Source organism: Mus caroli, unplaced genomic scaffold (genome assembly GCF_978045245.1).
Source record: "Mus caroli unplaced genomic scaffold, Mus_caroli_1 scaffold_5, whole genome shotgun sequence".
NCBI classification, from domain to species: domain Eukaryota; kingdom Metazoa; phylum Chordata; class Mammalia; order Rodentia; family Muridae; genus Mus; species Mus caroli.
This window is the reverse complement of record NW_028227260.1, coordinates 24,519,762-24,663,940: the sequence shown is the minus strand read 5'-3', so window position 1 is coordinate 24,663,940 and position 144,179 is coordinate 24,519,762. Positions and strand designations below refer to the sequence as shown.

At 40.6% G+C, this 144,179-nt stretch overlaps 1 protein-coding gene across 3 annotated transcripts; it reads right to left on the bottom strand.

Moving 5' to 3' along the window:
- Positions 1-64,279: 64,279 nt before the first annotated feature.
- Positions 64,280-122,675, bottom strand: Amot (angiomotin). 3 transcript variants are annotated; one of them, XM_029473546.2, is made up of 14 exons: positions 122,256-122,675; positions 114,412-114,474; positions 107,719-107,867; positions 104,628-105,564; positions 97,961-98,417; positions 94,141-94,285; positions 93,664-93,756; positions 89,373-89,518; positions 79,620-79,769; positions 77,816-78,006; positions 71,180-71,302; positions 70,230-70,462; positions 68,284-69,129; positions 64,280-67,948 (listed from the first exon to the last, which is right to left on the bottom strand). In XM_029473546.2, the coding sequence occupies exons 4-14, from the start codon at positions 105,500-105,502 to the stop codon at positions 67,851-67,853; spliced, it is 3,357 nt and encodes a 1,118-aa protein (XP_029329406.1). In that variant the 5' UTR covers positions 105,503-105,564; positions 107,719-107,867; positions 114,412-114,474; positions 122,256-122,675; the 3' UTR covers positions 64,280-67,850. The 3 variants fall into 3 exon arrangements, with proteins under 3 accessions (XP_029329406.1, XP_085694109.1, XP_085694110.1); XM_085837983.1 differs by lacking the exon at positions 107,719-107,867; XM_085837984.1 differs by lacking the exons at positions 104,628-105,564; positions 107,719-107,867.
- Between the last annotated feature and the right edge of the window lie 21,504 nt (positions 122,676-144,179).

Genomic DNA, 144,179 nt, shown 5'->3' with positions numbered 1-144,179 from the left:
TTGTTAATATATATAAACATTTTTACCAATGAATAAGGATTAAGTTATAATTATTTATACATCCACATTTCCTTTATACAAGAAAAAAATTGTAAAAATTTGGAACTAATGGGCCAGAGATAGGATTCAATGGGAAAGGTCAATTGCCATATGAGACTGGCTACCTGAGTTTCACCCTCACTACTCACATAAAGGAAAAAGGAGAGATCAAATGCCACAGAGTTGTGCTTTGACCTTACACAGGCACACAGAGACAATAATAAGAAATAAGTAAAGTTTTAAAGAGAATTGGAATTACTTCCAAACACCTACATATGATTTAATTATGTGTACTGTTGTATATTGATAACTGTCGCAGCTTTTTCATCTCATCTTTCAATATTGCTTTGTAATCTCTAACTCATCCATATGTCAACACTCCTCCACAGCTGTTCAAAGTTGTTTTATTTTTCATATGCTCTCAATTCTCAATGGAGGAAATAAGAGGAAAGGACAAAGAACATTTCTAAAGGCATAACTCTTGAAACTCATGAAAAAGTCCCTGAAATAAAATTTGAAACTGCATATTAAAAAAGGAAATTAACCTTGCCATTTCAAGCAATACAGAGATGTATTCTGTTCAAATTGCTGAACAGGAGAAAACTCAGTAAAATTACTAGAATAATTTTTAAGAGATGAAACCAACATATCATCAACATGACAATATTTATATCATCAGAGAGTGATACAGTATATTCAACACCCTTAAGGGAAAAAAGTAAGCTAAATATTTTCCACACACTGAATTTCAGATAAATGACAAACATGAGAGTATGAAAGCATGAGAGATATTATTTCAACAACTTATTCTAAAGAGGAAGAACATCTGAGAACAAAAATATCTAGAAAGACAAGATTAGCATAGAAAACAATGGTATTGATCATTAAAGGCACCTAATGTCATAAAAAGAGACACTCAAACTTTATTCATCTCCAAGTAGAACACTTCACAATCTATGAAGCAAAAATAAAGGAAAAAAAAAACACAAATCTAATCTTACAGAACTAAGTGCCAATTTACAGCAAGTATAGACAAAGTAGCACGTCAAATGACAATAGGAGATGCCATCAAGCAAAATCAATTCTGGGAAGGTCTTAGAGAATAAGCAATAGTACTTCTTGAACACGTCCATTATAAGTGAAAATAAACAAAATGCTCTAGATAAAAAGAGCCTTAGAGATGAATGAAGGATAATGAATCTGCTGCTTAATCACAAACATTTTGGTGATGAGATGATCAAGAAAACAAAAAGTGATTACTGAAATAGCTGGAAGTGTAATTAGTTACTGTGGAGAAGGACAGAGTTGAGAAGAAGTAAAAAGATTGTGGTTGTGATAGATGTATGCCAATGTCTAGTGTGTGTGTGTGTGTGTGTGTGTGTGTGTGTGTGTGTGTGTGTGAAATCATGAAAGCTAGAGATTGAATCCTAAGAACCTATGCAAAGCTGGATACGGTAGAGTGTATCTGTAATTTTGTTATACCTACAGTGGTATGGGACAGGAAAGGGAGTATTCTTGAAAAAAATCGCATGCCAAATAGTCTTAAACAAAGTGAAAGGTGAACAGTGAGACTTGAGGTAGTCCTCAGACATCCACAAACTCCCTGTGGCACATGGACATCCACACATACATTCACACATTCCTGTAAACACTACAGTCAAATAATGTAAGAATATACCTCTTTCAAAGCAGAGCTCAAGGGTACCATTGGGTGTCCAACCTTTCTTTGGAGACAGGTTTTTGTCTCTAAAGATAGTAAATGAGTAAAATGATACTATAATGCTATCTCATGTTGGTTATCTTTTTATTTGTATAGCAGTTATATGCTCATATGCAACCAAAATATATGTAGCTTCATAGCATGGGCATAGATGTTTATGTAAAGAATGACTAGTTACTTAGGGAAGATTAGCTAAGAATATTCAGAAATCTACAGGAAAAAGAAAGTAGAAATAAGGAAACCAGAGGGAACCATGGAATAACCCATCCTATTTCTTTTGTTCAGTAAGCTATCATACTGTCATTATTTCTGTTTGAAGTGGACCTTTCCCATATTCTTTTTAGCAAGGCTAGACAATGACCAAACATCTGTTTAAGAAAATGGTATGTGCTGGATGTACTAATACCTGCCTGTAATTCCAGCACTCTGAAAGTAGAGGCAGGAAGATCAAGGCCATCCTCCATTATGTGTCAAGTTTAAGACCAGCATAAGCATCACAGGACCATGGTGTTTTACCACCAAAAGGGAGCAGTTTTCAAAACGTTGGGGCCAGGAAGATAGCTCAGTGGATAAAGGTACTTGCTGCCAAGTCAGATGACCTACATTCAATCCTCCACTTAGTGGAGGGAGCTAACAAGCTCCTGCAGTTTGTCCTCTGAGTTCCACTTGTGCTCCCACACATATAAGTGAATTAATTACATTTTTTAAATTGCCTATAGAAAAAGATTAAAAGATACTTTTTAAAAATTGCCTATAGAATACCAAAGTCATTAGGAGATAGTTCTAGTGAACTTCTTAAACTTAGCTAAAGTGTGTTTCCAACCTCGATAGTTATCCTTATATAACCAGTTGTCCTCGGAGTCTATGGAAGATCAAAGTCAGGAAAATCCAACACCTCTGAAATTTTCTTATCTTTCCAATCTTGAAGTTTGTGATGTAGCTAGACTTTCAAGTTTAATCCATAAGAATAACAAAAAGGAATAGACATCTGGTGAGGTTTGTGCTAACCTTATCAATGCTTTTAATCACATCACTTAAAATCATAAGCTGAACCATGGAGGATGATAGTGTTATGAAAATTCTCTGCAAGCTCTGTATTCCTGGGACTTTAATAAATGGATTCTGAGCACACTATCTTTATATAGAATTAGAAAAAAAAAGCATAAATGTTCTTCTCAATGAGCTATCTGTATTTGAAAACTGCTAGAAGAACAAGATCAATCAACATGAGAATTAAAAAAAAAATACATTAAGGTCCTGTGAGATGGCTTACGAGGTAAAGATGCTTACTGCCCGAACAGATAAGAACTCACTCTCACGTCTAAGAGTTGTGCTCTTACCTCCATGTCTGACCTATGATACATGTGTACCCAAAACACACACACACACAAAGAAAACAAATAAAATATAATAAATTATTTTAAGAAATATATTTACTATCCTAGGTTTTTTGTTATTCCAGATGAATTTGCAGATTGCACTTTCTCATTCGTTGAAGAATTGATTTGGAATTTTGATGGGGATTGCATTGAATCTGTAGATTGCTTTTGGCAAGATTCCCATTTTTACAATGTTGATCCTGCCAATCCATGAGCATGGGAGATCTTTCCATCTTCTGAGATCTTCTATAATTTCTTTCTTCAGAGACTTGAAGTTTTTATTATACAGATCTTTCACTTCCTTAGTTAGAGTCACGCCAAGATATTTTATATTATTTGTGACTATTGAGAAGGGTGTTGTTTCCCTAATTTCTTTCTCAGCCTGTTTATTCTTTGTGTAGAGAAAGGCCATTGATTTGTTTGAGTTAATTTTATATCCAGCTACTTCACCGAAGCTGTTTATCAGGCTTAGGAGTTCTCTGGTAGAATTTTTAGGATCACTTATATATACTATCATATCATCTGCAAAAAGTGATATTTTGACTTCATCTTTTCCAATTTGTATCCCTTTGATCTCCTTTTGTTGTCGAATTGCTCTGGCTAGGACTTCAAGTACAATGTTGAATAGGTATGGAGAAAGTGGACAGCCTTGTCTAGTCCCTGATTTTAGAGGGATTGCTTCAAGCTTCTCACCATTTACTTTGATGTTGGCTACTGGTTTGCTGTAGATTGCTTTTATCATGTTTAGATATGGGCCTTGAATTCCTGATCTTTCCAAGACTTTTATCATGAATGGGTGTTGGATCTTGTCAAATGCTTTTTCCACATCTAAGGAGATGACCATGTGGTTTTTGTCTTTGAGTTTGTTTATATACTGGATTACGTTGATGGATTTCCATATATTGAACCATCCCTGCATCCCTGGGATGAAACCTACTTGGTCAGGATGGATGATTGTTTTGATGTGTTCTTGGATTTGGTTAGCAAGAACTTTATTGAGGATTTTTGCATCAATATTCATAAGGGATATTGGTCTGAAGTTTTCTATCTTTGTTGGGTCTTTTTGTGGTTTAGGTATCAGAGTAATTGTGGCTTCATAGAATGAGTTAGGTAGAGTACCTTCTGTTTCTATTTTGTGGAATAGTTTGTGAAGAACTGGGATTAGATAGCAAAAACTCTTCTCAAGGATAAAAGAACCTCTGGTGGAATCACCATGCCGGACCTAAAGCTCTACTACAGAGCAATTGTGATAAAAACTGCATGGTACTGGTATAGTGACAGACAAATAGACCAATGGAATAGAATTGAAGACCCAGAAATGAACCCACACACCTACGGTCACTTGATCTTCGACAAGGGAGCTAAAAACATCCAGTGGAAGAAAGACAGCATTTTCAACAAATGGTGCTGGCACAACTGGTTGTTAACATGTAGAAGAATGGGAATCGATCCATTCCTATCTCCTTGTACTAAGGTCAAGTCTAAGTGGATCAAGGAACTTCACATAAAACCAGAGACACTGAAACTTATAGAGGAGAAAGTGGGGAAAAGCCTTGAAGATATGGGCACAGGGGAAAAATTCCTGAATAGAACAGTAATGGCTTGTGCCGTAAGATCGAGAATTGACAAGTGGGACCTCATGAAACTACAAAGCTTCTGCAAGGCTAAAGACACCATCAATAAGACAAAAAAAACCACCAACAGATTGGGAAAGGATCTTCACCTATCCTAAATCAGATAAGGGACTAATATCCAATATATATAAAGAACTCAAGAAGGTGGACTCCAGAAAGTCAAATAACCCCATTAAAAAATGGGGCTCAGAACTGAACAAAGAATTCTCACCTGAGGAATACCGAATGGCAGAAAAGCACCTGAAAAAATGTTCAACATCCTTAATCATCAGGGAAATGCAAATCAAAACAACCCTGAGATTCCACCTCACACCAGTCAGAATGGCTAAGATCAAAAATTCAGGTGACAGCAGATGCTGGCTAGGATGTGGAGAAAGAGGAACACTCCTCCATTGTTGGTGGGATTGCAAGCTTTTACAACCACTCTGGAAATCAGTCTGGCGGTTCCTCAGAAAATTGGACATAGTACTACCGGAGGATCCAGCAATACCTCTCCTGGGCATATATCCAGAAGATGTCCCAACCGGTAAAAGGACACATGCTCCACTATGTTCATAGCAGCCCTATTTATAATAGCCAGAAGCTGGAAAGAACCCAGATGTCCCTCAACAGAGGAATGGATACAGAAATTATGGTACATTTACACAATGGAGTACTACTCAGCTATTAAAAAGAATGAATTTATGAAATTCCTAGCCAAATGGATGGACCTGGAGGGCATCATCTTGAGTGAAGTAACACAATCACAAAAGAACTCACACAATATGTATTCACTGATAAGTGGATATTAGCCCAAAACTTAGGATACCCAAGATATAAGATAAAATTTGCTAAACGCATGAAACTCAAGAAGAATGAAGACCAAAGTGTGGACACTGTGCCCCTTCTTAGAATTGGGAACAAAACACCCAGGGAAGGAGTTACAGAGACAAAGTTCGTAGCTGTGATGAAAGGATGGACCATTTAGAGACTGCCGTATCCAGGGATCCATCCCATAATCAGCTTCTAAATGCTGACACCATTGCATACACTAGCAAGATTTTGCTGAAAGGACCCAAATATAGCTGTCTCTTGTGAGATGATGCCGGGGCCTAGCAAACACAGGAGTGGATGTTCACAGTCAGCTATTGGATGTATCACAGGGCTCCCAATGGAGAATCTAGAGAAAGTACCCAAGGAGCTAAAGGGATCTGCAACCCTATTGTTGGAACAACATGATGTACTAACCAGAACCCCGGAGCTCTTGTCTCTAGCTGCATATGTATCGAAAGATGGCCTAGTTGGCCATCAATGGAAAGAGAGGCCCATTGGACTTGCAAACTTTATATGCCCCAATATAGGGGAATGCCAGGGCCAAAAGAATGGGAATGGGTGGGTAGGGAAGTGGGGGGCGCTATGGGGGACTTTTGGGATAGCATTGGAAATGTAATTGATGAAAATATGTAATAAAAATATTAAAAATTAAAAAAAAAGAAGTGAGTCTGTTATCATCAGGGATGGAGCATAGGATCAAGCAAGCAGGCATGGTTCTGTAGAACTACTAAGAGCTTTATATCCAGAGGGAGGGGAGGAGGGGAGCGGAGGGGGAGGGGAGGAGAGGGAAGGGGAGGGGAGGGGAGGGAGAGGGAGAGAGTGAGAATGAGAGGGACACAGGGACAGAAAATGAGCCTGGTAGAGGCTTTTGAAACATTTAATCACCCCCTGTCCCTAATGACACACTTCCTCCAGCAAGGCCACACCTACTCCAACAAGACCAAAATCCTATCCCTTCTAATCCATTTCAAACAATTCCATTCCCTAGTGACTAAGGATTAAAATACATGAGTCTTTGGGAGGCATTTGAATTCAAACCACCACAACCTGAATGCAATCTCTTAACATTTTCTGACCTGATTTTAACAAGTTTTGTATCCTAGTTTGCTTTTTGTTGCTGAGATAAAACAATGACAAAAGCAACTTGGGAAGCAAAAATTTTATTTTAATTTGCAGGTTTTCGCCATATTTGAAGGAAGCCAAGGAAGCAACTCAAGGCAGGAGCTTGAAGCAGAAACCAATAAAGAGACACTGCTTTCTCACTCTCTTGCTCCTTCAGCTCCTTATTAAAATACAGCTCAAGACCCCTGCCCAGGGATAACATTGCCCCCAGAAGGCTGGACATTTCTACATCAACTAGCATTTAAGAAAATGCCCTCAAAGACATGCCCACAGGCCAATCAGATCTGGGTAATTCTTCAGATGAGGCTGCCTTCCCAGATGATGCTAGGTTTACGTCAAGTTGACAGGTAAAGCTATGACACACATTTCCAGACATGATGATGTTTATACTCAAAATACAGTTAGCATTATCATCTCTCAAAAAGCATTGAGTGTGAGAAAACTATTCCTAGGAGGATTTTTTTTTAAATGTAGATTCTTACTAACACAGAACTGGAAATATTAGCGTTCCAAACTCACTTCTATCACTATGACAAAAACCTAAAGCACAACATGATTGCTGGACTCTTTCTTTCTTGTAGTGCATTGCAACTTGCATCTCATTGATAAATACTTCTCTAAAATATCAAGTGCAATTCCTAATTCCTCTATGAAGATAATGGGGCTAGGGGCTGGGGAGATGCCTCCTCAGTTTATGTGTACTGGCTGCTCTTCCAGAGGATCCATATTTAATCCCCAGCACCAATAGGCCAGGTCAAGTTGCAGGAAATTTGGTCACACTTTCTTAATGCTGTGACCCTTTAATACAGTTCCTCAGGTTGTGGTGACCCACCCCAACTATAAAAATTTAGTTCCTACTTCATAAGTATAATTTTGCTACTGTTATGAACCATAATGTAAATATATGATAGGTAGTATATCTGATATGTGACCCCCAAAGTTTTTTAATTTTTATTTTTATTTATTTATTTTAAGTTTTTTTTATTTATATAAATACACCAGAAGAGATCATCAGATCCCATTACAGATGTTGTGAGCCACCATGTGGTTGCTGGGAATTGAATTCAGGACCTCTGGAAGTGCAGTTGGTGTGCTTAACCACTGAGCAATCTCTCCAACTCTGACCCCCAAAGGTTTGTATCCCACAGGTTGATAACCATTGGTCTAGATTTTCTATATTTCCCACTCTCATTTCCAATAAGAAAGCATGTTTCCTATCCTTTGGCAGATATGGTATCACCTCTCTGTGGCTGTTGGAATTTCCTATAACTCATATGATATTCAATTTTTCCTCACTGTAATCCAAGGAAGTATTTGTTGCTACTATTTGAGAATTTCTTGCCCATCGTTCCATATTCCAAACTTGCTCCAATATTTTCCTTATATTAGGCATATTAGCCAGGGTTCTCTAGAGAAACAGAACCAATAGAATAAATATATATTAAAAGAGAATTTGTTAGATTGGTTTACATACAGTTTGAGTAATAGAAATTTGTATACCAGAAGATAAGCCAAGAGCTAGGAACCTAATCCACAAATCCCAATCTGGTTGTGAAGGCCTGGAGGATGTCTAGAGAGCCATTGGTAATCAGGCCACACCAGATGTTGGAAGAAGCTCGGAGAAACATAAGACGTGTCTTCAGTCTGCTTTGGAAGCATTAATAATCACTGAAGGAATCACTGTCATTTTCATTGTCATCATTCTCATGGTCAGCAACAGCAGCATAAACATCAACAGAATCGACCAACTCCTCAGCAAGAATAGAGACCAAGCAACAAGAAGAACAAAAGAGCACATGGCACTTTCCTTCTTCCAAGTCCTTTTGCCTGGTCAGCTACCAAATGTGCTGCCCACATTTAGGCTGATTCTTCTCACAACAATAATGACAATAAAGACAGTCTCCCACAGATCTGACAACAGGCCAACCTGATATAAACAATCTTTCAGTAAGGTGTTCTCCATGGTGATTCTAGGTTATGCCAAGTTAACAATTAAATGTTAAACACCATGCTAGGAAATTCTTTTGTACTCCTACCTGATTATCTCAACCAAAATTGCATTTTAGAACAAAAAATGCCAGTCACATCCATATATTCTTTTCAATAAACCTCTAAATATAATGTACTTATCTGGCTATTTACATCTATAAATCAGACAATACATGTAACCAGCAGTAACCAGCCTGGGAATAAACATTACCATGCTTATTTTGGTATGAGATGATTTTGTTTCCTCTTTCTTCAATCTAGCAGTCACTTATACTGATCAAACGCAAGATAAACTCTCCTACATCCTATATCACTAGAATTACCTTTGATGTTGACATTTGTTCCATACTTCTTTCACATAAACATTTACTTCCTAGGATTAAATGATACAAACAGCTAGTCTACAAACACATGTAATTTTAGAAGTGGTCATAGCCTTCTCTTTCTTCAAATATAACGTTAGTTATGTGGATTAAATCCTTTGCTAATTTGCCTCAATTTCAACACGACTGCAATTAATTTGGGTGTTTTCCCCTCTTCTCCCCCATTAAGCATCTATACTTGTGGAACAGACAGCTAGCAGAGAAAACAACTTTGCTGGATATAATTTTGGCAATGACTTTTTAATCCTGCCTTCTTTGAGATAAGCTTTTAATTATGTTACTTAGACCTCACAGCTCTCTCTTCTAGAATCAAATATCACTGAATTAAATTCACGGTTTGCCTAAAGCCAGAGTCTTCCCCTGGGCTACATAGGCAGATTCTTACTTGTAGTTATTCTGAAGACTCATTTTGGTCTATCCCTTACAGAGAGAAAACAAAAGGCTTTCTTGATCTTATCGTATGCAAAGTACAATCTTGCCTAAAAAGATTCCCACCACTATCCAGGACTTCATGTTTTTAAATGTAAAAGTAGATAGATTAGATGATTTAGTTTTCAGTTTAGAAAACATTTACTGAGGCCGTATTGTATAGCAAATGTTGTGCTAGTCTCTGGAGATGTTTTGAGAAGCCAGCAAGTTCCTATTCTTAAGTTAAGCAGACCAGAGGATGAAACAGACACATAGTCTATACTAAATTTGTAGTAAGATCTGTGCCCCAACAAGAATATGCACAGGGTGAAGAAACACAGAGAAGAAAATGGCTGCTGTTAAGATAGATGCTTCAAAAAGCAGCTTATGATTAAGCTAGGTCTTGCAGATGACATAGGAATTAAATAGATGTTGAACTTGAAGAACTCCATTGCAGGAAGGAGAAATAGCATTCATAGGGCTAGAAAGCTCAAAGTGCCTAGTAGGATTGAGTAACATCACAAAATTTAAACAGACTAGAATTGAATGTCTAGCGATAGTAGCAATTAACATCTATTGAATATGTCACACGAGCGAGGAACTGTCCTGTGATTGGTATAAAATGTTAATTAACTACTCTTTCAAAAAGGATATATATATATATATATATATATATATATATATTCTATACCTCAATTCAAAGCAGCCACATTTCTAATTCTTTTTTTAAATTTTTTTAATTAGTTATTTTCTTCATTTACATTTTCAGTGCTATCCCAAAAGTCCCCCATGCCCTCCCCCACCTCTCCCCTACCCACCCACTCCCACTTCTTGGCCCAGGAGTTCCCCTATACTGAGGCATATAAAGTTTGCACGACCAATGGGCCTCTCTTTCCACTGATGGCTGACTAGGCCATCTTCTGATACATATGCAGCTAGAGACACGAGCTCTGGGAGGGTACTGGTTAGTTTATTTTGTTGTTCCACCTATAGGGTTGCAGATCCCTTTAGCTCCTTGGGTACTTTCTCTAGCTCCTCCATTGGGGGCCCTGTGATCCATCCAATAGATGACTGTGAACATCCACTTCTGTGTTTGCTAGGCCCCGGCATAGTCTCACAAGAGACAGCTATATCAGGGTCCTTTCAGCAAAATCTTGCTAGTGTATGCAATGGTGTCAGTGTTTGGAGGCTGATTATGGGATGGATCCCTGGATATGGCAGTCTCTAAATGGTCCTTCCTTTCGTCTCAGCTCCAAACTTTGTCTCTGTAACTCCTTCCATGGGTGTTTTGTTCCCAATTCTAAGAAGGGGAAAAGTGTCCCACACTTTGGTCTTCATTCTTCTTGAGTTTTATGAGTTTCAGAAATTGTATCTTATATCTTGGGTATTCTAAGTATCTGGGCTAATATCTACTTATCAGTGAGTACATATCATGTAAGTTCTTTTGTGATTGGGTTACCTCACTCAGGATGATGCCCTCCAGGTCCATCCATTTGCCTAGGAATTTCATAAATTCATTCTTTTTAATAGCTGAGTAGTACTCCATTGTGTAAATGTATCACATTTTCTGTATCCATTCCTCTGTTGAGGGGCATCTGGGTTCTTTCCAGCTTCTGGCCATTATAAATAAGGCTGCTATGAACATAGTGGAGCATGTGTCCTTCTTACCGATTGGAACATCTTCTGAATATATGCCCAGGAGAGGTATTACACATTTCTAATTCTTAAATGACACTTTTGGAATGGCTTAGAATAAATTCACTTTTACCATCTCTAATAATCTGAGTTAGATGAAGAGAATTGATTTCTCCAACCTCCACATGCCTGCTATGGTATGAATTCATTCTCTCTCTCTCTCTCTCTCTCTCTCTCTCTCTCTCTCTCTCTCTCTCTCTCACACACACACACACACACACACACACACACACGGTTTTTATGGTTAGTTCTGCTGTGGATGACAGCCTAGACTGAGTGATACCATTCCTCTCATGCCACCTATGAGGTCACAGAGATCCTGCCTCTGCTTCCTGAAGGAGTGCTGGGATTAAAGTCATGCATGCATCACCTCCACTTGGAGAGTGATGCATGTTTTATTCTAGGGTCAAGAAGGTTCTCATTATTGTTTCCTTTGTTTTGGTTTGGTTTGGTTTGGTTGTTTTCTCTCTCTTTTGTTTCAACAATGATAGTGCTCAAATGCCCATCCATGGAAACCTTCTGTGGATCCAGAAAGCTCTAAAAATGTTTATTTGTTGTCTTACTTCAGGCCTATGATCTTCCCCTCTGAATGGATTTCATATTCTTAGTCATATCTAATGTACAAGTGAATCTGCATATTTACAACTTAAGAGAGGCTTAATAACAATGTTGACTTATGAACCTAAACTCAAGGATTGGATCAGATTAATCAAGGAAAATGTGCAAAGAGGTAAAAATAAGACTGTGACAACAAGAGACCTGGGGGATTTGGAAATATCTAGGCTTAAAGAACATGGAGCCAAGAAAATCTTGAAAGAGAGAAAGAAAGAGAGAGAGAGAGAGAGAGAGAGAGAGAGAGAGAGAAAGGACTACCACACTATTTTGAGCACTCACAAAGAAATAATCAACACAGAAGCAAGAAGTGGAGCAAGCACCCAAAGAGAGGGAAGAGAGAGAAAAGGAAATGAGGAAAACCCCTGAAACAAGTATCCCCAGGTTCTATGTATCATTGATATTGCTGTTCTTGTTTTCTTTCCCAGGAAAGCATGAGTTGATCTTTGCTTGCTTGAGATGTTCACCTCTACCATTATGCACACAGTTCCGTAACAAGCTAATTAATATGGGTTAGAAGACAGCAAAGCTAACATTTTTATTGAAAAAAAAAAAAAAAGGATTAAAGACAGTTGAGCTCATATTAAACTTTTCATTTTGGGGAGAAAGCTCCCTCTTGTGTTCAGAATGGGAATTTTCCTGAAAATTGCCAGAAAGACTTTTAAGAACAGCTTTTACAGTGATATGTATTATACACACACACACACACACACACACACACACACACACAGAGAGAGAGAGAGAGAGAGAGAGAGAGAGAGAGAGAGAGAGAGAGAGAGAGAGAGAGAGAGAGAGAGAGAGAGAGAGTTATATATAGTTATATGTGTCAATAATTCTATAATAAAATGGAAAATCCTAATCGAATATAAAATACGCTGTTTTCTGTTAGACACATATGGCTTCTGTAGAAAAAATTATCAAGATCCCTCCCAGTGGTATACAGGGAATTCTTTGACATTCAATAATGGCAGGGAATGACTTATGTATTTAATAATCAACAAAGTAAATTCAGACTTATTCTCAAGTTGCCACATGTTGCCAAGGACATAATACACACACACAGCTCTAGCAGTTTAGGAACATTCAATCTCCCAGTATCACTACCCTGTCGACCAAGCTTTCAATTTCATAGATCTTTGCAGAAGACTCCAACAACAACCAAGTCACAGCAAGTAACTTGAGCAAAGCAGAAATAACCCAGGCCAACCTCCTTTTCTTGACAAAATCTTCCTGTCAAAGAAAGAATGGTTAGTAGGGAGTCCAGTAATTGCATTTAAAACAAAAAATAAATAAAAGTTGTTGTGAGGGGTTAAAGATATTTTATTATGTAGTTTTCATTAGATTTAGATTCTTTACCAAATATACATTCAAGAATATTAATATGTGTTAAGTGATAATATTCTCTCTTCAACAATTGGCATCCATTTTCTTCTTGGGCATAAATAGATATTTGAAAAGACTGGCTTGTAGTGATACAGTACTGGTGTGACATGATGATAGGATACTATATAGATCTCAGAATAATTGTTATCACTACAGCAAACTCAAATGCACAATTCTTAAGAAAGGGAGCCTATTTTTTATTATAGGTCAGTGATTTTGCTGATGCTGGAATGAGAATAAGGGGGTGATATAATCCCAAAGCCTGTCTTGTCTTCATCACAAGTGTTTTCCTTTACACCACCAGAGATATACAAAAGCTGCGGCTCTGAAACTCAAGAACGAAGACCAAAGTGTGGACACTGTGCCCCTTCTTGGAATTGGGAACAAAACACCCATGGAAAGAGTTACAGAGATAAAGTTTGGAGCTGTGAAGAAAGGATGGACCATCTAAAGACTGCCATATCCAGGGATCCATCCCATAATCAGCTTCCAAACGCTGACACCATTGCATACACTAGCAAGATTTTGCTGAAAGGACCCAGATATAGCTGTCTCTTGTGAGACTATGCCGGGGCCTAGCAAACACAGAAGTGGATGCTCACAGTCAGCTATTGGATGGATCACAGGGCCCCCAATGGAGGAGCTAGAGAAAGTACCCAAGGAGCTAAAGGGAACTGCAACCCCATAGGTGGAACATTATTATGAACTAACCAGTACCCCAGAACTCTTGACTCTAGCTGCATTTGTATCAAAAGATGGCCTAGTGGGCCATCACTGGAAAGAGAGGCCCATTGGACTTGCCAAGTTTATATGCCCCAGTACAGGGGAATGCCAGGGCCAAGGGGTGGGGGTGGGTGGGTGGGGGACTGGTGGGGGGTGTATTGGGGACTTTTTGGATAGCATTGGAAATGTAATTGAGGAAAATACCTAATTAAAAAAAAAAGCTGCGGCTCAAGCAAAGATCAACTCATGCTTTCCTGGGAAAGAAAACAAGAACAGCAACATCAATGATACATAGAACATGGGGATATTTGTTTCAGGGGTTTTCTTCATTTCCTTTTCTCTCTCTTCCCTCTCTTCGGGTGCTTGCTCCACTTCTTGCTTCTGTGTTGATTATTTCTTTGTGAGTTTTTCATGTTCCTGTCTTCTGGGTTTCCCAAAGGCTATAAAAGAACGTTGCCCCTTACTTTCATCTCCCAGACACAAAGACCAATAGATTGACAGTAACACCGAGGATGTATTTGGCCCTGACACAGCTGATATGTGGGGTGTGATAGCCTAAAGCCCAGCAAATGGCTAAAAATATTATTGCAAAAACAGCACCCTTGTAGAGAGAGGCAATAGAAAGAAGTTTATTAAAACACGTGTTTGTTTTTAACTCCAATAATGGTGTACTAAAGAGTAGAGAAAGGTATGTAGGAAGCAGAAGACTCTATCTTCTACCTATCAAAGTATTAAAAGCCTCAATTAGATAAGAGTGTTACCAGTAGTCACTGAGAAGGAAATAGCTATGAGAGCATAGCAGGGTACTAACCATTGCAAATAGCCCAAAATAAGTGTATGTCAGTGACAGTATCCTTTCTGTTTTTCTGGTCTATGTGGTCCCTTAGTTTCTGCTTTTCCCTACCCATTTCCTCTTTCCTCCCCTCACTCAGCACAGGGTCTCTTCTGAGATTTATTACAATGAAATTGAGGGAAAGCAGAGTGCCTGTTCTTCCCTATAAAATCCCATGCATGGATTGCAATTCAGCACTCACCAGGGACTTCGCTAACTTCCCTTCTCCCTTAGGAGGGAGGGGATAGAAGCAGCTAGTCAAGCCTGCCTGCTGAATGAAGGCCAAATGTGGGGGAAATGACTGAGTGCTACTCCTGTGCTGTCAAATGAAGTTTGCTTCCAGAGCCAAACCCACTAAAATGGGGTCTGGAAGCTATCAAAGAAGAAATTTGATGCATGTATGTTTTTACCCACAGTCGTCCATCATCAGGGATTTCTGTATTTGAGGTATGTTGCAGACTCAGGCAAGCTGCTGTATATCAACTGTGATCAGTTTTTAACATGCTGTAATAATCTAAAGGGAAACAGTCCCTTGGAATCCACATGACAGTATTTTTTTTTCATTTTTGCAATTTTCCCTCTGGTACCTAATCATTAAAACAAAACCCTGAAAAGCAAGACAAATTGAGCAATTGCTATTTAAGAATGCTCTAACTTACTTGTATATATGACTATGACTGCAGGTTAGCATGTGAATATTTAGATATAAACAATGAAGTCAGGCTATGCCACTTGAATTTTATTGGCCACCCACAATGGCCTGGTCACTTTGCTTAGTCCCTTATGCATGTTCAACAAAAAGGAAGAGAGAGAAAAAGGGAGGGGGAGAGAGAGGGGAGAAGGGAGTGGTATGGAGGAAGGGTGGGAGGCAGAGGGAGGGATAGAGGGAGAGGGAGGGAGAGAGAGGAAAAGGACAGAGGAAAAGAGAAAAAGACAAAGGAAAGAAGGAAGAAAGGAAGGAAAACTAGCTTTTATTAGATATAACAGTCTCAATATGCATTACTCCCAACACAGTTTATATGATGAGGCCTTAATCCATAGCAGGAAGGTATTTGGTAAATCTTCTATATGAGAAGATCCAAACTCCGAGACACTTCTGGGTTACAACAATTTAGGAAGTATTTCAGGAAAGATAATACCATTTATCCCCAATGATGTAGGGCACACAGTGGTTTCAGAAACTTTCAAGATGAAACACAGAAGCTGATCTTTTGAGGTTTCTCATTAAATCTCACAGTTCTGGCCTGGCATAGTGGTACATGCCTTTAATCCTAGCACTCAGGAGTGTTCACCTCTGTACATGAATCTCTGAGACCAGGCTGGTCTACAGAGCAAATTTGAGGACAGCCAGGGTGACACAGAGAAACCCTGTCTTGAAGAACAAACCAAAACTCCCACAGTTCCTAAAGACATAGACTATAGCAAGCATGAAGGTTTTTTCTTTCATTTTTAAAAATTAATTAATTTATTTATTTACATCCCAAATGTTGCTCACCCTCCTGGTCCCCCCTCCCAGAGTTCATCTCCCCTCTCCCTCCACTTCACCTCTGAGAAGATGCTCCCCCTAGGCCTCCCACTTCTGTATCCCCTTCCCAGGGGCATCAAGTCTCTACAGGTTTAGGCACATTCTCTTCCACTGAGGCCAGACAAGGCAGTCCTCTGCTACATATGTGCCTGGGGGCTTCAGACCAGCCCATGTATGCTTTCTGGTTGGTGGCTTAGTCTCTGGGAGCTCCTGGGGGTCCAGGTTAGTTGACAATCTTGGTCTTCCTATGGGATTACCATCTCCTTCTGCTCCTTCAACCCTTCCCCTAACTCTTCCATAGGGACCCTCGACCTCAGTCCAATAGTTGGCCGTAAGTATCTGCATCAGTCTCAGTCAGCTGCTGACCAATCCTCACAGAGGACAGCCATGCTAGGCTCCTGTGTCAAGCACAATATGGCATCAGTAATAACTTCATGGTTTGGTGCCTGCACATGGGATGAATCCCAAATTGGGCTAGTCACTGGATGGTCTTTCCTTCAGTCTCTGTTCCATTTTTGTCCTTGGATTTCTTTTAGACAGGAATAATTTTGGGTCAAAATTTTGAAGGTGGCCTGGTGTCTCCATCCCTCCCCTGGGGACCCTATCTATCCACAGGAGGTGGTCTCTTCAGGTTCCATCACCGCACTGTTGGGCTTTTTGGCAAAGCTACCCCCATTGAGTCCTGAAAGTCTCTCCCATCCCAGGTCTCTGGGACTTCCCAGAGGGTTCCCTCACATACCCACACACACCACACTGAGCGTTCATTCATTCCCCTGGTCCTATGAGCTCCCTTCCTGTCTCCCTGATACCCAATTCTGCCTCCCTTTCCCTCTCCTCCCCCCCTCTCCCACCTAGTTCCCTCCTTCCCCCTGCCTCCCATTGTTATTTTGTTCCTCCTTCTAAGTGAGATTGAAACATCCTCACTTGGGTCTTCCTTCTTGTCTAACTTCTTAGGGTCTGTAGGGGGTATCATGGGTATTCTGAACTTTATGGCTGATATCTACTTATCAGTGAGTATATACTATGTATGTCCTTTTTGGTCTGTATTACCTCATTCAGGATGATATTTTCTGTTTCCATCCATTTGTTTGCAAAATTCATGATGTCCTTGTTCTTTTTTTTTCTTTTTTCATTAGATGTTTTCTTCATTTACATTTCAAATGCTATCCCCTTTTCTAGTTTCAGTAAGTGGGAGTGGGTGGGTTGGCAAGGGGGTTATAGGGGATTTTTGGAGCATGACGCTTTTAGAAGTCTTCCTTTGGGATTTTATGCTGGGTCTCCCCTGATCTCACTAAATATTTTCCCTCTAGGCAATCTCATGCCCCGTGATAATTTTGTTTTTGTGTTTTACAGTCATATATATGCTGACGGTTTGGAAATCGCCTGGAGCGAAAAATGTGGATATCATTTGGATGTTCCATAAGCACTTAGGACTCAATATGTCCCAAACTATACTTGCTGCTCCTCCCCTATGATCTAATTTTCATCCTGAATCTTACTTGGTAAAACTAAAATCATTTCTTGTTAAAGTCCCACATGCAGGAGTCGGCACCAACTCCTTTTCCTTCATCTGCTACATGAAATTAGTTGTAAGGTACTAGATCCCACTACTTCTGTTCTCCAGTCATTTCATGTGCTTCATGTACTATCTTTATCTAGGGCAATCACCATCATTAATGAGCTGTTGCAATTATTTCTTACCATATCTTCCTACTTTTGATCTCCCCTCTCCTAATGTCAACCCCTCCAGTCCTACCATTCATTGCTACCAGTATAATAATAGTCATATCTATACATGTGCAAAATCCACTGATTACTTCAATAGCTTCCCTTGTCACAGCAGCATTAGTCCAAACCCTTTTCCATGGCATATTCATGTCCTCTGAAAGTATTCTTTGCTATCTTTTTTAGCTTCATCCATCTAACATTGTACTCCATCAATATGGAAATGTCTGCAGCTCCTCTCGCATCCCATAGTTTGCAGAATCCTGTGAATTTCTTTATGTCCTTCTTCCTATTAGAATCTCTACCACACTGCAATACTTTATTTCCCCAGAAAAAAAACCATAAAATTGTTTTGTTGCTATTTCGTAACTGTAATTTTGCTACTGTTATGAATTGCAATGTGTGTGTCTGTGTTTTCTTCTTTTCATAGAAAGTCTTTCATGATTCTCACTGTAAAAACATGGTCCATTATGTCTTCCTTTCTTCTTTCTCACAGAACATACCATATCATACCATAATGGTTGGCTGCTCTTTGATTTATTTTTACAGTGCTGAGGATGAAACACATGTACTTGTGGGCAGTTGTCATATCCCCGTTTTGGAAAAAAAAAAAAAAAACATGCTTGCTGTGTTGTTTCTTTAGATATATGTCTGCAAATGAGGATGAAAGAAGAGTGTCTGTTTGCTTGGAGCTGGAGTCACAAGCAGTAGTGAACTGCCTGGTATGAGTGCTTAGAATCAATTTCTATCCTTTACAAGAACAGTATAGACTCATAACCACTGAGCTGCCTTGCTACCCCAAGTTAAGTGGGTTTTTACCACAGGTACATACACACCTCAGGTTCATCTTTGATTTGGAACTGTCTTCTGCATTACATTGTGATCTTTTGGAGGGAGCATAAAGACCACAACCCCCAAGCACACACAAACCAAATATTGTACTTATTTCTAGTGAGGAAATAGAATACTTACTTTCTAGCTGTCCAATTCCACATATCAGTGCCACTATGTTTATATAGAACCCTGTCACTCACCTCAATGTATTCTCAAACACATTCTGATACTTGGAGTTTTTGACGGTTTCCTGGATGGTTTACATTCTTTAGCACGGCAAAAGCAGAATTGCCACAACAAACCCTGATGCCTGGTTCCTGCTGATACCGATACAGCCACTATCTGTGCTTCAGCTACACACAGTGACAGAACACTGACCGTTATCTACTCTCTGTCACTCTTGATGGACTCTTCAGAGCTTACCTTAAGTGTTCTTTCCCCCCATCATTCCTTTCTCAGTTTCCCACAGTCCAAATTAGGCTTGTCTTTGTATTCCTGGTGCACTTGCATGTTACAACTGTTTTGTTTTGTTTTGTTTTGTTTTGTTTTTTTAAGTACTCAACTCTAACCATCTCATGACCTTGGTATCCTCTTTTGGAAAATGAAGCCTGGGAGTTTACTTTATAGGGGATTTGCAAGTGTAAAGGTGACAGCACAGGAAAGCCACGTAGTAGCACTCTTTTTCACTGTAGTTAGCACTGAAGAAATAGTTGATATGAATGTGTGTTAGACTTTTGTATGTATGATGTCTTTTCACTGTCCTTACCTACTAGATACAACTATTGTCTCCATATTCTTGGGAAAGGCACAACAAATTGAAGACTAAAATGACTTGTCCAACATCACAAAATTGGTTAGTGAGAAATCTGGTTGAATTATTGTGATTTGATGCAAGAATCAAACTGTTAATATTATAAACTCACATATACTTTTCTCATCTGCACACAATGGGAACTCCTGGAGAATATAGACTACTTTTGCCCATCGCCACAAGATCTGATTCTCTCTCCCTCAATTCTTCCTCAATAAATAGCACCTGCTCTGTTAGTCCTTATTGTCTCCTGGCATTAGTCCATTCTAGAATCACACTCGCGAGTCTAAACACACTTCAGGGAGAAAGGTAAATGGATCCATGATCAAGGGCAATTTCAGTCACTGTCCATTTATTGTTTTGATTATAGTTTTATGATGATTACAATTAGAACATCAAATGCATCATACAGACCACTATTTTGATTTTTATGTCTGAACCACAATGTGAGACCTGCAAAAACAAGGTAAATTGTACAAATATCAAAGTCCATTCTAAAGATATTAACTGTCCCTATTGTCTTACAGGCTTAGAAAACCAAAGTAGCATATAACATCAGCAGAAAAGAATCCCAATATTGTGATATTCTCTCCATATTCACAGGGTGTTGACCCGCTATGGGTGCCAAGAAGTCTAGATACTCAAGTATGTAATATAAAATGTCATTGTGGTTGCATACAGCCTAGATTGCTAATGTAAAATGGCATGATGTTTGCACATTACATCTGTACATCTCCCTGTACACTTTAAATCATCTTTAAATAGCTTATAGCACCCAATGCAATGCAAATACTATACAAATGGTTGTTATACTATTGTTTGTAGGATAATGACAAGAAAAAGGAGGAGGTGCACACAATTAGTATAGATACATTTAGACCCATGGTTCTCAACCTTCCTAATGCTGTGATCCTCTAGTCCAGTTCCTCAAGTTGTGGTGACGCCCAACTATAAAGTTGTTTTGTTGCTACTTCGTAACTGTAATTTTGCTACTGTTATGAATTGCAATGTGTGTGTCTGTGTTTTCTGATGGTCTTAGGCTCAGTGAGAAATGGTTGTTTGATTCCCCACAGTGGTTGCAAGCCACAGGTTGAGAATCACTGATCAAGACTTACCTACAAGAGAAGCAAGGTAGTCAAGGTGCAACTCATGAATGCTAAAGAAGAGCTGTAGATCTATCAAATGGCCAAAGGCCACATGCCAGTGTTCATATGGTTCCTGTGTAGCACTCATCAAACAACAAGCTCGGATTTTGCATTATGGAGTTTTCTGGAATTAAAACTGTATTCTAATCTGAAATTGATTGACTATGTGGATTTGGAATTCATTTAATATAGAAAAGTACACTAACCCTCCCACTACCTGTCCATTACTGTTTGTGTTTGCATTCTCTATGTCTGTGAAGCAAATTGGTAGGGCTCAGAGAGATTAAGAAAATTCTCCTGAGCTGGAGAGATGGCTCAGAGGTTGAGAGCACTTACTGCTCTTCCAGAGGTCCTGAATTCAATTCCCAGCAACCACATGAGGCCTCACAACCCTCAGCAATGGGATCTGATGCCCTCTTCTGGTGTGTCTGATGGCAGCCACAGTGTATTCACATACATAAAACAAAATAAATAAGATCTTTTAAAAAATATTTTTCCTGAGGTGTGTTTGTAAGGGAAGCACACTTAAAAAGAAACTTAGCAGCAATAATATTTGAGGCAATATAATAAATTTGGCTCCCCAAACCAAATCTAGCACTAGTGACAGTAGCATCAAGGTTATGTAGAGAGGCTTGGGTAAAACATAAGTTACACGTTTTCATTCCTTGTCTTCAATTGCTGGATGCACTATAGAGAATTAAGTCCCACCACCCTTTCCAGACATTTTGTAATTTGGAAGAAGATGAAATCCTTTAGCTGGTGAGAAATCCCAATTAGAGAGATAAGAGATTCAAGCTGGGGAAGGAAGGAGTGGGGGGTGGGATGGGATGGGACAGGAGCCAGGAAGAAGGAAGTCACACCCACCCTGGAGTCAAGGCAAGGTTTGTAGTTTCCACTGAGAAACCTGAAAGCTCAAAACAGGAAGAAAGAGGTGAGGTGCAATCCAAAAAGCAATCAGCTCACTGACATTTTATTTATTTTTACCTGGGGAAAAGGGTTGTGAGGAAGGGGGTTTAGGCTCCCAGGCTGACCCAACAGCTGCAGCTGCTATAAAGGAAGTGGGTGTCTAGAGAAGTGGAAGAGGGGGCCAGGAGAGGGAGGGTGTATTAGCCTGTTTCTTGTTCCCACTGGAGGATCAAACATGCTGAAGAAAAGAACCAGAGACGGTGTGACCTGGCAGAAAAAGAAGTTGCTCTCTGAGGACACAAAATCTATCTCAATAATTACCCAGAAAGCTAGGGGAGACCTCCTTGCCCTCTGTACCTTCCAACTGGCCTATTACTTTCTTCACTTCCAGTGCAACAGAAATGGAAGGAGAGAGGACAGAAAAATATGCAACACTAAGAGGAAAATAAAAACATCTTTTTTTTTTTTTATTTTTGAGATTTCCATCTGGTCTTATAGCATTGAACTTCATCCCTCCTTCAGAAAGGATGGAAAGAAAAAAAAAGAAAGTAGGGGTTGAGAGACAGATTGTGAGAGTATTTAACATTCTCCTCTAAAACGCTGAGGCAGCTGGGAGTGCAAGCTCTTAGTTGAGGCTCTTGCCACCCATGGAGCCAATAGCGCCCTGTTAAGGGATTCTAGGACACGGAGTGGTCTCAAGGAAACTTAAGATGATTAAGTATCATTATTGCTTCCTTTCAAAGATAGGAAAACTGGGCTGTAAAGATTTCACACCATGAAGGTAAAAAGCATCTAGTAGCTGGAGGGATAAAATCAGCTCGGATTCATTTCAGAACTTTTAACACTCAAACTCTAGATTAAAGTCGTTGTTAAATTGTGTACATCCTAGAATCCACATTTTGTTCATAGGACGTATAGACTGTGAGTATATATTTCTTAGAGATTAGGGTAAAAGTGTTCCATGCCTGATGAATGGGTTATATTCTGATGAACTTGTGGTAGCTTGAAATTTTCCTCATGTCCAAAAGGCACTACATAACGCACGTGACCCAGCAAACATCCCAGTGCAGAGCCACAGCACACCACAGTGTTGCTTATGTATTCTTGAAGTTTTGTGCCTGACCTGTAGCATTTCGTAACTGTTCCTGTCATGTATCTTGAGAGAGGTCCATACCGTGTGACAGGCCTAGAGAATGATTACCATTTAAACTTAGCAATATGATTTCTAAGAAGTGCAAATCACTGTACAGTATCATGAAATTTGGATGTAGATGTAAATGAAATTACAAGTAAGAGATCCTCTGCACTGCTGTCTGCTAAGAACAAAAAGCAAGTATTTAGGGTAATTGTCTGAATTCCAAATTTGAGACTCAAGGTATAACTCCCCATGAATAAACATGAATGGGCCGTTCTGGACCCATTCATGTTTAGTGTGAAGAAAGCTGCCTCCTTGCCTTTGCTTGGGAGGCCTTGCTATTTCAAGACAGCACTCTGTTCACAGTCGAGATTTGCCTTTTCATTCTTCTTGGTTTCCTAAGCACCCTATCATGGCTCCCAGCTTTGCTTTCTACTACTGCCAGCAAGATTTTGCTGAAAGGACTCAGATATAGCTGTCTCTTGTGAGGCTGTGCCAGTGCCTGGCAAACACAGAAGTGGATGCTCACAGTCAGCTATTGGATGAACACAGGACCCCCAATGGAGGAGCTAGAGAAAGTACCCAAGGAGCTAAAGGGGTCTGCAACCCTATAGGTGAAACAGCAATATGAACTAACCAGTAACCCCAGAGCTCGTGTCTCTAGCTGTATACATAGCAGAAGATGGCCTAGTCAGCCATCATTGGGAAGAGAGGCCCCTTGGTCTTGCAAACTTTATATGCCCCAGTACAGGGGAACACCAGGGCCAAGAAGTAGGAATGAGTAGGTAGGGGAGGGGGGGTGTAGGGGACTTTCAGGATAGCATTTGAAATGTAAATGAAGTACATACCTAATGAAAAATTGGAAAAAAAAAAGATTCCTCAAAGGAATAAAAATTTGAAGACATGCAAATATCTTTCTAACTGCAAAAGGATGTTAGAATTGAGAAGTAAGCAACTAAAAAGAGGGGTGAAGGTAAAATACCCTAAGCTGTTCAAAGAGTATTCCTGCTGAGAGACAAAGCAGTAGGCAGGAGTGCCTTTTATTCTCCTGCCCAACTGCTCTTATTCAGATAAAGCTGGCTAAGAAGATAGCTCAGAGGCTCCTGCAACCTACACTGGTAACACTGAAAGGACTTGCAAACACATGGGACCCAGGTGTGTCTTCTTGAAAAGAAACGCTTTGCATAACGTGGTATTCTTTTTACTGCTTTACTCTTTTCTTTGCCTGTAAGGGATGTTTCTCATGGCACAAGAGTACCACCTACCACATTTTCCCAACTGCAGCCTCCTAGAATCTAGAGTCCCTTCAGGAAGGACAAGAAAGGACTCTGAAGCTAAGGAGGGGATGTCTGAGTTTGCTGTATCAGCATGAAGTCCTGAGTTCAGATTCCTAGCATTGCTTCTCGAGCAGCGTGATTATGAGAAAGTCACTTGGCTGTCCCAGGGAAATGGGAAGGAAGAGAGGGAGGGAGGATGAGAGTGACTGAGGTAGGGAGGGAGGGAGGGAGACAGAGACAGAGACAGAGACATCGATGGAGAAAGATCATTGCACAGGCCATGCTTTGTTGTTTTAAAATATCAAAAGTGTGGAAAAAAAAACTCCATTCTGGCAAACTGAAAGTATTTAAGGAAAATAAAATGATTTTTAATTGGCAATTCATTTTTTGTCATCTAGGGATTAGGTTTCTTAACTTTGTTGGCACGGAACAGCAGCAAGCTCCCTTTCCTTCAAGTTTTACACGGATGAGTTGCTACTGAGAAAAGACAATGATCAGAAGTAATCACTGAAGGAGAATGTGGCCAGTCAGGAAATCATCCAGAAAATGAAAATACAACTCCCATTTCTGGTGACGACTTGGCAAGTAACTTTGAAAAGGAAGTGAGAGAATTGCAAGAGACAAAACATAAAGGAACAGAGAAGGTTGGCAGCCAAGCTGAGGCATCAGGGACAAGGACAAAGCCTTGAAGACATGTAGCTTAGAGTCTCGGGTTTTAACATATCCAGCAGATGTGTGACACTGGAGGAGTCATGGAAGGGGTTTTTGTTTCCTCTGTGGAAAAGACAACATAAGAGTATGGCTAACATGAAGGTACCTCATGAGGTTTTTTTGTTTGTTTGCTTGTTTTGTTTTGTTTTTGGTTTTGGTTTTTTTTTAGTCATTAATATGTACTTCAGGACAGAATTCAATGTTTTTTCTGCACTGAACTAACTGTATGCCCATTACTAATCATTCCCATTCCTTCACCTCTAGTCTCCCTAAAAAGTATTGAAATGGCTAAGGAGGTGACTCTGTGTGTGAAATGTTATTCATGGAAGCATGAAGTCCTGAGTGCCAATCTCCAAAATCCCTCTAAATCTGGATGTAGTACTGTGTGTCTACAGACCCAGTGTTCATATGACAAGATGAAAAACAGATGAGGGAGTATCCCCAGAAGCTCACAGGCCAGACCGCCTGACAGATGCAATGGCAAAGAATAAGAAGGAACCCTTTTTATTTTTATTTTTTATTAGATATTTTCTTTATTTACATTTCAAATTTTATCCCCCATCTTCATTTCTCCTCCAAAAACCTCCCTATCCCATCCCCCCTCCCCTGTTCACTAAACCACCCACTCTTACTTCCCTGTCTTGGCATTCCCCTACACTGGGGCATAGAGCCTTCACGGGACCAAGGGCCTCTCCTCCCATTGATGTCCCACAAGGCCATCCTCTGCTACATATGCAGCTAGAGCCATGGGTCCCTCCATGTGTACTCTTTGGTTGGTGGTTTAGTCCCTGGGAGCTCTGGAGGGTCTGGTTGGTTCATATTGTTGTTCCTCCTATGGGGCTGGAAACCCCTTTAGCTCAATAAGGAACCCATTAACAAACAAGGTAGTAGGTGAAAATCAACACCTGATGCTCTTGTCTTCTGTCCTCTACTCTACGTGTATTCTCTGTCTCACAAATGCCTACATTCAAACATATGACATACTCCTAATTCTCACAAGTGCATGCACTCGTGTTCATGTACGTGCACACACCCATGACATTGGAAGTCAGGGAGGAGGCAAGAGAAACAAAGAGGAAAGGAATGTAGAACAGAGGTGAGTTGAGAGAAACAGAACTTCTTAGCCTCTACAGTGGTTCACTGACTGGACATCCGTGCACATAGAGCACAGTGCTGATATGAACCAGTATAGTATGTGCATCTGGCCTTGTATCTGGTTCAGTCACTTACCGGACATGTGACCTTGAACTACTTACTTCCTTTCTCTACAACTCATCTTCCTAGCAGGAAATACAAACACAATAGCCTCTAACTCTTTGTGTCATTGTGAGGATTAAATAAAAGACATTCAAGAAATATTTGATATTACAATAATAATTTGATAAAAAAGAAGATTGTCCCCTGGGCCATATTTTATAGAAATAATCTGTCTCATCCAGAGAAAATTGCTAGAATCAAACTATTCTGTACTCTCCACACTTTTTCAAATGCATTCTCAAAATACTGGCCGTTCTTTTCTTTTATCACTTTTAGTGCCCTCTCCAGCATGCCCTCACACTCACTCTGTCTCCCTGTGACCCTTCTCCACCATCTTTCAAGAAGCTGCTGATGTACCAACTAGATTAAAACACACACACACACACACACACACACACACACAGAGAGAGAGAGAGAGAGAGAGAGAGAGAGAGAGAGAGAGAGAGCTGTGCATGTTTGTCTTAAAGGGATAATGATGCTACTTTTGTTTTTCAGTTACTAGAAAGTCCCACAGACCCTTAAAGGCATATTCAGTCCCTCTTCAGTCACCTTCCAGCTAGTTCTACCCAGGCTTCAAGACTCCAATAGAACTACCCTTAAGTCCTCTCTCACAACTGCATCCTGGGCTCCACAGAAACTTATTCCCATTAGTCAATGTGTATGATGTTGGGAAAATTGGAAAATGAGTAGGAAAGGCTTAATCATACTGTTAATAACATTTTAAACATGGAAATGAATGTCTTTAGCATGGTAGATGTGAGTGGTAGGAATGGACCAGGGGCATCCCAGTGCCAGGTGTGCAATAGATGCAGAATTAATGAGAGGAAGTACAAGGGTTATTTAGGAAAAGTGTAGGATTAAAAACTTCACATAGGATGTTGGCTGTGAGTGATCCACATGCCTTTAATCCTAGCCAGCACTAGTTAGTCAGAGGCAGTCAGATTTCCCTGCCTTCAAGGCAAGCCTGGTCTACAGAGCAGTTCAGCAGCCAGGCCACAGGGAAACCTTGTGTCAAAACCCAAAGAGGTAGGGAAGGAAGAAAATTTCATATGGGTACAGAAGTAAAGGAACAGAATGAGAAAATGGGAGAGAAAAAAATCTAATTGTTGCAAGGAGCAAAGACACAAATAGAGAATGCTTGAAAACTGGAGAGGAGAGGACAGCCGGGAAGGGAGAGGAGAGAAGGGAAGGGAAGAGAGGGGAGGAGAGGGGAGGAGGAGGAAGAGGAGGAAGATGGTGAGAAGGAGGAGGAGGAAGCTGGATAAGGAAATGAGTTCTGGGGCCTAGGGCCCAAGGATTATTGGTCCAGTGACCTGTGAAAGAGGCCAAGAGTCTTGTCTGATCAGATTTCCAGGTAAATTCAGAAAATCAGGTCTCAAAACCCCTGACTACTTTTGATAGGTTCTACTGGAAATCTGCACTTTTCTTATCTGTGTAGCCTTTGGACCTTGGATGCATTCCCACAGTAATAATGTATTTATAACTGCTAACTGGATGGCCCAGTGAAGAGGGCCAGGAGAGTCTCAAAGGATACAGGAAGGGGCCCTGATTTTTACATCAAGCATTTACTTCAAAACATTTGTCTTCAAAGAGAAGCAATGAGTGAAAGGATAGTATGTGCTCCCTGAAGTTTTGCTGAAACTCCTCATCCCAGCTGCTACCTGACTATATTCGAATTTAAAGACAGCATCCGATTTAACAACAAATGTTGTGGGTAGTTATTGTATATGTTACATATGAATAGAGTTCACAGATCTGTGTGAGCCCCAGTACTGTGTCAGTGGAACAAGATTAGAAAGGCTAGAATTCAAGAGTAGCATCGTCATGATTTTGTATGATGATTTTTCTCACATTTATTTCTGCTCCCTTCTAACTCATTCTCCACACTGCAGTCATTATGATTATTGAAATATTACAACTGAATCATCATCATCACATATCCCAGTTTTAGTCTCATTAGTGTTTGCTCACATCTTTTAGATTCCTGACCATGGCCCATATGCATGAGCTGATCCCTTGACTCTCCCCATCCTCATTTGGTCTCATGGTCCTTGCTCATAATGACCCTGCCAAGCTGACTTCTCAGTTCCTGCAATATGCCAAGCAAAGCCCACCTCAGTGCACTTGCTCATCCTTTTTCTCCCTAGGTCTGAAAGATCCTTTTCCCTTTACTTTATTCCTCTGGGTGTCATGGCAGAGACCATGTTAATTCACATGTGAAAACAATGTATGTAGATATACTTAAGGTTAGAAACAAAATGACTTTAAAATGAAAGACTGCCCTGGATTCTCTGTATAGGCTCAAAGCCACTATATTAGTGGTTCTCAACCTGTTGGTTGTGACTCCTTTGGGGATCAAATGACCTTTTTACAAGGCTCACATATCAGATGTCCTTTATATCAGATATTTACATTATGGCTCTTAACAATAGAAAAATTACAATTAGGAAGTTGCAACAAAGATAATTTTATGGCTGGGGTCACCACAACATAAGGAACTGTATTAAAGGGTCCCAGCATTAGGAAGGCTGAGAAGCACTGCTCTAGAGGAAAAGACTTGCAGAAGAAAAATAAGTCATAGATACTTGAAGCATGAGATGGTCTCCAGACAACCTCACTGTCTTGGTGATAGAATGAGACATGTATAAGATGCATAAAAGACATGGATTTGGAAGTGGGTTTTTCTTTAGAGACTTAAATAAATAGTGTAGCCATGAGTATATCTTGATGTTGGCCCTAGAAGCCTTAAACAAAGAATAAACCTCAGGCATAGTCTACCTGTGTTTTTGTTCCATTGGAACCAGGAGATTGTCTGTGTTATTTGAATTCATGAAGTGTGAGGTTATTTATTGTTTGAATTAATTAAGTGTGGGGTAACTTATTATCATAGTAACAGAAAATGAAAACACCAGTCTTCCCTTTTCACGATCTACTCCCTTTTATCTTCCATATATCAGATCAAATGGCATCATGTCTGAAGGCCTTTCTGGTGACATCCCTCTCAAAATCAGTATCCTCTTCTTCATCCATATTGCTCTCAGTCACTACTGTGCCTGCATAATGGTCCATCATAATTTAGGTTTGTTTGTTTGTTTGTTTGTTGCCATTGTTTGATCTATTCATGTCACCCAGTGTCGTGGACTTATTTCTATTTTGCTTTCCATCTGAGCCTCATTGCCAGAGTTGTGACTCAGTTACCTTATATAAGTATGCTGAATGAATACTGAAAGGGTAAATCACACAAATTGACTGATCAGTGTAGAAGCCCCAGGAGAGCATAGGTTTTATATTGAGGTGATTCTGTCTCTGAGATGCAGAAGGGTAAATAGCACAGACGAGGCACTCAGTAAATATTTGTTGATGAAATTGCTTTTCATTGAGCACATATTCTGTACCATGAACAATTTTCTCTACCTAGTTTTACTGGATGTCACATACCAACTCAAGGTTTGACACTACCATTTCCTCCATTTTACAGATCATGCATGCAGCGGTCAATCCCACTGTTCAAACCCACTCTGCTGCTAAGTGTTAGAATTGGAAGTTAGGATTTTGTCTACTGTGTCATAGTAGTTCCCTAGTAGTAACTTAGTCCACTACGAGCTCTCTGGAGGAGAAAAGGTCAATACACCACAAGAAAACCTACAGAATCAACTAACCTGGGACCCTAGGCCTAGGGCTCATAGAGACTGAACCACCAACCAGGGTTCCTGCACAGGACTGACCTAGGCCTGCAGCACAGATGTATAGTTGTGTAGCTTTGTCTTGTTGTGGGATACCTAACAGTGGGAGTGGGTGCTGTCGCTCACTTTGCTGCTTGCATTTGGGACCCTTCCCCCCCCCATTGGATGCCTCAGGTAGCCTTAATAGGAGAGGTGGTTCCCAGTCTTACTGCAACTTGACAATTCATGGTTGGTTGATACTCATCCAGGCAGGCCCTTTTCTGAAGAGCAATGGGAGCGTAGATGGGAGCTTGTAGCTGGGAGGAGAAGTGTGAGGGGAAACTGCAGTAAGGATATAAACTAAGTAAAATGTAAAAGAAGAAAATGCAAGGTATTAAAAGATGCTCGTGTTAGAAGTACGTAAAACGGTGAATACACTTTCAGGGATTTCAGAGCCCATAATCCTCGAGTCAACTTGTACTTGATACTACTTGTATCAAAGGGTGTTTCTCAAATAAGCTGGGTGGATCCAAAGAGCTTTAGATGCCTTGCTAGGTTTCTTTTAGTTATTTATTAGGTGGGCATTGTGAAAGGCAGAGAAAAAACAATTCCTCAAGATTCAGAGATATTAAGGACCAAGGCTAAGAGGACAGGTGTGATCAATTCCAGCGCTTTAGGCATACTGCTCTATCTAGTTTCCTGGATGACTGGAAAGCATGCTGGTTTCCTGCTCATAAGTGCTGCTCTGGCTGCTTTAGTTCCTCCTCAGGGGTATCTCATCTGTCAAGTATGTGTGCAGTCCCCAGAGATTAGACAAATGAAGCAAAGGCCAGTGAATGATAACTTTCCACAGCACCGTGAACTTTGAGGTAGGGTCAGCTTCATAGCCCCCAGCTCCTGCTCCTCCTCACTTGACGTTTCCTCCTCACAGAAAACCTCCACCAAGGCCTGGCTCAGGGGTGCTTGTTGTTCCCTCACTGAACGCCAGTTCATAGGATAGGAACCAACTATTTATGTCCTGTCTCAACTTTGTGGAACACTTGGAATTCCTTCCAGATGAACAACAGGATGGCTCCCAAAAGGGAGCCAAGAAAGAAGCTCAAGATAAGACCCCAAAGCTTGACTTAGGAAGTTGTGTTTCTGAAAGTGCTGTAGCCTCCGCGGTCAGGGAGCGGCTGGATTATTTCTCCCTTTCACCTTCCTTGCCCCTACCTGCTGGAAGTCTTCTGGCACTTAAGCCTTGGAATCCTCCTTTTTTCCTTATCTCTAGTCCTCCTTCCTCAAAATGAGTCATTGTGACAGCTACGCATTCCCAGACTGAGCTTCCTGAGTGCAACTGAAAGTTCTCAGGGGCTAGCAGCAAGGAAGTCATAAGCCCTCCTAAGTCATCGATCAGCACAGCAGTCAGCCCAAACAGAAGCCACTCCAAAACCCAGTTTTCTCTGTGTGTGGATAGATGTCTATGGTACTCCGGTGTTGATGTGTGTGTCCATGTGTTTGCGTGCATGTGTATAGACCTGCATGTGTATGAAAATCAGACACCCTGTCTTGTGTCTCCTTCGATTGCTCTCCACTTGGCTGTTTTGAAACTGTCCCTCACTAGACACCTGGCGCTCACTGATTGGTTGAACTGACCAGCCAGCAACTCCTGGAAGCTGCCTGTTTAGGCTCCTTCTCCAAAGAGGCTACTGCATCAGGGATTTTATTTTTTTTAACTTGGGTGCCTCAAACTTGCGGCCTCATGCTTGTATGACAACTGAACCATTTCCTCATGCCTTCCATACTTATTCTAAGTCCAGGTGTCTTCCGCTTACATTCTTAAATCACATCCACTATTTTCAATGAATGTCTCACTCCAAAGGGGTATTGTCTTCTAATTTGCAAGGTGTATAGCATAGGAGTTAAGAGCTCAGGCGCTAGAGCACTGCCCGTGTCCACATTGATTTGCCAGCTAATAAGTGGCCTTTTGCCACTTCCACAACTTCTTTAAGTGTATTTTCTAAATTGTAAAATGCAAGTGATAACAATTGTGGTGAACTCTTAGTGGAATAAGATTGCATAAACCTAGAAATAAGTAAAACACACAGAAAAATCACATGGCTCATGGTTAGATCCAACCGTACAAGTAGACACTTTGTTGCTTCTGATGTCATTACTATATACAGCAATAGGGGCTTAACTTGAGATTACTCAATGCCCCACAAGAGCAACAACAATAAATGTGGCTTATTTAGGGTGCTTCAAGCACTGCACTAAACATGATATGCTACATTCTATAAGTCTCAATGAGATACAACTAAGCCAGTGCTGTCATTACCCTCTCAAAGCATAGAACGATAACAGCACTGTGTAATATCCAGCTTAAATGAACTTGGTGTAAAGGTTATTTAAGCATGGGTATGGACAATAATGGAATATGGAGGAAGTAGAACACTGATTTGGTTTTGAATCATGTGCTAAAATAAATATAGCTGGGGGGGGGGGCAGGGCACCAAATGGAGGACAGCCCAGGAATGAAAGATGGCACTGAGCCTGGTGCACATGGAGTAAAGTTAATAAACTGACATAAGTGCCCCAGAAGCCACATTATGGACACAGGTATACATCATCCTTCCCACGTTGAGACCGTTGCTGGAATAGCACCAATGAGTGACTGGATATCAGAAGTGGCTTTTTTTTATTCATGACCCTTTTAAAAAGCTACATGATTGCATAGTATACTGTCAGTTTCCAAGATCACATTCTGCCTTTCTATCCTGGCTATCATTTGATGTCTCCTTTAGTGCATCCCACAGAGACGTGTCAAAACTGTTTAGGTGTGGTCAGGTCGGGTCAGACGGCTTTGTAAGCGATGAGAGGGGACCTGATCCATGCCCCTACCCTCAGATGCTGGAACTATGTAGAACTATGTAAATGCATCCCAGAAGCTTACCATACCTGATTCATGATCGAATTTCCAACTTTTACTATGTTGTTGATTGATGCCTGGTTTTCACCCTAGCATGGAAGAACATTTCAAATATAATATTTATGTTTACTATGAACACTTTAGTATATCTCAGCAATATCAGATCATTGGTATAATCTTGTGGCCCTATACAGAACCAGGATGGAGGAGTTAGGAAAGCTGGGTTTGCTTATTTGTCTGATAGAGAATCTCCCTATGTTCCCCAAATTGACCTTGATGACGTGACCTTCCTATCTCTGCCTCCTTAGTGCTGAGATTGCAGACTTGTGCCATCACCTTCAGCTAGAATATAGATTTTGAAGAAGGAAAAGAGAAAAATATATCCTAGTCCAGGAAGTTTTAATATCAGTATTTACAATTTAAGGAAAATACCAAGACAAAGAAAGGCCTCTTCCATTCTCTTCCTCCATTCCTCTATCCTTGCCTTTCTCCATTTATTTGTTTTTCCTTCCTTTCCTCATTCTTTCATCCCTTTCTCCCACCCTTTCCTTCCTTCTTTCTGTTCTCTTTCAAAACAAAAGACAGTATAAACAAGAAGAAAGACTTGTACCTTTGGTGGTTTGAATAGGATTGCCCCCCCCCAAAAAAAATCATGTGTTTGAATGGTTGGCCATGGGGAATGGCACCATTAGAAGATGTGGCCTTATTGAAGATAGTGTAGGTAGTTAGGCTTTGAGGTCATATATGCTCAAGCTATGTCCAGCGAGAGACACAGTCTCTCCTTGCTGCCTGAGGATCCAGATATAGAACTCTCAGCACCTTGTCCAGCATCCTATTTGCCTGGACACTGCCATGCTTCCTGACATGATGATAATGGACTAAAGCTCTGTAACTCTAAACCAGCTTCAGTTAAATGTTTTCTTTTATAAAAATTGCCATGACCATGGTGTCTCTTCACAGCACTGGAAGCTCTAAGACAGTATCTGTCAGTCATACTGAATTCCCTACTACTCCATCTTTACAATTATAAGCTCACATTTTGACAGAAATGAGAGTCCAGGCAGGGTGTGAGATATTATCTTCTCTCTTGAGTCTGGAATGTATACCAAGATGTAGCCATGTGTTTCCATTGCTATGAAGAATCATCACGACCAAGACAACTCTTATAAAGGCAAACATTAAATTGGGACTGGCTTACACCTTCAGAGAGTTAGTTCATTAACATAGCAGGAAGCATGGCAACATGCAGGCAGACACAGTTCTGGAGAAGGAGCTGAGAGTTCTGCACCTTTATTTGAAGGCAACCAGGAAAGAGACTGGCTTCCTAGGGCAGCTAGGAGGAAGCTCACTTCCATAAAGGGTGGAGCCAGAGCATAGGAGACCTCCAAAGCTGACCCCCCACAGTGAAATACTTTTTCCAACAAGACCACACCTCCTAATAGTGCCACTCCCTATGGACCAAGCATATGCAAACCACCTTGCCATGATAACTTACTAGTACCCAGGTTTTAAGCCTGATCTACACATACAAGTTAGTGTAATACTCCTCTAGTGAGCATCCAGTTTATATGCTTTTGCATTTTGTTTCCTGTTTCCTTGATGTTAATAGCATGCAGGAATCTTACCAGATCACGGACTTGTCTAGAAAAGAAATGTATTATTAGTAAACCCAGGCAGAGGAACCTGGCCCACAAGGTAGAAGACTTGGCTGTATTTGCAACTCTTTTGCTAAGTAACTTAGCAACCTGCTGACTTGCTTAACCTCATTTGACCTCATATTCATTTCTAGCATATGTCATGACTATACTAGTTGATTTCCAAGGGCTTTTCTTTCCTCAAGTGGTTCTGCACATATATTTAACATGACCTGTATGTCGCTGTTAACTATTGGGGAAATATGTGGGTGTTTAATGAAAAACTTGTAAATGGATCAAAAGAAATGACATTTATACTGGTGTATTGACTTGCCACAAAATTCCATCCTGATAAACTCAATTGCAAGTTGAAGATATAATAAGTAGAAATTTGGTTTAATTCAGTTATTCTATCAAACATCACAGCTTAGCAATATCACATGTTGTAGAATATGGATGTTTTCCCTTCCTGATCACATGACTGGCTGAAAGCTTCATCTCTTTATCACTGCCCAACATATATCAATAATCTATATCAATCCACCATATATATATATATATATATATGTATATCAATAATCTATATCAATCCACCATATATATATGTATATACACACATGTGTGTGTCTATATATATATATATATATATATATATATATAGAGAGAGAGAGAGAGAGAGAGAGAGAGAGAGAGAGAGGAGAGAGAGAGAGTGAGTTTTCATACTGTCATAAATTCAAAAATCAGTAGTCAAGCATCATAGGTCTGGGACTATCTGTAAAGAGGATGTCGATGATGGAAGACATACTACATAGCTTATACCTTGGTGGTGGCTGTGTTACATGAGAGAACATTTGGTATCAACATGTAAAGTGCCAATTGAACCAGCTTCTACACGCTGTGCTTTGAACTTTAGGGAAAGTAATATTCCTCATTTTCTTGCTTTTAGGTAGTTTCCTTCCCCATGTGATCTCTGTCAGAGTTATCAACTAAATCCAACCTGTAAAGCCTAGGTCACTTCCCCTCATGTCCATGAGGATACTTCTGTGAACATTTCTCAGCCCACAGTCATGGCTCATATTTATTTATTTATTTATTATTTTTATTGGATTTTTTAAATTTAAATTTCAAATGTTGTCCCCTTTCCAGGTCTCCCCTTCGGAAACCCCCTATCCCATCCCCTCTCCCAGTGCCTCTATGAAGGTGCTCCCCCACCCACCCACTCACTTCAGTTTTCCCAACGTGGCATTCCCTACACTGGGGCATCAAACACCCTCAAGCCCAAAGGCCTCTCCTCCCACTGATGTCCAACAAGGCCATCCTCTGCCACATATGCAGCCAATGCATGACTCATATTTCTGAATGTGGCTTGTGAGCTGTGTACTTCCTAAGCCTTATCATAGACTGCTTTCCCACCCTAGCCACTTTCAGTTTATTATTCTAAATGCACTTTCTTTTAAATTTTTAATTTTGTATTGATCTTGAATATGGAAACATTAAAAAGACACAAAGAAAGATGGAACATGACCTGAGACTGCATTAGTTAGGGAAGCAGAAACCGGCCTGAGTAGGGCCACAGGCCTCATCCGGCCGGATCAGCTCCAGGGTAGCGGGAGCGCAGGGTTGCCTGACACCCGCCAGCTACCCACGACCCCCGCCGCAGGATTTTGGGACTGCTGGTGAGTGGAACACAGGTTCTGCTCCAATCCAATTGCGCGGGACCTGAGACTGCATTAGTTAGGGAAGCAGAAACCGGCCTGAGTAGGGCCACAGGCCTCATCCGGCCGGATCAGTGCCGGGGTAGCGGGAGCACAGGGTTGCCTGACACCCGCCAGCTACCCACGACCCCCGCCGCAGGATTTTGGGACTTTTGGTGAGTGGAACACAGCTTCTGTTCCAGTCCAATCACGCGGGACCTGAGACTGCTCTGGTTGGGGAGAGAGAAATCCGGCCTACATAGGGCCACAACCCTCTTCCGGTCAGAAAAGCACCGGGGCAGCTGGGGCGCAGGGTCGGCTGACACTCACCAGCTACCCACAACACCCACCACAGGATCTTAAGACTTCTGGAGAGTGGAACACAGCTTCTGCTCCAATCCAATTGCACGCGGGACCAGAGACTGCATTAGTTAGGGAAGCAGAAAAACGGCCTGTGTACAACCACAGGCCTCTTCCGGCTGGACCAGCACCAGGGTAACGTCAGCTACCCACGACCCCCGCCGCAGGATTTAGAGACTGCTGGTGAGTGGAACACAGCTTCTGCTCCAATCTTTAAACAGTGACAACGATAACAACTAACCCCAGAGATTACCAGATGGCGAAAGGTAAACGTAATAATCTTACTAACAGAAAACAAGACCACTCACCATCATCAGAACCCAGCACCCCCACTTCGCCCAGTCCAGGGCACCCCAACACACCGGAAAAGCTAGACACGGATTTAAAAGCATATCTCCTGATGATGATAGAGAACTTCAAGAAGGACTTTAATAACACACTTAAAGAAATGCAGGAGAACACTGCTAAACAGGCAGAAGACAATGAAGAGAAAGCACAAAAATCCCTTAAAGAATTGCAGGAGAACACTGCTAAAGAGTTACAAATCCTTAAAGAAAAACACGATAACATAATCAAACAGGTAGAAGTACTTACAGAAAAACAGGAAAACACATCCAAACAGATGATGGAAATGAACAAAACCATACTAGACCTAAAAAGGGAAGTAGACACAATAAAGAAAACCCAAAATGAGGCAACACTGGAGATAGAAACCCTAGGAAAGAAATCTGGAACCATAGATACGAGCATCAGCAACAGAATACAAGAGATGGAAGAGAGAATCTCAGGTGCAGAAGATTCCATAGAGAACATCGGCACAACAATCAAGGAAAATGTAAAATGCAAAAAGATCCTAACTCAAAACATCCAAGAAGTACAGGACGCAATGAGAAGACCAAACCTACGGATAATAGGAGTGGATGAGAATGAAGATTTTCAACTCAAAGGACCAGCAAACATCTTCAACAAAATTATAGAAGAAAACTTCCCAAATCTAAAGAAAGAGATGCCCATGAACATACAAGAAGCCTACAGAACTCCAAATAGACTGGACCAGAAAAGAAACACCTCCCGACACATAATAATCAGAGCAACAAATGCTCTAAATAAAGATAGAATACTAAAAGCAGTAAGAGAAAAAGGCCAAGTAACATATAAAGGCAAGCCTATCAGAATTACACCAGATTTTTCACCAGAGACTATGAAAGCCAGAAGATCCTGGACGGATGTTATACAGACACTAAAAGAACACAAATTCCAGCCCAGGCTACTATACCCAGCCAAACTCTCAATTAACATAGATGGAGAAACCAAAGTATTCCACGACAAAACCAAATTCACACATTATCTCTCCATGAATCCAGCCCTTCAAAGGATAATAACAGAAAAAAACCAATACAAGGACAGGAACCACGCCCTAGAAACAACAAGAAGGTAATCCCTCAACAAACCTAAAAGAAGACAGCCACAAGAACAAAATGCCAACTTTAACAACAAAAATAACAGGAAACAACAATTACTTTTCCTTAATATCTCTTAATATCAATGGACTCAACTCCCCGATAAAAAGACATAGACTAACAAACTGGCTACACAAACAAGACCCAACATTTTGCTGCTTACAGGAAACTCATCTCAGAGAAAAGGATAGACACTACCTCAGAATGAAAGGCTGGAAAACAATTTTCCAAGCAAATGGCATGAAGAAACAAGCTGGAGTAGCCATTCTAATATCTGATAAGATTGACTTCCAACCCAAAGTCATCAAAAAAGACAGGGAGGGACACTTCATACTCATCAAAGGTAAAATCCTCCAAGAGGAACTATCAATCCTGAATATCTATGCTCCAAATACAAAGGCAGCCACATTCATTAAAGAAACTTTAGTAAAGCTCAAAGCACACATTGCACCTCATACAATAATAGTGGGAGACTTCAACACACCACTTTCACCAATGGACAGATCATGGAAACAGAAACTAAACAGGGACACAGTGAAACTAACAGAAATTATGAATCAAATGGATCTGGCAGATATCTACAGAACATTCTATCCTAAAACAAAAGGATATACCTTTTTCTCAGCACCTCATGGTACCTTCTCCAAAATTGACCACATAATTGGTCACAAAGCAGGCCTCAACAGATATAAAAATATTGAAATTGTCCCATGCATCCTATCAGATCACCATGGACTAAGGCTGATCTTCAATAACAAAATAAATAATAGAAAGCCAACCTTCACGTGGAAACTGAACAACACTCTTCTCAATGATACCTTGGTCAAGGAAGGAATAAAGAAAGAAATTAAGGACTTTTTAGAGTTCAATGAAAATGAAGCCACAACATACCCAAACTTATGGGACGCAATGAAAGCATTTCTAAGAGGAAAACTCATAGCTATGAGTGCCTCCAAAAGGAAACTAGAGAGAGCACACATTAGCAGCTTGACAACACACCTAAAAGCACTAGAACAAAAGGAAGCAAATTCACCCAAGAGGAGTAGACGGCAGGAAATAATCAAACTCAGGGGTGAAATCAACCAAGTGGAAACAAGAAAAACTATTCAAAGAATCAACCAATCAAGGAGCTGGTTCTTTGAGAAAATCAACAAGATAGATAAACCCTTAGCCAGACTCACTAGAGGGCACAGGGAAAGCATCCTAATTAACAAAATCAGAAATGAAAAAGGAGACATAACAACAGATCCTGAAGACATCCAAAACACCATCAGATCCTTCTACCAAAGGCTATATTCAACAAAACTGGAGAACCTGGATGAAATGGAGAAGTTCCTAGACAGATACCAGGTACCAAAGTTGAATCAAGATCAGGTTAATGATCTAAACAGCCCTATATCCCCCAAAGAAATAGAAGTAGTCATTAATAGTCTCCCAACTAAAAAAAGCCCAAGACCAGATGGGTTTAGTGCAGAGTTCTATCAGACCTTCAAAGAAGATCTAATCCCAGTTCTTCACAAACTATTCCACAAAATAGAAACAGAAGGTACTCTACCCAACTCATTCTACGAAGCCACAATTACTCTGATACCTAAACCACAAAAAGACCCAACAAAGATAGAAAACTTCAGACCAATATCCCTTATGAATATTGATGCAAAAATCCTCAATAAAGTTCTTGCTAACCGAATCCAAGAACACATCAAAACAATCATCCATCCTGACCAAGTAGGTTTCATCCCAGGGATGCAGGGATGGTTCAATATACGGAAATCCATCAACGTAATCCAGTATATAAACAAACTCAAAGACAAAAACCACATGGTCATCTCCTTAGATGCGGAAAAAGCATTTGACAAGATCCAACACCCATTCATGATAAAAGTCTTGGAAAGATCAGGAATTCAAGGCCCATACCTAAACATGATAAAAGCAATCTACAGCAAACCAGTAGCCAACATCAAAGTAAATGGTGAGAAGCTTGAAGCAATCCCTCTAAAATCAGGGACTAGACAAGGCTGTCCACTTTCTCCATACCTATTCAACATTGTACTTGAAGTCCTAGCCAGAGCAATTCGACAACAAAAGGAGATCAAAGGGATACAAATTGGAAAAGATGAAGTCAAAATATCACTTTTTGCAGATGATATGATAGTATATATAAGTGACCCTAAAAATTCCACCAGAGAACTCCTAAGCCTGATAAACAGCTTCGGTGAAGTAGCTGGATATAAAATTAACTCAAACAAATCAATGGCCTTTCTCAACACAAAGAATAAACAGGCTGAGAAAGAAATTAGGGAAACAACACCCTTCTCAATAGTCACAAATAATATAAAATATCTTGGCGTGACTCTAACTAAGGAAGTGAAAGATCTGTATAATAAAAACTTCAAGTCTCTGAAGAAAGAAATTATAGAAGATCTCAGAAGATGGAAAGATCTCCCATGCTCATGGATTGGCAGGATCAACATTGTAAAAATGGCTATCTTGCCAAAAGCAATCTACAGATTCAATGCAATCCCCATCAAAATTCCAAATCAATTCTTCAACGAATTAGAAAGTGCAATCTGCAAATTCATCTGGAATAACAAAAAACCTAGGATAGCAAAAACTCTTCTCAAGGATAAAAGAACCTCTGGTGGAATCACCATGCTGGACCTAAAGCTCTATTACAGAGCAATTGTGATAAAAACTGCATGGTACTGGTATAGTGACAGACAAATAGACCAATGGAATAGAATTGAAGACCCAGAAATGAACCCGCACACCTTTGGTCACTTGATCTTCGACAAGGGAGCTAAAAACATCCAGTGGAAGAAAGACAGCATTTTCAACAAATGGTGCTGGCACAACTGGTTGTTAACATGTAGAAGAATGCGAATCGATCCATTCCTATCTCCTTGTACTAAGGTCAAGTCTAAGTGGATCAAGGAACTTCACATAAAACCAGAGACACTGAAACTTATAGAGGAGAAAGTGGGGAAAAGCCTTGAAGATATGGGCACAGGGGAAAAATTCCTGAATAGAACAGTAATGGCTTGTGCTGTAAGATCGAGAATTGACAAGTGGGACCTCATGAAACTACAAAGCTTCTGCAAGGCTAAAGACACCATCAATAAGACAAAAAAACCACCAACAGATTGGGAAAGGATCTTCACCTATCCTAAATCAGATAAGGGACTAATATCCAATATATATAAAGAACTCAAGAAGGTGGACTCCAGAAAGTCAAATAACCCCATTAAAAAATGGGGCTCAGAACTGAACAAAGAATTCTCACCTGAGGAATACCGAATGGCAGAGAAGCACCTGAAAAAATGTTCAACATCCTTAATCATCAGGGAAATGCAAATCAAAACAACCCTGAGATTCCACCTCACACCAGTCAGAATGGCTAAGATCAAAAATTCAGGTGACAGCAGATGCTGGCGAGGATGTGGAGAAAGAGGAACACTCCTCCATTGTTGGTGGGATTGCAAGCTTGTACAACCACTCTGGAAATCAGTTTGGCGGTTCCTCAGAAAACTGGACATAGTACTACCGGAGGATCCAGCAATACCTCTCCTGGGCATATATCCAGAAGATGTCCCAACCGGTAAAAAGGACACATGCTCCACTATGTTCATAGCAGCCCTATTTATAATAGCCAGAAGCTGGAAAGAACCCAGATGTCCCTCAACAGAGGAATGGATACAGAAATTATGGTACATTTACACAATGGAGTACTACTCAGCTATTAAAAAGAATGAATTTATGAAATTCCTAGCCAAATGGATGGACCTGGAGGGCATCATCTTGAGTGAAGTAACACAATCACAAAAGAACTCACACAATATGTATTCATTGATAAGTGGATATTAGCCCAAAACTTAGGATACCCAAGATATAAGATACAATTTGATAAACGCATGAAACTCAAGAAGAATGAAGACCAAAGTGTGGACACTGTGCACCTTCTTAGAATTGGGAACAAAACACCCAGGGAAGGAGTTACAGAGACAAAGTTCGTAGCTGGGATGAAAGGATGGACCATTTAGAGACTGCTGTATCCAGGGATCCATCCCATAATCAGCTTCTAAACGCTGACACCATTGCATACACTAGCAAGATTTTGCTGAAAGGACCCAAATATAGCTGTCTCTTGTGAGATGATGCCGGGGCCTAGCAAACACAGGAGTGGATGTTCACAGTCAGCTATTGGATGTATCACAGGGCTCCCAATGGACAAGCTAGAGAAAGTACCTAAGGAGCTAAAGGGATCTGCAACCCTATTGTTGGAACAACATGATGTACTAACCAGAACCCTGGAGCTCTTGTCTCTCTCTAGCTGCATATGTATCGAAAGATGGCCTAGTCGGCCATCAATGGAAAGAGAGGCCCATTGGACTTGCAAACTTTATATGCCCCAATATAGGGGAATGCCAGGGCCAAAAGAATGGGAATGGGTGGGTAGGGAAGTGGGGGGCGCTATGGGGGACTTTTGGGATAGTATTGGAAATGTAATTGAGGAAAATATGTAATAAAAATATAAAATAAAAAAAAAAGAAGAAAAGGAAAAAAAATATGAAAAAAAAAAAGAAAGATGGAACATAATTTTCCCTTCTAACTGTGTTGAATTTATTTTATGAAAAACTAATACATTTTGGGTTAGATTATATAACAGTTAAGAGCATGAATAAAAAAACAAACCCAAGTTCAGTTCCTAGCACCCACATTCAGCAGCTCACAATCACCTGTAAATCCAACTCTTAGGATAATCCTACACTGAAGTGAGTTTTCTGGAATTTTGTTTGGTTTGTACAAAAGAAATATTATAAGAATGTGTTTTCATGTTAATCCAAAGTGTGGGGCTATGGGGCTGCTTTGCAGCAGCTGACTATGATTTGACATGTGCTCTAGCAGAGGCATGTTTTTGCCAGCTGCACATAGTTTCTGTGATTGTGTAACATTTGTAATTCTGGGAAATTTTCAGAGAGTATGTAAATGCTAGGACCCCCCACCCCCGCGCCTGCCCAGGGTCAGTCACTGGGATTTATAGTAGTGCTTAAAGAAGAAACAAGAAGAAAGAAATTAAATTCAGACACCTCGTCCCCCATTTCCTTCTTTCTTTCTTTCTTTCTTTCTTTCTTTCTTTCTTTCTTTCTTTCTTTCTTTCTTTCTTTCCTTCCTTCCTTCCTTCCTTCCTTCCTTCCTTCCTTCCTTCCTTCCTTCCTTTCTTTCTTTCTTTCTTTCTTTCCTATCTACTGATAGGGATGAATAAAGGGTGGGAAAAAGAAGAACCCACACAAGACCACTGGCTTCTATAGGCACCTGAACTCATGTGCAACATACCCAAACACAGACATATATGCAAACACATAATTTAAAATATGTTATGAAATAAATAGCAAGAATACACACAAATTAAAGAATTTCAAAATGTGTGGAATGGAGCTAGAGATGTCTCAGAAATTAAGAGCACTTGCTGTTCTCAAAGAGGAGCCAAATTTGGTTCTGATAACCCATGTTAAGTGCTTCATTGCAACTTATATTTCGAATTCCAAAGAATCTGATGCTCTCTTTTGGCCTCCACAGGCATCTGCATGCTTGTGGAATACATACAAAGAGGCAGACATATATGCACATACATAAATAAACACTGGCACCACACACAAGACCTGACAGGTTCAAGCCAGATGGGGTCCTGGCACTGAAAAGGGGCAGTGAACACAGAATCCCACCCCTAACTGAGAAGCTATTTACAATTGATATGGTATTTTCCAATGGAGTGTCACCATATACATCAACCACACTCAAGGCAGGCTCCATGCCCAGAAGTAGCTGGCCAACACAAAATTAATGTCACGATTTTTTTGTGAGCTTATTCTTTGGTTTTGGCACTTGGCTTGTTTCAGTTTGTTTGCTTGTGTGTTTTGATTTTTCTGCTTTGTAGCTTCTCTCTTGTTCTCTCTGTCTCTATCTCTTGTGTATATATGTGTGAAAGAGAAAAATAGAGCAAGAGAAAACAAGAAACACAGAGAGAGAGAGAGAGAGAGAGCAAGATAGCAAGTGATAAAGCAAGAGAGGATATAAAGAAGTTGGTTAGGTAGGGAATTGTGGAGACTGTAGGAAGATTTGGAGAGGAAACATAATAAAATATACTGTATGAAAAAAATTAAATATATATAAAAGAAACTAACTGGAAAATAAATGAACTTAAAACAATTAAGTAAGATGAAGGATGGAAAACCTTGGTAAATGGGACAACATAGAGAGGAAAAGCTAACACTAAATACTTCAAAATCTCAAGATACTATCCTAGAAGCATCATAAAATACAGATACACACATGCACACACATATATGTTATAGAAGCATTTTCATTTTCAAGATTTTAACATAATGATATAGTGTCTATGCCATTTAGAATACCATTCTCCTAGTGAGGTTTAGGACAACAGTGACACAAATTATACATGTTCAATATTCATCAAGCATATTAAAGTTTATGCAGCAAAGTATTTGCTCATACTGTGTGGGGTTATTGAAGATTACAGGTACTCAAATGAACTTGTGCCAGGTTTTTAATGAAAAATGCTATAGTCAGGGCTTTCAAGATGAAATAAATGCATATATATTGTTGCTTTTATATTCATATTCATACTTCTCTACACTTAGATGCTTATATGTACACATGGGCATAGAGGGGGAACTATATACACTAGTTTGCACTTAATTCTCTTTCCCAACACATACCATTCATGAGAGATATTTATTTAACCAGTTGATATGGATCTAACTTAATCTTTCCAATATTAATTTTAACATCTGTCTTAGTCAGGGTTTCTATTCCTGCACAAATATCATGACCAAGAAGCAAGTTGGGGAGGAAAGGATTTATTCAGCTTACACTTCCACACTGCTGTTCATCACCAAAGGAAGTCAGGACTGGAACTCAAGCAGGTCAGGAAGCAGGAGCTGATGCAGAGGCCATGGAGGGATGTTCTTTACTGGCTTGCCTCCCCTGGCTTGCTCAGCCTGCTCTCTTATAGAACCCAGGACTACCAGCCCAGAGATGGTCCCACCCACAAAGGGCCTTTCCCCCTTGATCACTAATTGAGAAAATGCCTTACAGTTGGATCTCATGGAGGCATTTCCTCAACTGAAGCTCCTTTCTCTGTGATAACTCCAGCTGTGTCAAGTTGACACAAAACTAGCCAGTACAACATACCAATGCATGAGTCTATCAATATGAATTTAACAGGTTCTTGGATTGTGGACATTTTCATAATCATTGAGTATTTGTTTCTGCCTTCCTTTTTGGTGTTTCTTCTTATTTTCAAATTTTGTTTTTGGTTACAAAGTTGCAGTAAGCCAATTCCATCTTCATATCTCTTGGTGATATTTTTTTAAGTTTATATTTAGAAAGCAGCTACTTGATGATTCAAAAATCAGTGTTTTTTTTCTGTGTAATTTCATAAATTTTATCTAATATGTATTTTTTCTTTTTTATTAAATTTATTCATTCCCTTTACAAACCAGTATTAGTCCTTTCTCTCATCCCAGTACCTCCTCATGAAAGTCCTCCCTCGATTCTCCCTTACCCTTCTCTTTTGAGAAGAGGAAACCTCCTTCTGGGACAACCTACCCCTCGTACATCAAGTCGCTGTGGGATGGGCACATACTTTCCTACTGATGCCAGCAAGGCTCTACATTTATGGGTATGGGATACACAGGCAGGCAACAGGCTCAGTGACAGCCCCTGCTTCAGTTGTTGGGGAGCCAGCATAAAGACCAAGCTGCTCATCAGCTACATATATGTGCAGTGGGCCTAGGTCGATCCTGGGCTTGCTCTTTGGTTGGTGATTCAGTCTCTGGGAGCTTCCAAGGGACCAGTTTAGTTGAATCTCTTGGTCTTCCTGTGAAGTCCCTGTCCTCCCCCGTTTCCTCAATCGTTTCCCCAACTCATCATTAAGACACCCCAAGCTCCATCTAATCCTTAAGACACCCCGAGATCAATCTAATGTTTGGCTGTGGGTCTCTGCCTCTGTTTCCATTGACTAGTGGGTGGAGCCTATCAGAGGACAGTTATGCAAGACTTCCTGTCTGCAAGTGTAACCAAGTATCATTAGTGGTGTCAGGGATTGGTTCTTGCCGGTGGGATGGGTCTCAATTTGGAGCAGTCACTGGTTGGCCATTCTATCAGTCTCCATTCTATCTTTGTCCCTGAACATCTGGTAAACAGGACACATTTTGGGTCAAAGGCTTTATGGGTGGGTTGCTGTCATTAGTCTTCTACTGGGAGTCCTGCCTGGCTACAGGAAGTGGCCACTTCAGAATTCATATCCATCACTGCTAGGAATCTCAGCTAGAATTGCCCCCTTAGACCCTCTGGGGATATTCCCCAACACAGTCTCTGACATGTCCTAGAGATCACCCTCCCAGACAATCTCCCTTCTCTCTTCTCTGATCTCCCTACATATGATCTCCCCTCCTCCCCTTCCACTCTTCTACTAAGCTCCTGCCTCTCATTGGTCTCTGATAAATATTTTGTTTCCCCTTCTGAGAAAAATTCAAACATCCTGTCTTGTGCCCTCCTTCTTATTTGACTTCTTTGGGTCTGATGATTATAGTGTGATTATCCTATACTTTATGGCTAATATCCACTTATAAGTGAGCACATATCATGCATGTCCTTTTGAGTCTTGGATGCCTCACTCAGGATAATACTTTCTAGTTCCATCCATTTCCTGCAAAATTCATGATGTCCTTGTTTTTAATGACCAAGTAGTATTCTATTGTGTAGATATACCACATTTTCTGTATCCACTCTTCATTTGAGAGACATCTAGATTGTATTAACATAGTGGAGCACATTTCTTTATGGGATGGTGGAGAATCTTTTAATTTAATCGTTTATTTTTTAAATTGTACCCATAATGCTTAGGTGCCTGCTTACACCCCAACCCTTTCTTTTGGAAATTTCATATACAGTAGAGCCATTTGTAAACAATTTTTTTTCTGGTGTCCTATCCTTATCTGTTCAAACTGACATCTTCAACCTAGCTCTGCTTTATAATAGTTCTGTACTTTTCCAGATGTTATACACAATGACAAGTGCTAAATGGAGTCAGACAGCTTTTGAGCTATGTACTACCTACCACGTTAAACATGTTGCTTCTCTCAGACTGTGTTGACAAGTTCTAGTACACGGGTCAGGTCTGCATAGCAACCTATTCTAATATGTCTATGAGTTCAGAAAATGTTATGCACCTTAAACCCCCTTTTTTTAAAAAAAAAATCACATGTATATAGCACATTCTGATTACTGTAACCCCCTACTGTCTTTTACTTTTCTCTCTATTATTCCTCCTGTTCCTTACAAATCCCTTCCCCACATTCATGTTTGATGGGGAAAACATTTATTTTTCAGGAATATTTGTACAAAATATAATGATAGTATTTCCTTAACAGTTATTACATAAAGGTGGCAGATATGCAGGAATTCATGGACTCAGTTTAGTGTGCTTAATATTTTCCAAGATTACAACATAAATGGGGGTTCAAACAAATTACAAAGTGCCAGTATGCCTCAGTAGGTAGAAGTCTGACAGCCTAGCTCTGATTCTAAAAATCCAAAGTGAAACTAGAGAACTTCTTTCCAAAAGTTGTCTTCTGACCTCCATATCCATTCAGTAATAGCATGTATATATTCAGCTCCCATTCCTGTCCCTCACACACTACTCATATCATATGCACATACAGTAAAAATGTTTTTAACTATAAGAAGGAAGCCTTTGATAACTGCAAAATTATATAAAATTCAAAACAAACTGGGGAGTTTATATACAATGCTTTATTCAAAATGTAACCACACCCATTTCACTAATAATTTGTCTGTAGTGCTTTCATACTACTGTGACAGAGGTGAACAGACTTTATGGTGCACAAAACTTGTACAGAAAATTATGTATGTCTTTGCTGTAATCCAGTGGTTCTCAGCCTTCTAACACTGTGATCTTTAGTACAGTTCCTCATGTTGTGGTGACCTCAAACCATAGAATTATTCCATTTCTACTTCATAACTGTAATTTTGCTACTGTTATATACCATAATGTAAATACCTGTGTTTTCTGATGGCCTTAGGAGATCCCTATGAGAGGGTCATTCGACCTTTAGAGGGGGTGTCCTAAGACTTGAGAACTGCTATTGTAGCACACGCCTATATATATATATATATATATATATATATATATATATATATTGGTTGTTAGTATTCTCCCAAACCACTCTCTTTGTTAAGTGTTAGGCTAAGGACAAAAATGGAACAAGCAGCTGTGATTGCTTTCAACTGCTCAACCTCAATCTCCATTACTAACCTCCCTTCTTATACTTTCTCCTTAAATGCTGAGGTATCTGTCAGCTTTCCTTGTGCCCTTTCTCTATGTACTTTGTACACTCCTCCTGTCTGTGCAATAACAACAGGCCTGAGGTCTGAACATTAACATACAAATTGATAAACACAGACTCTCTACTTCCAGACTAGGTTGCTTGAGATGCATGCATTTTTCTGCCTGTTTAACAGTAGCTTAAAGTTCTCAAAGAGACCTAGAAGACAGCATACCCCAACTAAATTTAAGAACTCTTGCTACCTCTCCAAAAATCTTCAGGGTAGTCTTAGTCCATTGCACCCCTTTCCACCTTCAAGTCATCTCATCCAGAACTGCAGAAGTGACATCAGACTCCCCTCTCTACCTTCACCTCTCACAATGAACCACATACCATGTTTTATGAATGCTGTTTCCTAATTAGTTCTAAAATTATGTTACCTTCCTTCATTCCCACTGCTAATACTTGTCCTGGTTTAGCACTCATTATTACGGGTTGAAATAGAAAACCCAGCTATTTTAACAAGCGTCTTCAAATCTGTTCTCCTTCAGCATATTCTCCTGGTTTCTTCCAGAGTGATTGTTTTCTATATTACAAAACTAGCCACACCATTTTCCTCTTTGAAGCCTTCCATTGTCACTCTGCAGAGAGACAAATTGAAACCTTTGTGTATGGCAAGGAAGACTCTTTCAGACATGGCTTCTAACTTACATATCCACACATACATACTATATACATATACAACTTATGACTTCTATGCCTCTGGCTGCAATGACAGGAACCTCATGAGAAGTTCTTTGGTGAGTTTCTCTCTGGTGTTACCGTAAGTAGATCTCAGCAACTAAATGTAAGGCAAACCAGTACATGTGTGTCATTAAGAAAGAATAGCAAGGCTGAACAAAGCAAACCAAGGCTCAAGCTATCACTATATTCCTTTATCACGAGTCCTTTCATATATGTGTCTGCTATAGGTAAGCATCCTTTGACCTGTGTCTGCTTCAGGGAAACATTCTTTCACATGTCTGCTTTAGCAAAACATCCTTTCAGCTGTGTGCCCCAGCAAAACACCCTTGACATAACTGACTTTCCAAGGAAACTAGAATTTCTCATTTCAGAAGAGTAGCAAAAATAGATACACAACATCCACCTCACCTCTACCATATACATGCACACTCATACACAGAGAGAGAGGGGGGGGCGGGGGGGAGAGGGAGAGGGAGAGGGAGAGGGAGGGAGGGGGAGAGAGAGAGAGAGAGAGAGAGAGAGAGAGAGAGAGAGAGAGAGATCACATACACAAGAGAAAGAATATTAAAACTGAGGAAATCCTACAGCTAGGATAGCATCTACCATGAGCTCAAATTTTATTGACCTAAGAATATAGAAGACTCCCATCTATTTCTATGAAGACTTATTAAATATTTAATAAATGGCACTTAAAGTTTAATAGGAAAAGGACATATTTCATTTCCTTTAGCTCACTGTTTTACCTCATTGTTCTTCATTGAAGGATGATCCATTTTTGACTTCCATATCAAGCATTAACCTGAAACTACTGCATTCTTCCTTCAAAACATGGTACTGTGTGGATCTGGAGCTGATATAATGAAGTCTGAAATGTGTATTTGTGCATATATGCCCACCTCTCAATTATGGAGGCTCTATGGAACAAGCAGGAGTTTCTCATTCTCACTGTATATGAGAATAATGTAGAGAGTTTATTGAGTATGCAGACACCCAGATTGCATGTCAGATTGTATCAATCATGTTTGCAATGGAGAAGAAGGCCAAAGAATCTGTATTTTTTAGATACTGTCCAAATGTCAGCAACATGGTGTCTCAGAGATATATAGACAATGTTAATTAGTAGATGTTACTGAGTTCTTCCAATCCTACATCACTTACCTGTCTTCTTGTCCTATCCTTTGGATATTTACTTGCAAACACTGACTATCAAAATATGTTCTTATGGCATCTCGGATAGCACAAGTTATGCAGACCATGAGAATGAACAAGGGTCCTGTCATACACAACATCTGGAAACCAAATGTTTTCCTAGGAAGCTTGGTGAAGCAAGAGTGGCAAGCAATTTGGCTCATACAGGAAGCATCCTGTAAGCCTGTGGTTTTTCATTCTGTCTTTGCACACTGGCTTGTAAGGTGATACAGTCTGAAGGAACTCCTGTTCCTCCTAGTGCTTGGAAATAAATCTAGTCACTGAAGTCCAGAATCAGAAACAGCAATAGAAATACTTTTTAAATGAAGAAAATAAAGACATTTTGAGCTTTAAGTGAACTCTGTTTTAAATGTTACTTCTAGTTCTAGAGAGCAAGGGGGAAGATATTCCAAGAGAAGACGTAGAAGTGATCCAGTTTGCTCCAGAAGACCACCACAGAACTTAACCATTGAAAAAACATACTGTTCATGCCTCAGCAGTTCAGCGTCTCATGGTTCACTGTAGAGAGCCTTACCATTACTGTAGAAGGAGGCAACAAGTCAGCCATTTACACTGAAATATTTAATGTTTAAAGCACAAATGCCTCTGTGCTGTACAACACTGGTTGATTTGGCAAAGCTAACTTTGAATAACAGCAGTCCTCTTCACTCATTTAAGGATCTCAGATAGCAGGAAGCAATTTCACTGTGTTCTGGTTATTACCGTGTCTATCTAGTGAAATAGAATACCCACATGTGCAAGAAGTTACATGAAGCAACTTTATCATTTACAGATAGGCTGCATGAGACAACAGAAGTCTAGAATTTGCTCCAAGCCTTAGCTCAGAAAGTTTCTTAGGATAGATGAAGTATTGACTGCTCCTACTTATAGCCAATGAGAAGCTCCAGAGAGCAAACTACTGGATGTCATGTCTCCAGGGTAGAAAGTGTTAAAAAGTCTAGAATGTTCCAAGCAGGTCGGTTCTTACCTAAGAATGTTCCATTTCCAGAATATTCTATAGGTATTACTGAGAACAAAAAGCAAGAGTACAGAGAAGATGGGAGGATTTCAATGGCACCTATTGAATAGTCTCACAGGAAGTGTGGAGACATGGAAAATAGAACCCTAGGGCAACAGGTAGCTTCTAGACAGGCCTATCAAGAAACAGAAGCAAATATCAAGGAGAGTACCAATCAATCTTCTCCACATTACCCCTCATTTTCCATCACAGACCTACCCAGTTGACATTTTCAATAGTAAGATGTGTGCCTTCTGCTAAAAGATGCATTCTTCAACCCACATTTCACCAGGCACCCCAGCCAAGGTAATTAAATGATCCACGGCTCAGTTATTTTCCCTCCAGGGAAAATTATAAACTAGATAAGGCTGAGTGCCAACTACTGTCATAATAACTTAGAAAATAAATATTATCTGTATATCAACAGAGTAGAAAATGGACCATCTGTACAGTGATAATGACCAGTCAACTCAAAGAACTAGGTTTACATTATCTTAGTTAATCATAGAATTATAACAGGAGTTATTGTTCCTATTTAACAGATAGTCAAAGTGATACAAACCACCCATGACAATATCCAATGTTACAAATTGTGCTATTATTAAAATTAATACTGAAACCTTAACAAATATCAGCAGTCAAATTTACTAACAAATAAATAGAGTCATATTGGCTAGCTGCAAACCAGAAGTGTTCTTAGGCACATGGGGCCACAGAGCATAGCTCTGGTTTTCCTTTCAATTACTTCATATAAATATATTTGGTGCCCATGCATTGTTAGTTCTTCAGAATTGAAAACCTAGGCTTGTGAATTATTGTTTTGCATATTATATGAAAGGTATTTCTGAATAAAAATAGCATGAGTTTTCTGAAAATACATATTGTTGGTAATAGTATTCTTCAGTTTACAAAATTCTTTCACATACTTATATCATCTTTAACACAGTAAGACACAATAAGGAGTTTAACACAATAAGACATGGGAAAACGATGCTCTGTCTTCTTTTCCTCATGATGACCATTTTATTTTTATTTTACTGCACATATTTCATGAAATATTTATTGAGAGACTATATCATTTCTCATCCCTAATAACAAACTTGTTGGGTACCTACTATGTAGTAGGAATTAAGTCTGGCATTGTGAAAAATGTTGAGGGTACAGCTGCAACCTACTCAGCTTTGAGCTGAAAACCTGACTGGGACAACAATGGAATGAAGAAATAACAGACACACAGACACACAGATGCACAGATGCATAGACCCATAGACACACAGACACACGTACAGTGAAGCTGGGAGCAGGTGGGCCCTGCAGTCTGATGGAATCACATGTATCACCACCATTAGGCACTTCTGCATGCTTATTGTATGCAGCACAGGGGAAGTGGTTAGCTCGTCCCAGTAGGAGGTCTCTGTAGGCGAGCAATCTTGGGCTATAAACCTCTTAGGGGAGGAAGTTGCAGTTGCTAGTTTTTGCACACACAGATCAAGGAGTGTGCAATACTGAAACCTTAACAAATATCAGCAGTCAAATTTACTAACAAATAAATAGAGTCAATCATCCTTAATCCTTTGTACCTGAACCAGAGGAAGAAGGCTTTGACAGTCTTGAGCAGAATGGGCCCATATGGGGAAAGGCTTTGCCAATCTTTCCATGGGTCTGGGGCCTTGGTCCTTGCCATGGCTTTGCTCATGTCAACAATATACATTCCCTCAGAATTTCAAGGCACTGAGTACTGCCCCTTCACGGTATAAAATAAATCTCATGTTTTCCTTCACTAAAGGAAGGTGTCCTGTGGCTAAATAAATAATGTGCTATAAGGAATGCCTAGTAAATAATTATTTGGCCTCAGGACTATAATGATAAATATATAATTCCACTCTGGCTAAATCATTTTATGTTCTGTTAGAAAATTCATTCTCAAACTGTAGATATATCCCTCTCCTTTATTTCTCTCCTACATTATAGCTTCAGACTAAGGATGTTTACTAGACAGCATCTCAAGTACTTGAATGAAACTGTCATCATCAGCTGCCCACATCTTCCCTGTCTCAGTCTCTATTCTCTTCTGTCTGAGGGACTGATTGGTGCACCCAAAGGATTCTTCCCTGCCCCAGTTTCGAAACTAATTGGGCTTTGTGGTAGGATGCTTATAAATGGCTGAATTCAGCCTCTACCATTTCAATTCCCAATTGCTTGGGCTTTGAATTAGGGCACTGGCTGTGTTCGCTTAGTTTCTGAATCATAGCATCTTTGCCTCCTGTGCCCACTGGACTTTCTTCCTTTACCTCTCCTCAGACTTTCTGGCCTTGCAGCACAAGGCTTGGTTAAGAAACTGAAACATAGCTATGAAAGGAAAGGAAGACTTCAGCTTGAGCACTTTAACAGACTAAGAGATGGAAGGGGGTGGGGTGGAGGACGGGTAGAGGTTCCATACAAGGGAGTGGAGGAGCTTGTGAATAATACTTCAAAGTGCCTAAGATGGTGAAGAAATGAGATGCAGGTAAAGGATGTGAAAGCTGGGATTTGATGTTGCTCAGAAGGTTGCCTAGCCTGCTTGTAGTCTGCAGGTATGAGCAGGAACTGAGTGGAATTGTAAATGAATGTACCATTGGAGATAGATGAACTTTCATTTTTCCGAGGTTGATTTTCAGCTACATAAAAATAGCATGTAGCTGAGCATAGACACACACACCTTAAATCCCAGTGCTTGAGAGACAGAGGCAGGCAGATCTTTGCAATCAAAGCCAGCCTGGTCTATAGAGCAAGTTCTTGGACAGCCAGGGCTACATAGAGAAATCCTGTCTCACATATCAAAAGCAATGATTTATACCTAAAGTGAATTCTGGGTGACTAATAACTTACACCCACCTGTTTTCACACTTTAACAAAGAACAAACATAGCTGAGATTCCAATTGAAGGCTGCTTTCATGTTGTAATGGGAGTTGAAGACTGTGAATAAGGTAGGTAGATATTTATAGACGGAGTGAATAGAATACTGTGGGTGGAATATAATCATGAATCATTTTACAAAAGGGCTACAGTCTGATAAATTTGTTTCTACATTACTTTATCATTTTGCAAATGTGAGAATGTGCTTACAAAGATAGCTGCAAAGTCAGTGTTATAATCACATAGAACTGCTAGCATATATGTAGACCACATCTTATCAATCTGTTATGTGATACGTAATTATTCCTAATAAGGAGAGCAGGAATCTGGGACATCAAGGAGACAGTGCAAAAAAAATGTCAAGTGCATCTAGAGATTATGAATATGTAGTAAACCAATAGCCCTAGTAGAAATCTTTCCCAACAGGTAGAATATCTTCATTTCAGGAGTATGCATTTTGCTGGGTTAATCATTCATTCTTTTAACTAAACAATATGTATTGAGTACTTATTTTACATCATCTATTATTTAAGCAAGGACTGGCAGTCATTGCCATAGGAGAAAGGTTGCATAAGTTAGCCTTTCCCCATTTCCCTTCCTGGAAATGATTTAAGAGTAACACGAGAAATGAAAGCCTCACAAGCAAGCATATTTGCAGTCCATAGTCAATGTCTCCATGTTAGTTACTGTTCTTGTTGCTGTGACAAAATATCTGAGAAGATGCAGCTCAAAAGATGAAGAGTTCAGCTTGACTTCAAGCTTGAGACCCATTCCACCAGATAGGGAAGGCATAGAAGCAGAAACAGGAGGCAGATGTCAATCATATTGCATCCATAATAAGGAGGCAAAACGTATGTAAGGAGTGAGGGTGGGGTATAAAACATCAAGACAGACACCCCAATGACCCAGTTTCTCCAGCAAGATTCCACCTTACCAACATTCCAAACTAGTGTGGACCAAGTGATCTAACATACAAACCTATGGGCGACATTTCACATCCAAATCATAACAATTTCCATTAGTAGGGCATAGAACTTTTGAGAGATATAACGCCAGGGCCAAGAAGTGGGAGTGGGGGGAGGGGAGAAGGGGTAGCGTTTGGGGGACTTTTGGGGTAGCATTGGAAATGTAAATGAAGAAAATACCTAATTAAAAACATAATAATAAAAAACGGGAAAAAAAAAAGAAAAAAAGAGATATGTAAAATGACATTTATAGAAAGCCCTTGATTTGGACTGAGCTCTTACACTGGTGCCCAGAGGCACCAAAACAAGGGGTAATCACTAAAGTTTTGTAATAGGAAACCAAAATCAAGTCATTTATCTGCATAACTCTCTCCTGAGAGGCTTTATCCAGCAGCTGATGGAAACAGATGCAAAGACTCACAGGCAAACATCAGGTGGAGCTTGGGGAGCCTTGTGTAAGAATGGGAGATAGAATTGAGTGAGCTGGAGAGGTAAGGACACCACTACTACTGAGCCAACTAATCTGGGCCAATGGGGGCTCACAGAAACTGGGCCACTAACCAAAGACCATACAGGCCCTAGACCTAGCTCCCCACAAACACTCATTTGTAGCAGATGTAAAGCTTGGTCTTCATGTGGGTCCCCAAGCAGCAGGGGCTTTCTCTGATTCTGTTGCCTGCCATTGGTTCTCTTCCCCCTAACTGGACTGCCTGGTTGGGCTTCAGCAGGAGAAGATGTAACTGGTTCTGCTGAGACTAGATTTCCCAGGACAAGGGAGTAACTAAGGGAGCTCCCCCCTTCTCCTCAGAGAAGGGGGAGGTGATAATGGAGAAAAGGATTTGTAAGTGCAGGACTGGGAGGAGAGGAGGGAGGGGAAATAAGATTGGGATGTAATGTGAATAAAAAAATAAATTATGAGGAAAATCAGAAAAGATAACTATATCCTCAAGTAGAGCAGGTTTATACCATCATGACAAAAAGTCACCTCTGCTTTATCCTATATCCTAAAGTAACTTTGGGGATAGTCAGTCCATCTTTGATTCCGTGTTTCAGTTTCTCCCATTCTATTCGATCTCTGTACCCACTGCCCATATTGTACAATGAGGTCCTTCTGATCACTTAGGTTCTGGGAATTGTTCTTTGCTCAAAGTCTGCCCGACTGATTTTGTGCAAAGTGCTTGCAATAGATTGTTAATTACAGAAGGGTCTTGTCACAAATTTCCCCTGGTGCTGCCTTTAAAAAGATATAGGTTAGTATACTCCAAATTGTCCAAAGGTGGATAACTAAACGGAATGGACACAGCACTGGGTAAATGTATATTGATTTTATACATGGACATGAGTAACAAAAACTCAAGCTGTACAAAACGTCCCCCAAAATAAATATTTGTACAAATATACAGTCATAAAATTAGAAACAGGTGGGAGTAATTAGTTCTTTAAATTAAAAAAAAAAAAACACAAAGCAGAGACGAATGAGCTGTATAAAAATGGTGATACATCAGAAAAAAAAAAAGTGACTTTGAATAGTCACAACTCAAAGATGAGAATGAAAGACTGTAGGAGCCAGAGAGGACAAGGACAACAGAAGGACACAGCCCACAGAGTCAACTAGGCAGGTCTCATGGGCTCACAGAGACTGAAGCAACAATCATGCAGTCTATATGGGTCTGGGCTAGGTTCTCTGCATATATGTTACCGTTCTTTAGTTTGGTGTTTTTGTGGGACTCCTAACAATGGGAGTGGGTGTGTCTCAGACTCTTTTGCTTACTATTGGGACCCTTTTCCTCCTACTGGGTTGCCTCCTTGACATGAGGGTTTAAGTCTAGTCTTTTTTTTTTTTAAAGATTTATTCATTTATTTTATGTTTGAGTATACTGCCGCTGTCTTCAGACACACTACAAGAGGGTATCAGTTTCCATTACAGATGGTTGTGAGCCACCATGTGGTTGCTGGGAATTGAACTCAGGACCTCTGGAAAAGCTGCCACTGCTCTTAACCACTGAGCCACCTCTCCAGCCCATGTCTAGTCTTATTGTATCTTGTTATTCTGTGTTCTGTTGATATCTCTGAGAGGCCTGATTCCTCTGACAGGAAAATGAGAAGAAGTGGCTCTGGGGGAGAGGAGAGGTTGTATAGGGCAACTGGAAGGAAAGGTGGGGCCAAAATGTATTATATGAGAGAAGAATAAGTAAAAATTTAAAAAGACATGTACTATTCTGAGTATTTGAAGGTGGAATGAATGAGGTTAGCTGATGATACATTGAATTATGGGTATGACATATGTAGTTCCATTCTGACTTGGTGTAAAGATCCATATGAATGAGTTAGCATGGCTATGTTTTGTTGTAAAACTTGAAAAATGGCAGGTCTTAGTCTATTGCTACAATGGTTATGATTAACTTTGAATGGTAACTGAATGAAATCATATATTTTTTCCTAATACAAGTTTTGGTGTGGTTTACCTAAATATTTCACAGTGGAAGTAGGCTTTAGTTAACTACTTAAAGGCCTTAATTCCAACAAGTTTTGTTTCCCAAGGTAGAGACAATTCATTTCCAAGATTGCAACATACACACTCACCTGAATTTCTAGATTGTCAGATTGTTAGTCTATTCTACAGATACTAGATTAATTAGCCACAAAATCATAAAAGCCACTTCCATATTAAAGTTTATTGTATACATTTTTCTTTCATATTTGTTACCCAACAAAGGAAATTTGAAATATGTTAGGGGTGTTTTCTTGTGATGGAAGAGTCAGTTCAGGGCAAGAGCTTTTTTTACCACAGGACATGAGTTCAATTCCCAGCACCCATATAGCAGCTGACACCTGACTGTACCTCTGACTCCAGGACATCTGGCACTTTCACACACATCCATTCAGGCAAAATACTGATGCACAAAAAATAAAAATAAATACATCTTCAATGACTTCTACCTTGGTAATTTATGTTGTTTCTTATCAGCTTTGTGTATGTGTGTATATATAAAGGAAGATCCCCTAAAATACCTCGATTGCTGAATCTGCCTATTTACTCAGAATGATAACAAAGCAAAGAGTTGCCAGAGTTTGAATCACTATAGGAATGCAACTTAGGATAATTGGCCCTGAAAACATGTGGTGCTGGGGAAATAAAAGTTGAATTACATGGATTCAGAGGCTACAATGTGGATTAGTGAGATGAATCAGGGGTAATGGTGCTTGCTCTATAAACCTGGAGGTAGGGCTGGAGAGATGGCTCAGTGGTTAAGAGCTCCGACTGCTCTTCCAAAGGTCCCGAGTTCAAATCCCAGCAACCACATGGTGGCTCACAAACATCCGTAATGAGATCTGACTCCCTCTTCTGGTGTGTCTAAAGACAGCTACAGTGTACTTACATATAATAATAAATAAATAAATCTTTTTAAAAAAAAAACCTGGAGGTAAGAGTTCTTTCCTCCATATTCACATGAAAATAGAAGAACAGAACTGGTTGTCTTCTGACCTGCACATGGATACTTTGGCATACATGCTCTCGCTCTCTCTCTCTCTCTCTCTCTCTCTCTCTCTCTCTCTCTCTCTCTCTTCTCTCTCTCTCTCTCTCTCATTCTCTCTCTCTCTCTCTCTCTCTCTCTCTCTCTCTCTCTCATTCTCTCTCTCTCTCTCTCCCTCTTGCCCACCCCCCCTCTTTCATGCACACACACACCACTAAATTAAAATACTAAGAGGCTCGTTTATAGAAACTTCTTTCAGTTATCTGATGTGTAAAACTGTAATGAAGTGGTATTGGTGTTGTTAATGTATTGCTCCTAAAGAATTTCTCTTATTACAAACATACTCAATGACAAAATATATACAAGTGTGAATTTTAATTGTATTTATTTTCAATGGAATTCACACACAATAAAAGCTAACAAACTTCCTATATTGTTAAAATCCCCAAACTCAATTACTTTTATAAGCATGGAGAACATCTGTGCATGACTTTAGACCATGCTTTTGTCTGACAGCTATCAACAGGAAGGTTATTTTAATCACTCATGCTAATAGAAAGACAAATTGTCGGTTCTCTCAATAGAAATGATTCTCTGGTATTGTCAAACCATTGCAACATAAAGCAGCAAACAAATAACATTAAATACTAGGCTGGCTAATCTTGGTTTCCGACTTGACACACATTGGAAGAAGAAGCTTCCCTTGAAGGATTGCCTTCTTCAGAGTGACCTGTGGATATGTCTGTAGGTCATGTTCTAGGTTGCTAATTGACGTAAGATGGGCCAGGCCACTGGGGCCATGTTATCCCTGGTCATGTGGGTTTGAGCTGTACAAAAAAATGTAGCCTAGCAAGACAGGAGAAAATCCAGTAAACAGTGTATCTGCATGGTTTCCAGTTCAAGTTCCTACCTTTGTTTGCCTTGATAACAGAATATAACCTGTAAGATAAAATAAATTCTTTCCCTGCTCAAGTCTGTTTTAGTCAATGTTTTATCACAGAAACAGAAAGCAAACTAGGACAAAGGTCAGAAGAAAGGTACTGTGTGTGTGTGTGTGTGTGTGTGTGTGTGTGTGTGTGTGTATTTGTAGTTAATAAATATATTTAATTATTTTCATTGTGGTATTTGCAGCAGTTTGATTAAAAATTTGCATAGAGTTGGGATTTTTCACTATAAAAATGCTTTAGTATCTGTGTTTGCCTTCACAATATTTTTGTATGCATATGGCATGTATGTCCATAGTGGTGGTGGTGGTGGTGGTGGTGGTAGTGGTGTGTGTGGTATATGCATGTCTGTGCATCTGTGAACATGCATGCAGAGGCCAAAGCAGGAAGTCAGACATCTTCCTCTATCTCTCTTCACCCTATTGCCTGGAGACAAAATCTCTCACATAACTGGTGGCTCGAGGTTTCAGCGGACTCGTAACATTTACCTAACCTAGCCCTTTGGTGGTTACAGGCACATTCAGCTATGCTCAACTTCCTATGTGGTTGCCGGGGATTCAAATCCAAGTCCTCATGCTAGTAATGCAAGTGAGTTTGCCCACTAAGCCATCTCCAAGCCCTGTTTCCACATGTTCTAAGGATATTGGACTTTAAAAAGACTTTCCAAACTGTTTATGTTTCAAGCTTTAAAAAAAGATGGGTCTGCCTCTCCATGGGAGGAAAAGACGAGTATTGAAAGGCATGCCCTGCCCCATTTTTTGATCTTATAACTGGATATTTCTGGGTTTTCTTACTCTAGACCTGTAAGACAAATATTGCCATGACCCCAAAGCATATAAGTTATACATCTGTCACACGAGCATATAGTACTCAGCAGGGCACAAAATTGCAAATTCCCTTCCTGCTTTGCCCATGTTTTGTTATTCCCATAAGTTGTCATGATGTTCCAGCAACTGCTATGCTTCTCTTGGCCATATTCTGCAACCTAATCTTGACTATTTCCCTTTTATTATTTCTTGTTTATTCCACTGGTCCTAAAACTAACTAAATGCAAGCTACCATACATTCAGGCTTTAAAAGAGAAGTCAACTATCCTATTTTTTTTCTCTTTTTTGATCTCTCAGATTTTGTACAAAAGGGATTCTTTTTTTTTTTTTTTTTTTTTTTTTTGGTTTTTTGAGACAGGGTTTCTCTGTGTAGCCCTGGCTGTCCTGGCACTCACTTTGTAGACCAGGCTGGCCTCGAACTCAGAAATCCGCCTGCCTCTGCCTCCCGAGTGCTGGGATTAAAGGCGTGCGCCACCACGCCCGGCTCTTTTTTTTTTTTTTTTTAATTTAAGTGCTTTATTGGGGACTTTGAAATTTGAGCCTTTGTAAGAATCTCTCTCTCTCTCTCTCTCTTTTTAATATTTTTTATTATGTATTTTCCTCAATTACATTTCCAATGCTATCCCAAAAGTCCCCCACACCTCTCCCCCACTTCCCTACCCACCCATTCCCATTTTTTGGCCCTGGCATTCCCCTGTACTGGGGCATATAAAGTTTGCTTGTCCAATGGGCCTCTCTTTCCAGTGATGGCCGACTAGGCCATCTTGTGGATATCTTTTCTTTGAAAAATCATACCCATGGCAGGTCAATGGAGTTGGTGAATCCAGAATGGGAGAAAAGGTATTATGTAGACAGAACTAGTAGAACGGAACAGAAGTTTTAGGGATACAGCTGCAGGTCTACAGAACACTTACAGTAACTCAGATTTGAAGATATTTTTATGTGTGCCTCATAGTCAGTTTTGGATCTGTGTGAAAGAATGTATGACCTCAGAAGCAATATTTAGTCTCACGGAATCATGTAGTCTTGGAGCCAGAAAGGACATTAGAGATCATAATCCAGTGACTTCATATTACAAAATGGTCATTGGCACTCAATGAGCTGGGCAAACTCACAAATGTGGTTGCACTTGCCTCAAGGACTATAATCCATGTAAACCAATAACTAAAGTTACCAACAACATGCTCTGTTTGATAGTAGCAGTAAATCCAACTACTCAGTGTCATAGCTGTTGAGAAGTATGGGCAGCCATTTCCAAGGACAAATGAAGAAAATAAAACATCCACTAAAATAGGAGAATGCATTGTAGTTAACACTCAAATTAAATTTGCAAGTTAGCCATGTATGGTTAGGAGTCCATTGCATTGTTGGAGAATTTAAGAGAAGGGGAGTAAAATAAATGTCAGGAAATCATTCTTTCTCAAACTATGTGATCTCAGGAGTTATATCACTATTTTCCAGGGAGCAGGATCAAAATGAAGACTCCAAGGTCTTACTTTAGAACTGTAAGATTAGCAAGTTTAAATGCAAGCCAGGTAAATAGACACTGAATAAGTACCTGAGATGATGCTAAGATAGATTCCTTAGCAATACACTTGCTTAAAAATACAGCTTTCTATTTTAGTCATATGAGCCATCTAAAAATGTTGGAGGGTGACTATAGGTAAGAAGAGTGTACTATATATTTCAGAATGCTAAGTAAAAAGATATTAGCTAGTTCACCATAAAGTTTGGGCTCTTGGAGCCTAAGACTGTTTATTACATAGAATCATACAGAGAAGAGGAATTATTTCATCTAGCCAAGCATGGGGGAGGAATTATTATATGCAGAAGAGCAAGGAGGCAGGGTTTTTGGTATACAGCTTGATCAAGGAGAGAGACTTACCTAATCTCATTAGGAACAATCTATGTAGGGGAGAAGTCTTTGAGCCATCACATCTATGGGTGGCTATGTTGGACATTTTCTGCACACACTATCGACATCCACACCTGAACTAAAGAGAATATTTTTGCTCTTTCTATTAGATTCTGAGGATAGGGTCCTTGACATGACTGTACCCATGTCAACAACACACATGGACTTAGGACCTCACACACTCAGGACTTTCTCTGCTCTCCACATTTTAGTCTATTGCTTTGACTGCTGTCTTTAATGTTCTTACTTTGAGTGGCTCTCAAATTCATGAGGTACACAGGGACTAGTATATTTATTGTTTTACTGATAAGCCTTTCTTAACATATATATGTATGTATATTTGTAAATATCTGTATATGTATATGTATACTGGGAAAGCCAGTACTCAAACACAGTGCTCTGTTGACTTCCACACTAGTGCTATGTTCTACATAATTTAGATCTTAAGGCTTTATTCAGATTTTCATGTATCAATTTTCTAGGACCTTTGTACTTGGAAACAGTCATTTGATTTCACCTTTGCACAAACCGTTCCCGTGCACGCACACACTGGTCCTTTTAACTGGAATGTTAACAAGCCCCCTAGTCTCTCAGGTTAACACCTAGTTTCCCCTTAAGTCATCCCAACAGCCATTCCCTTCCTTTGCACTAGTTCTGACTTGCTCAATTGGGGGAGGGGGTGTCTTTCTTGTATTCCAGTGAATTTTAAGTGTCCATGCCCATGGATGTGTGATTTTCTGTAATTTCCTAGAATCACACACTTAACACTGCATATTCCTGTTGTGTATACTCAGAAACTCACATATACTTAATTCAGAGGTAACTGGTAGATGACAAGAAAATTGTGATGTGCTATGCAATGTTGGTGTTGAAACAAACATGGATTTGGAGGTGGTAGGTAGTAGGTCCTATTTTTGAGGAGTATTCCCTCAAATATCAGGTAATTTACCAGTTAATTCTAAGAGCAGACCATTTGCAATTTTTTCCAAAGGAATTGAGTAAACAAATGAACCAACCCATCAAGGGACCTTCCTGTAGGGGAAGATGGCAGCTGGAGAAGTGTGAAATGGGATTTCTGATCTCAGCAGGGAATGCCTACACCAAGAGGTGTGAGGAGCAGGGAGCTATCAAATTGAGTTATCACCCTACCTAGGAATGATCCTGCATATGTCACATCACATAATTTGAATGGACCCTTGAATCACAACCTTTTAAAAACCAGGGACAAGATCCTTGTGAAAGATCTAGTTGGCAAAGCTTTGTAAGAGGTGGTTCATTTAATAATATCATCTTTATGATGAAAAGGGGGCTAGTTTTCATCTATAACGTTTTCAAATAACTCATCATAAATCTGGAGGAAATAAAGTCCCAGCTGTAGACTTATAGTTGGATAAATTCAGTGTTCAGGATCAATCTCATTGGTAATATCAATCAAAATCAATTCCATTGAGAGATTGTCACTTCAAGGTACTTCTGGGGCTTTATTTCCCCAGTTAAGATTCTAACTCACTAGGAAACATGAGACATAGAAAGGGCAGAGTAACAGCAGCCTTATCATTTTTAATGAATGCCCAACTCCAAAAAAACTGTGGGTTTTCCCTTATTATTTTAATCTTTATTACTTAATTTCATATATGACTACAGTGTTTTGATCAAATCCACCCCAACTCCCCAACCTCAAACTCTTCCCCGCCACCTTTTTCCCTCCCAACTTCAATGTTCTTGTTTTTCTTGTATTCTTGCTCTTCTTAGTGTCATCAATACATGCATAGATGTGACTGGCCTTTGTAAGCCCATACCACATCTAAAATTAATTGACATAACTACTACTGATATAGAAAAGAGATACCAAATGGGGAGTGCTTCCAAAATGCTAACCCCAAAATTAGTTCTCTGCTTTGGATGCCCATCATTTTACCCTTCAGAACCAGGAAACAAAAAGGTGCAAAGCTCTTATGATAGCTTGCTTGCCTTTGTATATAAAATGACTGATTAGAGCATGTGGCCTGCTCTATTGTCTGAAGATGTTTTAATCTCATCCCACTTCGAACAAATGCAAATTCTGCTGCTGGTGCAAGACAGTTCTACTGTCTTGAAAGTAATTATTAACATCACACAAAGCCAGTAAACACCAAAGCATTTTCCACACAGTGCTGCATTTTAAAATGGCTAACTTTATTGAAAGATAGGCACAAAGTGGATTTAACCTGCTTAACTTTATTTGATCTAACTCTCTTGATTACAGAATAGGATCACAATCACTACAAGACCATGTACATTAAGCCAAAAGTAATTCTTCTTGAACAATCTGCCAGTCCCATCTAGCCATCTTATTAAACACATGCCATCGATCACAAAGGAGGCCAGAAGGATTTGAAAACCTCTTGTCACCCACCCTTACTACCAGAAGAAAATGTATTTCCAACCCTTGTCTTACTGTCAATGGGTGGCACATGAGAGAAGAATTTCTGAAGATTGTGGCAGGCAGAAATCAGTGACAATGAACCCACAGTGAATAGTTCCCTTTGAAAATATTTTCTGTAAGAAGGAACATATCTTAAGTAACATAATCCATGTATGAATGAGGATGTAAGATAACAGACTGTATGGCTAACAGACATGAGCGTTTATTCAAGTTAGCACATACATCTATACTTTAAGCTGCCACATTATTTAGATTCTTCATTTTAAAAAGTAGCTGGGAAATCAGGTTGTTAGACCCACTCAACAGTGCAAAAGTAAAAAGAGAACATCTTGCTATGTTTCCTGCCATAGATGATGGCAGATATTTCAAGTTTCTACTGCCCCGTCACCCTGCAGCTCAAAAGCAACACTGAAATTAAAACCTTCATTAAGACAACAGTCACAATACATGACTTTCAAAGGAAGTTAAATTACTTCCTCAACAATGTTAATAGTTTTGTATCAAGTATAGTTCCCTCAAATGAAATTTTGCTGGACATGGGACATTGGGGATAACAAAATGAATTATAAGATCCTCATAGACAACTAGACAGTAAAAGTTAAGACAAGAAATATTCCCTCCTCTTCTGGGAAGTCCAGGAAAAGGCCTGAAATGTTACATCCACACAACTGTGAAGACATGGTTAATTTGAGATTTATCCCATATAGTGAATTTTTTAACTGGTATGTGGTAGAAATTTTTCTCAAATGGTGGAGTCTATACAGACTATACCAACATAGTCTTCTTCCATCTCTTAGACATACAATGTCCTTCTAGCAAATTTCCTGGGACAGAAAACTGAAGAGACGGAGTGCCTCTTGTGTGACAGGGCACAAAGGTTCTGGAAAGTTCACACTTCAGCAAGGACTTCCTTTTCTCCCCAAACACATGATTCTAAAGCGATGGTTGCCACAGTGAGGAATTCATTTCATCTATCACTTTAGAGTATGTGATTATAATAATGGCTCCCAGAGTCAGCCCAAATTCTATCAATGAGTTTTCATCATGAGAGGACATGAAGTTTCTTTGATTTTCATTCATTTGCTTGGACAGAAAGTAGCTCTCCTGGTGTTTGCTGCCTGATTCTTCTACTGTCTGAAGGGGTTTATTTCCTTGCACTTTTAAATGTCTATTTGTCATTCACTCTGTAACTGAGGACCAATACATTGGACGATCACTTTGCTATTGAAAATGTGAAAAAGATACTAGTTAAAAGTTGTTGGATTGCCTTCCCTCATCTACAGACAGACAGACAGACAGACAGACAGACAGACACACACACACACACACACACACAAATCTTTTGGAAGGTAATTAGGAACTACACAAGAATACAGGTAAATATAGCACTCTTATACTCACAGAGGAATACACAAAATGACCCAAGACACCCGATTTTATAGTGAAAAACAGATGGGTTGACTTTTCTTTATGGGTGCATTTCATGTAGCTCAATGATTAAATGGGACGAGGAAAAAAACCAGTCTCACACAAGGCACTCCAGCAGAGACAAGATAAGAATTCAGACACCTAATCCATCTATTCACACCAAGAATATTTTCATAACGTAGGTATGCCCTAGACTATGAAGATGTCCTTTCTTCAAAACAGACTCTTCTTTTTCATAATCATTTCCCAAATGGGTATGTAGTTGGCAGAACAGAGAGATGTGCTGTGTGATCTTGAAAACGTCAGTGAACTTTTCCGACTCTCAGATTCCTCATCACTAAACTTAATGCTACATTGCTAAGTAAAGTTCCTCCCCATCACTATAGCCCATGGCATAATACAGGATACACTTGTATCAATCTGATTTCTAACTTAACACATCTCTAAATGTCTACCTCCCTTACCTAATACCCTCCCACCCTTAACTTCCCTAGACCCCTGAAAACTGATCTTAATGGTACTATCTGCAGTTCTATTGCCTCAATGAAGGGCAGAGACAAAGGACAAGGACCTGTGACAACTGACACCTTCTGTGTCCTTGGAGGCAGCACTGTGGCAAGGCCCCATGTTGGTCCCGCCCATGTATACATTCCTAGCTGCTCCCCAAAGGGATTCCAAGATGGAGTCACTGGTAATGAGAAGAGGTAGTTGAGGAGATTGCTGCAATCAACCTTGATCCTGACTGCAGCCTGGTACTTTGGATTTCTTATGTGATTTCCTTGGAGGTGACAGTTGCATATGCCTTTGAAGGCACATGCTAAAGATTTGGGAAAACAAAAAAAGAAATATTTCCAAGAATTTGCCAGAAATTCAACACATTCAACCTGTCAACAATGATGTTTCCTTATCTTGCAAACTACTGGCAAACAAATACTGGCAAAGCAGCCAGCGAGTCTGCACTGTGGGTGGGGAAAGGCTATGCCAGTCACCAGGACTAATTTAAGGTGACTGAGCCATGGTCATGACTATACCCAGATCACAAAAGTCTGCATGCAGCATCTCATGGCCTTTTCTCAAGGCCTCTAACATCTAATCGCTCATGAGAGAGGCAGTCATGGATCACTGTTCATTTACCTTCCTACCATCTGAAAGCAATATATTAATTATCCAAATGCATAAATTATTCCACAGTATATATATGAATGTATCAACCTCCAGGAGGAATCCAAAAGAATCCACTTCCAAAGCACCATTGAAATGGAGAGAAATACCATCAATGAGGGGGCAGGGTAACTGGCAACTGGGAGAGAAAATTGGTTCCAGCACCCTTCTTCACCCCAATCCTCTCTACCTTTTCTTTAGCTTTCCATAGCTCCTAAAACACTTTCTTTCCTCAAGCCCAAAGTAAGAGCTTTCTGTGGCTGTTGTCTAGGTAGAGACTAGACAAAGTAGCAAGTCCTCAAACTCTCCCTGAATTTCCACTTCGGAACACCATGTTACAACCTGCCTTCTACACATACTGTATTCTTCAATGAAAAATGACCTCAAATAGGGAAATTTAAAACAAGTCGAAGCGTATTCAAAACATCAATGGACATCACTACCGGTTAATAGTCCATGAGTTGTACAAAGCCCAACAGTAAGCGTTAGAGCACATTCTGCTTAACCTATCTTTTTGAGGTACTCCCTAAGTATTCCAAAATAGATTGGAATTCATTTCTATGGTATTACTTATGTGCTACCAGAGTCCAATAAAAAGTCCCTTTAGAAAAATCATCCCCACCTCCCCACCCTATCTTCACCCCAGATTAAACAAATGAAAGGGAAAGATTATTAAAAAGAATTCTTGCTGATAACGCCAGCTCTTGATAGTGCTGTTTAGATGAGATATTCCACCATCTCGGCATCAGGCTCTTGCCCCAGGATCTGAATGGGTGTCTTTCTTTCCAGAGTGCTGGAGTGGAAAGCAGGGGCATCTAAATGGAAACAAGGGGTTAGAAATGACTTAGGCACAAAGTAAAAAGTTCCTTTCAAAAATCAATGTTGAGAACCATCACAAAACTAATTTTAAAATGTGACTTGCAACTATAGGCATGCCCATCATTTATTTTACTAAAAAATGGCCTCTGCTCTTGACCACTCCCTCCCTTTTTAGTGAATGACAGAAGGCAGATTTAGAACCTCTTCTTTTCTCTCCTCTGACCAATTGGATCATGCAATCTTTAACTCTGTCAAAAGGGCAGGCATCAACTAATAGATGTACACCTGAGAACAAAACCAGAAGATACCTGCTCCGGAAATTTATGATTACCTGGCTTATCTGGGTTGCACATCAGATTTGGTGTAGACAAGCAGCGTGGTCCGGAACTGGCACCTGGATTTGCAGGACCCTCAGTTTGAACCAAAGCTGGAGTTGGAGTTGGAACTGGACTAGGAGGTTCAGTCGGAGCTGGAGTTGATGCCTGAGTCGGAGTCGGAGCAGAAGCCTGAGCCGTTGCTGGAGCCGGAATCGAAGCTGGAGATGGAACCGGAGCCGAAGTAGCTGGAGCAACCTGAATAGCAGTAGTGGCAGCAGCAGCAGCAGCAGCAGCAGCAGTGGCAGCAGCAGTAGTAACTGCAGCAACAGCAGCAGTAGCAGTGGCAGCAGTTGGAGAAACAGTAGCAGGAGTAAGAGATGCAGCAGCTGGAATCTGAACAGCAGCAGCTGGAGCGACAGGAGCAGCTGGAGAGATAGAATTAGCTGCAGAGACAGAAGTAGCTGCAGAGACAGAAGTAGCTGGAGCGACAGCAGCAGCAAGAGCAGCAGCGTTTGCTGGAGATGGGGTGGCGGCAGCAGCAGCTGGAGCAGCAACAGCAGCAACAGCAACTGGAGCAGCAGCTACCATGATAGTGGTGTTGGTGGCAGCAGTGGCAGTGTTGGTGGCAGCAGTTGCATTGATGGCAGCAGCAGGGGCAGCAGCAGCAACTGGACCAGCCATTGGAGCCGAGATGGGAGTGACAGCTGCGGTTTTGGTCGATTCCGTTCCACGTTCAGTTTGGGTGCTGCAATCGCGACTGCCTGTCTTCGAATGAGCTGAGAGAAGGGGAGTAGACGGAGGCACAGGGGAAGGTGTGGATGGGACAGGCTCAACACGGTAGTCTCCTCCCAGAAGAATGCCTATGGATAAAGCAAGGAACAAGAGGATGGGAGGTGATTTTTATGTAGATACTGATTAACTGTTTACCCTTGTCGGAGCTCAGGAAAAGAAAATATTTGGTATTTTTCGTTGAAACGTCATAGCTTTTGCCTCTAGGGAACCTCTGGGATCCCCTATCTTGCATCCCAGCTAAAAGTTGCTTTTGGTTCTGTCTTGTCTTTATTATCCAATATGCAACATAACATTAAACCTCTAAGTGTCCTTGGTATCTGTTAGACTTCTTTTTCCACTGGTGATTGCAGAAGACCAAAGTGTCAGAGCTCTTTTCTGTACCAGTAATCTTAACACCCCACATTAACTAGAGATATGAAAATAACTCAGTGCTATGGCGAACCTGTAGGTACCAATGAGGGTGCTTTTAGTTGTGTAACCTACGGTTCCAAACACAACCATGGATCTGAGAACATTTACTCTGACTAAAGGATACTGCACAAGTCAGTGGATCAAGAGAGGTGTTAAAAACAACAAGATTTGAAATATATATTTGTTTCCTTCATCTGGATCAAAAATGTGTCTCAGTATCTATGGTACTCCAAGATTTTAATTAGAGGGGATAAAGTGGATAGGAACTGAACAAAAAAGTACATTCTGTTCTCCTATCTGAACATTCTGTTAACAAAAGCTACCACCTGCCTCCATTAGCTTAAAGAGAACTTTGGGTCCTCTTTCCGTAGGGGAGGAAGGAACACAGTGATGCTAGAATTTCAAATTTGCCGGAGATGAAGTCCATTTGGATTTTGAACAAAGTTTCCATGTGGCAAAAGCCAAATATAAGAATTTTTTTTGATAAAATTCAAGCTAGCCCCCCCCCCCCCCACCGCCAAAGGACACAAGAGGATTCTCATATTTTTTTAAGCTTTGGTCTCAGTTACTATGTTCTCACGCTGGGACTTCAGAGGTGCTGCTTATATATCTAGTTCCATTAGGGGGAAAAAAACCTCCAAATTCTCCTCTCTAGAACCTGGACCATTGTCCCTTTTCCTGGCTGTGTGTAACAGAGTCAGGACACTTTCTAAGTCTGTCACTGTGCCTTTGCTCCTGTTGCTTTCCTTTTCCTTACCTAGGCTCCCCTTCCAGCTCTTGTCATCACGCTTCTCCTCCATAATGGGCGCACCAGTCAAGGTAGAGGAGTGTGCAAGGAGGCCTGATCCAGCATTGGAAATGGACATCAGAGACTTTGCTGGCCGCATGGATGAGAGTTGCTCTGTCTTACTTGGCTCCTTTCTGGAGCGCTGCTGCAGCACCTTGATCATGGCATCCTTTTCAATTATCTGGGCATGGAGGGTCTTAATCCTAGGAGTCAAAGAAAAGAACACATACAGAAACCTGTTTGCTATTTCTCTATTCTGATCTCTGTGCCTACGTGGATTTGCGTTCCTATTATCCTTTCAATTAAGGGTTGGGTTAGTTAACACATAGTTGGAGGCAAGGGTCAGTATGTTAGGGCTTGCGTGAAAAATGAGCACATCCTCTGGACTGCCAAGTAGATGTAAGAGAGTATCCAAAATTTTCTGCAGAAGATCAGAGTTAAATATTGGCAAACAGAAAGGCCATGTATGAAAAAAAAATCGTTCTCTGAGAAGATGGAGTCTTCTACTAATAAGGCATGACCTTGTCATTAATAATAAATGAAACTGAGTCTATAAAAGACATTGGGTACCATATTCCCCAGATGTTTTGTTGACAACTTGTCTGTATTATAGAATTGAAGTATTATTGCTATAAAGAATACCTCAAAGAAGAAACATCAAAAACTCAAATTTAGCAGAATACAAATGGAAAACAATTATAAAATCCAGGAAAAAGCAACTCTACCTGGAACTCCGCATTTAATAAGAATGTTCATTATCAAGGTTATCACATCAAACCTTGGCAGGGGTGAAGAGGTAGGAGGGGGGCAGGCTACACAATCATGTTCACTTATGAATAAACACACTTGCCCTTCTCTACTGATGTAGCTGGTCTCAATATCAACTCCTAAACCCTTCTGGATCCACATTCAGATTTTACCTTCCTTCCATGTCCAAGCAACGCTTGTTGGCCATCAGGATTTCTTCCTCTTCCTTCTGGATGCGGGCCTCTAAGGCTGTGTCATAGCTGGTGTTAGGAGAGTGGCTAATGACTGTTGTATCTCTGTGGGAGAGAAAGGGCAGTGCCAATGATGAGCAGGCATCAAAATCGAGATGTTATTCTTTAGCCTAAGTCAGTGGAGGTTCTGCTGAAGTCTTAAATTAGCATTGATCTCAATAGGAATGTTTGATTTGCCAGAGACTTATTGGAAAGGGCTTTCAGCAAGTATAACTTCAGGAATATGTACACTTCTGACTTCATTCTTCAAACAGTCACAAAATGGAAAGGTATTTTTGAAGGAAACAAGTAGGTTTTGTGACAGTTGAGTATCCTTTACATATGAGGGCTTAGAAACATACTACAGACAGAGTCAGGTAAACAACTAAAGTCAGTTACAGCATATGAACTAACAGAAAGGGCCTTTGACTCGGTCCTATTTGGTTCTTTATCTAATCAGCATCAGAACCAATGCTCTCACTGAGGTTTTAAACCAACTCAAGTGACTGTTCCCGAGCTAGAATCTCAGCTGTGCAAGGGATCATCGTGTTCCCCCTGGCCATTAATTCAAGGAGAAACATGTGTGCAGAGGAGAATACCAGAGACAGACAAAAAGACAAGGAAAGGAGATGAGGACTAAGAGAAAGAGATAGACATTTTGATTAAAGAAGACATACATGGAATTACAAAGGTTATACAGGAAAACAGGACAAGAGGCTGAATGAAGAAGGATAAGGTGGCCCTACTTCACACCACTCCTTCCAGATCCCAGATACATCTGCTAGAAGCTAAAGAGTCATGTTCTCTTGGCATTGAGATTATGACAGTATAGATTTGGGGTGATGTAATAACAAGGGAGTGACCAGATGGTCAATTAGCCTTGAGATTAGGGAAGTCTGGTAGGCCTCTATAAAAACCACTGCTATCCCAAAGCCTATAGCTCATTTGCAAAGTTGTAAGCGTTTATTGGAATTGGGAAGACGTGGGAAGGATACAGTTTCTCGCATCATTTGCCAAATTCAAACTAGTTTGACATCCCCAAATTCTATATTTCTCCAGAGCAATCCACTTGTTCACAATTCTCCTGGATCAACTCCCTTGCATAGTACTTGCTATGAAGGCTACTCCTAGAGACAGCCCCAGGATCAAGTCGCAGCTTCCACAAGTACTCTGCCACTAGCAAACTTTCTGACCTCCGAATGTCAGTTACCTGCTTGTATGCTTACTCTTCTTCATACACAAAATGACAACTGAAGTGACATCTCCTTCCCTTTTATCTAAATTAAAATTATTTCCATAAAAACATACACATCTGGGCACAGTCCAGGCATATAACAATGTTTTCTTTTTTAATATTGAAAAGTGCATAGGTAGAAAGAGAATACCAAAAAGTAGCTATGTGTTTGAGACAATCATCCCCTTGGTGCAATCCTGGAGGCGGTTTCTGCTCTTACAGAGTGCCTAGGAAAACTGAAGGTTAACACTTTAGAGCCAAGCCTCTTGAAAAGTGCATGCTGTCTACCAACACTGGGGGTTTGAACATACGGTTTGTCATTGGGGAAACTGGTGCTGGCCTACAGCCACTTCCATTGCATAAAAGACCAGTTTGGGTACACAGAGCCCTGCCACCTAATTGATATGGACACTGGGAACTGTTCAGGAATGGAGCCTGAAAATGTGGGGCACTTAGTGAATTCCTCAGGGCTGCCAGAGCAGCCCTCAGCATCAATCGTCCTTGGAGAAGACTAGGGCTATGAAGCCAATGGCTTTGAAAAGCAGGCTAGTAAAGCATTTGAAGAGTATCAGGAGCTAATGGCTGCAGACTGCAGAAAGCATGCAAAGCCACATGCCCCTGAACCTGCTATCTCATCCTCTCAAATCCTTAAATAAACAGGTTTCTGTTAATATCCCTCACCCCAGATGATCTATGCTTCTTTTCTCTAATAGCATAATTTCAATTCTAGTGTGCTTAAGGTTGCCATCCATGACTCCCCAAATAAAACCCCCAGTGGCCATTTAAACTTTACCTTGACTAGTATGGTGATTCAGGCCTGCAATCCTAGCACTTGGGAGGCTGAGGCAGGAAGATCATAACAAGTACAAGACCAGCTCTAAATAGCAAGTTTCAAGCCAGCCAAGGTCACAGAGTGAGACCCTGTCTCTAAAGATCAAAAATAACTTTAAAAAAAAATCAATCAATAAATATGCTTCATTTTTATCTAACTGGTAGCATCCTGCACAAACTTTACTAAAAGTGGAAGATCGTGGGAAGCTAGAGAGAAGAAACCTGTGGAAACGATTAGGCCCTAGATGTAGGAAACTTGCAAAAGTAGACAAGGAATAAATAATTAACTACTACAGGAATGAGTTTGGACTTTAGTCCAACAGGCGCTGAGAATCACTACAGCTTTTTGTGGGGAATGAAAGAGTGTGTGCCAAGCTCTCTGACAATAGCATTATTGGTTGCTGAAATATAGGGATGGATCAGAGGAGAGGGGCACTTGAATCAAGCAGACCAGTTAGGAAGGTGATTGCAGTAATCCCATCAGACAATAATAAAAATACAAACCAGTAAAGTGGAAAGGGAAATGGGAACAGGCTGTAGGTGGTCGATGTGATTGGACTTGGAGACCATGTCCATGGAAACATTAGGGAGATAAAAGAATGAATGAGGACTGTACTTGTAATTCAAATCATGCAATAGTGTTTGTTGTCATGGGAAACCAAGGAGAGGATTTTTCCAAAGCGCTATGATGGCTGTAGATTACAGAGCTGTTGGAGTGAAGTTGTCTTGAGAACAGCCCTATGATAAAGTCCAACAAGTTGTTGGAGATTTTTAAGTTTAATCTTAAAGATGAAAGCACTACTATTACAGCATTTTTCTAACTACAGGGAAGTCCTGGTAGAAAACAAGGTAACGACAATATAGACTGAGAAGAAAGCAAACTCAGGAAACTGAGAAAGGACATTAAGGAAGAAACAAATAGCCACTCGTGGTACGAATCTTCCTCATGTCCTTGGTTACTTTACTTCCTCTTTTTCTGCATTTGCATTGCCCAAAACAAACCTGAAACATTCCAAGTACAGTTAACAACCCAATTCAGTAAATCTAACCGAATAGATTACATGGTTGATGGGTTGTTATCGTAGTATCTTTTTGTTGCTCTCCAGGCATAAATTCACCATTTATGAGCTCAAACTCAAAATCTGTATTGCCAAATCAGGTCTTCTGGGAATGAACACGGACTTCGTTTTTAGGGACTTCCATTCATCATATTAAGTACCTAGAATCTCTAGAGACACAGTAACTCAGAGACTGGATGCAGGGAATGATTCTGCAGCTATTGATAATGTTTCCACGTGCCTAAAATTTCTCAACTAATCCTTCATTGAACAGCTAATGGTCTCAAGCTCACTGTCATTGAGCTAGGAGACAGTTAAACTGATAAATTGTTGATTTAAGTCCTGGCTCTTGTGCCCTTAGTATTGATCTAGAGGTGATATAATACCTCCATGCCTGAGAGTAGACCAGATAAGTAATAAGTTTTAAGTTCTCACTAGAGCCCTGCCTGTGTTTTGAGAAATAAAAATACATTTTCTAGTAGCCTTTGGGCAAAAATTATAAAATGTCACATACTATTGTATTTTATTTTATACAGGGTTTTATATAGCTTAAGCTGGCTTTGACCTCACACTCTTCCTCCCTGTCCCTCTTCTGTACTGAGACAACAGGTCAGTGCCACCACACTCAGCTCAAGTACTTACTTTAAATAAGACTTATTCAACTACCTTGATAGAAAAGCTAAAAAGCTTTCAATTTATTCTTTCTCCTTCCCCCTCTTTGTTTCCTCTTCATTGAATACAACTTACCTATTAACACTACTGATCGGTCTTACTGTCTATTCCTGAACACTTCTAGCTTCCAGTCCTCTATCCCTGCCTAAAACCACTGTATCACCATCTTTCCTGTGACAAAAGGTTACTTAGAATCAAAGCACTACAAAGGTTATAAACAGACTACCACATACCATGCCTTCTAAAGCAAGAAAATAAACTTTTTATAAATCCTATGTTAAAATTTGTATTTTATTGTACTCAAAGGTCACACACTGGAAATAATCCAAATATCCATCATCAGGTGAATAGATAAATGATCTATGATACATCCATTCCATGACACATTACACAGAAATAAAAAGGCCTGGGCTATTAATAAATGCATCAACTAGGAGGGATCAAAATAATTATGCTGAGCAGGAGAAGTAAAACAAAGAGCGTAAACACAATGTAACTCCTTTTATATTGACACTCTAGGAAAGAAGTTTGTAATTTTATGACATGAACCAAATGAGTCATTGCGTAGGAAGGAAAGCATCAAGTTTAAGGACCACAAGGTCATAGGAGAATGTGACTTCTATTTTGAGTGCTAAATTACACATTTATTAAAAAAAAAAACTGGCTTTTTCTTCCACCTCCTCTTCTTCCTTCCTTCTTTGCTCCCTCCATTTTTTTAAATTTTTCTTCTTTAATCATAATTTTGAGCACTTTCTATCTGCAGTCAACATCCAATATGTATGTGATTTCCACCACAGAATGAGGTCAAATGTCTACATTTTGGTGGGCAAATAAAAGAGAAAGCATGTGAAGAGATATTGGCAAGACAGATAGAAAAGCCTATAAGGTAAGAAATTATGTTTTCTGGATGTCATCTCACAGAGGAGGAAAATAAGGAAACCAATCTGTATAGCAAAGTGAAATGATACTATCTTTGGAAATATAGCATAAACCTTCAATAAAAGGGTCAGGGGAAATCATCAAGTCTAACTCATTTATGTTACAGGCATTTCAATATAATCTATCTCTCATTTTCTCCTGTTGTCTCAATCTGTTATGAACAGTCCGGATCAGGAATGTTTGCCTCTGGAAGAAGGTGTTCCTACTTGCTAGGAACACTGGGAACAGGCTGTGTTCTATCACATCAAATGATAAACATGCATATTTTGCTGAAAACAGTAATTACATGGACACATTCTACCTAGGGATACAAAGAAACTGAATTTAAGTCAACACATTTTGAACACAGATCTGTAAGGGAACTCTCAATTCTTAATGATTTCCACAGGAGAGGAGGAATGGAGGTTTTATCTTTGTATAAAGGCCCTTATACCAAGCACCTTTCTAGCTTTCCTATACTTTGCCCTGGAGTCCATTCTGTAGCCAGCACCAAGATGCCTCCTTCAGACATTTTCTCATGCCTTGTACAGGCATGAGCTACATCATGCAAAGCTTCTGCACAAAGCAGACAAAATTACCCTGCATCTCTCTGGCTCACCATAAGCAAGTTTCCAGCATCAGGCTTTCACAAATACCTCTGAGCAAGTGCTGCACTTCTTTGGGAGCCTGTAGGTAATATGACACTAAATTCTGCTTCATATCTGTCTCCAAGCCTTGTGACCATCTTCGGACACAGACATTCACAGCACACTATTATGACCCTGGCTTTTATTGAGCATGCTTTTCTCAGGAAACAAAGCCAGGAAAACTTCAGTTGATGAAGACTTCAAGATTAAGCAAAAGACAGCTTCAGTCTATTAAAGGTATAAGGTTATCTGGACTGGAGGATGGAAGAAGCATGGAGAATCATGAGCATCTTTAGAATGTGCCAATCCATATCTTAAACACGGATTCCTTCCATACACCTATTACTACCTAATATCTAGCAAGTACTGGACTCTACATTTGCAAGAATATAAAAATACACTGCTGTTTCTAATAACTTTCTGGATAGAAGCCTGTTTGGCTTCTATCCAATATACTCTATATGCAATGGAGTAGAGTCCTGACCACCTTCAATACATAAGTCTGCACTTACTGTCCATTATCAACACCACCAAACCCATCACCTGATGATACCTGAGCTGTTTCCCATCTAACAGTTATGAACATAGGCAACATAGAAAGACTATGAACAATTGTTTCCTATAAAAGCTAACAATTCTTTTTATAATATGCAAAGAAGGTGCCCAAGAAGCCATAAATAAAACTCCTCTTGCCTCTTCTCCCTGGTACCAAATAGAATGAGACTAGTTATATGCGATGAGTTCAGGAATACAGAGAATACAGCCGTCAAATATAGACCTTCTCAAGGCAGTGATGGACTCCTATTCGGCACATACCCAGGAAGAGCCAGAGCTATCAAATGACAGCAGCTACTCCTGAGTGACATTTGCTTTCTGAGTGGGATTTTTTCTAGTGGGGATTTCACTTTGGTCCTGAGACTAAACAGCATGCACATGTGGCTGAAAAGATCTATAGCTAGTAGGGAATGATGTGTCCAAAAACTTAGCCAAGCCCATCTGCAATGTTTCAGCTCACTTCTAAGGTAAACTCAATTATGATTCTAGAAAGTCCATGTTTTTAAAATCCTTAAACATGTGTCACCAAATCCATCTAATCCACTTATAAATGGAAAGAGAAAAACATATGAAGAGGAACTGGGGGGGGGAAGACTAGATATTGGGAAATTTCTGAATGAGTTAGGATACCTGGTTTTCCCATTCATATCTTTCAGTGACTTACCTCTGTGCAGCCACAGTTGCAGCAGCATCCAGAGCAAAGTGTCTCATCACATTCTCTTCCAAATACTTTTGCTCCCACTTGGTCATATCTGCTTCCAGGGCCAGAATTCTCTCTTCCTTCTCCCGAAGGAGCTCCATCAGTGCAGCGGCATTGTATTCTGAAGCATTAGTGGGCTGGGAGTTGCCCTGGCGCTATTGTGGGAGATGCCAAGATCCCTCAAGTTAGTGAAAGAAAAACCATAGTGTCCAAGTCCCAAAGACTGATTTATCTACCTGTCTATCTAGCTACCTATCTAGCTACCTATCCATCTACTTATCTATCTATCTATCTATCTATCTATCTATCTATCTATCTATCTATCTATCTATCTATCTATCTATCTATCCATCCATCCATCTATCTAATATTGCTGATTTTCTAAGACAGGATTTTACTATATAGACTTGAACTCATGACACAGACTCCCCTACCAGATCTGGTAAGAGTTTCTATTTTATAAGAAAGGGCTTTCCCATGCTATTTTGTTTCTTTGTCTGCCTGTTTACATAGTAAACCTACTAACCTAGAGTTTCATGCATGTTGGGCAAGCACCCTATTACTGCTTCCTATTTCCAGGTCTCCAACAAAACAGTGCTGTGAGCCCTGATGAAATGCTTATCACTAAGCTATTCCTAACCTCAGCTCTTAGTTTGGATACCATGCTGATTCAAAAGAAGGAAAGAGAATTTGCATTTCCACATTGCTGTGTTGCTCAGAAATTAGATGTAATGAAATAAAAAGTTCAGTACCTGGCTGACAGTAAAGTCTTCAGGAGTTTTTTTAAATCTATAACTTGGTTCCAAAACTGTCCATAATTTATGAGATCTTTACTGAGGTGCTCAACATTGTGGGGCAGGGAGGTGGTCTTGATTTCTTTTCCTCTAAACCCCCATAAGTAATATGACCAGAAGATTTCTAAAGAGCACTTCCAGCTGGAAGTGGTGGTGTACACTTGCACAAAGTTGTAAGTCAGTCTGAACTACATGAGACCCAATCTCAGAAGCAAACAGAAAAACTGCCCAAGGATCCCACCAACTTGAATTCAAAAACATCAACGAATTTAGGTGAATAGCTGTTTCCCTTCATATAGGGGCTTTTGTTCTTATTCTTATTTGTTCTTATTCGTGTGAAAAATAAATGACAGATTTTACTGGAAAAGAAAACTAAGGAATTAGGGAGACTATGCATGTATACTGGCCACACCTTTTACTGTAACATGGGGAGCTGGTAAAAATGTAAAAATGAGCAAGCATTTAAGTGTGTTTAGAGTCTTTGCTGAACACAAAATAATAAACAAACAAACACCCAAGAAGAGAGGCATTTCTTTTCTTCCTTTCCCTCCTTTCCATAACTGGTTAAGTGAGACTCAGAAAATAAACAAACTTATAAGCCTCAAGAAGGAATGAAGTAAACAATAGTTCCAAGACTAAAGTGCTCAGCACAAGGTTTATAAGTCCCCCTCCTCAAGATTATATAAGCAGTAACAATTGCTGCAGAGACAACATTCTGATTGGTGGAGCAGCAGGAGGTTCAGTAGAGATCTTCAGTGAATCAGCCATAATGAGTCATCACCCATGCTTAGGGGGTGGGGGAGGACCTTTACAGCTGCAGCTGAGTCACCTATACTTCCGTAAGTAGCCCCTCGTCAATATTTCTAGAACTAACCCTAAGAACCTTACTGGTTTATGAAGATAGACTTGGGTAGGATAATGACATAGCTCTATCATCTCTGCTTATCCCCAGGATGTCACACTGCATTCATTACCTGCTGGATTCTAAGGGATTCCAGTTCCCTCTCCAAACGTGTCCGGAGCCGGTGTTCCAGCTGCTCACGCTTCTCACACGCGGCCTGGAGCTGCACAAGGGCCTGCTGCATCTTCTCCACCTTATCTACGTACACTTGCTTCTTTTTCAGCTGGAAAATATCCATCAGAGAAGGATTGAGTCAGACATAATTTTTCACCTTCACAAGTCTATGAGCCATATACCTAAGCAAAAATTCAGATAGCTGGGAAGAAGAATGTACATTCACTGTACCCTTTTATCTTGCAAGCCAAATCCTGGCTCAGCAGCAATGATCAAGGAAGCAATTGGACAGCCTTAAATAAGACATTCATACTCCAATATCCAATATGGTTGGAAAATTAGCAGGCAGCCTTGCCATTTTGCTTGCAAAAGAACAGATTCTGTTTCCCACACTACCTATATAGCTTCTCTCGAAGCAAGTAGATTAACTTGTAGCCTCTAAAATAAAAATCCTCTCAAGTAGGGCCCTCCCATCATTATCTTTCCCTTGGTCACTAAGGTTAGAGATACCTCTACCACTGAGATTAAGAGTTAAAATAGTGTCGCTAACAGGTATTTAAAAAACATAAATCCAGGTAGTTGACTGTAGGTAATTCCTAAGCCCTGAGTGACTTTAGTAAGTAGCTGCAATGTAAGAAGTTACTCATTGTACCAATATTGTCCACAGCCACAAAGCCCTAGTGGTCACATCAATAGGACCTATCACATCTTCTCAGTGCAGAAACCAGGTAAGCACTTCATGGTAATGAGTCTAAACCACAGTTGTTTTGTATTTCTGCTTCAATAGCACTACCCCTTCCTGGTGGGCAAACCAAAAAAAAAAAAAAAAAGGGGGTGCTCAGAATCTTCCTGTATCCAGGTCACAATTACTGAGCTTTCTACAGTTGGCAGGAAACATACCTTACATTTTCCTGTCACCAGACCCCTGGCATCTCCTTTGACCATTACTAAAGAAAAACATTGTTTCAACATTTTGTTGGCATTACCTTTCAAAACAGGCCTCAATCAGTCTAGCACTGTAAACCAAGAGAGGTGAATTTGTGTCTACATGTTTTGCTATTTATGAAAATTTCCTAGGGTATACAATGAACAAAGAAATCATCATATTTTGCCTCTCAATAAGCTTCAATCTTTCCTTCCTGACTAGGATAAACAAGAGATTGAGGTAGGGGATGTTTCTGCATCGCTTTTTTGTTAAGCTTTCGGTACTGGGAAAGAAGGAATCATTCTGTTTCCTTCACCTTTGGGGTTTTGTAATGTTCGTGAGCTATTTAGAGCTGAATGCATTTATTTGTGAATCATGCTGAAAACCCTACGGGAGCAGTGCAATGGTAATGCAGAGAATGTGAACTATAATTACAAAGGCTTACAGCGCTTATACTTAAAGGCAATTAAACAGAGACAGCATGCAGTTCTTTGCCTTGATGGCAAAGTACAGCAAAGTGAGCTCTGAAAACTGAAAGGCAAGCAATCCAGGGTCATGCCAATTTCTCTCTGTCCTGCCTTTCTCAAAGAGGAAAACTAAGTCGCCCATGAAAAGCACCCTGAGAAAGAGGAGCCACTAAGCCAACCCTCTGAATGGGAAAGGCAACGTGGGATTGGTGAGTTCTCCGAGTTTGTTGAAAAACAAGTGTTAGAGACAGATTCTGCAGAGCAAGCCAAGGAAAATAAGGACCATTATTGCTTGCATAGCTCTCCATCTTTTAGAAAGAAAGAAAGAAAGAAAGAAAGAAAGAAAGAAAGAAAGAAAGAAAGAAAGGAAGGAAGGAAGGAAGGAAGGAAGGAAGGAAGGAAGGAAGAAGAAAGAAAGAAAGAAAGAAAGAAAGAAAGAAAGAAAGAAAGAAAGAAAGAAAGAAAGAAAGAAAGAAAGTAAGAAAGGAAGGAAGGAAGGAAGGAAGGAAGAAAGGAAGGAAGAAAGAAAGAAAGAGAGAGAGAAAAAAAAAGAAAAAGAGAAAGAAAGAGAGAGAGAGAGATTATAGCTAACCCACAAATACCAAAAGCACCTGGGAAGTGCTTGCTTATCCCCAAGATATGTCACAATGGAAAGTGACAATTTTTGGATGCTACCCATGCTAGGCTTTCTGCATGTAACTTACAAACTCAGCTATCTTCTAGGTTATACACTCCACATTGTGCAGATATTTCTAGGTACTACGATCAATGTGTTCTAACTTCATTACTCTCCTAGATTTTATGTACTTTAGTTTTACTCTCTTCCCAGTTATGTATGCCCTTAAGCTCCTCAACCTAGATTACTTGTTGGCTATGAATGACAACTTCTCCACTCTGCCTCAGAGTCTCCATTTGTTAACAAACAAGCATAGGTAATAGGATGAGAAGTTCATGAATCAACAAAGCTAAATGGCCAATACAGTGCCAGGCCTGTAGAATGTGAACAGTTGCCTTCCAGCCATTGTGACTGAGAACAGTAGTTGCAGCCAACACTACATTGCCTTCAAAAAATTAAAACTATTTACTATTCAGTGCCAGCCATAGTATTTTATGGAGTAGGGGACACCTCATCAATCTTTGAAGGTTTTCAAGACTTCAAACTGTATTTCATAGATCTGGTATTTTGTAGGGAGCTACTGCTATGGATTGGTTGAATCACTTCTCTTTTCCTCTATTGTGTATTTATTTATGTATTTAGGGTTCTACATAAAACATCCTAATATATACATACATACATTCATGAGTTCCCGTGTGCACATGTATATGTTTGTGTACTCATCCCTTCTTGTTTCTGATGTTTTTCATAAAGTACTAGCTGCCCACCTTATTCCACTCAGTCATCTTGTTTAAGACACCATTTTTCAAAATAGCCTAAGCTGACCTCAAACCTAAGATCCTCCTTCCATACTGCTGGGATTACAGGTCTACTCCACTACATCTAGCTTGACATTTATCTTATTGTAAATCAGATGCATCATTGTTATACACAGAATACTTATGGGTCCCATATATCCTTTGGTGCTGCACTCCTTACTGCTTAGGAATTCCTTCTCCCACAAAGTTTTAAGAAGTTTTTAAAAAGCTCATTAAACTAGATAAATTGTTTACAATGACCTCTGTGAGTCTTTAAACTCCCATAGTTCACAAATCTAGAAGTCCTCTTTTCATAGTTAACAATGAGCAGTATCTCAGAGGGCTAAACAAAATAAGATCTTAAATAAGGTCCTAGAATATTATATAGTTATTTATAACTATGGAGGTTAGAAATGCCCTGTGTATTTGTGTGTATTTGTGTGTCTGTATGTGTGTGTGTGTGTGTGTGTGTGAGAGAGAGAGAGAGAGAGAGAGAGAGATCACAGAAAATGTGTACTTTTTATCCTAGATTATTTATTTTGTGATGTCTTCAGTGTTTAAGGAAATGAGGGTTCTCTTGAAAAGTTTCCAAATTCACAAGAGTGGCTCTCATCTTCGCGTGGAAAATGAGTTTTCAGAACCACAGATTAGTCATTCGGAGTAGCTAATCAAATCCCATTCCAAGGAGTTCCTAGAAGAAGCCATGCAAATCCATCATTTCAAACTAAATCCCTCTGGTTATCCAGTGAATAAGAGACATCATCCCATCCATTTAAGTTTTCTTAGTAAACTCTGCTTCTCAAAACCTGTCAAAGATTTTTCCCTTCCCTTACTTTCCTCTAATCTTTGTTCTCAATTTGTCTCCTTAACCCATTATTTGCCTTGCCTTTGCCTTCATCTTTGAGTCATTTTTTCCTTACCCCAGTGGATCTATCTATGGCAACTTCCATTTCTGTCTCTTCACCAGTAGTCCTTAAATATTTACTTTGCTTGGCCAAGTCATGATAAGGGTATCGAATCATTCCTATTCAGGATAAATTTTCAAAGGTCTGTCAGCCCTGTACTTTGAATACTAAAGTCAGTCTCTCTCTCTCTCTCTCTCTCTCTCTCTCTCTTTTTCTCTCTCCCTCCCCACAAATGCAGACATACAAAAGGAATCTTTAAAAATCCTAAGAAATTGGAGAAATAATAATAGGACAGTAATCTGATAAAGAACAGAGCAAATACTCTTGAGCTAAGTCAATCATCTTTTCCACTGCACTTCTGTAATAATTTGAACCCATTCCCAAGAATTTGGCAGATCCCATAACCTCTTCTGACTCAGGAGAATCTGATCCCTACAAATGAATACCATGTGATGGCATCTCTTCCCTCCTTCCAACAACTGTGGGTGTCTTTCAAACTGACTTAAAAAAAAAAGATAGCTATATACAAAATCCGTTTTAGAGCACCTTAGGTTAATTGTTTCTCTCAAGCCTTTACAGGGAAGTTCCTTAATCCATCATTTTCCCATTTATTTAAATGATGATAAGTAACAGGGCTAGTGGTATGTGTGTTTTCCCTAGATTTCTTTCTAACTGTCCTGCCTAATCTGCCCGTACTTTAATATTCTCACTTGTGGAAAGATACTAATACTTGAAATATTCCTAGAGGATATAAACTATGTCTGTTGCCATTCTTTAATTTATTTATTTTTTTAACTAGGCCATGTGCATCCTAGGCAAGTGCCCTACCACTGAGCCACATCAACCGCTATCTGTTAAAAGTACAAATCAGGGATTAAAAACATAGATCTTTAGGTAGAAGGAGTGAATCCTGACATATACAGGCACCCATCTTCTCAAGAACACTGAAGCTGATGCAGAAGTAAGGTCAGGTGCCTACATCATATCTATATTATCTCTTGCCTTCCATTATGTACACATAGTCCTTTCTAAAATGTCATGTCTACAGTATATTTTCTCTATTTCACTCCTTCATACAAGGAGTTTTATGTTGCCCCATGAACTTTCAGTAATTTTAATCTGATCTGATTTAGTTTTACCCAGGGAACCTGCTCTAAGTCAGGGTTCACAGTGAAGCAATTTGGTAACACTAGCCTGGTATTAGCAAGCTGCCTCTGACCATTGCCAGAAGGTTATGGTCCACTGGTAGATATTAAAAGACTTAAAGAGTAAAACACCACTTCTGAAAATTTGTTGCCTTGGGAATAAAGAAATCTACAAGGTTCCTACGTTGGGAATTTAAAAAGCCATAGTGATAGAAGAAGGAGGAGGAGGAAGAGGAGGAGGAAGAGGAAGAGGAGGAGAAGAATGAAAGGAGCACACCAAGAAAGACAACTCCATCTCTGTTTGCTGTGTGGACATAATTTCTCCTTTTTAAATATGTTGGCTAAAACAACCAACAATCACTACAAAGAAATTGCACTGAATGCACTGAAATTGCATTAGAAATGTCATTTTTCTGGCCTAGTCAGCCATCACAGAGAAGAGAGGCCCCTTGGTATTGCAAACTTTATATGCCCCAGTACAGGGGAACACCAGGGCCAGGAAGCAGGAGTGGGTGGGTAGGGGAGCAAGGTGAAGGGAGGGTATAGGGAACTTTTGGGATAGCATTTGAAATGTATATAAAGAAAATATCTAATAATTAAAAGAAAAAGAACCCAGGGTAATTTAGAAAAAAAAAAAAAAGAAAGTAATTGGTGGGGTGAGAATGTGTAGGACTGACCTCATATTCATACATAGAAACTGGCTTCCTTCAGTGATTATTTTATTCAAAAATCATCTGTTGAATGCTATTTGAAAGGCATTTTCCTATAAGAAAGGGAATCTAATGTTTATGGAGCATCCCATGTAGTGGGAACTCCACATATTGACTTCACCAAACCCTCATAATAATTCGATAAGGTAAATTTTATTCTGAGTCACATGAGATTTCCATTTTGTGGGTCAAAAGGCTGAATATTGGCAATTCATAGAGTTTGACTGAATGTTAATGTTTTCATTTCATAGGTGGCTCAAAGAAATTAAATTTGTCTAAACTTAGACAGCAAATAACTGGCAGGGCTGGGATTTCAATGCATGCTCTTTCTTAGTCTCCCATCATCTTTTAGTTTATCTAAGGTGATAATGATGAAATCAGAGGACTCCACACCAACCCAAACTATAATCTACTGCCCTCACCCCCATTCAATCAATAAACCTAAATACTTGGAATGTCAAAAAAAAAGTCATCTTTTGAGGAAATGCCTTTCAAATGAATTGACAGTTCATCAGTAGAACATCCCAGGAAATTCCTGAGTGCATATGTACCTTATTCTATCAACCCTCTTAGTGCACACATAATTCACACTCTTAGACTTCCACTCAAACTTATAACACACTCTAGATAGTGTATAAGCTTAAACTTCACCAACCTCAGTTCAAAATTATTAGAGAGTATTAAACATATAAATGTTTATGCAGACATCTTCCTTTGTTACTGGGAAGGAGGAAACTGGTGTAGTACCTGGTAGACAACAAAAACTATCTTTTAGAACAAACAAATGAAGAGCCTAGTAAATCTAGTAGTGAGGGGCACAGAAAGATTGGCAAATGTTAGCCTTAAGAAGAATGCTAGGAGAAATGAAATAAAACAAGGTAGGTACATTGGGAGAAGTGGCTGAGGTGACAAGAGAGTGACATGAGGATCTCAACACGAATAACAATCTAAATCACCTAAATCATCACCAGTCACTGTGATTCTGAACTTTAGCTTCTTCTTTAATCTGTAGAGTGTTCATTCCAACTCCAAATATGGCTCACTGCCTCCTTCAGCCAGTCCTCTCTCCTCCTGCTTTCTACTCTCCTACACACTGCACTCACTAAGCAGTTTGCCCTCAGCATCTTCCCGTACTGGGTTTGCCAAGTCTATTTTTCCCACCATCCCTGAAACAATTATCCAAGCCACTGCTTCAACTCTGTATTCTCCTAACGTAGCAGCCGGCCAGAAGCCGGGCTGACTTGAGTTTTGTGAGAAAGATATGCCAGACTTCCATGGAAACACCCCAGTGAGGTTAACTTTGAAGGGATGGGAGGAAGCTCTCTATGAATGTCAGAATACTGTGGCTGCTTTAGGACACAGAGCTCTTTTGACTTGGTTAATCAGTGTCAATTTCAATAAGACCCACGTGTCCCAAAAGGCAAGGGACAGGGGGTTAGGAAGGCATCACTTACCTCCTCTGGCTCTTTGCTACATAGGATGTAGTCTAATTTTAAGGTCTGTATCACCGTGACTTGTGAGGAAAAACAAGAATCTAGTCATCCCCACCCTAGCAAAAATCTCTCTGTAGATGTCATGAGACTATGGTTCATAAAGGAATCTGCATTAATCTAGGAGAGATTGCAAGTTAGGACTTTAGGAAAACAGTTCTTGCCTGAGGCGTCCCTTCTGTGGAATGCTTATAAAGGAGACTGCTGAGACCCACAGGAGGCTCATTGGATTAGAAAAATGAAATGAATGTCAAGGAATGCACCCACACGAGGGCTTGCTTTCAAGAGGTGACGGTATAAAAGCACTCAAGGGTCCTTGAATCAATACAGTTAATTCTCCACCATCTTGATGCAATGAAAACTAATTACCTGAGTGACCCTAAACTTAAGAAACCTGAGAAAAATATTCCCCCAGCAAAAGGCCTATTATGAGAAAGCTCTTATAAACCTGATTTGCTCAATCAGTAAGAAAACTTTTTTCTTCCTGGAAAAAAAAAAAAAAAAAAAAAAAACCTCCAAAGTTCTGAGCAATAAGGAAAATTCATAAAGCCGGACATGAACCACACAATGTGTGTTCACACAGGACACTGCCGAGCCTTCTGGTGTCTCTCTCTCTCTGCTTTCCAACATGGCTGTCCTTGAGCCATGTCCACCAAGCATAAGAAATCTTCTCTAGCTCTCCCTTCCACTCTCTCATTCTGTTTTCTGGAACAGGGCCTCACTCTGTAACTTGGTCTGTCCTGGAAGATGTAGACTGAGGTGGGCCTTGGACTCACAGAAATCCATCTGCCTCTCACTCCTAACTGTTGGGATCAAAAGCATGTGCCACCATGCCCAGCACAGAAACCATACATAAGATAGAAACAGGCACTGTTTTTGTGACAGAACCACATTAAAGACCCCATATCAAACTGATACCGTTTGTGAATCCTAATAGTCTATGCTGAGCAGTTTTAATCTTGAATAACCAAGGCCTCTTGGGGGAGTCAATCACATCATGAAGTAACAGTATGTTCTTAAGATAGAGGTCTGAAGAAGTATTGACTCTCTACAACTTGACATTAACACTTGGATAAGTCACGCTAAAAGATATCATGGATTACACGGTATTATCTCCTAAGAAACTCTTAACTCACAACCTAACTCCAACCAGTCTTTAAGGCTCAAAAAGAACAGCAGAGAAAATCTATAAGTCTGGAGATCTCCAGAAACCAGGGCCATTCCTAGTGAGGGCCAAGAAGTAGACAATTAATGGAGGCAGGGAAGGCATTTCTCATACAATAGCTACAATGTCATTTAGTCCAGAAAATGACAATTTTATTTTAGGTTCATAAGGCTTTCAACTTGTAAAATAATGGGGGGTATTACTATTGTTTTCTAAAAGGTTTTCACTATACAACTTTGGGCTGGCCTTGATTTTGCCATGTAGCCCAAGTGGTTTCCTACTACGGATCCATGAAAGGTAGTATTTCTCTTAAAATAACTCAAATTTCAAAATAGAATTTAACAAGGTTTTAATTTTTTTAGTCAATTTATACTTCATCATCACATCTTTGTTGGAATACACTTATTCCCAAATGTTCAAAACATTGAAGAATTAATTTTACTCTAGTACAATCTCAACCAACATCCAGGATTAATTAATGAGCAGTACAGCAGCAAAACTCCCTCCTTTTCATAGTAAGACAGTTTAGTGTTGCAATAGAGCAACTTCTACATGGATGCTAATCGGATACATATTTAAATCATATTCTTAATAGTTCAGAGGCCCTTGTATTTGTCAAGGGATGGTTCCATCCACTCACACAAAGAGCTGAAAAATACAACCATACCACATAATAACATTAAAACTGGTCTCTAAGCCACAACAAAGATCTTTACCAATACATTCTCCTGACATAAACTATAAATTCTCCCTGGGTCTTATTTCTGTCCCAGACCTCTGAAGACTGCTTCCATCTCCAAACAATATTTTCAAATGCAATAGCAAAAAATGCGGGTGTCAAGATGCATTTCGGACTTAGGACAAGGAGCAGGCTTGACTTTCCATCTAGTGTGGGGAGAACAGGACCGTTCCAATTGCAAGATCATAGGAGTACTTCAAAGTATCTGGGATCATTCTATAGTCCTTTGGAAGGAAATCTTCAAGCTTAGTAAGAAGAGGCTTAAGGCAAGGCTGAGGTACTAGGGAGAACTTATGGTATCAGTTTATGAAATAAATGGGAGAATGGAAATTGCCTCCTTTGACTGTAATGGTTTTATATTCTGAAGTATGTATGCATATTCATGTGTTTGTATGTTTGCATACATACAATCTCTGTCTTTAGAATAGAAGAGTCACTAAGAAGTTGTTCTAATTGTTGGTCACAGTCAGAAGCAGAGCAACATTCATAAAAAGAAAACCACTGAAGAGTTTCTGTCAAGCAGGATAAATAAAATGTATTAGAAATGAGCAAGAGAAAGAGACTCTGAGACAAAGAAAATGGAATCCAAAAATCATTCAGTCCCTTATCTCTGTTCAGATAAAACTGAACAGCCAAAATCTGTCTCTGTTGGGATATTGTATACAGTGCATAATCAAACGGATGAGAAATCCAGCGCTACGAGTTCCCCAGCTCTTTTACTCTCAGGCTCATATGCTACCTGAGGACACCTACCTCTTCTTCCAGCTTCACCACCTTCGCCTGGGCATTGCTCAATGCCTGGTCTCGGATTTCAATGTGTCGCCTTTGGTCTTCATTGGTAGAACGGGCAGTAGCCAACTCAGCTTCCAGCTTCTCCTTCTCCCGCTGGTTTTCTTTATCTGTATGGACATGAAATATCAATACTGTCATCCTGAAGCTGAGTCAAAGCCTGAAGTTAGCAAAACTGATAGACAGTTTGCACACTCCTAGCACATGGCTAAGAGAATCAAAATTTATAACATCTGGATTTTGCCACTGAATTGACTACTAACTACGGAAAGCCCAATCTAACAGGGGAGCGTATGGGAAAAAATTTAGAATCAGAGAAATATAGGCATCCACTTCATGTAAGTAATGTTTAGAACTTTTATAGTAGTAAAATATGTATTTTGCATATATGTGTATGCACATATTTACATGTAAGATGTGTAGGGATATAACTATGCATGTGTGTATGTATATTCCTGCGTATATACATTTGCATAGATACAATCTGCCTTTAGAATGGAAGAGTCACTAAAAAATTGTTCTAATTGTTGGTCACATTCAAAAGCAGAGTAACATACATAAAGATGAAACCACTGGAGAGTCTTTGTCAAGCAGGGTAAATAAAAGATATTAGAAATGAACAAGACAAAGAGACTCTGAAACACAGGAACTGGAATCCAAAGAGAATGTGATCCCTAATCTCTGTTCAGATAAAACTGAACAACCAAAATGTGTACCAGGAAAGGACGTAGCAAGATGAAATGGTGTTCATCTCAGCCATGCAGCACTTGTTCAATAAATATCACAGCTCTGAGCCTCAAGTCTATGATGCTGCATTTAAACAGGGCCTTGATTCTAGCTTCTGCCCTGCCTTTACCTTCCCTACTTTAGCATGAAAAGCAGTTAGGTCAATGACCAGTCATGTCTTAACATTTTTTTCTAAAGTAGAATGATGGAACTTCTGGCTTCTAATACAGCATGGAAGGAACTTAAAGATTGAGACTCCATATGATTAGAGGTTTTAAAAGTTGAACTAAAAAAAAAAAAATTGAGGAGAGATCTCCAGAGAGCCCTCAGAAGTAAAGTTCACTGGAAGAGCTTCCGACCTCAAAGTAGGAGACAGGTGGACAGGGGATCACAATTTAGCAAATTAGAATTCCATGAGCAGGGAGCATGGAAACCTGAAGCTGATTAGGAAACCCTGAACTATATGATTGATTAACTGGTAGCTCAGGATGCACAAATGTAAGAGCTAATTCCTAGGAGAGGCACTCATACTGGAACACTGGAACACTGGAACACCCACATTCTTGGAAGTTTTGCCACCAGGTGTTCATCCAGCTTCTCCCAGGAGATCAGAAAAAAATGTCCTCGTGTCATTTGCCGCAGGAGGGCAAAGAGACCATTATGAAATATCCCAGAGCATCTTGTTCTTCTCAACAAGGCATGCCCTGAGGAGAAATTTTTACCAGAACCTCGCTTATTGAAATATTTTGGATACTAAACCGTCTGGAGAAGGGGTAATGTTTATTTTAACATGTTCCAAGCTGGAGAAGAAGAAATACCCTGACTCTAGGCCCCTCTCTTCCTGGTACAGTAAACAAGAGTAGGGATTGAGCCACATTTGTATGGCCCATAGTCCAAAAGCACAGGCTCACTAAAGCTAAAATCGTAGTCTAAGGGCTAGATCCCATTTACCTTGCCCCACGCCTTATGCCACACCAGGAAGGAGTATTGCCCTTAGAAAAACAATGCAGGACAAGTGTTATTCAAATACCTGTCTACTATATGCTTAGCCACTATATAATTCCTGCTACTCAACAACAATAATCAAAATATTTTTAACTAAAAGGCAAAATATACAACGTTTTTTCTGCATCAGAACCACATCCAGAAGTCACCCTGATCAGATCCTAAATGTGAAACACCTATGAATGATATGCTTATGTCTTTAATTTAAAAAAAAGTAGCCAACAATGGAAGGACAGGAGAGTTATGTAAGTAGAAAGATGGACATCCTATGAAAGGATAAAACCACTCTGTAATGAAAGCACAGGGAACATTATACTGTCTTGTGTAATCCATATTTCTTAAGGATTCTATGAGATAATACAATGTATTTAAATGAGCAAAACATGAAAAAGTACCAAAGAGTATGATAATCATCACCATGACTAATGATGAAAACGAATCATAGAGCTTCAAAATGTGTCTTTTAATTAAATATGACTGATCTCTTCATATTAGCTTTTTTTTTTTTTAGGTGTGACAGCTAAGTGTCACCGGACCTGTACAAGTAGGAATTTTGTTTCTGAACTTAATATGAAAGTACAGCTACAAGGGACAATGGCATATACAGTATGTCTCAGGTTTTTCCAGGTACCTGTCCTGTGACCTAGGACAAACCTCATACCAGAGACTCAAATAAAGTGTTTAGACTTGGAAGTGAGGGTGGTTCTTCCTTTGAAGACCTTGAACATTATTTTCACGAGGCCAATTTGGTCTCATTTCTCACAGACTCCTATCTGAAGAGATGTGCCTTGAAAAGAAATGAACATTCGCTGAACACTCACTACATATCAGGCATTGTGCTTGCTTAATCCTCAGAACAAGGATATGAGGTGTTATTCTTCCCTTCTCTATTTTGCATAGGAGGAAACAGGACTTGGAGATCGAGCGTGACTAACACGCCAGAGCTCCTGGAAAATGAGGGGTGGATTCCATAGTGGAGCTAAGGTTTTCTAGTGTACCCAACCACCTCTTGGCTTGAACTGCTTCTATCTTTCTGGGGTTGCTGGAGTATATTCCCAGAGAAGGTTTTTCAATAGAGCCTTCTTTCTTCCTTCTACACTTCCCATCTTTGAGGACCCTTTGTATGTCTAAGGGCACAAGAAATAAATGGGTCAAAAAGACATGCTCTCTTCTCCACCTAGTTTTAGAACCACTGACAGGATTTCACCCTGCTGTTAATGTAATTTTGCTTAGTAACTAAGTGAATTTTATGAACCTACAGCAGAGCTCTGAGAGCACCTGAAATACCATTTCTTCACACAGAGGAGTATAAGCTAGAAGATCCAGGGCAAGAATCCATATGTTTTGTTTTATTCTGGGAGGCCTCCACCGACTTCCTGCCACTGAACTAGCTTCCAGAGTAACAGTGACACCACAAAAGCAACTTCACAATTTACCCTGGGTTCTGATGACACCAGAAAAACAACATTCCTTACCCTTAAGACTACTGACAAAGGAACAGGAGGCTCGGGGCCAAGAGGAAGAAAAACTGTTCTGAAGCCAGAGCACAACAGAGCAATCCAGGCAGGGAAGGGAATATTGTAAATGAAGATCAAACAGACTTGTAAAAGCTAACTGGAAACTGCACAGAATGACATGAAAGGGTCATTGAGAGACCCAGCAAAAATAGAAGAGACTGACAAGTCCCCACCAAGAAGGACTTCAGTGGGAGTTGCACTGAGGAGGCTGGAGTAGGGGGGCAGACAAGCTTAGGCATCTGCAGGAACAAGGACAGTTCATCTGTTCTCAACCCAATTCATGCTCCCAGTGGGCTCCAACCACTATGAAGTTTTTATTGCTGCTGTTATTAAAGCAATTGGAAAGAATTAGGCATTGTCTAGCTGGGTGGAGTCCATTAGGGACTCGATAAAGAAGAGGATTAATTCATTGTTACAGTCCTAGGAGTATTTCCAGACAAAGGAAGCACTATTATAAGGAAGGCCCAGCTCTGCCCAGCCCCATACCCTCCAACTCCGTAATCAGAACCATGAGTCCAGGTCGTATCAAGGCTCTTCCTTTTCTGGCTATTCTACAATCTGCCAGTGGGTAATAATATGACGCAGCAATAAGTGTTTAGTAGGTGAACCCGTGACATAGGCTGGGGATTTCAAACATTAATCATTGTTCTATATGTTCATCCCATCTCCCAGAGCCTACAATCCCTTCAGCATTATTGAGGACAGTATTCCTTAAGGTCTTTTCTTCAGCTAGCCTTGACAATGGCAGGAACTCTAATGGATTTTCTCTGACTTAGTATGGAGAACACTCCTTCAATGTGACTAGAGTTGGGGCAGAGGCCTTCGTGGCCTTTCATGCACTAACAGGAAAAAGATAAGACTCATTCTCTCCTGGATGTTCTAGAAGGCTAAAGAGAAGAGCCAGGCAACATTTTCATAAAATTTACCTCCAACAAGACCTGCCACATTACCACACCTGTTACTACTATGCACACATTCACGCCTGCCTCTGGAGATTGCAGACTTACGTTTGGCAAAGAGCTGAGAGATGGTCTTCCTGGTGTCCTCAGACCCCTCGTACTCCTTCTCTGCCAGCTGCTTGTTGGCAGTCTCTAGACGGTCTGTGGAAGGTGAAGACGGTTAACACACATGCTACCTGCCTTCTAAATACAGGCCTTTGGCAAAAGTCATCACTGGGTTTTTTGGGTTTTTGGGTTTGTTTTGTTTTGTTTTTGACAAACAGGGTGGGTGACACAGTCCCAAATTTTCAAATGTAAATCTTAAAATAATACAAGAGCTACTCTAAAGCAAGAATCAGATGTCTGTCGGGGCAAATGCTTTTATCCTCACTGCCTGGGAGGGGAAAGCAGGGGAATTGTGGAATATGAGGCTAGCATGGACTATGTTGTAAATCCTAGGCCTGCCTGAACTATGTAAAGAGACCTTGTCCCCCAAACAAACAAGCAAACAAAATAACTAGAAAGTGAAGTGCACTTGTCGCTCACCTCTCAGATCTCTGTTGAAGTCATGCATCCTTCTAATCTCACCCTCCAGCTTGTTCCTCATGGCTTTCTCCAGAGCCTCTCTTTTGGAAGATGACTTCACCAAGTTCTCATAAGCCTCTGAGACCCGTTGGATTTCTGTCTCCACCTTAACATAAAAAAAGGAAAGAAAGATGGTATTGATACTAGGAGTTAGATGGAAATGACAGTTTAGAACCATACACGTGACTCTTCAGTTGCATCTCCTTTCAGATAGACTGCAAGCTCAGTCAATGGCTCAAATGCTTCATGGGATTTCCTTAGGACAAAAGCAAAGTCTCTCTTTCTCCATAAAATGGACTTCATACCTGATTCTAATTTCTAAATTATTTTCTGAGTGTAATTTCTACATTATTTCTTGATTTTAAAAATATTAACATTGTCTATTATATAGCAATAACTTTATTTTGAAGCCCTCAAAGGACTTCTTTCTATGTGGTTCTCTCATTTTGTCCTGACATATGCCTAGGCAATGTTAACTTGTCCCAGTTTAGCATGAGAGAGTAGTTAAATTACCTATCCCAAGTACAGATCAGCAGCAAACATGAGCCCTAAAATCCCAAATCGTCAGCCTCCTGCAATATAATTCAATTCACTTTCACAAATATTTAATCAAGGGTCAAATAGTTAGGAAGGCCTGATTAACCAGAGTGAGAACATGCACATTATCCTCGCCTTCAAGGAACTTTCAGTATAATCAAGTCAGAGAATAGAGGGCAAACTACAGCTTTATAAAAAAACAAGGCATAATGATATAAAGCTAAAAGAAGGATCTAAGTTATCCCTAGGTGGGGGAGGGGAGGAAAAATAATGTCAGGGAGAGATGGCATTTAGAGTCGGATCCTGAAAGCTGGATTGGATTTCAATGGGCAGAGGTGAGTAGAAGGGTATTCTATTCTGAGTAAGCAAATGCATTCCCAGAATGACCAGGAGTTTAATCTGGCTGGACACTGTGTGGTAGCCACAGGGAAGCTAGAGGGATGTGGCTGTGAAGATGGACTGAAGGCAGGTCATAAAATGGTTTTAAATGTCAGGCATTTGGACTTTAGCCCATACTCACCAGAGTCAGTGGGAAACTAGTACAGATTTCTAGCTGAAAGACAGGATTTGTGTTATTTTATGACACCTCTCTGCAAATCTTATAAAATGAGAAGAAGAAGAAGAAGAAGAAGAAGAAGAAGAAGAAGAAGAAGAAGAAGAAGAAGAAGAAGAAAAGGACCAGACAAAGACTCTTGTCCAGAATTAGACAGAAACAGGAAGAAAACAAGAAATTAGACTCCAGAGCCTTGCGACCAGTACAGCATGTGTAAGAACTGCAGACCTTATTTGCATATAATTTGTATAAGACAAATAAACCCCATGGCCTATTAAGCAATTTTGAAATTAAGTCTGACTCCTCCAACTGCTCTGCATTGCTTCTCAGTTTTCCACTCTTCCTGAACAAAGCTCAGAGTGCTTTAGGGGGTGAAATACACAGGCGCCCCAATTGAAGGTGGGGGAGGGGAGGGAGGATTTCTATCACCTCCAATTCCAGCTGCCCCCATCTTTAAAATCCTGCTGGAGGCAGGACTGCCTGCAAACAAATGAGGCTTATGCCACTGAAAAGAGCAGACATGAAAGTGTTTTTCTCCTTGCAGATGGTACCAAGATAACAGCACAGAAGGTGAAAACTGGTGAATGGCATTTAGAGACAGGCTCCTGTGCTTGGTGGAGCTTTCGCATGCAATTCAACTGCTGAAGAGGAGAGAAGAAACACTTCCCTTCGAGAAAGAGCAGGCTGGGCAGTGTTAGTGTGAAAGAAGCAGCCAAGAGACAGTGAGGCTTCCTCCTTACATTCCAGAAGGCCACACCTAAGAAGACAGTCCCTTTTCTGAAACATGCACAGCCTGCTTATGAAGGATCTTGGTGCTAAGGAAATACTGTCTGTCCCCTTGCAGAGAGAGCTGTGTGATGAAGCCTTCCCAGAAGGACAGATCAGCTGGCTGGGAATGTGTGAAGGAAGAGGTAGAAGAGAGGGAGAGTGGCCATGGGTCTCCAGACTTGCTCATTATACTTTCTGTCCTCGGAGCCTACCGTGGGGTTTCATTTTTTCCCCCTAGCTCTACCATCTGGTGTGCATGTTATTTACCCTGCTTTTAATTCCTTCGTCTCTCCTACCTGTCTCTACCTCAGTCTTGGCTTACGCCATGCTTCTGCAGACACTCCAACTATGATGATTGTTCTTTTCTGACGTATTTCTGCACAAGGAACAAACAATCAACAAACTTCCTATTCTGCTACCTGCACTAGTAGCTTTCCAACCCAGTCCCTAGGGTCTGTCACCAGGGATCCTTTGGCACGGAAGAGCTGAGCTCAGTCACGGGTGATTGTGTCAACGATGAGGCCAGGCCAAGGCAAATTAAAAGTTAGAAGCGGTCTAGTCAATGAACAAAATCCATGGACAGCCTGAATGTGATATGAGCAAGGGGTATTGTCAAACTGAGAAGACAGAAACTATAAAACCAAGACAAAATAATAGCTCTTAATCCAAACTGAGAGTTTCTAATCAGATTTGAGGAAAGTGAGAAAGGATATATATATAATGTATATATAGAAAAATATAAGCCTTCTTCTCCTTTAGGTAAAAGACCTGGTGTCAGTGAATTTTAGGAATCATGCAGGTCCCTGGACCTTTTTTTCATCTTATCTCCAAAGGACAGAGCTGCTGAACAATACAAAGCAACTGTCTCTCCAGCCTCACCTTCCCGGAACAGTTTGCCAGGAGATCATACCATGTGAACTCCCCAACTGACAAATGCTACAAAGAAACTGCCACAGGCATAACTCGCTAAGAGCCACCAAGGCAAGAAACTGAGGGGTGCTATGAAGTAGCTGCAGCAGTGGGTATGGGGAAACAGGAAAGAACAAAAACTGGGCACACCTTTTTTTTTTTTTTTAAATTTCCTCTGCCTATGGCTGTCACCTGTCACCCAGCTGTGATGCTAAGCAACTTTTGTGTGTGCCCCCTCAACACACACACACAGACACAGACACACACACACACACACACACACACACACACATCCCAGAGAAGGAGAGCAGATGTTGAACTGGATCTGTGGTCAAAGACCAAAGCAAAAGCAGGGAGGAGGGCCAGTATCAAAAGAATGAAGAAGAGAACTCCCACAAGGAAGAGCACTGTCAGCCTTTTCATAAACCATACAAAATCTCAGCTGGTGGGATTTTTCTAGTAACTATGTACTATGGCTTTAGATTTTTGAGACAAAAATCATATGGGGAAACCATAATCAAGACAAAAGGTCTTTAAATGCGATCAGGTTTTTCCACAAACACAGGCCTTACAAATATTGTGAAGAACTATCTCTGATGACTTTTTGAATAAAACATTCAACTAAGTTTTCTAAGAATTACAGAGTCTGGGAAATCAATAGTATATTTCTTTTAGTAAAATTGTAAAATGTTACCCCCTTAAAAAAAAGGGGGGGTTCAAAAACACCATAGTAAGTACACATGATAGTACTTAATATATTGCTCATTCATTTAAAATTCCAATAAAAATTTCACCATGAAGCCCACAGTTTCATATAATTAAGGTATGACAATATAAAGAGAGAAAACTTAGTTATCCTATATAGACAAAGAGTTTTTTTCTAAAGTTTGACCAACATCAGAAGAAGAATCTCAAAGATCTACCCCACCAATGAAACCTTTATACGGACATTTAACAAGTCCCACTAGTAAGATTCAAAGAGTTGAACTGACTGACCCTCAGGGGGAGCCATACCTTCTGCAGTCTCGCCACCTTCTCATAGCATCCATCCAACTCCTGCCGCAAGTTGCGATTCTCATCAGACAGGATCTCAACCATCTGCTGAGCTCTAGAGACGATAGCAAAAGGGTCAGCTGGCATGGGCTGATAAGAAGCAGACTGCTGAGCCCGAGGCATAGCTGAGTAGGCTTCTCCTGGCTGCTGCTGCGCTGAAGTCAGGCTGGCCTGGGCGTGACGGTAGTGGTCCCCCTGATGACTCTGACTCGAAAGAAGATGCTGCTGATGCCTTGACAGGTGAGCAGAGTGGTCACCTTGGTTCGAGACCAAGGCGTGTTGACCGGGAGGCAATCTACTGGATGGCGGAGACTGCAGCAAGGGCAAGCTGGAAGCCCCAGCTGTCAGGGAAGAAGTAGGGCTGTGAGGTTGAGAGTTCCTGGCTGACAAAGACAGCGAGGAGATGTCCTGTGTTGCCCTGAAAAGCACAAAATTCAAACTCCAATTAAATTCACCCCCAATGCACAAGGAGCAACCCCTCCTCCCTTCAAATACAGGTAAAATGGGAAGCAGGCTGAATTAGATCCCAGTCAAGGACTTCTTGAGTTCCTTCTTACCGATACATTTTGTGACTCTGTCCAACTGCTACTGCTCACTAGCTATTTATGCTCCTCTTGGAGACGAAGTCACATAACTTCTGAGGTAAGTAGGAGAATCTTAAGATGACTATCTCCAAACATTCATTGCTCACTCGTTTAAAATTCCTTTTGTACAAAGTAATGCTCATGTGGTTGACTGAGAACTGAACCTGTCTGAAAAAAACTTGACGTATGCAACCCATCACATGCAAAGACTTCAATGTAAAAAATGTTTACTGGCTTTTTTCAAACAGGCATTCCACTGCCTTTCATCTCCCCACCTGGGACTACCCTGGAGAATTCCTACACTCCAGAATTACTTAAGGATATGAAGACATTTATGAATTTAAGGAGATCAAATAATTATTGCTCATGCCACTTATCAGCTTAATAATACATATGAAGCTTGGGGACACAAATCCCCAACTTATTGTTTATAGAATGGTTCAGAACAAAAACTTTGGTCCATTGAGTTTTGGTACCTAATTGTTAGACACAAAAAAAGTCTCTAAAATCCCAATAAACGAACTTCAGAGACTTTTGTCACTGTGTACTAGCTGGGCAACCTTGTTCAGTTACTTAATATAGAAGTTGGAGGTTCAGCGGTTAAGAGGTGGCTGCTCTCTCAGAGGATCTAGGTTTGATTACCTCGACCCACAGAACAGCCATGTTCCATGAGATCATTTGCTCTGTTCTGTTGGGCATCAGGCATGCATGTGTAGGGCATACATATAAGCAAATTACCCATACATATAAATCTATTTTTTAAAATTACATTATCTTCTGGGCACGGTGGCACATGGCTTTAATACTCATGAAGAAGCAGAGGCAAGAGGTCAAGAGCAACCTGGTCTACATAGTAAGTTACAGAGAGGCAGGGCTACAAATGAATTGCAAAAATACTGGGACCTTCCCATGTTTTGACTCTATAAGATTTACAGCTGCTTATCTACCAGTGAGATGTTTGCCTTGTTAGTATCTTCAAGATGGAATCACCTGTTTATCTTTGTGCTAGTTTGCATAAAATTCTTGATAGAAGTTGGACAAAGGGCCAGGAGCAATTACTTCTCCCCACCAATCCATACACTCTAACACACTGCTCTTCCATAAACCAGCATCCCCAAGAGCTCCTCCCTGTACAGGCTCTTTACAACAACCAAATCATTGCAAATATTGGCTCTCGGACTCATCCAATGGCCTTGATACTCAGGAAAGTATTCAAATCTGTTTAGACCCTAGGGTCTATCCCGAAGTCCCATATGTGGCTCTAGCACACACACACATTTATCCAATTTTCTACATACGTCACTGGAAATAATTGTTTACTATTGAAGAAGTCATGCGAACAACTTACGTATAGACTTGACAAGCTATTAAAGACTAGGACCTGGAGAGTTGATGCCATACATAACTTTTCTTTCCAAGAGCTGAAAACACTCAGTTGTTCTAAAGCCAGGGAGGGGCTTATGGACTTACTAGGTGAAGGGTTCCCACTTTCTATTCTGTGGACCTTCAATTTCCATACAGGTCAAAACAACTATGTGTTCTTTCCAAGAGCTGTTTTAATTAAATTTCAATACAGAGTTAAAATGTCCTGGGATTTGGGAGGGGGAACTTTGAATCTCTTGGGCAGAAAAAGGGTCTTAAATTTCATATTCTCCAATCCTGCTTTCAAATTTTAAGAGGAGAAATCACTCTGCTATCTTTTGCCCCTGTTCTTGGGATTTGGAAACCTACTGCCTGGGTGATGTTCTCTCTGAAAGACTGAACACACATTTTCAAACTGAACACACTTTCAAACTGGGCTTCCTCCCGCCTCCCGATTGCTCCCATTATCAAGCAAAAGGGGCCTTTCTCTCCAACAGGGAGGCATCTATCTCCCTCCTCCCTGAGTGCTGAATGGCTTGTCAAGGCCTGGACAGTACACAGCTTCTCAGGGGTCTAGGGAAGGATACTGCATGCAAGGTTTCCGGAAGGTCTCTAGGGTCAGATAAGCCCAGGATGAAGATAAGGAAAAACAAAGCAGCTGGCCCTTGACTCCTCAGGCTACAAAAGGAAGCAGAACACTGTGGTGTTGAAAAAACTTTCAGTTAGTCCTTCACTGGCAGATTTGCAAACAAGCAATGGCTTGGGTAGTTAGGGGGTGGGGGAAGTAGAAAAGAGTTTCACCTGGGCTCCAACATCTGTCCACCATCAAAAGGCAGGGCTATGTTAACCCTGGAATGAGGTTCCCTCTGAGAACAGGGGCCTCTGGGAAGAACAACACAGGTTGGGGAGAACTATGGCAATATGTCAGGGGAAACAAAAACACACTGAAAAGCCGGGCGTGGTGGCACACGCCTTTAATCCCAGCACTTGGGAGGCAGAAGCAGGCGGATTTCTGAGTTCAAGGCCAGCCTGGTCTACAGAGTGAGTTCCAGGACAGCCAGGGATACACAGAGAAACCCTGTCTCGAAAACAAACAAAACAAAACAAAACACCAAAAAAAAAAAAACCTGAAGAGTAAATAATAAAAGAAAGAGTAATGACAGTAAAGTAATAAAGGGGCAGAGAGGAACAAGGCAGAGAGGCGAGTATTCTACAGGTCCTCCCACCACACAGAAGCTGGAATCCCCACTGACATAGCTATCTGGGAATAAGAAGCCACCACCAGAAGACAATAGAATCACATGATCTGCTTCTTGGCCTGTTCTCCCCAACTCGGTGCTCCTTCCTAAGATTCATGGCCTACCAAAGAGAGGACCTGGCTGTCTATGCCAGAGATCACTCCTCCAAAAAGCTGCAGAGAAAGAGAGGACATATTCTCAAAGAGAACTTATAAAGACAAAAAGTAAAACGAGCCCCCACACACACACACACACACACTGGCAGGTAACACAGTCCTTTCCACCCTGCTACCTCCATGACTAGGGTCCCCCTCCTCTTCATTCTCTCTCACACACACCTGCCAACACGAGTGCAAACCCACAAACATGCAATCTCCCCCCTCCTCCCAACATACACTCTCATCAGAGCAGGTGCCACCACCAGCCTACAACCAACTTCTCACCACTGAAATAGTGCCCCTTCCAGGTTCTGTGACAGCAAATGTGAATCGTGGAGCAGCTTGTGAATAAGTCCGGACCATTCCAATCGCACAGGGAGCTCTGTTCTGAACTACAGATTTAGGTCACCCTGAGATTCTGTTCAAAGAGCATTTCAAGAAACCTCAGAGCTGGGCATGATTTCAACAATTGAAAGGGGGTGGCTGCTTTATAAACAGAAATAATTTAATTTTTTACAAGCACTTGATCAGTCTCTAAACCCAGGATGCAAAAAAGGTTCTGCACTTAGAAAGACAAAGATTTAGACATTTTTTTTCACATGATTTGGCCTCATTTCCCATCTGGAGTTCTGAGCATTTATGCTATTTATTTAGTTTTTTTTTTTTTTTCTTAAGTAGGGAGGAGGGCATGGGGAAGATGAAGTAATCAAGGGATTGTTTATAACATTTTGTTCATTTTAACAGCAAAATCTCAACATTTCATTGATTCTCCGAAGGCAAATGAAAATGACATTTTCTTTTAACAGCAGCTTGTTAAAATAAAAAAACAAAACAAAACTTAGTTTTCCTGATCTGTCATTTGTGAGTTTAGAATTTAAAATGTAGGTTCATCTCTCTCATTCTCTCTCTCTCTCTCTCTCTCTCTCTCCCTTCCTCCATCCATCCATCCATATTTCTGTAAGCTACAGATGCTTGGGAAGATATCCACAAGCCATATAGGAAATTAAGGAGGAAAAATATATCTCTACCTAAAAGCAGTAGACTTAAGGAAAGCTGTTGGACTGCCTCCTTTTGCCAAAGATCTGTCAATAGGTGCCACTCCCCACAACCCAGTGCATGCAAAGGCTTAGAGAGAGAGTTTGTCTGATGTATACCCAAACTTCACATGGAATACCACTAGCTTAGACAACTTTATTATCCCTTCAGAATACCAATCCCACTGTTCCTGTCCCATAGAGAAACAACTGTTGGCAAATATCACTGTGTCAAAATACTTCCCAACGGCGGTGGGAGGAGTTCAGAGAGGGCATATGCTTAGCATGCAGGAGGCCCTGGATAGATTACATGCCTAGCACGATGGCCAACCCCAAAAACAAACAAACAAGACAAAAACAAAAACAAAGGCAGGTCAGCATGGGCTTTGTAGTTTCAAGGCACTGAAATAGAGTGAGATCCACAGCTAATTTAGAAGGAAGGAGAAAATAGACCTATCTTCCTATAAAGTGTATGCAGCTTAATTTCTTTGGTTGTTTAATCAGTATGGGAAGGAAAAACCCCTCTTTGTCTCATTATTTATTTAGGCAGATCAAAGAGCTTTTCCATCTAGCTTCAAACACTGTGGGAGTCATTTCAGATCACAAACAATACTAGTGAATGAGTTCTGAAAATAGCTTTCCTGGGAAGGCGGGCCATGTGCTGAGCAGGGGGCTTTGGCTTCAGCTCCACACCATAGCCAACAGACTCTTCCACAAGGCAGCCGATCAGACAGCAGATCAGACGTCAGCCCATCTACAGTCCAGAATGGAGGGGAGGCAGTGTCTCAGATGCTTCCATACTGATGAGAAAAGCAAAACAAAAAAAGCCCCGGGCTTCCTTGACATTTTCCTAGCTTGAATGGATTTTCACTAAGCTATGCAGTCAAAGGTTGCTGTGGGCTCTCCCTGGATCTTCCATTTCACCGGGCACATGGGAATAGGGTTCTCACACTAGTTGAAAGCTGAAAATGGGCCTGTTTTTAATCCCATTTCCTGTTCTGAGAAAATTATCAAAAATTAGGCTTCTGTCTTCTAGAAGATTCAGAGGACCTTGCAGAGGGTTAAGAAATCACCTTGAGTTAAAAAGGGAAAAAAAAAAAAAAACAAAAAAAAACAGACAGTCCTAAACCGGTAAAGCAAGGGGAGGAGTTTAAAATGAATTGCCTCTGGAAAAAAAAATCAGGACCTGGGGGGAGAAAAAGAAATACCAGGAAACTCTAGATAACTTCTTTTACCTCCACCCTACCCCACCCCAAGTGCCTTATCTCCTGAGTCACCACCACCTGCAAGTCAGGAGGTTCTTCCCCAAATGAATGAGTGGACACAGGAGGCAAGGAGGAAGATACCAGTGATATCACTGTCTTGGACTTCCAGCCACCTGGAGCTTTAACCCTTCTGGACACCCATCATTACCTACCCCTAGGAAGAGGCCAGGATACCATGCATAACCGTTGCTATTTCTGTCATTAATTTAACTCTTTCCCCACACCATGTCCTGCAAGTCTACCAAACAGTAAAAATACAAATAATATCAAGAATGATAGGATCTGGTGGGTCGTGCAAAGGACAATGGGTGCTGAATGATGAAGAAATAACATGGAACAGAAACAAGAGCTTTCCATGTCCATTTGAGCATCTGGAGAAACTTCTATGGAGATAAAGTGAATTTAACCTAGATTCTTAAAAATAAACACACACACACACACAAATGGCAGGCAGCTACCTAACAAACTCTTGTCAAGAAAAATCAAGAAGCAGCTCAGACATTTCCCGAAGTTGGACGTGAAGTTCAAGGCAAGAAACATTCTGAACCTGCATACATACCTCTATCATTCTTCTTCCACCAAAACCGTATCTCCCCAACTGTTTAGTATCAAAATCACCCCGATAATCCTCTGAGAGAGTACAGGCAACAGGAAACAGATAGATTGGTACACAGAAACAAAAGGTGACTTTTGAATCATGGGAGTGATACAATGTTGCAGACTTATTCAAAGCCAAGAAGATTTGCTTCTGCTCCTTAAGGAAGGCCTTAAGAGCTCGCTCAGAAGATGAGAAGAAGCATTGAGCCCTTTTCCACAAGTCTAGGAGGCAAGAGAGTGAATCAGTAGGAAAATAAAGCTCTTCCCTTCAGCCACTAGGCCATTTGTTGAATCAAGCACCTGCCTGTTCCTTCCCTTAATATTCCCAGCAGACAGCAGGAGAGGCTGATTGGGGATGAGGCCAGGAGATGACAGAAAGGGAACTCTTACCTGGCTGCCCCATACTCAGGGGGGTGCTGATACCTCATCAGTTGCCCCTCTGTTCTCCCTGGCTGGTTCAGGCGATGCTCACTATAGAAGTGCCCTGGCTCTTGGGACTTGCACACTACAGACTGGGATGGCACGCCCTTGAAAGGGTATTCTGGCGGGGGGCCTCGGTGTTCCATGGCCTTCAGACTATGTTGGCTTGGAGGTGGCCCTTGGGCCTTGTAGAATTCACTGGAATTGGTGGCATTCTTGTAGAGATCATTGGGTTGTGGTGGGGAGAGAGGAGCACTGGTAACAGGCGGGTGGGCTTTAACTCCACTGGTAGCCAATGACATCTGCATCAGTCTTTCACTCAAGGATCGGACATGCCCTTGTTTAAGATCTCGAAGGCCTTCATCTTGGTGCATCTTCCCAGGCGTGAGGCGCTGAACTGATGGGCGTCCCTCGGTTCTCATCTTCTGGTTGGTGACTCCTGTGACATAGAAAGCAGCCCCAACACTAGCATGCTGCTGGCCCCTGAAGTACTGGGACTGGACCTTGGCCTCTTCATAGGTTGGGAGTTCTTCGTTATTCTGCATTCGAGGGGACAGCTGCTTCTCCATGACACCGTTTTCTGACTGGATTTCCTGACCCTGGGGTTCTTGGCGAGCAGGGTGTGCCACAAGCTGCTGCTGGTGGTGATCCTGGGAACTCAATACATCATTCTGAGGGCCTTGGTTCCCACTGCCCGTGGAAAATGGAGAGCTATTCCCTGTGGCTTGCTGGTGTATGGCAAGCAGACTGCGATTCTCACTGGGATTGCCATAGCGAAGCTGCTCTTGAAGCAGCCGTTGCAGTACCGTCGTTCCTCCACTTGGCTGATCGTCAGAACTTCTCATCTCTAGAGCTGGCGGTGCTTTGTGAAGAGAGAGAGAAATTGGGCACTTGGGCTGCCCTTGACCTGGGAAGGGGAAACAGGAAGCTTAACATCCAGAGGATGGATAAATCAGTCCTCTAAGGGGGAAGAACACGTGTTCTTTTAAGGTGAGGGATCCATTACAGAAACAAAACAGAGGACTGTATTCATAAATCATAGATGAATTCCATGATTATCGTCTTTACCACTGATATGTAGAGGAACAGTTAGCCCAGCAACTGTTTTCTCTCTTTGATTTAAACAATCCTGACTTAACTTAATAAAGGAGTAGGCAAACAAGGGTCAATCAAGTAGGGTGATGAGAGGGGCCAGTTTTCTCAGGCCCTCACTCACAAGGCTTATCTCTCTGTACTCTGTTTAAATTAAAAAATGCAAACCCTACGGCCTTGGAGGTGCAGACAGAAAAGTGGGCAGAGCTACCCCCTAAACAGCATTTATCAAGCAGTTTCAGCATATGTCCAGAGAAATAAAATACAAAATAAGAAATAAAATACAAAATAAGAACTTAAATAAATAATGGGTAAAGAAGAGCTTAGGCATAAAGGATGCCTCAGTCTTAGTTTTTCTCAGATTGCCTAGAACTCCAGAATATAATCTTAAAAAAAAAAAAAAAAAAAAAAAAAAAACAACTTTTTAGTATTCATTTTGGATGCTCCATGATTTGATCAGAAAATGGCATTGAACAAATGGCACTGACACTCTTCTCCTTAGGCCATTAAAGGATAGACACGAAAATGGTTTGCTGTTGATGTTTGGGTAGGACAAGTTGATATGAAATATTTCTCTGACAACGTTTAAAAAAACTGAAAAAAAAATCAAAGTCCATGCTTCAGAATCAAGAATGATGACCACGCCACTGACAACCATCACGTTCTCCTAAAGAACTACAATGGATGTTCTCAAACAGATAATAGAGGCCCAAATTATGATTCAAGTCCTAGTCATACTATGGCACACAGGGGAGCCATACCCAGTACTCTTCTTTTCATGACTTCTATTTTCTCATCTGAGAAACAGAATGGGAAGGGACATGTAACACCCCATCTCCCTCAACACTCCCCTACTTGGATCAATTTATCAGGCATCGAAAGATTCTTTTGAGAAAAAAAAAAAAAAAAGTCACGTTAAGACGTTAAGTACTCTAAGTAATCACTAATGTTAAACAATGAACTTTTCATTGTAAATATCTGAAAGAACTCAGTGTGAATGCACATATCACACACAAAGTCACTGTAAAACTCAACCTCCTGAGTCTTAGGTTTCCAAAGGAAAATTCTAGACTCTATCTACCAGGTGCTCTTTATCTCTACTCTTTATCTCTACGATATTACGCCACCTCCAAGCTCTCTGCAACTCCCTTTCTTTTGTACTGCAGGGCTTCCAAAAGGTGCACCTCAGCAGATGGACGCACTCAGCCTCTGGCTTTTCTTAGTCTGTGATGGTTATCACAAGTTGCCTTCCAACTGTTCTATGGGATAATCTGACCCAACAGTTACCCTTGCAAAAGCATGTTTTAGTATTTTTTTTTATTTATTCAGGTAAGTAATTATCTTATTCATGGATTTGTTTTGTGCTGTTAGAAATGAAACTCAGGGTCTTAGGCATGCTAGGCAAACATGCTACTTCTTAGCTACATTCCAAGCCCTCCCTAGAAGTTCTCTCTCTCTCTCTCTCAATTCCCACCCATATTCTTTTGAAAAGTGGAAACCAACCACCAAAAGGCTAATTAACTTAGCCCATAACTGCATTTCTCTCCACTCCAGTGACACTCTGGGGTTGTTAGATTTGGACTCAAGAGTCAAATATAAAAACCTCTTCTGTTGCCTGAAATTGGACAGATGACTACCAAATTCTTTTCTTCTAGAAAAAAAAAAAAAAAAGATGGAAACAAGAATGTTTGTAGTTAAAGCAAATACCACTTCCACCCCTCCCCTGCAAAGCAGGAGAATGCAGACATTGAGCTGTCCCAGGCCCCATACCTTCAGAGGTATGCCACCCCCTCCCAGGCCACACCCGCCCATCCAGAACACACACACATACACACGTAAGCTCCCGGTCATGTGGACATGTGGGCCATCACACACAAATGTAGGGCCCGTGCACGCAGGCACACAAACATACACACTTATGCAAGCATGCATGCACACACCCATACACGCACACACCAATGGTTCGTACCTATTTCTGCTTTCTTTTAGGCTTAAAGCCTTGATCAGGATAGGGAACTCTTGCTTATGAGCAGCTCCAGAGACCGCAGAGGCAGATTCCCTCTCCCCTAACACTCAGGTTCAGGGTAAGCGCCGGCAAGAGTCCAACCACTGGTCAGTCTGAAATGTTCAGGAGGGGTGGGGAGGAGAAATAAAAATGTCGTTTCTAAATTGCCACCAAGAGCCAGCAGTTAACCAAACTGCTCCTTCCAAGGGAAAGTGTTGTCTCATGTGGCTTGGCTTTTTAAGTCAGTGGCAAAGGCTATCTACACTAGGGCAGAAAGCAAACCTCACTGTTCATCAGGGGTATACAGGAGGTCATTCCAGTCTCCAAGAGACAGAAAGGCTAAAGTGTGACCCTTGAAAGTACTGCTGTGATCAAGTCTCATAGCCTTGGAACGCCATGCCAATCGAAACCATGGAGGATGGTAAAGAGCCACAACCAATGTTACCTTTGGGAACAATGTTTAGTTGATGCCAGTAGCAGGAAAAGGCTCATGAGTTTTTAACTGTCTTACAAGCTAGAAGGGAAGACAGACATCGTGAAATAGATTTGAGGTTAAAAATAAAAAAGTCACTGAATACCAAACTCCTGATTCTACTGCCTCAGCCTCGGGTGGGCAGAAGAAAAACAAAACTTCAGCCAAGTCATTTAATATTTATTGAAAATATTGACCATTCCAGACATTTGCCATCCTCGTGCTAGACACAATGAGTCATACAAAGATACACACAGTATAGTTCCTGCTCCCGGTGGAGCTTACATTCTGATCAATGGCTAATCACTCTTGCAAGAGGAGGAAAACTGAACATCCAACCCAGTTCAAAACAGCAGCCCTTCTCCATGCAGCAGAACATGCCTTGGTTTGCTTTCTCAGCACTTCCTCTGACCCTGTGTCTCCGCCAAAGGATTCTACTTTTTAAATGAAGCTAAGTACAATTACAATTGAAGATGAGGTACAAACATCCCACAGATACGGATTTGAGGTCATCTTCCTTTACAATTTCTGCTTTGAATCTCTCTAAGAATCCCTCCCAAGTCCAACCAATGCTGTTATAAAATTTAAGAGTGTGTGTTTCGATAAGGCTGCACATGAACCACATCCGGGCCTAACCATGACTCATTCATATCACTTTGAAAGAAGGAAAAAAGAAAAAGAAAACTTTAATCCACACCAGAGGCTCTGTAAGCAGCACAGCAATGCAGAAGAAACACATGAGCATCTTATTTTGGGAGCTTGCCCAAAATTTTCAAGTTTTTTTTTTTTTAAATCCACAAAACCACACAGTGATTAATTTAACATTATTTCCTTGCAATGTTGCCAAAAATAAACTGAGCAGATAAAGAGTGAAGAAACCTGGAAATTTGTCTTTCCATCTTGTTTTGGTCCAAAGTTATGATCATGATCAAAGGCAAAACTGCTACCAATCTGCAAGGTAATTATGTTAGGGTGTCTCCCCCTCATTTCATAGCAGAGAAGCAACTTTTAATTGGAATCAAAGTCAGACTGTGTGCAGAACTTTGGGAAAGAACCACCATGCTTCTTTGTCCTACTCTGAGCAAAACAATTGTCTGTTTCAACTGAGACACAAGAAAACAGCCCAAGGCTTTCAAAGTGGGAGCCCCTGGAGAAAAAAGTGCCACAGGTTTTATCTCCAGACCTGCTTAGATTCTTCATGCTGATTGAGACTGGCTTTCTTCAGACACCCTGATCTTCACTGGAGAAAACCTTACTTGTCTCAAATCTCTTTTCCCCAAAATTTCTTTTCTGCTTTCCTGTATTCTTTTCAAAGTCCTAATCAGTTTATAGTACCTACTGTGCTCTTCCACTCCCACACCAGATCCTTTTGGTTTCTGTTTAATAGGAAAACAAATCACTTCAGGAAACAAACAAACAAACAGATAAACACTATACCTAGTTCCTGCTCAGCTATGGCTCTGTTCTTAGAGATCTTATGCCCATCTGGGATGCTAAGGAAAAACAAGATACTATTAAAGACACAGTTCCTTGTGGTATGCACAACAACTAAAATAGTATGAATCCTGCAACCTTTAATTTGCCTACACTTTTAATCTTGCCACTGCCAGGGATCTGACATCTTCAATCAATAAAATAACCTTGTTGCTCTTGGACACACAGAGTGCCTTTGAGGATATCGGATGGGAGACGAAAGGAAAAGTGCAAATATAAATCCATATATTCAGCTCCTCTGTAACAGCAAGGCAGCAAAGTGAAGGTCAATTCTTACTCCATTTGCAGTCACTATTCTCTCCCCCAAATAACTAGAGGTTGAGCCTAGCACATTAGGGAGCGCTCAGGTATCTCCCAAGCCAAGACACAGCAAATGAACATTACCAGGTAGCCAGAAAAAAACAAATGTTTGCCCTTTAAATGAATGTTCAATAAGCCTATTAGGTCTTTCCAACTCTTGTTCTACTTCCTCTCCATTCAGCCTCCACTTTACTACAAACAAGGATGGAAAACCTAGTCTAGGAAACCTTCTTCCTCTGTTAAATTTGGATCAATCTACCTCATACTTTATTTCCAGATAAATGGAAAAGATCCAGGTCAAATTTTCTGTGACTATGCCATTGTGAATAAAACATCACACAGACACATGCACACCCTCATTGAAAGCTAGAAGGATGGGCTGGGGAGATTCCTTAGTGGTTAAGAGTACTGACTGCTCTTCCAGAGGACCAGGGTTCAGTCAATTCTCAGCACGCACACAGCTGACAACTGTCTGTAACTTCAATCCCACAGTATAATATGCTTTCTCCTGGCCACCATAAGCACTGTATACAGATTATGCACAAATACACACAGGCCAAATATCCACTCAAATAAATAAATGAATCTAACAACAGCAAAAAGCCAAGAAGTCCCAGTATATCCTCATGTGCTGTCAAGTTGGGCTGCTTACTGGCCTGATCTTTAATAGACATAATCTTTCCCAAGAAATCTTGTGACACAAGGCACACATTCGATTCCTTGTGTAGTATATCATGAGTTTAACAGGTAATGGGGAAGCAGTAAAACCACCAGAAAGGTAAGGGTTCTACAATCTTACTGTTCAACTTCAAATCTCCAATCCAGGGGTTTATTAATTGCCCTCATCCATGTTTCTTTATGCCCATGGAGTTCAGTGGCATGACTCACAAATTAGGAACAATGCTGTATACAACGCATAGCATAGCATAGTGTTTATAATACTAAACACTAAGATGGGTTAGAGGTGTTCCATGTAGAATGTTGGGCATGGAGCCTGACACACAGTAAAGACTCCAAAGTTAACTATTACTCTAATTATCATGTCAATTTCAGGTTGTTGGGTTTTTTTGTTTTGTTTTGTTTTGTTTTTAGTATGCTTTAAAAATTTTATAGCTGTTTTATTTTAAAGTCCCTATTTGCATCTCAGTTATTGGTGCAGGGTTTCTTAAGCCATCCACCGTCAAATTTGGGAAGGCTTGTGGGAGACCACTTAATGCCCCACCCTCTGGAGACTCTCGCAACAGAAGGCCATTTGCTCTTGCTTAACTCCTCACTTGCTTAGAAAATGCGTAACGCAAGAATGAGCATCAATCCTTTTCACCTATGTCATTCATTGCTTAGATCACATTGGCAAATAGTTAAAAGGCCTTGAAATTTTCAAGGCTTACCAAGCATCTCGTGATAGAGCTGTTTCTAAAACACTAATTAATTTACAAATGTTTTATTACGTTCTAATTTGTTTAATGTGTGTGTGTGTCTGTGTATGTGCGTTCCTGTGCATGTATGTGGGCATGTATACCATGTTGTGCATGTACAGATCAGAGGTCAAACTTGCAGGAGTCACCTCTCTTTCCATCATGCAGCTCCTGGAGATGGAACTCTGGTCTTCCCAGGGGTACTTGCTTTAACCCATTGAGCCATCATACCCAGACCTGAATTGGTCATTTCTTATTCTACTTATACTTTAGTTAATCTTGTGCTGAAGCAACTAGCCCAAACATTGATAGGCACAAAATGTATCACATAGGGGTCAGCGAAACACAGAGTAGTGGGGTGAATTCTGTTGCCACCACTCTATCTTCTGATATATATCCATTTCAAAAAAGGATGATTAAATCATTTCCCCCACATCTCACTGCTTACTGCCTCAAGAAAGTATTCGAGATCCATAAAATCAGAATGAACATAAAAGGAAAAGAGTGTGTACCTGGATACCTGTTACCTTAACAATCTCCTCCCATTATGTTTACTTTCTTTTTATTATATTTTTGTTTTTGTTTTTCGAGACAGGGTTTCTCTGTGTATCCCTGGCTGTCCTGGAACTCACTTTGTAGACCAGGCTGGCCCTGAACTCAGAAATCCGCCTGCCTCTGCCTTCAGAGTGTTGAGATTAAAGGCGTGCACCACCACGCCCGGCTATGTTTACTTTCATAAACAACATAAACATGACATTCAAATATTTATAATACAGAAGACAAGTCACTTATAAATTCAGTACTTCAACATTGTTAAAATTACTGAACATATTATTTAGGTCTCTGCAAAGCAATGAAACAAAAACCTGTTTTGGGTTTTAGAGACAAAGTCTTCCTCTGTAGCCTGGACTAACCTGGAACTCACAATGTAGTCCATGATGGTTTCAAACTTGTGGCAATCCTGCTCAAGTCAAACAGTGCTAGGATTATAGGTGTGAGCCACAAAGCAGCACAATAAGATACTAATATGCCCATAATATAGGTTCTTACACTTCACTTTATTGCAAGCCTTTTAGCCATGTTTTGGCATGGATGTCATAACAAATATTCTAATAGTGCATTAACGTGCACTTACCCATTTTCAATGATTAATATAGTCAACTGGTCCAGTCTTGTGCTACTTTAAATCATGTTATAAAAATGTCTTTGTGATTTAAGCTTTTGCCATATTTTGGAAAATGTTTTCCTAATGATATTAATTAAATCTTAATAAAACATATTGTTTCTTAATATATAATCCCACAAAGGAAATAAATGGGTCAAGGAGCACACATTTGTAGACAATCCATTAAAATAAATAAACAAACAAAAGGTAGCAAAATATCAAAAGCCCCAAGGAATCTTAATTTCACTTAATATAATGTTCTTGTGCTCCTATTTCTTTACCGGGTCAGAGCACAGCTCTGGGGACACTGGGAAGCTACAGCCAAGAGAATCAGTGTAGGACCTCAGTGGCTTTTGAAATGGCAGAGTGGAATGTGGGCTCCCCTAGGAATCTAGCTTGCATGCACTTGCCCCAAATTGCCACTTGGCCAAGAAGCTAATTAGCAAAAACATCAGATGGGTGAGAACAGGTTCATGGCCTGTAATGGCTTATATCATCTTTCATTTTTGCCCTTGGAAAGGTCTGACAGTCAGCTTAAAGACATTCAGTTCTAGTGACCCAGCCTGTTACATTCTGAGAATGGAATTTGTTAGTTTTGAGATTCCCCATCTTCAATCTACTCTAATGGGCAGGTTGCTGTGTAAAACTGAACGTGCAGAAGCAAGGAGTCTGTGTGCATGCCTCTATAGGGAGACACAGTGAAAGCACTTTAAAAGGGTGACCTGATATGAGTAAGTGCCACCTGTTTAAATGGTCAATGTGACAGAGGTTCTAGGTAGTGAAAGCAGCAGCCACAGATGTCCCTGGCTTCACAAGAATAGGCACGATGGTCATTTCTTTTCTTCAGTTCTTTTCCAGAACCCTCAGAAAAATGCAGTTCAGCTTTATATCTCCTCCTTCAAAGATTTTAACTAATTCTTCTCCATTTCTTCCCTGTCTTGAATTCTGCTCAATAGACAATAAATTCTGATCCCTTTATTTTGCTATTGTACGTTGTATATAGCTTAATTTTAGCACCAACCACAGCATGTTTTTCACCAACATTTAGTGAGTGTTTATTATAGCTAAGTATTTAGCTTTAGCTTATACTAAGTAGACATTGGGGTAGGGAAAAAACTCAACAACAAATAATCAGAGTCCTGGCATCAGGAGCTCCTGAGAAAGTCAGGTGATGCTAATACAATATTTCTGCAGAACACAGAGCTGTGGTCTGATAATGCAGAAGGGGAAAGAAATCTGTGAGCTCTGTAGAAGACCCTGAATTTGTGGATCGACATGATTTCAAAGACATACAGAAATATATCTTTGGAAGTCATTGGTATATGGTTAAGTGATAACATCATAGAGAGAGTTGGGGCATACAGAGGAAAGAGCAGAGTTCACCAGGGCTGATAGAATGATGGACCCCAGAAGAAAATGATCATTCAAGAATCAGGTACATTGTAAATGTGAAATTAATTCCTTTATAAATAAACTCTCAAGTCCTCTCCTCTATATAACTTCAATGAAGAAGATCTTGCTTCAGGGATGAAGTCCCCAGAAGTAATGTGGAGACATAAAAGAAGGTAATACTCCTCTTTTGTGCTTCTAAGTGTCCAAACAGAAATCACAGCAAATTGACCCATAAACAGAAGACAAGTGCAACTTCCTAGGCTATGAGATCTTGGAGGCCATGGGATGGGTATATATTATTTCTAGCCCTCTTTATGCTCAGTATGTGCATAAAGACTGAATAATGGCTTTCCAAAGACTTGGATAGAAGCTAAAATAGAAGAGGATTGGAGGCCATAGAATGTTAACATGATTCTTACCTTTTGCTTCTCAGCCTTCTAAGGAGTCGGTCGTTCTTTCACTCCTCCTGGTTTTCTCAGCAGCTATGGATGCAAATAAATAAAGGTGGATCTGATTAACTCGACTTTATAACCAGAGAAACCTGAGTCCAGAACAGATAGCTAATGTTAATTAACTTGACCAATGGTTCGTCGTTGTCCACCAGTAGGGTTGGGATCAGAACCAAATCTCGTGACTTCCTGTCCTATGTAGGTAAAGACAAAGCCTTCCATACTTTCCCTGTCTGGTTTTCAAGAAGACAATTCACAACAGAATTGTTTTCATTAAATTTAAATCTTAGTGGAGAGAGAGAGAGAGAGAGAGAGAAACTCAAATAGCCAAACTCACTCAGCACTTCAACAGTATGTCTAAGTGTGTTCTACCTACGAGAAAGGTTTTAAGACCTTTCCCCAAGCTAACACAGGGATGACTGGCTTCATCTAACTCTCTTGGGGGTGTTCTACTGACATAGTTCAGAGTCCCCCATTTTGTGATATGACTTTGGAAAGGAGCCCCATTTGCCTGGAGTTGGGGTTTTGTGTCTGAGTGCGTGTAGCTCAGGTGCTCACGGCAGGTGTGGCATCATTCAGCAGGTGCATGGACAAGAGCCAATGTTTCCTATCAGCATGCCAAAGAACCTGAGTCACTCTCTGGAGACACTGCCCCTCCTCCGGCTGCTGACCTGCAAGCACCAGAAACCCAGTGTGACTGTGTTGCTTAACAGAGCTGAATTTAGACCTTGTCTTCTCAAAGTACTTGAGTACGATCAGTTATGCCACATGCCATGTGGCCAAAGTAACTGCCCCAGTAACGGACATTAAGGCAGGCATGGCCCATGAGGGGAAAAGCACCAGGGACTATGTATAAAGAATGACCATCTCCTACAAGTTATGGAGGGAAGTGAGGCTCAAAATATATTGCATTCCTCTATAGAACATCTAGTCTTCTGCAGATGGTCCTGAAATCTCAGAAACCAATGTGGATTTCCCTAAAAGAGGTGAAGCAAAATAGAGACTATTAGGAAGCATATGCTCTTAAGGTGAGGTCACCATAACCTCTTCACACTACCAAAAGTGTGCTCAGCCTGGTCTCAGAAACAACCAGGTCAAAACATTTGCCACACTTCCCTACACAATCCCAATCAGCACCCTCGGGCAGAAAGAACCCCGTAGCGGGTGAAACAGGTCATCAATATTTTTCTTAGTTCCAAATACTATTTGCTTTGGAAAACAATCTGTACCCACCTCTCTCCTGCCCCCAACACATGCATGTATTAAGGCAAACACAAGCATGTACATGCATACACACACAGAAGGGGGAGGGATACAGAGAAAAGACAATCATACAAGAAGGGAAAAATGAAATAAAATGGGTGTTATCATATGCCACTATAGTTCCCCAGTTCACAACTATTCCCCAGTTCACTACCCATTAGGGAGTAAAAACAAAGATCTGAACTGAAAACCCAAATGTAACAAAGGAAATTCTATGTTTTCAGGACTGGCAATCTAAATGCTTTTCCTCCTGTGTAATATTTTTTAATCTTAGTTTGCTATCACACGAGGATGCATGTCACTAATTCAATGCAAACAGGTACTCCCTTGAAAACAACTAAAAACAAGTAAAGGATGCACTAATTAGCTTCCTAACAGGGAAGGTTTTAATTGAACTTTTCTATAACAACACTCATCAAAGTTTCCAGGATAACTTCATAAAAGATGTCAAGTCTGGCCCATATTTGTATCGCCTTAAAATAATTCTCAATACACAGAAACAGAAAGCTGATTTCTCTCCGATGCTGTTAACACTCAGGCCACTGCATTTTCTGATGTCAGCAATCCCCTTCCCACAAATATTCCAAGTATGCACCACCGTCCTTCTCCTTTCAATTATGTGGTTTCTCTGCTCTTTTCCTGATTGAGACCAGGCCTCTTGGATAATGAGAAGCATGTGTTGGGGGGGAAAAAAGGTCCTAAAAAAATACATACATCAGATTCATCTGCATCATACATAGGGGGGAGCCAATCACTTGTTCCTATCAAAGGTATCAAAATGTGAAGTTTACTAAGGGATATTATAAGATCAGCATCAATGTGTAAAGGTGATCAGTTATTGTAATCTAAAGCAACACCAATAAATATAAGGGAGATACACCCCCCCCCAAGTCCACTCTTTCTAGCTTGGCCACATTTATATTTAATGTTATCTTAATGTTGCCTTTAGGGGTATTTAAATTCTGACATACACATGGAAATGAGCCACGAATTGTACAGCAAGCATAAATATTCCATCATTAATAAAAACCAGCTGTGCACAAAACACCACAAGAGCTGTGTTTCAGTCCCTGGCTATCAGTAGTATTTGTCACTGGCAAATATTCCTCAAAACTTTTCTCCCTGAAAACACAGATGCATCCACATTTGCTTTACTCTAACATTGGAAGGTACTTTCAAGAATTCATTGGTCACTTGGGTGCATTCCAACTAATGTCACTTCCTCACCCTGACAGTCACTACAGTCCATTCAGTTTTTACTTCAACCTATGACAGAATATGAAAATATTTATTTTTTTGGAAAAGGTTGAGAGGGTCAATAACAGAAATATAGGGTCAGTCTTAATTATAGTCAGTAAGGCAATAGGGCACCAAAGGGCACTGTATGTTATAAGAGAGCAAAAGCTCATTAAACATGAACACCTGCTCAGGACCCTATAATAAGCCTGTTCTGCCATCATACAAACACCTTTCATCCAATGACCTCAAAGCATGTGCCCAATATGAAGCATGCCTGAACACCTCTGTGAAGTATTAATATCCTCGCTTCCCAGAAGGGTAACTGAAGCTGAGAGCAGCTAATTCAGCTATCCTTGGTCACATGGCAAGTCAGTGAGGGGCTGGGTAGAGAATCCCAGATCCTGGCTTCAAGTCACACAGACTAATGCCATTTCAGGCAGCCAGAGAAAGAGTGAAAGTGACTTCACAAATGTCAAGTAAATCTACAGAGAGAGAGAGAGACAGAGAGAGAGAGAGAGAGAGAGATATCCAAATATACCCACCTGAATTTTACCCCCAGGAACACAAAGTATGAAGCATATTCCTGTATTTCACTTGGAGATTTATACACGCTACAGAATTAGATTTTAGTATTTACATTTTAGCTGGAGAAATTTCATGAATTTGTGGAGAAATAATATTAGTTTACCAAATAGCAAAAATTAGACATAACACAGAGATTATATTTTATTTACTGAAGGAAAGTTAGAGGTCCATGAAACTTAAGATTCACTATGTACAAAAGTTCTCAGATAAAAGAATCCTTTGTGTGCAGACCACACAACTTTGCCTATATACTGTGTATTCCATTGCCTACAAAATTGTCTCCTCACGGTTTCTTTTTGCCTCAGTCTGGCAAACATTATTTTTGAGGCTATCAATCAAGCTTTTCTAGGCCTTCCTGATCCCCCTTCTTCATTCTGGATCCTACACAGTCCACCCAAATGTATACTATCTTAATGAAATATCAATGGTGCAGCAATTTAAAAATAATTTCCAATCAATTAAATAAGTAAACACTGGGTTCTGGTTTGGTTTTTCTTCATGTGGAAGAGTGGCAGAGGAGGGAGGCCACAAGAATAGGCTCGCTACATACATAAACCACCTCTAAATTAGGCAATGATTAGCGCTCACTGAAACCTATCTGTGCCCCCAGGCACACCAGGAACGAGACTCTTGACATGTCCTCATTGGTTCATACTCCTTTACTCTATAGCAGTTTACAACACTTCGTCTCCAATGAACTCTTGTTGAAAAGCAACATTACCTACTCTTATGACCCAAAGTAGGGAAGACTCCCATTCGTAGAGGGACCAGGATTCTTGCAGTTTCGTAGAGACTCTTGGGCTTATTATTTGATACTGCTAAAATATAAAGCACATTTCTGTCGATGCGTTATTACAGATTCACCCCCCAATCCACCCCTGCATACAGGATGAGTACAGGATTGTGTTTGTCATAACTGTTTGCTTCACTCTGATAGCAATCCTTCAAGGGCACACCAGATAAATGAGGCCTCAGAAGGCAAGCATAAACTTTTAAAAATTGTCTATCAATATCACTCTGCCCAGTCTCCACAGTTTAGGGTGAGGAAATGCACCTAAAGGCCAGGCTCCTCCCACCAGTGGGTTCACCCAGAAATGGTATCAGTGACCATTATTTGCTAAAATAAAAATTAATCTAGGTCCTGGTATTAGTCAAAAAACAAGTGGAAATAAAATACTTTACCAAAATGAGGTGGATAATCTTACACATTCAGAATCTACAAAGTTAGAGTTGTCTCTAGACAGTAATGCTAAATCCTTTCTACAAGCATGTGTGGGCTAAATCTCATGTGGCCAGCATTAGTACAAGCCAGAATGATATGTACAATTACCTCCATCCCATATAACAAAAGGCTTCAAAAGCCCAATAACAGCCTCATTTAGTTCAAGAAATAATCAACACAGCAAATGCTAATGTAGTCTTTTATGCAATAAATATGTTCCCGAGAAAGTCCAGATATAGTGAGTTTTTTTTTTTTTAAACCTATCAAGCAATGGTTTAAAGACACTAAGAAAGCCAGTTCTGTTCAAGAACGTTTGCTTTTATAAGGCAAATGACCTTCTAGGTTCTTTTCTTTCTTTTTTCTTTTTTGTTCAGATTGTGTGTGTTGTACGTGGAAGGGGCAGCTTCCTTAAAAAGGGTCAGAAGCCCACCATGGAGGGGAGTGCTTTGCTGTTTAATACCCCCTTAGTTCCTGCAGCTAAATTCTAACCTTTGACTTGGGGGTGGAAACCTAGATTTTGGACCAAAGTCCACAAAAGCCGAGAAGGAACGAAAAGTAAGTAATGCTAAAGATAACACATCATAGTAAAACACTGACAAAAATTCCTGAGGACAGGAAATCAATAGATCACGATTCTAAACAAATTGGTTTAGTCCCCAGCTAATTAACTTGTCACGCAGCTCTCTAAACCCACGGAATCCATGGGAGAAAGAGGTGATGTAATAGGAGATTTGGAGACATTTACCATCCTAAAAGGCTAGGCCCCGACCACACACACCTCTCTCCACCCCTTTCAGTGGGTTTAAGCTGGGCTTAATGGGTGCAAAGGACAATTTCTACCAGACAGTCCTGAAGAATAGATTCTTCTCATGCATTCCAAAGGTCCAGTCTCCATGGAGGAGGCTACCTGGCCACAAGCATTTCCCAAGGGGGAATATATCTTCTTCTCCTCCTAACTGGTAACACTGCCTCTGTCCGAAACAAAACAAAACTGCTAACCATCCTGAGAACTTGGGTGGGGGTATGTGTGATTTTCTGGGATAAATAAAGGAAAGGAAACCTTAAGAGGGGAGCGGGAGGGTGTGAGAAACTCCTCTTGTCTCCAAATGGAAAATAAGCCTAAAAAACTGGATCAAAAGAAGGGAGTTGGGGGGGAAGGGCTGCTTAATTACAAAGACACCCTTTTAAAGAAGGCACAGGCCCTGGGAGAGAGCTCTTAGGAGAGGCCCAGAAGCAGATGTACCCACTTAGAATGCTGGCACTCAATGGGACCTCAAAGTCAAAGTGCCCATCGCTCTATCTTCCTACTATTCCATTCTCAAAAGCATTCGAAGGTCCACTTCATTCTATAGCAAAAGTAGAATAAAATTGGCCTCCAAAAATGCCTTAGTTATGCATTAGTCTATTAAACCTTAATTCATAAATAAAAAATTACATTTGATTCTCCAAATCTCAAAGACAAATATGAATCTCTAAACTTTTTTTTTTGTGTTGTTGGTGGTCAAGTAAAGAGACTCAGGATATCCATGTAAAACTTACTGTACATACAGGTGGAGTTACAGGATTACTTTATACCTAGGCTGTGAATTAGAAAAAAAATTAAGTTTCAATTTTACAGAGACACAAACTTTTTTCAAAGTATGAGGGAACTTAAAATGAAGAATGATGTAGCACCAAAAAGGGCCCATAAACGACACCAGGCAAACCCATACAGAATAGCTGGGACCTGAGTTATCTTCTGTAAATAGATGAAGCTACTCCACAACCACCTGGCTATTAAAATGTCCCAGGCCCGTTTTAAAATGTAGTTTGGTCAGGCCAGCTTTTCCCTCCCAGCTGATCTGAAACGTGATAGCCTTTAAACTTGTCACTATGTAACATTGTAGCATTCCTGCTCTACCTTCCTGACCACCCCCAACCCGCTTCCTGCATCTTCCGCAGCCCGCTGTTAAAACCAACCAAAGATTTTATGTAAATATGTCAATTATTTATTCCCTAAAGAATAAGCAATGGCTTTCAGGTACATCTCAGGAACAAGTCTTTCAACCCAATTAGTCTAAAGCCTGTGGCACTTGCACAAGTGAAGAGAGGTAGGAGACAGGTAAGAATTTACCCCGTGTCCAAAATGGCATTTCCGACTTTTCTTAGCTATTGAAGGAGGGTACTGAAAGTCTGAGGTAGTTTTCCAAAGCTGGCCTGAGAAAGAACGAGTTTCACAAGGCCAAACCCAAGAAGAGTTACATATATCCTTAGCCCTTCATCACTAAAGATTATGGTTGATCATCTTTCTAAATGAGAGGGGGGAAAAGTTATAGTGTAAGTTTTAAATTGTTTCCCCACGTCTGGAGGCAAGGGGCTATCTGGAGGCTTTTCCAAATCTTTCCCTTTCATCTTTCATTAATTTGTATTCAGCCCCCTGCTGCAAATTATTTGCATATTATGATTTATTAGCAGCAATCATCAGGGACTGCCCGTGGTCTATAAAATCTGTCATTCTCACTCCTCCTTCTCCTTCTTCTCATCATCTATCTATGAAGATGGTCTTGCTGTTGATGAACAAGAAGTTCTGTGGCCGGGGCTCAGACCTTAAATCAACCACCTTCCTGATGTTGCACAACTACTTATTAAAATCTTCTGACCTTATGAAGCAAATAACGGCAATCTCCGCCTCGGGAGTCTCACCACCACCAACAACCACCACCACCACCACACATGCATGCATACATAAAGCGAATAGTTGCGTGGTTCATTACTTCCACATTTTAAAACTTGAAGAATTCATGGCCTTGGGGTCAGGAAGCGTGAGCACCAAACCCAAGCCTAAGCACTTCGGAGAAAGCAATCTAGCTATCTGAGATAAGGGCAATTCCTCAAGCTGAACTGAAGGTAGATCTCCGAGTCCCTAACTTAGTGGAGGGACTGAAGGTAGACCTGGGAGTCTCCAACTTAATTGCGTGACTAAAGGTAGACCTCTGGTCCCTAACTTAGTTGCAGGACTGAAGGTAGACCTCGGTGTCCCTAAATTAGTGTGTATATGTGGGGGGGTGGGGGTGGGGGGGCTGAAGGTAGACCTCGGGGTCCCTAACTTAGGAGGGGCTGAAGGTAGACCTCGCACACCCTAACTCAGTTGCGGGACTGAAGGTAGACCTCAGCGTCCCTAAATTAGTGGGGAGACTGAAGGTAGACCTTGGACTCCCTAACTTAGTTCCTTAAGCGATCAAATCAGTAGGAACCTACAAGAACCTAGGGAGGAAGTAAAGCAGCACCAAGCAATGGAACCCCTTCCAGCATCTCCTCCTTAAAGTAGGACAGGGACACATACTTTTAAACTGCGTTAAATAAACTTCTCGCACATCTCAGAAAACTCAAGGCCAGCGGCAAAAAGAGAACATACAGGCATCCTCACAGGCTACAACAACCTACCCACAAATAAGGGCATGATCAAGTTTACAACACCACAGATTACTGCCCCAGTTCCCCGCAAAAGTAAGGACGCTTCTCCTACCTCTGAAAGCAATCAAGACAAGGTGAGGACTCTCTCCGCAAGCTCAAACGGTCTGGGTCCCGGGCCGGAGGCCAGGGATGGGTAGGGAGGAAGCCCCAGGTCCCGGCTACTCCCCACCTCGCTGCTCCCTCGGGTCTCTCCTTGGTGGCAGTGGACGAGTAGGATACCGGGCCGGAGGGTGGAGCAGCGGATGGTGAGAGGCGAGATAGGCTGGAGGTGGTGGTAGTGGGGGAAGGCGATGAGAACTAAGGGAAGGGACGAAAGAGAAGGGAGACGGAGGGGTAATTCAGGGGTCTACCAGCGAACGCAGCCAGAAAGCTCCTCGGAAGGAAGGGGCGTGACTGCGATGAAGAAGGCAGCTCCTAAGAGAAGGGTGAGAGGTAGAAGCTGGGGAGGCACGGTGGCTTTTCTTCTGGCCGTGAGCAGCTAGGACCGCCCACAAGGAGGGGGGTGGATGATGGAATGGGCAGGGCCGAGGGCGGAGCCAGCAGGGCGGGAGGCAGGAGGGAGGCCCGCAGGACCCTGGTGAAGGGGAGGAGGCGGCACCCCAGGAGGCCAGGCGGCCTTCAGGCGGGGAACTTTCAAACAATTGATATAGGGCTAGGTTCGGGAGTCTGGGGGAGAGAGATCTGGGATAACGCGCAGGCTCTTCCTTCCTCCCACGCCGCGAACTCTACTTGGTGATGGTAGTTCCGATAGTGTGTACAGGAATTAAAGTGGGAGAAAGGAAGGTACGGGGTTCGATTTTTGGTTTGGTTTGATGGGTTGGTTGGTTGGGTTGGTTTTTTTGTTGTTGTTGTTGTTGTTCTTTTCTTTTCTTTTCTTTTCCAAAGACTTCAATAATCTATGGCGGCAGAACAGCGGAGACGCGTGGGAGAGTCAGCGCATCTCCCATCCCCATGGCGAGAGGAAAAATCATAGAAACGCCTTAAAAACAAACAAACAAAAACAAAACAAAACAAAAAGCACGGAACCAAAGCGTTACAAAATTCAGATACAGCTCTCATGCGTCTCCCTCGTTTCCTTTGACCAGCTGGAAGCCTACACAAGGCAAACCCCACAAAGTCCCCCCTTTTCTTCTGTCACCCTGCCCCAACAGCCTCAATCTTCTTAAGCCTTCTGCTCCAGCCTCTTGCCCCAAATTTCTAGAAGGGTCTATGTCCCCCTCCTGGAGGCCGGTCACTAGGGCGCCAAGGGATGGGCGGGACTCAGGGGAAGCTCCACCTCTTGGCCAGTCTGGGTGTGCTTGCCTTGGCAGAGCCGGCCTGAGTAAGACCCACCCACCATTCTTTTACATCTACTTATTGGCCAGTCAGACCTGCTGTTGGCCTATGATTGGTCTTTTCATTTGCCAATCCTATCCTTTGATCCCACCCTCCCTTAAAATTATTAAAATTAAACAAGAGAGTATTGTCTAGCTTTCCGTTCTCCCCAGCAGAAGCTGGGGATAGACAAGACGCTTGACTTCCCAGTCTCGTGAAAGGGTGCAACAGTGTGTTAGCCAACTGAAAGATAACTTTATATTTAAAGCACTGTCCAACTGTCTCAAAATAGGTAACTTTTCCCTCTTAGTTCAATAAACCAGGAAAGAAAGGGAAAGTACATGAAGTGTCATTGTGGTGCTCACATTTAGTGCCAGTGAAAGATACTGCTCCAGTAAATGGAGAGTTGAGTACTACAGCATCCCAGGACACGGGGTGGGGGTTGGAATCTACAAATTAATGTCTAAGTAAATGAAAACACAAACAGCAAAATAACGAGGAAGTTGGAACCAAAGAAAGAATTCACTGTGGGCTCTAGCACACATTACCTGGCTATGTGATGTTTAGAGGACTTTAATTTCTCAGCCTTAACTTTCTTATCATGTAAGTAGATGCTGTAAGGCATGTACAGTGTTCTAATTGGCACAAATATGAAAGTAAAATGAAATGTATGCACAGACTCTCTAAATCACTCCCCACTTGTGTGACCCACAGAGTGGAGCCTTTAGTATGTGATTGTATGTGAGAGTTCGATCTCCTGTTCATCTGTTTTAAGAATTTCTAGCCATGATTGTAGAGGTTCTGTGGTTTTGCTGTGAAAAGGCACCTCTTTTCCTATCATTTTTGAGAGTGAATATGAAGTTGGCTCCCTGGAGTTAGAATAATAAATTACCCCCTCTTCTAACCAGAGTGGGTGAGATTTCTTTGTCAAACAGTTTGGCAGTTCCACCACCACCTAGTGCTATTTTGGTGGTGATGCTGAAAGAAGAAAACACGGTGTGTATCACCAAAGTGAAAATGTCTCGAACTGGAAACAAGTATAAGTATAAAAGCTCCCATTAATTTAGAGTTGTTGGAATGAACCCATGCCAATGAGAGAGGGACATCCAATCCTCGCCTAACCAATGGGAGCCTTAAGAGGTACCATTGATCAAGTTAACCCAAGGAAGGCATGATCAGAAGAAACACTGTCTCATGATAAATAGGGTCTTCAAATATCCCTCTGGCTATAAGAGAGGTAATGGGTGGGTGACTTGCTGCAGAGTGTACAGTATGTTCTACTAGCTGCTGAATCAGAGGCTAGGATCGTGACAAAATGGATTCTGAGTCTGATTCACTCTATGTGTGAGGAGAGGTTAGTCAGGTGATTTTTTTTTTCCATGGGGAAAAAACATTTTTTTGTGTGTAGAAACATCTACCTCGTGAGGTTGTTTTGTATTTACAAGGATTCCTCCTGGTCATCACCAAGAGAAGAAACTTGTTTCCACAACACTGCTGTTTAAATGGAAAAGAAGTTCTAAAGATTAAAGCCGAACAATAAAGAATAAGTCCAGTGGTGAGTTCTTCATTTGGTCTCCTGTACATGAGGTCAGCACTCCCATTATACCTTGAATTTGTCTATTGAATGAGATGTCCTTCCATATCAGGAAAACTACTTTTACCTCCTCTGTTCATAACTTATCAAAAATATTTTCACTCAGTTCATTATTAAGAGGGTCCTGGCCAGTCTTGTGTCGCCAAAGAAAAATAAACTGCAGTAGCAAAAGCCTGGGGGACTCCGTGAAATATGCTTGGTCATAATCTTCGAAGTTGCCTTCAAAATCACTTTCAAAATGCCTTCCCGGAAGCTACTGGAGTCAGTAACTGTGGATCTTGGATAAGACTCTCTAACCAGTTGAAAATTTGATGGTGAATCAGGCGATGAGTGAGTCACCTTTCTTTAGCCTGTGGCAAACAACAGGTTTTTAGGTAATTCTGTTTTCCCTGGGGGGTCTTCCAAGTGTCTTAAGGTCTTAGGTGTTCCTCCTCTCCCGCCATGCATGACTTCCTCTGTGTTTTTACCCTGAAACCCTTTCAGCTTGTTTAAATTGAGTTTGAATTTATAAAGCCCCCACATTGCCCGTTCTACTTAAAAGGGAGGGAGAGGGCAACATCAACAAACATAGACCGAACTGCTATTATGGACAGGACTAAAAAAACAAAACAGTATGAGACTTGGCTCCTGCCTTCCAGCATATACACATAAAAAGACAACTAACAAGTGTATGCTAAGTGCTAAATGAGTGGTATTGACAGTAAAAGCTGTGGACGTTAAGAGCAGGGAGTGAAAACTAAATTTCAGAGAGTGAGTTTATATAGCAAACTATGCCACACACATTTAACTAATCCCCACAGCATCCCTATGTCTTCAAGACTTGCCTATAAAATATGGAAAGCCCTCTGGGGGATACCAGGAGAATTAGCCACTAGCTGTAAAACACCTGTGTAAAGATACTTGATTACCAAAGTACTACACATTAAAAACTCTTTTTTTTGGGGGGGGGAGACATATTTCCATCTGAAAACGAAAAATTCATTGTACCATACTATGGACCCTGTTTGATCTTCTTCATAAAATGAAATTCCTACTTTGGTGTAAAAAGTTTGTGCTGTAAAAATAGTCCATTAAAAAAGAAATATCTGGGGCTGGAGAGATGGCTCAGAGGTTAAGAGCACTGACTGCTCTTCCAGAAGTCCTGAGTTCAATTCCTAGGAACCACGTAGTGGCTCATAACCATCTGTAATGGGATCGGATGCCCTCTTCTGGTGTGTCTGAAGACAGCAACAGTGTACTCATATACATAAAATAAATAAATCTTAATTCTTTTTTAAAAAGAAGTATCTGCCTTGAAAATATTATGTGATATGAAATGAACCAGCCACAAAAGGACAAATGTGTGGTTCTACTTATATGATGGGCCTAGAGGATATAAGTTCATAAGGCAAACAAATAAGAGAGTAGTGCAAGTGTGCTCACAAAGATGGTGCGTCAGAGGAAGAGTTTACATTTAGAAGAAGGAAGAAATTGGGAAATAGGTATTGGTGATTCTTGCAGAATTTATAACTTTAAGTGTCCTTAAAAACAGTATGATGATGGACACAACCAAGAATAGAAAATAGGTGTCATGTAAAAGGGGCAGCTCGAAAGTTACCATAGGTCATACAAGCCCATGCCATCAGGACTTTCTATTTTCTCAAGAGAAATAAAAGTTATACACACCTCATGGAAGTTTTCATTTCTACAATGTTGTCAAGTAATAAAACTCTTAATAAAAAGTCCGTCTTTCACTGTGAGTTTTCCCTGACATAGTGGTCAAGCAGAAAGGAGAGTGTGCTGGATAGTCTATCCCTCAACCCCATAAAACCACAATGCTTTGCGCCAAGGGACGGTCTCCAGCCACCAAGTGTGCAAAATTAGCACATCTTCCTCTAGCTGCCCTGTGAAAAGCCAGATCATCTAAATGCAAGAACAAGAGAAGAAGTACACAATACTCTAAAGCAATTTATTTATGGCACTACAGAAAGTTCTGCCCCTTTCTCCTCAGGGGAAAAAAACCCTACAGGCATATTAGAAAAATGCGAAAACTCTGCCTTCACTAGGGCAGCTCCCTAAAGCTCAGGTTCCAGTTGGTTTCTGAGCACCCCACCCCTGATCATACAGACTCCAGCAGACCAGAAAAAAGCAAGACGCAGGACAGGAACCAAAGAGGGCACCCACACAAGGCAGGACATTACAAACTCTTATTTTTTTTTTTTTTGACCTTTCCCCGCTTCCCAGACACATAAACACACACACACACACACACACACACACACACACACACACACTCCAGACAAAGGAAGTTTGAAGCCTGACCCATGTGTGGAAAACAGCAATGTGGGAATTCAGGAAACAACACCAGAACTCTGCTCCAAGGCCAAGACCTGCTCAGCATTTGAGAGCCAAGATACTCCTGGGGTACTTGTGAGCCTCAGGATTTTGGAAGTAAATCAAATGTAGGAAAATAAAACTGCCTGCAAGTCTATTCCCCAAATACCTCCTAGGGGCCTGTTTGACTAACCTGGGTTCGCCTCTTTATGATTTATGCAGGGCTTCACTTCAGTTTAACTAAATACCATATCTCCTTCAGCAGTCTGAGTTTCTGCAAAAAGTCCAGGCTGTCCATACCTCAAAGTAGGGTTGGCTTGTAAATTCCTAGTTATTACACCAAGAGGGATGTGTGGTGTATGAAAAGCACACACTAAAGCCTGGACTATAAGAGGTGGTAGCCGGGGTGGGGGGTGGGGGGGGCGGTATTATTGGAGTCAGTGATTTCAAAAAAAAAAAAAATCTCTGCAAGTAAGTCAGAGGGAAGTCAAGGAGCTGAGCCAGTAAGCAAGCGTGTTAAATGTACCAAGTTAGCAGGAAGTTCATCCTCTTAACATTACCCTTGCAAAGAAACTTTTGATTGATTGCTTCTGCATTCTGTTTTTGTAGTTACCAGAGTGTGTGAGACTAGTTATCCCAGTTGGAGGTGAGTAATGCTAAGGCTGGAGGCAAGATTATCTTCCCCGGGGCTTGCTGCTTTACTTTTAGAACTAGAAGGCCAGTGGATGCCACATCAGTGTGATTTAAAACAGGCCTACCTTGCAGGCCTCAATCAGCCTTTTATTTTCGGTCTGCCACTGTCCTGTGAAATTCACACAGGAAGGCCATTGTTAAGGTATAAATACCTAACCTAGGAAGGGTTAAATAGTAAGCCATAATTGTGAGCTCTGCTAGAAAAGGCATAGAGATTTTCTCTAGTCACCCAAGCCTGGATTCCAACACAGAGCCACAATTTAATGAGGAGGTAAATTACTTAATCATCATGGACTCCAACTTCCTCACCTTTAAAACCAGGGCAAATTCTTTGCCCTAAGGGATTGTTGTGAGGATTAAGTGGAAAGAAGGTCCTGGCCTGAAGCCTGAAACGAAGCCATAAAGCATTCCAGGAGGCAGGATGATGGGCTTGGTCTGGTGCTTTCAGGAACTAGATGTTAGGCTCACCTCATTCACTCTTATCGGCAGAGTAGGTGGATGTTTCAAGCATCCCAAAGATGTCTTTTCCATTGTTTTTGTTATGCCCTTCTCTATCTCTGTAACTTTGGGAAAGGCTTGGGTTCTCATTTCTTCAGCTCTAAAATATGGGTACCAGGCTGAGGAAATGGCTCAGTTACAGCACCTACTGAACACGGGTAGGACCTGAGTTTGTACTCTTCCCCTCAAACCCATAGAAAACTAAATATGGAGCATGCATCTGTAAGCCTGGCACTCTTAGAATGGGATAAAAAAATAAAAATTTGTCTTTCACATACCACACCCACAAGCACACGTGTGTGGGTGTGTGTGTGGGTGCATGGGTGCGTGTGAGTTAGGTGTGATGATACACACCTTTAATCCTAGAAGGAGTCAGGGGATGCTGCATCTATATGATTTCAAACCTTGTTTAAAATCAGAATTCCAGGCCATCCTTGTCTCAAGCAAACAAATAAAACAAAACAAAATACGATAAAATATGGATACCAATATATCTATGTGAGAGAATGGTGGCAAGGATAAAATGACAGGTATATGCAAATATTAGTTCGCACAGCTGTTTGTGTAATGTGCACAACAAGCTATCCAGAGTGCATGTGCTCTGTCGACCAACATGTCTATCTATCTATCTGTACTGGCTGGTTTTGTGTTAACTTGACACAAGCTGGAGTTATCACAGAGAAAGGAGCTTCAGTTGGAGAAATGCCTCCTTGAGATCCAGCTGTAAGGCATTTTCTCAATTAGTGACCAAGGGGGGAGGGCCCCTTGTGAGTGGTGCCATCCCTGGGCTGGTAGTCTTGGGTTCTATAAGAGAGCAGGCTGAGCAAGCCAGAGCAAGCAAGCCAGTAAGGAACATCCCTCCATGGCCTCTGCATCAGGTCCTGCTTCCTGACCTGCTTGAGTTCCAGTCCTGACTTCCTTGGTGATGAACAGCAGTATGCAAGTGTAAGCTGAATAAACCCTTTCCTCCTCAACTTGCTTCTTGGTCATGATGTTTGTGCAGGAATAGAAACCGTAACTAAGACACTATCTATCTATCTATCTATCTATCTATCTATCTATCTATCTATCTATCTTTATTCATTTCTCTCTTTGTCTTTCTCTCTTTACATGAAATGGGTTCAGGGTGTGTACCACAAGCTAGACTAGAATATTCTATGAAGCTCACACTGACCTCAAACTCAGGACTGCCTCTTAGTTCTGTGAAACAAGGTATTCGTCACCAAGGCAGCCATGAAGTTTACTGTCCCTACTGAGTAGTCTCAAATCTAAAGCAATGAATGGTTTTACCAAAATGTTGAAAATTCTTAAACAGATGGCATCTATAAGTTATGAGATTTCCAATTTTGCTAAGAAATTTAAGGTCATGTGGGCACAGTTGTACAAATTGTCTAAGTGTTGGCACACATCTCTGCAAGCTTTATGATTTGCCAGGACCTGAGTGAAAAGATGCAGTCTTGGGAGAAATGGGCATCTTGGCATAGTAGAACACTCATGCTGTGAATAAACTGGGAATGGGTGGTCCAGTGAGGGGTGAAGAGGACAACTTAATAAAATGGAATAACAGAGAGATTTTCAACCACATGGAACTAGATTAGGATTCACATAGCCAATTAGTTGTGTGAAACTCAATAGATCAATGTTCTCTTTTAAGTCTCAGATTGCTAACTTCCTGCTTAATGTTGCATCTTGAAGGAATATTGGAATGGAAGGTAGGTATTTGAGGACTTTTAAGGATTCATGGTTTCCTGGGATAGAATAGCTGTATTAGTAATAAAAGTACCATTATATATAATTTAATTTTACTTATTTATTCTATGTTTATGGCTGTTTGCATATAAGTCTGTTGGCTATGCATGTCTAGTACCCATATAGGTCAGAAGAGGGTGTTGGGTTCCCTCATCAGTTTTGTGCCATGTGGGTGATGGGAATTGATCCTGGTTCCTCTAGAAGAGAAGCCAATGTTCTTAACTATTGAGTCATCTCTCTAGCCTAAGTACTACTATATTTTAATAAGGTAATCATTTTTTTTGGTAAAACTCAAGCAAATCTGGGCCATTTCTGTATCATGGACAGTAAACGGCTAAAACAAAGTATTTGAGATTCTTGTTATTTATTCCATTCCATCCTGACTGATTGTTTGTTCCTATTATGGTTTGCTCCATAGCAACTACCTGCAGGGTGAAAATGAGTGGAGGGCAGTAATAACCAGTCCATTTCACCTCATTTGGATGAACTTTCCTCTCACTATTTCTAGGGTCAGAGAGCATGAATGTGGACTCCTGGCATTCCAAACAACCCTTGTCATGTTCCCAGGCAGATGACATTAACCAACCCAGCATTTCTTACAAGCATGATATCCCATCTCTCTAGAGTTTTTAAATTGTATATATTATTTTTAATGTGTGTTTATCTTAGGCCTATGGCTGTGTGTGCTGAGTGTGGAAGCCTGAGAACAGTGTGGTAGTGGAGTGTGTTCTTTCTTTCCATCTTAACATGATCTCAGGTGATGAAAGAAAGGCAGGTTGCTAGGCAAATTTATCCGATCAGACCTCTCCCCAGGTACAACTCTCTACTTCTATAGTCTCTTTTGCAGAAGACTGGGTCAGCTTGGGAGACGGAGATGCAGTTCTTAGTTCCCCGTGCTTCATTGTTTTCTAGTTTGATTGTTTAAAATGGCAAGTTTTACCTTCCTACAGAACAATAGAACCATGACTTATGCTTCTCATGTTATGTGCTTCATTTCACCAAGGGTCGTGTTTCCTGAGCTATCGTGTTTCCAGCATTTCAGTGACTATGTCTCTCTTCCTATAGGAGTAGTGCAGGTTTTAGGTGAAGGTGTCCAGAGAGCTAGAGCTGAGTTAGCAGCACAGGTCCTACCTTGCTTTCCCCTTTCCACTTTCCTTTGAGTTCCTATCTCTGTCAGATGACTTATCCCATTGCTTTGGGACAACTATTTCGCATAGTCAGCTCAACTACAGGTTCTCCTGAGGTGCTGACAACATGTGCTCAGCTGCTGTGTCTACTAAACCTAGAGCCTGTTATTTGTATCATATACTAAATAGTAAGTAAAGGTTTGGGGGAGTATAAGAACTGTTCCAGGATAACTGTTTTTTGTTTTATTTTGTTGGAACAGAGTAATTTATAATCTTATTTTTCATTTAAATCAGATTCCAGGCAACTACTCTCCCGATGAGTGACTAAAACAACTCCTTTAGAGTGTTCTCTGTCCTGCATAACTTCTCAAAGCTCTCCTGCCTTCCATGCACTGATTTTCCCTGGTTTCACTCAACGGTTTTTTTGTTTTGTTTTGTTTTCTTTTTTTTCTTTTTCTTTTTTTTTTTTTAAGATTTATTTATTTATTATATGTAAGTACTCTGTAGCTGTCCTCAGATACTCCAGAAGAGGGCATCAGATTTTGTTAGGGATGGTTGTGAGCCAACATGTGGTTGCTGGGATTTGAACTTGGGACCTTCAGAAGAGCAGTCGGCTCTCTTAACCACTAAGCCATCTCGCCAGCCCCTTTTTTTCTTTTTCTTTTTCTTTTCTTTTCTTTTCTTTTTTTATCTCGGGTCCCTGTTTCCTCGAAACACAGACACTGAATCCACAGTAGTTACCATTTAAAAGCCTTTTTCATGAATGGTTCTCTGAAATGCTTCTTTTCCCTAGCTTCCCCACCCTTCTTGTCTAGTTGGTCATTTGTGTTTCTTCCAACTGGGTCACTTCTTTCAAGCATGTCCTCTATTAGTCATTTCTTTCCCTGGTGGAAAAGCTGTATTGTATTGGCAATCTAGGGGAGGCGTTGTTTGCCATGTACAAAGCTACATGTGGATAGAAACTGCCTTGGCTATCATATTGCACAGTGGGATAACTGTAGTTAGCAGTAACACATTATAGATTTCAAAATTTCTAGAAGATTTTTTTTGGATGTGTTTACCACAAAGAAACGGCAAGTGATGGCTGTATTGAATAACCTGATTTGATTATTAAACAATGTGAACAGCTGTGGAGGAAAACTCACATTATACCACATAAATATGTATAATTAGGATGTCAGGTAAAAACTGAACTAAAAGCTGGGGTGGTCATGGGCATCTATAATCCTAGAACAAGGAAGGGCGAAGCAGGAGACCCAGGAGTTGGGGGGGGGGCTATTCCGAGCTGCATTAGTAAGAGCTTATCTCAAAATACAAAGCAAAACAAACTGAACTGAGAGAGAAGTGGGAGACAGAGACGGGGGCAAGAAGAAGGGATTTGATGCTGGTAATGCTACTTATATAAGCTGTGCAGACTTAAACAAGTAGCTTAACCCTTCTGAGCGTCAAATATTTTTCTGGGAAACAAAAACTGAGAAAATCACTGTCATGTCTTGGTATTGTACTGTCTTGTTGTGAGCTTCAGATCAAACAACAGTTAAGAAAACACCTTAGAAAATGAACTCAATGGTTATTTTCAGGACACCTGTGGTTAGTGTGGTTACCACCCACGCTGCCCCTCCCTCCCCTCCCAGGAAGGCTCCAAGAATTGATCCTGTCTTAAACCCCCTAGCCTTGTGCTATTGCTGGGTGGGGGGAAAGCATTGTTCTTCGTATCTTGACAAGTTGATCTTGGCTTAAGACTTGTTGCCCTCCGGTCTTTTCAGTCAGCATCTGGGGGAGCCCCTCCTTTGCTTTCTCAAAAGCTTATTATCAAGGTGTTTTTTTTTTTTTTCCATACTACCTTGCTTCTACCTTCCCAGCCTGCTTTGTTGTCCCAGTGAAAAGTTGTGGCGGGAGGGGAAAGGGCACATTGCCAACCCCTCCATCTTCAGCACCAGAACTCCCAGTGTCCCCAGACTCCAATTTCGCAGGCATAATTTCTTTACATGCACCAAGGTTTACCTTATGAGGTATTTTAGATGGATCCCAGGCAGGTAAATTACATTTTGCAGAGATTTCACTTATTCCCAGAGCTCTGCCTCCAATTGGTAATTACAATACAAAATCCAGAACTTTCTCTCCCTTTGTGGTTAAAAAGAAAAAAAAAAAAAACCCACTGCATTTGCCTCCCCTTGACCTCAGCTTCCAGACTGTGCTCGGTCTGTGCTCAAGGTTCCCGGGGGAGTTCTCCAGCTTGAATTTGGCCAGATGCTCACTGTCCTGTTTAAATCACACTCAACAGAGGTTTTTTTTTTTTTCCTACTCTCCACGTTGTACAGCTTTTGCACAGACCCCTTAGATTTACTCAACATGTTCCCTCTCCAGCTAGTTCTCTGTGCTGGGAGCAGTCAGGTAGGGCCAAAATAAGTCTTTCCCTCATTCTGACTCATGGCTATTTTGACCCTAGACTTCCAAAGCCTCTTTTACCTATTGAATCATAGCTGTTCAATGAGTTTTTCTTCAAGTAGAAAGGGAATCAAAATTGAAACAATCGCTATCATCTTGAACAAGGATAGGCAAAAATGATTTTCTCCGTGACTGCTTTTTTAGGCCACTCTGTTCAAGATTATTTAATTTATTACATGTTTTAAATGTCTGGATGTATTGAACACTAAATCATGACAGAGACTGCAAAAAAGTAGCTCACAAAGTCTAAAATATAGTGCTTCCCGGAGAAAGCTTTCTTCAAAGTGTTTTGAGTTGGTGGTGACTGTGTCACCTCCCCTTCCAATGTTACAGGAAGTTTTTGACCTCTTTCTCACCCTGTTTTACCTTGTCTTCTATCCCTTCACTTACTTGCTAGTCTAGACACAGAGAATTTAAAAGATTGTTTTGTTTTTTTTTTTCTCTCTGAACTCATGTTTCACTTCTTTCCTGGAGAATAAACTAACTTCCTTTGCAAACTAGCTCCCTGCCTCCTTCCCTTCCTGCATCTAATTAATGTCCCTTTGGCTTTGGTGGACACTTTACAAAATGAGGGCTCCTTGCTCATGTTCGCAGAGTCTCTGAAAAATGCTCAGGGTAATTTGAAGACAGAGCAGATGTTAAATACGGGGAGATTTTTTGCAGACAGCTAAACCACAGAGACACTTAAAATCCCCTTGCAAACGAAGGCTAGCTCTGCTTCACCCACAAGGTGATTTATTTCCATAGCTCTTTGGAAGAAGGCAGGATCAGTTTACTGGGGCTCAGCTTACTCAGCAGAAGGGCTAATCTCTGCTAAAATGTATTTTGGCCGAATTTAATCTTACTCTCATTGGTTTTCCTGGTGCACTACATTCACAGTTATCAAGGATGGCCTGGCCTAACAAATAATGGTCAACTCTAAAGAAATTAGCCCTTAGTCCAAACAACAGTACACAAGGACTAGTAAAATGGTGCCATGAAGTCTCAACTTTGACTCAGTGTCCAGAACCTCGGATATCACAAGTGAGACAAGATGCTTAAATAACTACACGGTGTGTGTGTGTGTGTGTGTGTGATTGTGACCGAATTGCTTCCATTTTATATCCTTTCTCTTGATTGTCCCATGTGCACTTTTCACACTCATTTCCATTTACAAATACACTGTAACCCTACTTCCAAAAGTAGGGAAGCAGTTGGAAATAGCTTTATGGCTTTGATTCAGGATGCACAGTAGGTGGTAGGCGCCGAGTCTGTAAATGAGTAAGGTGGGCTAGAGGATGGCAGTCAAAGAGCACAGCCTAAAATGGAGACACAGAGGCTGGTACTACAGAGTGTGCTGCTTCAACAAGCTTGGCACGTAGGAGGCTGGAGATCTGCAGACGCCCAGTCTCAGGCTCTCCCTTTCTCTTTCTCTTCTCTCCCTGTCCTTCTGCCTTCCTGACCTCTTTTTCTCTTTAAAGCAAATCATGAAAAGCCCAATTCTTCTTTCCAAAGAGAATCATAGGAAGACTAGATCCTCCTTTCCTCAAAGCCAAGACATAGAATCTAGCAAGGCCACATTCTTCTCTACTCCATATTCACAAGGGAAGATGGTTCATTTAAAAACCAAGAAAAATCTGAATAAACAGGCCTTTCTGGGTTCCTTTCTCAGTCTATCTCTCAGATATGATTCCCTTTGCCTAATTTCATTTCTACATAGATGTCCATCCTTCACTTAATATGAGTACCGAAGAGTACATGGGTCCTTGAGCCTCCACTGTTGAAAATCCTGCCCTTGTAAATTTTGGTTCGATAAATTGGTTATGTCTTTCCCTCATTAATTTGTAAAGTAGCTGTCAGCTGTGATGCTTATGATGGGTGAGGAAATTTTTCATTTTTTTCTGCTTCTATAAATAACAATATTAGAGTTCTACTATAAGACTGTCTGGTTTGGTTGTACTACAAGAAAGTAGACTGGCCTAGAAATTGTAGCAAACAATTTCTATGTGTGTTTGCAAAAGTTGAGTTTACTTCTGTAAGGTTAGAACAAATTATTGAGGAACTTGAATGCCATCCAGAGCAATTGGAACTTGTTCTTTAGGAGGTTTTGGAAGCCATCCAATATCCTTGGTGCATATGTGGTATCTAGCCAGGAGCAAGACTGACAAGTACCAAGCTCGATTTTCTTACATCTTGTATTTCCCTGTGAGGAATACCTTAACAGTGGCATCTATCATGATCTACAAATGATACAATGCCCCTTGCTCACTCAAATGGAGTTACACTGGCCTAGGTTGGCATACTTGATGAAAATGTTTCAAAGATACTTCAAAGTTAACTTCATACCCTCAAGAATTTAGAAGCCCAAGATCTAAATATATGATAGGGTCTCAGGCACAAACTAGCCTTGTAAACAAAATTATCTTGAATTTCTGATCGCCCTACCTCCATCATTTGAGGACTAAGGTTACAGTCGAGAAGCAGCACACGTGTTTTATTCAGTGCTGGAATTGACTCTAAACTTTCATGCAACATAGCTATTTACTATATTTACTATATTTACCAACAGAACTACATCTTCAAAGCAGCAGGAAAAGATGTTTTCTTGTCTCAAAAATTGACAAGGAACATTGTGAGTAGTGACTCCAAGCACAATAACATCTCCTTGATTTCTTTTGAAGATCCTTGAATCAAATAACCTGATGGAACAATAGAATGAATCACATAATTGTCATATGCCTTTGACTACATCTTCTATCATCGTGAATGCTATCACTATGGATCTAATTGCCTAATTACCCAAGCTAGAACCACAGCTGACCAACAAAAAACTCCCTGCTCTTTCACCACTTATTTTCCATCAGTCACACAAATACCTCAAGTTACTATTCCATGGCCAGTATCCCTGTTCAATTTTTAGGCTTTCTTTACCTTGGCTTTCACTACTTTATGATTTTCTCCAATCTCACCTTCAAGTCCATCAGTCACATTATTGAAGGGTGTGTTTCATAAATACGAAAATATGATCTTTCCATTATATAAGTGAAAATGTGCAATACCATAGCAAGATTACTGAACTAAAGTTCTATGTGATGCTGGGGGGGGGGGGATTGAGTTGGGCAGGGATGTAGCTTAGTAGTGGAGTAGTTGCTTAATACGTATCCATCCCAGTATTTGATCTCTAGAACAAAAAGTATATAAAAAACAATTTTAAGTTACAGAAGAGACTAGGTTATGAAGGTTAAAATGTCTCAGGAAAAAAATCTCTTTTTATTCTTTGTTTAATTAAGAGTAGCATATGTAAATGTAAGAACAAGATGATCAGAACAAATTGTCTTGGACTGAGAGAAAAAGGATATTTTTGTGCTTTTCTTTGATGAAGAAGGGCTCTAGTTTCTGCGAACCCGTCTTGAAGGCTACATACAAGTCCTGCTTTCTATAATTTACTTCAGGGATAAAGGATTGGTAGAAACAGGGGTCAAATGGTGAGACTTGGTTTCTGGGATTTGTTGAATCTTTTTTAACTGATAGTATTCAGTGTGCCTAGATACCATACTTCAGGAGTAGTATTTTCTGAGTTCCACCACTGCTGTTCTATTTATAAATGTTCAGTAATGCTCCATATTATTTTCACAATAAAGCCCAAACTTGACTGACAAGCTTTATTTCTTGATTATTTCACTCTTCTTCCCAGCTCATACCTTGTGCTCTATTGACTGCTCTTCCAGAGGTCCTGAGTTCAGTTCCCAGCAACCACATTGTAGCTCACAACCATCTGTAATGGGATCTGATGCCCTCTTCTGGTGTGTCTGAAGACAGTTATAGTGTAATCATATAAAATAAATAAAAGACAGCTTGGCTATGTGTATCTTTCACAATGAATTTTTTGAGGGGGATGGCATGTGACTTTTTTGTATGACTAATATCTACATGTAGTGTATTCTTCAAAGTCTGTGTAGCAGAAATACATCGGTGAATAATTAGAACATGTTTGTGGTGACAAATGAGAGGCTAATATTGTATTCCCTTATGGAGAGTTAATAGATAGAAAAAAGAAAGGCATAAAGTTTGCAGATGATCTAAAAATTGAAGGTCTTAGTGTGTAGGATTCTGTGGATGCTGTGAGCAAAAAGAAAATATCAGATATATCTATAGAAACTTTTCATTGTTAGGCAGAACAAGTACTGGCTATGCAAGGATATCTTTTCCAACAGGGAAATAATACAACTAAATGAAACAGCTAAGGTCCTAGGGAATTGAGGGACTTGAAAGAAAAACTGCTTTCTGAGGGAAAACAGACATTTAAAAGTAAATAGGCCTTCTGACTTTCATTTACAAGGCAGTGCATGAGTGAAAACAGTGGCAGTTTTTCCTTCTCCCCAATCCTGAGGGCTCTCATGCCTTAGCACTGGGCATAGCAGCTTGTACCACAGTCTGGCCATGCAGGTGGGGCAGTGACTACCTGATGTGCTTGTATGAAAATTGGATTTTTAAGTTCTTAGGAGACATAGACATGCTGTGCACTAGTCATGTCTTAAAAGTGGTTTTGTTTGGCGCGGCTTTAGTTCCATGAGACCAATCAGAGTTAGAAAGATAGTAGAATTTGGAAGAAATCAAGACTGAAATCTGACAAGCTTGCTCACCCTGCAATACCAACACCTGGGAGGCTAAGGCAAGAGGATCATTCGAAGTTTGAAGTCCATGTGGGCACTATAGTTAGAGTGCCAGATCAGTGTAGGGCACAGAATGAGATCCATTGTGATAAAAACAAATTCATAAGCTTTACATTGTATGATGTTGAGTAGCATAAGAAAGTCTCACGCTGCCCTTCTCTTATTGCCCAGGAAATGAATCATCCTTTTATCCTAAGTTGTGAACACTACCCACTTGTAAGCAACTTACTAATGCTGGTTGCCATATCACCTATGCTTGTATTTAAGTAGTCTCTAGTTTGCTTAACGAAGGACCCCAGATGCACCAGTAGTTGTATTTAAGATTTTATGATACTACCTTGTTATCACTGTTTTATTTTTTATTAAATGTCATTGCTAAATCTTTGCTTAGTGTATTAGTGAATTTTCTAACTGCTTTCACCAAACACATGACAGAGGAAATATTTATTTTGACTCACAGTTAAGGCACAGTGCCTGTCGCTGCTGCATCCATAGCTGTAGGAGGGTAAATTAGAACACAGAGAGTGGGAGCATGGGTCAGAAACAAACATGATTACAGTCTTCTACTAATCGTGATACCATCCCCATTGGACCCTCACCAAAAATATCATCTTCTAGGTAGACCAAAGACTGAAAAGCTCCATAGCCTTTCTGCAAAATCACTACTACCAGATGAGGAAGAGTTGTCTAAAACACAAGCCTCTCAGGGACACTTTACATGTAACCCATAGTATTATGTTTAATGTATAAACTAAACTTTATGGTAGTTACATATGCACGGGTGAAAAGAGAATATCTAGGGTTTGACATTATCTGTGGATACATGTAACCACTCTTGACTTTAGAATGTACCTTTGAGGATAAGGGGAAGCTAAGGTACTGATGTATCATCCTCTAAGACTCTGAGTGAGTTTTACATGTAGGACGCATTCTTTCCATCTAGAACAAATCTAATGAGTCAGTGTAGTAGTAAAGAAATATTATGAAAATGGGAAAGAGAAACGTAGAAAATTTGTTCTAACTTTGACATATTCTTGCTATCTGCCTATGGACAAGTTATTACCAATGTTTGACTCTGTTTCCTTCTAGTTACAGTTAGTATGCCAATGTGTTCTTCATGGGTTGCTAAAAACCACATGAAAGAATAGATGAGACACAGTAAGCTACATGTTCAACATATATCTGTTGGAACCAAGAACATGAACAGGAAAAGATTCACAACCTCTACCGCAAAGGATTCACCTGCTGCCTGCCAGTTAGTCACTTAAACTAAATTCTAGCTAGTGTTTAGGGCTTTTTGATCTCTGAGAACTCTCTGTTGGCTAGGCAGAGTAACATGTGTCTGTGATTCTAGGAATACTGAGCCAGGAGGACCTCAATAAAAAGTCAACTCAGGCTTCATGAGCAGATCTATATCAACCTATACTATGCAGTGAGATGCTTAGACAAAACAACAAAACAAAATGGGCATTGTAGCACACACAAGTATCTGCTGTTTTGAGAGTCATACTTCAAGGCAATATACTTGTTATTAGCTAGTACCTCCTAAGCTAAGTTACCATGCTAATGAAGGCAAGAAGATGACAAGAATCAAAGAGCAAAGTACCTTACAGTAGGTAGGAAAGAGACACCTGATAGAAAATGAGGTTTGGGGCTGGGAACAGAGCTCAGTGGTAGGTTCTTGCTTAGCACATTCAAGGCTTTGGGTTCCATTGTCCAAACCTCAAAAGCAAACAAACAAAACCAAAACCCATAAAAGATGTCCCAGGAATCATAAATATGGCTATGAAATAAAAACAAATGGCTCCTACTTTATAATGGCAGCAAGGGTCTAAAGCATACTTTACTTAGTTCCTGTTACTTAAGCTAATTGTGTGTGTGTGTGTGTGTGTGTGTGTGTGTGTCTATGTGTTTTTTGCTGGAGATTAAAATCAGGACCTCACATAAGCTGGGCAAGTGGTTTAGAATTAAGCTCTGCTCCCAGTCCTGAGATTGACTATTAATTGGCCTTACATGTTGTTCACACACACACACACACACACACACACACACACACACACCATAAACCATGAGGCGAATACTTCATATAGTGACATAAAATAAACTGTGCATTTTATTACAATCTGGGAATGAAACAGTGCCACAGTGTGGTTTCTGCACAGAGTTTCATAAAACTCTACAGAGGAGATGTTACTGGGAATATGAGTTAATTCATCTGGAAACATAAGGGCAGAAAAGAAAATGCAAGTTGTCCATATTGGTCATCTCTGAACTGGGAGAAGATGTGTGAAAGATGTTTCTGAAATACCAGGAGAAATCAAACCTTTAGGGCTTCTATATACTCTACGTACAGGAACTAATAAGAAAATATAGATGGAGTTGGTAAGTCAGTTGTTGGGCAAAGACATTTGTAAATCTCTATAAATTTCCTAAGCTGTCAGAGAAAATGGAATCCTCTTTGGAAGGAAGAGAAAGGACCTGCTTTATTTTAGAATGTCCTTGGCATCTAGCATAGTGCCTGGCTATTAGTTGTTCAGTAAATGTCTTATACAAAGCAAAAAGGGCTTGTTTTCATTTTCTAGACATGCCATAACAAAACAACAGACCATCTGGCTTAAAAAAATCAAAAGACACTATCTCCCAGTTTTTCAGGCCAGAAGTTTATGCGCCAGCTGCTGTCAGGACCAGACTTGCATTGAAGCCCTCAGATGAGAACTTTACCTTCATTTTTTGGCTTCTGGTAGCCCCAGGTGTTTTTTGACTACTGATATCGTTACTCCAATCTCTGCTTGCTTCATCAAATGACCATCTGCCTTCTGGGTCTCCCCATCTGCACGTGATTTCTCCTCTTTGGAGCTCTGTCTTATCATCTAAGAAGTAGAGCAGTCACATTTAGGTAAGCAGATCACTTCACCTTAAGTTGATGTGGCTTTAAAATCTCCTATAGCCAAATGAATTTAAACCACAGGTACTGGGGTTTAAGGCTTCAACACATCTTTTTAAGGAATGTAACTCAACCCACAGGACCCCAATAATACCATCTCCTGATTTCTACGTTGTCAGAACAGAGATTTTCTCTAGATCTAGTTTGAAGCTTGGTATCTACCACCGTGAAGCTTTTACTTCACCTTCTTTACTTTACTCTTCTCTGTGCAGACGATCTTTTAAGTCTGCATGTCTTCAAGGTCTAAATTCACTTGTACAAATGGTGTGCCCAAGCTGGGCAGTGGTGGCACACACCTTTAATCCTAGCAGAGGCAGGCGGATTTCTGAGTTCGAGGCCAGTCTGGTCTACAGAGCGAGTTCCAGGCCAGCCATGGCTACACAGATAAACCCTGCCTCAAAAAAACCAAAAAACCAACCAACCAAACAAACAAAAAAACTCCACAAACCAAAACCAAAACAAAAAACCAAACCAAAACAAAAACAAAACAAGACCAAAAAAAAAAAAAAACCCAAACAAACAAAAAATTCAATGGTGTGCCCACTACCATTGTATAATTTTTAAATGTACTCTGAATTTTATTTCAAGATATTCACTAGTTTATAAGTCTTTGGCTAGGGAAAAGCAGGGAGCTTGCAGAAGCAGGATGGACTCCCATGCTGATAGAGTCTTGCCCTACTATTTGATTTTCAAGGCTCAGCTAGTAAACCTGCATTTCCTGGGATCCAGCTGCTTTTCTTATCTCACCAGTTCCTTTGGGTTGCAAACAGCAGCCCCTATTCCACAAAGCCAAAATCTAACTATGGGTTTATCTGAGTCTCTGGTCCCAGATTACTGAGTGATAAGAGAGGATTAAAGCTGTGTTTCCCTACCTGGGCTCCAGACTGTCTGGAATCAACATCTTGGAGAATGTATGTTGGGCTTCTAGTAGTTTACTGCAATTCCCTTTAAAATTCCCACACAATCTTTTACAGACCTTGAAAGAGCAATTCTCAACTTCATATGGAAAAAAAGCACGATAGCTACAATAATCATGAAGAATAAAAGAACTTCTGGAGGAATCACCATCCCTGATTTCAAGCTGTCCTACAGAACAATTGTGATAAAAACTGCATGGTATTGGTACAGTGAGAGGCAGGTAGATCAATTGAGTAGAATTGAAGACCCAGAAATGAACCTACATACCTATGGACACTTGAATTTTGACAAAGAAGACAAAACCATACAGTGGGGAAAAAGAAAGCATCTTCAACAAATGGTGCTGGACTAAGTAGTTATCTGCATGCAAACAGACCCATATTTATAACCCTGCACAAAGCTCAAGATCAAAGACCTGAACATAAAACTGGATACAGTAAATCTAATGAAACAGAAAGTGGTGAATATTGTTGAACTCATTGGTAGAGGAGACAACTTCCTGAAGAGAACAACAATGACTCAGGCTCAAAGATCAAGAATTGATAAATGGGACCTCATGAAACTGAAAAGCTTCTATAAGGCAAGAGACACGCTGTCTATAGGACAAAAAAGTAGCCTACAGAAAAGGTCTTCACTAACCTTATATTTGACAGAAGGCTAATATCCAAAATATATAACAAACTCAAGAAGTTAGGTACCAACAAACCAAATAACCCAATTAAAAAATTGGCTACAGAACTAAACAGAGAATTCTTAACAGAAGAATCTTGAATGGCCCAGAAGAAGTTAAAGAAATGTTCAAAGTCCTTAGTCATCAGGGAAATGCAAATCAAAATGACTCTGAGATTTCATCTTACAACCTTCAGAATGGATAAGATCAAAAACTCAAGTGACAGCAGATGCTGGTGAGGTTTTGGAGAAAGGGGAACACTCCTCCATTGCTGGTGGGATTGCAAACTTATACAAGAACTCTGGAAATAGATCTGGCAGTTTCTCAGAAAATTGAAAATAGTTCTACCTGAAGACCCAGCTATACTGCTCCTGGGCATACACCCAAAAGATGCTCCACTATACCACGAAGACATGTGCTCATATCTTCATAGCAGCTTTATTTGTAATAGCCAGAAATTAGAAACAACCGAGATGTTCCTCGAACAATGAACGGATACAGAAAGTGTACATAATAGAATGCTATTCAGCTATTAAAACAAGTGCATCGTGAATTTTGCAGGCAAATTGATGGAACGATCAGGATCAGTGTGGGGAGTGACAGGAGAGAAGGCCAGAGAACCAGGATAATGAATTGAAATTTCAAGCTGCTGTGTGTGGGTGTGGGAATGGGAATTCTCTAGGAACTGCCAGAGACCTGGGATTGGGAAGGGTCCTAGGAGTCAATGAAGGTGACCTTAGCTGAGACTCATAGCAATGGGGATATGGAACCTGAAGGAGTCCACTCCTGTAGCCAGCCAAGAACCTGAGTGGAGGGATAAGGACACCAGCACAACTATAAAACTTTTGACCCGAAATTTGTCCTGTCTAAAAGAAATGCAGGAACAAAGATGGAGCAGAGATTGAGGTAATGAACAACCAATGAGTGGCCCAACTTGAGACCAATCCCATGGACAAGTACCAATCCCTGACACTATAAATGATGCTCTGTAATACTTGCAGACAGGAGCCTAGCATGACTGTCCTCTGAGACTCTCCACTTTGCAGCTGATTGAAA

What these genes read in the sequence shown, in the direction of transcription:
- Amot (XM_029473546.2), bottom strand. Translation starts at nt 105,502, where the DNA reads ATGAGAAGTTCTGACGATCAGCCAAGTGGAGGAACGACGGTACTGCAA. An exon ending in CTTCAACAGAGATCTGAGAG is followed by an intron (nt 93,757 to 94,140) that starts GTGAGCGACAAG and finishes CACCTTCCACAG; the next exon opens with ACCGTCTAGAGACTGCCAAC. An exon ending in GTGCAACCCAGATAAGCCAG is followed by an intron (nt 67,949 to 68,283) that starts GTAATCATAAAT and finishes GTTTCCATTTAG; the next exon opens with ATGCCCCTGCTTTCCACTCC.